Source organism: Rhipicephalus microplus, chromosome X, assembly GCF_043290135.1.
Source record: "Rhipicephalus microplus isolate Deutch F79 chromosome X, USDA_Rmic, whole genome shotgun sequence".
NCBI classification, from domain to species: domain Eukaryota; kingdom Metazoa; phylum Arthropoda; class Arachnida; order Ixodida; family Ixodidae; genus Rhipicephalus; species Rhipicephalus microplus.
Window position 1 is genome coordinate 409,374,778 of NC_134710.1, and position 144,179 is coordinate 409,518,956.

At 46.0% G+C, this 144,179-nt stretch overlaps 1 protein-coding gene across 3 annotated transcripts; it reads right to left on the reverse strand.

Moving 5' to 3' along the window:
• Positions 1-15,608: 15,608 nt before the first annotated feature.
• On the reverse strand, positions 15,609-120,003 carry LOC142777400 (diencephalon/mesencephalon homeobox protein 1-like). Of its 3 annotated transcripts, XM_075881749.1 has the most exons (5): positions 119,728-120,003; positions 101,337-101,596; positions 92,307-92,476; positions 75,877-76,018; positions 15,609-16,455 (listed from the first exon to the last, which is right to left on the reverse strand). In XM_075881749.1, coding segments are annotated over exons 1-5 (828 nt in total). In that variant the 5' UTR covers positions 119,730-120,003; the 3' UTR covers positions 15,609-16,201. The 3 variants fall into 3 exon arrangements, with proteins under 3 accessions (XP_075737864.1, XP_075737865.1, XP_075737866.1); XM_075881750.1 differs by lacking the exon at positions 101,337-101,596; XM_075881751.1 differs by lacking the exon at positions 75,877-76,018.
• Between the last annotated feature and the right edge of the window lie 24,176 nt (positions 120,004-144,179).

Here is a 144,179-nt window from a genome sequence, read left to right on the forward strand (position 1 = left end):
CATGCGGTTGTGGTAGGGAAGGAGTTCCTCATAGGTAGCCACCGCCGTGGCGGAAAAGAAGGTTTGCACGTTCCTTTCCCTCGCAACCAGGGGGGGGGGGTCAATGGTGCTTTTCTCCTGAGCTGGGGTTTTCTTTTTGGAGGGCGCACGCTTCTGCGACTCCTGCTGCTGCTACGTGTGCACCGATGACAACGACGAGGCACGGCCGGGCTGGACTGCACACACGCTTCTTTCATTACGGCCTTCTCAACCGTCGCGAAAGCAATTAGAGAGTTTTGAGTACCTTTCATTACCCGTCGGAGGTAGGGGCACAGTGGCCCTGACCTTGCATCTCCTGTGCCGCGTATATGGCACAAAATATTTATCCATCTCCCGCAAAAGCGAGCCATTTGTAGACGTTGAAGCTCATCAAGCGAAAGCTGAGAAACGACGGCCTTGACTCAATTTTGAACACAGGATCCAGTGCCTACATATACGGGAATGGCCAGTGAACAGTTGTGCAGAGCGAGCAGTCAGTTTTTTAATAGCAGACGGCCTTGCGAGGCGAGATAGGGGAAGGGGAAGGACAGTTTTGCGGGTGTCACACGTGGCAATCGGCGACATTCTAGGTAGATAGTGACGGTAACGCGCGCGCACTGTGAGCGAAGGCGTGACCTACTTGGCACCGCCCCAGCACCTGCGGCCAGGGGAGCGCGGTGCGTATGGGGGGACTGCGTTACACAGACTAACTAAAAAGCTGCTTCGCATCTAGAAACTGCTTGATACGAAACCGCGGAATTGCCATTCTGGACGGAGAGGGGGCAAAGGGATTATTCAAGAAGCCGGGGGTAAAGAAAGGGCCGTCTTTCAAAAAAAAATGTTATCAGATGGCTCGATGCATAGTGTAGATATGCATGCACTCATGAGTAATACAAGCCCAAATACAGTAAAACAGTGGAAGAATCGGCTAACGAGGCCTAATGCATGATGATGATGATATGTGGGGCTTTACGTCCCGAGACCACCATTGAATATGAGAGAGGCCGTAGTGAATGGCTCCAGAAATTGCGACCACATGGCATTCTTTAACCTGCAACATAATCTGAAACGAACGTCCTACAGCAATTTCACCTCCACCAAAAACGCAGCCACCACAGCCGGGATTTTATCCCAAAGCCTAATGGAGGAAGCATAAAACATTGGCAAGGATCAAAGGGAGAGAAATAAGCAACGCTGCACCTGTTCTTTTCTGGCAAATATGTAGTTTTTTTTACCCTAAGACATCTGTACGAATTCTCTTGTGGCTTAGTGCTACAAGTAGGTTGTTGTCAATTTCCCTTTCTCTCTAGTATGGCTTGCTTTATGCTGGTGTTTGCCCAACACAGCTGCATTTCTCAGTGCTCAGTGCTTTATTTGCTCAGGCTGCAGTGAATGCTCGACTTGAGAAGACCGTCGCACAGCCTTCAGTATGCGAAGAGAGAACATTGATATACAGGGTGTCCTACGTACTTTAGCCCTAGTTTAAAAATATGCAGGAACACGTAAATATGACGCGACAAAATGCATCTTACTCACCGTTGCCTAGAGTTGGACTATTCTTTTTGTTGTCAACTATTGTTTAATTAAATATATTTATTTGACAAATTTTCAAAGAAACGAAGATAAATAAAAATTTCAATGTGAAAGTTGTAGATCGCTTTGAAAAACGTCCGATTTGACCGTTTGAACTTTATATCTGCTAGGTATTAGTGTTTTTCTGCTAATTGCAAATGTCCGCAAAATACAAAAAATACCACGTGACAAACCCGCTCACGCGTCAGTGAGCATGATGATTCTAGTGCTCCCTAACGTTGCCCGCACGAACGACACGCTTCCCTCGCACCGGTTCACGACAGCGATAAGCAGTTACAGTGGTTATCGTTTTTGTGGCCGATATCGTGTTCATATTAAAGCCACCACCATCACTGTGGCTCTGCCGAGACAGCACAATGGGACAAATTCTATGGTCGTTCATAGACAGAACGTTATGAAGCACTAGAATTATTGTGCGCACTGGCGCACAAATGGGTCTGTCACGTGGTAATTTTTGTATTTCGCAGGCATTTGTAATTAGCAGAAAAACACTAATACCTAATAGATATAAAGTTCAAAACTGTCTAATTGGACGCTTTGCAAACCGAACTACAGCTTTCTCTTTGAAATTTTTATCTACGTTTCTTGAAACTTTAGGTAACTACACATATATAAATAAACAATGTTTGAGAACACAAAAAATAGTCTGACTAACTCCAGACAACGATGAGCAACATGCATTTGGTCGCTGCGTGATTATCTGCTCCGGCATATTTTTAAACTCTGGCTAAAGTTTCCTGGGACACCCTGTGATTGTGTGCTGAGTGATTGTGTACTGCTGCGTTCGGTATTTTAAGACCAGCTCAGGAAAAGCACCCAGTGTTTCTTTTCCCAAATTCCCAAGCCATGCTGAGCTCTGCGCTAAATGGCGAGAATATTGTGAGAGACAATTTCATCATCAATGACAAGCTTGCATCGATTGTCGTATGCAGAAGACAAATCCGCGATGAAGACTATGTGACTGCGTGCCGCATCAAAAAACATTTCATTCCATGCCTACTCTCTTCGAAGACTATTCTTCCTGCTTGATTCCAAATGGATCCCCAAATATCATAACCGGAAAATTTCTAAGAATTATTGTCGTCAAGCACACAAACCAACTGGCTGACGCAAACGATGAGCCTCTGCACGCGACCTTTGCACAGAAGCCGACTAAGAAGCCTTTTGTGTTGTGAAGTCTGGAAAAGCTTTCACTTGAAAGTGCTGAACTATTGCGAGTGCTTATGAGCAATAAACTTTTATTTTCAGACCTCAGAAAATCTAGACCTTTGATGGCGGAAAGCTTTACTTCTGGCTCTTTCCTTTATACGTTTTCCAATACACTGCTTATGAACATTACGCATATAAGAAGTTAAAATAATTAATTTCTGCGTCTAAAATGATAAGACAAGTTGTTTTTCAATGCTCGGTGTGTGAAGAAGCGTGCCCGAAAGCTCGGTGTGTGAAGAAGCGTGCCCGAAAGACGGTGTGAGAATAAGTTAGGTGATGACACAGTGCCCGGCGCCGTCTTCAGATTGCGTTCGCTCCTGGGGTGCTTCCGTTTGACGGAATAGATGGCGCTCGCGAAGGGGAGGCCAAGGCGCTCACTGGTGAGTGACTCGCTCCGGGTGTGGAAGGTTTTGCTGCGCAGCCTCGATGATTTATTACGCTCGATATACAGAAGTACGTAAATCTAGATAAACTATTACATTGTGACTCTGTTTTAATGAACTTGATTCTCTAATGCTAAGAGGCCCCGCCACGGTGGTCTAGTGGCTAAGGAACTCAGCTGCTAACCGCAGGTCGCGGGATCAAATCCCAGTGGCGGCGGCTGCATTTTTGATGGAGGCGGAATTCTTGTAGGCCCGTGTGCTCGGATTTGGGTGCATGTTAAAGAACCCCAGGTGGTCGAATTTTTCTGAGCCCTCCACTACGGCGTCTCTCATAATCATATGGTGGTTTTGGACGTTAAACCCAACATATCAATCAATTATTTTCTAACAGTGTTTTTGTGATTTATATGCACTGACAGCAGCTAATGTTGGCTTGTAAAAATCATTTGGACTTTTATGCGAGGGCACTATAAATCTTGTTTTCTTGAAATTCTGGTGTCAGTGGTGTCGCTATGTTTGGTTCAGACGAAAAAAATTCCGCCATATCCACGAAGTGAATGATGATGAGTGGGCGAAGCTCCGGAGGTAAACCTGGTAAACCATGAATCCTCTGTACATTTTGCCCACTCGATTTTATTACATCGCTCCCCCTAGCGTACGTCGCCGCACTAAATCAAACGATTGCCTTCAACCAATGACACGCGCCATATGTGACATCATTCCTATTGTATAAGATCTCGCGTCTTTCATCAACTACAAGTACCGCTTTCTAGTTTATAACATCTTGCATCTTTTCATCATCAGCTACAAGTACCACCATCTAGTAAACACTACAAGAACTAAACGAGAAGTGGCTACATACAGGAGACGGTACCGCCATCTAGTGAACACTGCAAGAACTAAACTAGAGGTGGCTATATACAGGGGACGGTACCGCCATCTAGTGAACACTGCAAGAACTAAACTAGAGGTGGCTACATACAGGCTACAGGGGACGCACAGCCCACGCCGTAAGGAGCTTCGCCCCTAAAAAACAGCGTTGACCGTGAGAAAAAATTTGAGCAGCCCGAGGGCAAAGGCGCGCAAGCTATTTGGAAGGCGAGTGTGTGTGTGTGTGTGTGTGTGTGTGTGTGTGTGTGTGTGTGTGTGTGTGTGTGTGTGTGTGTGTGTGTGCGTGCGTGCGTGCGTGCGTGCGGATATCACTGTCGCGTTCGGTTGCTCACCAAAATAAATGAAAACCTTCACCGGAATACTTTCAACTAATGTATCGGGAAACTTACACGCATTCTATTAACAACCTAAATTGACACACTACCCATGGTAGTCTTAGTGTTAGCTTCATGCAGGTTTCGGCCTGTGGCAGTGTATGCAGCATTATATGATTGCAAAACTTCGTTGGGTCCTGACAGTCGACCTTGGATTAATCCGTACTACACCCATGTCGGGACTGTTGGACCAGTGTCATCAGCCATACTTTGCGCTATTTTATTAGGCTGTGCGTGGTTATCTTGATGCAGAGCATATGAGAGAGTGGGAGCGAACACAATACCTAAATCAGTATATCTTGTGCAGCTCGAGCATTACGCCACCGACGCGGGACACCAACAATCATAGTCCGCGTTTGATGAGGCCTCTAAGGATACCTAAAGCCTTCGAATTATTAAATAAAGGTGTTGTGTTATAAGTACCGCGCAAGGAACTGCGTCTGTAATTTAGCAATATGGTGACGGTGAATTGCTAGAGACATCCGAAAAACGAGGAAATCAGGTTTAGAAATTCAGGATGGACCAGATCAAGCATAGAATACTAATTATAAACCCGAAGGCTGCATAACAAAATTAGAATATACGATGATTTCTGTTCACTGATTGCTCTATATGTAATTTGCTTGGTCCAAATAAGAATTTCAGTTAAAAGCAGGAAATTATTTTTCCCACTTGATGAAAAACTGAGTAGGTAACAAATAGGCCCACACTCCAAGTGTCGTGTTGGGGAGCATCCTTCTCTTTACGTGAAGAAGGCTCGTCACTGCTAAAGTTAAAGCGCTACCTTTTGTCTGCGTGCCTGCTGATTCATAATCACCATGGCTTGAAAAAACTGTCTCTACACACATTAGGTTTGGTGCTCTTTCAGCGGTAGTGTCAAGCACTTCAGATGCAGTTGAACCTTTTGGCCCCTGTCGCTTTCAAGAAGTCGGCAGTAAAGCCAGCCATTTTCACTGAGCTTTTCTGTTTTTTTCTGCTGCACGGTCAGGTAGGTATTTCGGACAACCCTGTAAGAAGGCAGGCTCAGCATATGAAGTGAGCGTAAGTTTCTTTGGTGCGTGCAACAGGACGTTTCTCTTATATTCTGCATGATATGTTGCAGAGATCGCTTCTTCGGGGAAATGCTTCGCGAACATATGGTCAGTAGGCTGCAAGGCTTCGTCAGCTTTTGGAATTGCCTGTCGCCACTAACTCAAACGCTCTCGTTCACGTGAAGCCTTGAAAAGTAGCACAGGCTCCGTACAAATTCGTTACCCCAATCAGCATTCCGGGACAAAAAGCCACTTGCAAATTTCGAGGCTCAGCCAGCTACATGGTCGCTGACGTGTACTCGTCTAATGAAGTGCCGATGTCAACGAGCACTGAATCAAAAAGCGCGAATGAGCTGAACAAATGCACTGCCAGGGCACACATACACGGGACAACGCGTTTCGAAATAACAAAATCCTATGCACACAAAGATTTCTGGAAGCTTCTCTTCGATGCGCGTATTTTAAAATTAGCTGCGCGCGAATACCTGATGCCATGCAGTAGCGCCATCCTAACTCGCATGGAGGCAACTATTCGTAGTTCATGGTCATTGGGGAACACAATACACTTGCGCGGAGCAGTGAGTATCAACACCTAACCGATTTGTACACCGTGGCTTGAATTCTTGAGCTGTCGCTTCGCTTGCCGCACGCAGCGGCGGAGGAGGGTTTAAAGTCCCTAGAAATTACTAAAATAGCACCATTCATATCACCGTTCAGGTTCCTGCTCACCCCCATGCTACTAAAGTAGCCTTGGTAGTGCAAGCGCCATCTTGTGTGTTTTGAGTTGAATGTTTCTTCTGTTTCCCGACGACACAAGTGAGGAGGAGGCGCTACACCAAGTTACCCTCCCCTGTGTGTCGGGAAAAGGTATGCCTCTGTTTGTAGTTTCTTGCTGGACACTGTACATGCGCTGCTGCAGCTGCTGAGAGACGAGGCAGAGGCGAAGGGGTGCGGTTGCTGAAACTTTAGTTTTTTAGGAGCTTTAGAAGGCTTCAGTGCTGCAAGCTCTAGGGAAATTTTCCTAGATGTAGAGAACTTTTGTTGTATTTAGGGGTAAAGAGAAATGTGACAAAATCTAGAAAATTTTTTTGCTTCCACGTGAAGCAAGCGGATCGACGAAGGAACCTCCCACCCACAACCTCTTTTTTGGTCCTTCTTTCACCTTACTTTCATTACACCCCCTCTACACTCACCCAAACGCACTGTTCCATGCCCAGTAACGGTTCCGAGGGGTTCAATGGGGAAACCGAACAGGTCTCCGCCCCCAACGCTGTGTCAGTGCTCTCATTTCTCCCACTTCATTGTAGTTCAATCTGCGCCGTTCATGTTCGACAGTCGCTTGCGTGAATCCCGGTTCTAACTAAAGAAAAAAAGTGCTCTCTGCCAAGCCCGACAAGTATTTGTTTTCTATTACACCAACTTCCCAATTTCTTGCCATTCAACGGCGGCGTTATTTGTTTCGTTTGTTGTTGTAACGTTTTTTTAGTCGGTTTCCGCGTGCATCACTTCATGTTTTCCATGAACACCACCATGTATTTTCTGCAGGAAAGTTCGAAGGTGCTAAATGAATATGCTCTAGAAATGAAATATTGTTTAAATGTAGATGTACTGTTTAAATGAAAAAAAGGTTACACTAAGGTATTTGAACTGAGTCAAATGAGCTATAGACTGACACTACCATTAGAATATGCAAAATAAAGAGGTTGTTTCTTATTTGAAAAGATAATGGCTGCAGTCTTTCTGAAGTTGATAGATATTTGACAAGTTTTGCTCCAGTTACAAAACATAGAAAAAAAACACAACGCAGCGCTTGCTTGCTTGATTGATGTGTGTGGTTTAACGTCCCAAAACCACCATATGATTATCAGTGACGCCATAGTAGAGGGCTGCGGAAATTTCAACCACCTGTGTTCTTTAACGTGCACCCAAATCTGAGCACACGTGCCTACAACACTTCCGCTTCCATTGGTAATGCAGCCGCTGCAGCCGGCATTCGATCCCGCGACCTGCGGGTCAGCAGTTGAGTACCTTAGCAACTAAACCACCGTGGCGGGGTTGTTTAGCGCTTCCTGATCTTCAACATTAGAGATGGCGTTATATATAACGCAGTCGTCTGCATACATTCCAAGTTTATTTGGAGTGTCACCGATAATTTCTACAACGTCCTTAATACAGATAATAAACAAGAGTGGCCCGAGCACCCAACCTTGAGCAACCCCTGACGTGATTTGTATGTTGGACGACTTCACGCAGGTAAACGTTACAACTTCGGTGCATGACCGCAAGTAATCTGACTAATCTGCAATCCAGTCAACAAGATTTTTTGTTTTTACCGAAATATGCTAGAAGTTTAACCAAAAGCGCATGTCAAACCAAAGCAGATTCCTTAGAATAGTCAACGAACATGGTGTCTAGCGGTCTTTGGTCGTTGAGAGAAGCAATGTAGTGCATGACTTCAGGCAACTGTTTTACAGTATAAAAACCAGTACCACAGTCCCTTAATACCGTTCTGGTCACGAAACTTCTCCGTCACTCTATGGGAGAGCTTGATATGGTGCCAAAAGCGGCCGCTACGCGGCGCAAGCCGTCCTAGGGGGGCCATCGCCCCGCTGCGCCCGGCGGAACGCACTGGCCGCGGCGGCATCCCGAAGGCGTTGTGTGGTGGCAGCTCGCGGTTTCTGCATCAGCGAAACGCGAACTTCATGTGCCAGTGCACCGTGCTCAAGGTGGACGGCATGAAAGTTCGAATGAACAATGCCTAAGACGTGCTGTGTGACGGGTTGCAGCTCCGGATACCGAAGCAACAAAGAAAAGGCGTCGCTCTTCTGTTTCGCAAGTAGCGCCGAACTCCGAGAGAAATGGAAGCGAGCAATACCGCGGTTGGAAGCTGGCGGTTTCAGCTTCGAAAGTAAGAACGTTCGGGTGTGCGAAAAGCATTTTGATGCTAGCGACGTCGTGAGAACCGACGAGCACATCGTGAACGGGATGATCGTGTCGCTTCAGCGAGAGAGACCGAGGCTTCGCACGAACGCCGTTCCAAGAATTTTTGACGGGCTCCCGGCGTACCTGACAAAGCCGAAACCGCGTTCACGGCCTGCCACTCAGAGGCAACCAGCGAAGAGGCGACGCGAATTGTCACCGTAATGCGCAGCAGTGGAATGCCAAAATGTCAACACCGACTCGGCAGGAGAAGTGTCTGTTGCACTTTTTAGGGACAACAGCTGTGGTTGTACACTTTTTTTCGATGTAGATTACATTTCTTTACTCGAGAAAAAAACAAAGCCTCGCGGGCAACTGTGCGCAGTTCATGCCCTGCAAGTGGTGGGCGGAAGCCACAGTGTTAAGCATAATGGCTGTGTATGTGAGCACGCCTTCCCATTTGTATATAGTGTTGTATATCTTTTATACATTACACTGTAATATTTTCGTACTATTCATATTTATCTGCATATAGTGTAAATAGTGTATATTCAAATACAGTTTATTTTAGGCAGTGAGCTAAGGCAGAGTGCAGCTGTTAATGAAACGAAATACACATTGTACAGTAGAATCACAGATTGTGTAACATTGCTCAGAACAGCTGCAATAGTTTCTAGTGCTTTTCTTCCCCAAAGTGTTGTTCTCAGTGTATTTTGTGTAAATATATGTTTTCCAACTTTCTCCCCATTACATGCACCATATGTGAATCTCCCATTCATAAGTACACACCTGACTACTAGGCGGCGTATCATTAGCACCAAGTTTAAGATTTATTGCATGCCTGAAATCATAAACGCCCTTCCTCCCCTCCCACCCAAAAAATAAAAACAAATGTGTGATGAGGTACCTCGGTAGTGGCAGAGGCGGCCAAGCGACTAGCACTGGCATCAAAAGGAACTTCCAGATTAGGCTGCTGTACTTCCGTTCCCGGAGAAATCATGGGTTGTCGGCCGGTAAATAATAATGCCCTAAACAGTAAACACAAGGAAACGTCAAGCGGCGGGTGTCCCGTGTAAACTGCATGGAAAGAAGTGATCAATCAAATGTTGGGCACGTTTAGAGCGGTCGCGAAAGCCCTCGGCATCGAAAGTCCCCGCGTCAAAAAAGCGATCGGCGCTCACAAACGTGTGTCCAAAACAACTGCGCATTTGGGTATAAACTCAATTGAAAGGTCGGGAATAAAACTTCTGGCTCAACCATTCAGTTCATTTGAATACTTGGGTAGTAGCGCGCGAGAGGCGAGCCGGATATAAACCAATGTGATTGCTCCTGTACTACCCAGTCGTGTTTCATTTCGTTCACCTTCCTCCCCCTATTAGCGGCCCTACCAGAATATAAAGCTCACCTACCGCATAAACATAATCGCCCTTTGGCCGGGCGCAAATACAAACATGTTGTCGAGCAGATCAAGCAGTAGCTGCTCGCATCAAGAGCCTGGAGCATAAGCATCGTCTTTCAACACTTGCGAGCTATAGCTCGCAAGTACCGCTTCGAGGCATCGTAAGTATGCATATAATTGGGCTATGAGACAATTATTGACACAATGCGTTATCGCGCGGTGTGAGAACACTTTTAATGCGCTGCTGTTTATAAGGTGGGCCCGCACTTCCAAGTAAACTACGCGTGCATTCCAAAGTAAACAGCTCTCATTCGTCGTCGACACTGGATCCCGTTTCAACTTATTTATCTGGTGGCATTGATGCGTTCAGAGACGTTTAAAAAAAGGTAACAGGAAGAACAGCACGCACATAATCGCGTCGAAACGTCGGCCGCAGTGCGCATACAAGCCCAGCAGTGGCGGCGGCTTGTGGCCCCCATACGACGGGTGGCGCCTCTAGCGACAGATTTTGTCCCTATATCAACCTTCGGGCGGAGTTTCGTGACCAGAAAAAAATTGAAGGACTCTGCCAGTACGAAAGCCGTGCTGTGATTGGAAAGTGTGCTTTGTGCATTTAGGTATTCAACAATGTATTTAGGATTCTAAGTTCCGACTTGGGAAGTGAATTAGAAAAGGGAGGAGTATCGCCGGAGACTTCTTTTTCTCTTTTAAGAAGGCGCTGAGCTCATCCTTCTATTTATGCTTTTGTCGGTTCTCTTCGAGTCTTACTCCTTATAAGGAGAAAGAAATGGACGAGGTAGCAGTGACAACTATTTGCCCAAATATTCCCAACCGGAGGGGTTGACTCTACGCGTGGGTTCTTGCTTGCTTGCTTGATCCTTTCTTTTTTGGCTCTCACCCAATAAGGGGGATTGGCCAAGAAGCCAGTGGTTAATGCAAGTCAATACCTTTAGGTTTTCTAGACTAGGAAAATAGGATTACTTTGTTTTGTCTGTGAAAATAATTTGGCGCAATGTAAAAAAAGAAAAAAGGGGGGAGGAGAGAAATAACAGAATTTGTTGTATATCTGAGGTGTACTCGTTATATGAAATTCTTCGGAATATTAAATCATTGCAGTGTAACAGCTAAATATTAAATGGTAGATTTGCTAGTAAAAATTGAGAGCTGATCAATGGCTCAGCAGGGTAATGTTCTTGTGTTATATAGGAATTTGCAGAGAGCCCCGCAGATGTTCTTGTCGCTGTGTCCCAATGAAGTGGCCCCAAAAGACAAATTATTAGGAGTGTAAGTGATATTCCTAGTTTTTGAAATAAAATTTTGAAGCAATTGTTTCTTTGATTTTTGAAACGGTGAAATGTAATAAAAAAATGGTCGATATGTTCAGGTTCGTTACAGCTTGAGCCAGAGGAGATGGCACCAGACCAGACCTATTTAAGTAAAAATTAAAAGGTGGTACACGGCAACGTAATTTTGTTATAGAGTTCTAGGTGGTGGGGGTAGTAGTGGTTAGAAGAAGAAAGTGCCTAATTTCTGCAGCTCGGTTTGGAGCGTCATCGCACTGTGCCAGTTATGCCGTGCTGCTTGTCTCTTTACCTTTTCCTAGGTTCAGAGGAACGCAGTGTTTGACTTTGCGGCTTCGCATCTTCGTGAGTGGAGTATAAGATGACGATCTCATTCGAGGGTCTTGGACTCAATTGTTTTCCAATGGGAGTAATCTTGGAAGACAGGATATGAAACGCGGTCACAGAGACGCTCGGGTGTGCTTTTTCTTTTTTTCATGCAGTATCACACTACCTAATGATTGTAAATATCTGTAAATAAGCGTTTCAGTTGCCAGTGCCGGCTCATCGGTTCGTTTTCTCCTTCAGTCTTGGATGGCTGCGGGTCGAAGTTCCCCAGTCACAACCGCGTGGCAACGTCTGACTTCACAAGGTTCGAAAGCATCACCACGCTTCTCGCCTAACTCTTGGAAGTTTTATCCCATCTCGTACCTTCTGCAGCATGAATGGAACTCAAGTCATGTAAAACTGAGTCGTGTAACTCAGTCGTGTGAACTCAGTCGTGTAAAAGTGATTTGGAGATATTTTCAAAAGCAAGCATGCAGAGCGATTCAGAAAGTGACTCTGAAAGCCACCAGCCACTAAAAAAGTTAAAGGTTTATGGTAAAAAATACCTAGAGAAATGGGAAAAGGAGCCCAAATACTAAGATTGGCTCAAAAAGTGCAAAGGAGGCACTGCATTTTCACTCTAAGGCATGTCATGCTGATTATAAAGGAGAAACGTCTGAGATTAACAAACACACGGCCGGTAAAAAGCACCAGACCAATGCATCAAGCATGAGGAAGACACAAACTTTTGAACATGCCGAGTGTGAGTGGAAATTTGCGGACCAAAAAAGTTTTGAAAAAAAGCGGGGTGCAACTTGCCACTTTTGTCGTGGAGCACAACCTTCCGCATGCTGGTTCTGACCACCTGGTTCCTCTTTTAAAAGCAGTGTGCTCTGATTGTGATGTCGCAAAGAAAATTAAACGCGGAAGAACGAAGTGCACTACTTTCATCAATGGTGTGCTGGCAAACGAGAGCATTGAAAACCTCCATAAACGGCTCCGAACATCAACATTTTCTATTATAGCTGATGAATAAACTGACAAGGGTGGAATAAGGAACTTTGCTCTCGTAGCCAGAGTCCTAAAGAAAGACGGTAGCATCATGGATGCTTTTCTAACATTGATTCCCATTGAAGATGGTACCACTGCTGGGCTTTACAATTGAATCGATAAGTACTTCAATTAAGCGAACAAATTTGCGGTTAAATTGCGGTTAAATTTGCGGTTGATGGCGCAAATGTAATGATGGGCAAGAGAAATTTCCTTTCGTCTCTCCAGAAAACTGAAAACTCTGGATCATTTATCGCGAAGTCTGTGTCACTTCTTTCACTTATGTGCCTCATACGTCTGCAAAACACTCCCCAGAGGGGTAGAAGATTTGGCCCGGTATGTATATAATTACTTTGTGTCTTACAAACAAGCGGTGGCTTATAAACATGTGCAGAAGCTTCTCGATGTTCAGCCCCACAAGATATTGCATCCTTTCCAGACACGGTGACTGTATCTTCATGCTGTCGTCGAAATACTTATTGAGCAGTATCCCGCTCTAATGGCGTTCCTCGAAAGTCATGGCCGCGAGGACCGACTTCTAGCTGTCGATGCTATAGTGAGCGAATTGAAAGACCCAACAACAAAACTGTACTTATATTTTCTGGATTATGCCCTGCCTATTTTTACGACTCCAAACAAAGAAATGCAGGCCGAAAGAACCAAGATACACGTGCTCTACGATCGCAATTCAGCAGTGTTGAGAACTATCACTTAAGGATACCTTAAACATGAGTACCTGCGTGACACACCGCTGGACCGTTTTCATAACCAAGATCCAAACAACTTTGTCCCACTGTAGAAAATATGCCTAGGAGGCAGGGTAACATCTAAGTTATCCAAACCAAATGAAATAAATCCTACAGCTCTATACAACTTCCGCCTCAGATGCCTTGCGTTTCATATTGGAGGAGCTAGCCAAATCATCAAACGATTTCTTTTAGACAATGTACAAATAAAGACGTTGAAAGCCATGGACCCTCGTTTTGTGTTCGAGAAACGTGTGACTTCAATTGCTCCACTTGCAGCGTCGTTCCCATCATTGGTGGTGGTAGACAACATAAATAAGCTCGACATTGAGTGGAGGCTGCTTCGAAACATGGACCTTGGTTCGCCTGCGGATGCAAGTGTGGAACATTTTGGGAAATGAGTGAGAGACACCGAACAAGGTGACGGTACCGCGATGTTTCTAACGCTAAGCGATTTTGTGAGCGAACTGTTGCGCCTTCCACATTCGAGTGCTAATGTGGATAGAGTAATAACTCAGATCAACCTTGTTAAAGCAAAGACAAGGAACAGTCTGAAGACAGGGACCCTGCAAGCAACCCTTCACGCCAAGCAAGGTCTCCTTGGAGCGGATCACTACACTTTTCCTGTGCACCAGCGGTACATATAACTCATTGGCAATAATATTTCTTATTTGGTGTACTTATGGCTTCCACTATCGCGTTGAAGTGCAGATATATATTTCTAATAAATATGTATATCGAGCAGAGGTGTTCTTCTGCCTTCAATTGTGTAATTGTGTCAATATGTAATCGCACTTGCGTTCTATTACAAGTGCATAGTATCATACTGCAAGATTTCCGTGTTTTGCATTGAACAGCTGGCAGTGTTCCTAATTACTATTTCGATAATTTAACCCTTCTTAGGCCTATAATCAGCGCTTTGTAAAACATGCGCTGTTTTTTAAATGCTGTATGGTTGTGTGTAGACGAACTGATTGCTTATTAGTGATTTGTAATAAATACCGTGATACTACATGTCGTCGTCCCCGTCCCCCCCTGTTATGACCGCTTCACCTTTGCGACTTTATGAAATAAAATGTTGGTAAAAGCTTTACTATTCGTACTGCGACATTTTCCCGCCTTCAGCACGGTGATTAAGGTGAATACTTCCAAACGAATGCACTATCATATCATATATTTGAACTTCGAAATAGTTTTTCACGGCAGAAACACATCAGTTTTCAAAAACCGCTTTCTATAAAAATCTATGGAAGTCCAGGGAAAGTTTTCACCCCTGAGAGGAAAAACGTGGCTCCTCGGGTTGGCAGTAGTGGGAGGCTCAGAGTCGCACCGCACTCATCAAAGCTGCGTCGAGAGGCATGTACTACACCAGATTCGAAGGCCATAAGAAGTGAGCGCGCGCGTGCAGGCTAGCTCAGCCCTAGCCGAAGTGGCCGGCACGGCTTCCTGCAGGTTTGCTTTCATGAGGTGGCCTCTCACTGGTGCCATCAGTAGCCCTTAGAAGGGCTGCGCGCGAAAGAGTGCGGAGCCATTACGAATAAAAATACGGTAGTGCAAGAAAACGCCAGGCCTGCGTGGATGGCGCAGCACAGGCAACACGAAAGCTAGAAGAGCGGCCTTGCAGAGCCTTTTCTAAACACTCATTAAGTATATGCGGCAAGTACACTTGCTGGCTACCCACAACGGCATCGAAATAATTATTTCTGGGTAGTAAGCCGGTATGCGCTATGCTATCTTTCGTCATTCGTCTGTGAAGGGTGGTATCCGTTAAACACTTGCAAGGGATTTTGTGCCAATTGTTTATGCAGTGGCTGTCGATGATGAGAAATTATGCCTGAAGTGGGAATATGCCATAGCTAATAGGCAATCAATAACAAGCTGTTGTAAAGGGTTGGAGCATTGGACGACGCACTCGTTATGCTATTCACATTGTGTGACGCCTGGTTGTTCATTTGCTGTTCTAAAACGCTTTAGTACTCATATTTACGCGATTCATTCCCCGACATCGCCTAAGGCAAACTTGCGAAAAAGTCTCAAGCACCAGCGTAGCTTAGTGGTATAATGCTGGGCTGACACGCAGCGCACCCTGGTTTGAGCCCCACTGTTTCGTTAAAACTAGTTTTTTTATTTTGTTTGAAGTGGTTACGAACACCGGAAGTGGCAGCGGCGGCGGATAACTATGGCGCCGCGCATGACCCGAGTTGAGGTTTGGTAAGAGCTTTTGCTGTAAAAGCTTGCGCCCTATTCAGTGGGAGTCTCTCTCGGCCATTCAAATCTCGCAAAGATGTGAGGGAAGCGCTTCCTTGGAATTTTACGGTAGATGATGACAGCCCCAGAGGCGCCGGTCATTGGAGCAATCGGCAAGATATTCATGGAAAGAAACTGACATTTTCTAGCGAACTTGTTTAATTCACTCGTACTCGTCGTGTGCACAGTCAGAATGTACAAGTAACACTTTATGAAGGCTCAGAAAAAGTCTGCAATGAGAAGATAAACACGCTCACCACGAATGATCAAATTTTGAAACCCTATAGCAGCTGACTGTGTAGAAGCAAGTAGAGACATCGATACAAAACATATTTTCATCGAGGTACGTAGAGCTACGCTGAAAATTGCCTACGCAAAAAAAACAGCAGCACTGTCTATTTGGTATAAAAATAGCTCATGTCACTGTTATACAACGAATAAAATGACTGGAAAATGCCAGTGAAATAGAGCACATGGTACATTCAATTATTATGTATTAACAATATATCCATCACTTCAAGAGAAAAAGAGGCAAGCTCGAATTACCTGGAATAGATATATATCTAGTACAAGTAGAAAAAGTAGCTGTGATGCCCTTGAAAAGTTCCCTAGAGTCAAACTTCGTGTCTAAAGGTAGTTTAGCCGAGATAACTGCTCGACAGGTATTGGTTTCCCCAGGTTTTCAGCAGTGAAATTTACGGAGGCTAAAATGCTAGAGGCCCGTACATACGTAGTTAGAAGCCCACAGTAAGGAACCTCAAATGGTCCGAGCCTCTGGAGCTCCCCAATATAGTGAGCCGTAATAAAATAGTGATTTTAGTTGGTAAACAACACAAACGATTGAACATTAAAGTCCAACGTTGGAGTATAATATGCATACTTTGGTGCAGACGTTGTTGCTGGTCATACAAGGATTCCTGTCGCAGAAGCTGAATGTTGCCGCCAGCAGCCACAGGTTCACTTGTACGGACTTTCGGGTCTGGGCGCCCTGCAATGCATAAAACAACAAAAATTGCACAGTTATTCTATAAATATGACGAATTAGACTAGAAATAACGTCAATGAGGTGAAAAGCTACATTGCAGCGATAAATTATTCCGAGCATTTTTGTATTAGGTGCCTTAACTAGCTAGTAACTTGTACGTGCATAACATGTGGCTTTGACTTCTAACGTGCCATTAATTTATTCGGACAACATTGTGCTTCGGTGCGCCTTCATTCGAATTTCGCCGCTTTCCTGTCCCGTGTTGTTCTGGTGTTCCACCGCACTTTGTGTGTGCCGGGCTCAATCAGGGTTGATTTTTTTCAGGAAATTAGATGATGAATTTCGTGAAATACGTGCAACTTTTGTTATTTTTAAATAATGGGTACGCCATTTGTTATCACGCACTAAAACTTCTAATACAAACAACTGCACTTTGATACTTGTTGCGGCTTAACGTCCCATAACCACCATATGGTTTTGAGAAACGTAATAGTGGAGGGCGCCAAATATTTTGACCACCCACCTCGGGTTCTTTAACGTCTGCCTAAACCTAAGCAAACGGTGCTCAAGCATTTTCGCCTTCAACAAAAATGCAGCCACCGCAGCCGGGATTTGATCCCGCGACCTGCAGGTCAGCAGCCGAGTGCCTTATAAAGTAGACTGCCGTGGCAGGTGAAACAGCTGCACTTATGTCAATGACTAAAATTTTAATGAGTAACTGATAATTACGAGCGTGAACGTGATTTCAATGGTGGGAAGCATTTTCGCCTTGATATAAATCTCACGTGTGAAGGCGTTAGAGGGCTGACCGTCATAATTTTTTTAAAAAGTCTGTATTGCCTAAAAGGCTTTTATAATAAGTCATATAAATATAATATTTTCAAGTATTATCAGCTGGCATGTCAAATTGTCATAACACCCAACGAAGTGATAACAGAAGCTTCCTTATCACTGGCAAATGGATGTCACTAAAATCAATATCTCTCGAAGAAAAAAAACTAAAACAGACGGGTGCAAGAAATGGACCAACGACAGCTCTATAAGTCTTTTTATCTTGTTTTTTTTTCACCCTCAACATATAGGACAAATTTCTTTTTAACTGAAAGTGAAAATTGTTGTTCGTTTGTACAGGCCAAAAAGCAAGCTCGCACTTTCGGACTCCAAAGTACATTTTTCAGAGCAAGCGTTATTTAGCACGTTTGAGACAGGCTGCATACTTTAATTTCTGTTCAAAGTGGTCATTGCAATGCATTACTTCCGGGGGGCGTGTTGCCGGCTGTACGAACACTGGTTGGTGCTACGTTAAGTTATTCTAGAGTTGCCTATGCAAAAAAAAAAGAACTTGTAGGGCACAGTCGATCACGCCGTTATTTCAGAATTATGCCAGATGGAGATTTCGCCTTAGCGTATTAAAAAATGCGTATTCAGCGATCTCTAATGGTTCGCTTCTGCCCAAAACAGGGAGAGAAAACAAATAAATGAAAGGTGATTAACAATGTGCGAGTATCCATTTTACCACCCGGTACAAAGGGAGGATAGAAGGGGTGGAATTAGAGAATAGACGATAAGTTTCTTTTGTGTACACAGGCGATAAAGACGGCCTACGTCACTGCAGTGCACTCATACGATGACGCTTGTTTGAGAAGGACGTAGATAGTGATCTTGTACGGCACCGTGCTTCTATCCTTCTCAGTGCCAAGAATTCACCAATAAAAAAAAAGCTTTTGCGAAATTGTATTACTTCGCTTCCTGCCCTTAAAAACGAACTAAGAAAAATTATGAACTTGAAAACTTGAACAGTTGTCCCAAAATGTGATGATGCCTATTTGGTAAATCCTGGGGCTATGAAGTCCCTGATTGTGTGCAACAAAAGTTTCACACCGAAATTATTTTCAATAGAATATTGAGGGCATCCACGCTTGAAAGAATGTACTATACACGTTGTCGTTCACACTACAACATCAAAAAAAGCTGTTGCTTATCACGAGGACGTGGCCCAGCTCTCGTGCAGTATGCAGAAGTTTTCATTCAATCGTTTTCCGAATATCACTGGACACATGGCGCCACTTCTCGGAGCTTATCGAAACGAGCTCACGCTTATTTTGGCAAGACAGATTTGGACACGCGAATATTAAATTGCGGTGATTTGTAGCCTTTAAAACAACGGTACCCAGTCGGGTGCTATGGCATAATGGAGGCTACTTTATTCCATGAGTGTTTATTCATTCGTGTTCTACGTTAAAAGTCATAGTGACGCTGGAACAACGGTAAAAAAATGATCAACCGACCATGACTGACTCACAAGTAAGGAATGGAATCAAACGAAAGAAATCTGTATGACATACTAGACCTTGTTGCGAAGTTTTGTCGAATAGTACATATGCAGCAATATGCAGAAAATTTTAGTTTGAATAGTAGACAACAAAGAAACCTGGTAACCTAACATATGAAAATGAATATAGCCTACGACGACGTTGTATGATTGTAACCTTAACTCGTCGTGTGCCTGAGATTTTTCCAATTTAGGTGCAGCGCAAAACTGCAGCCTTTAGCTGAAATTCTTCGTACTTCGAAATATGCGAATAGAACAGTAGTTATTAGAGCCTAGGTCTCACAATTTCTCATTTGTTTCGAGCTCCAGCATTACCCTGGGAAACACGCACTGAGCCGAAAGCGCCGCATAATGTTAAACTGAACGAAAGCGATCTGCATGCTTCGTGCAGCAGCCGACACTATAGTGGTGCCATGTGCTGTTCCCAAGTGTGCACTTAGCTATTCAAACTAGCCACCTGTATAATTTTCTTTTTAGTTTTCCGTCGTGACGATGCTTCAAAGACCAACGGCTACACAAAACTCACAGCGTACGCCGCACAAAGCAAGTGATTCCGGGAATAAGTACATGGCGAAAATTCGCAGCTAGTTAGTTCGCAGCAAATTTACACCTAAAGCATGCTAACAGATATTTATACTTTGCTCAAAAAACCATATGGCAGCCAAAAAATTCAAGGCCAGCTCGAAAAGTGCAGCATAGTCACAGCGAAAGCTAGAAGAATGGCGTTTCAGAGCATTTTCTAAACACTCACTGGATAACGGCGGTGCGCACACGCGTGATGTCCACTATGGCATTAATAATAACACCGTTAGGGTAGTACCCAGCATTCGTTAAGCTATATTTTGCCATTCTTCTGAGAAGCATGGTATCCGCTAAACTATTGCGAGGAATTTTGTGCGAATTGTTCATGCAGTGGCTGTGGACGACAATGAATTAAGCTTGTAGTGGGTATGTGCCACAGTTATTAACTGAACAAAAACAAGCTTTTGTAATTGGTTGGAAAATTGGACGACCCACTCGTAATGCTATACGCATTGTGCGACGACTGTTTGTTCTTTCGCTGTTTCAAAACGCTTTAGAAGTCGTATTAACGTAATTCATGCTTTCCCAAAACCAAGCGTGCCTAAGGCAGGTTTGCCTACAAGTCCGAAGCATCGACTTGGCCAGTGTTTGAGCCCCACTGTGTCATTGGTATTCCTTTTTTTGCTCATTTCGCGCGATGTGGTCCCGGACACCGGTGGCGAACGATTGCACCTCTGCGTGATCTTTCGCTGCAGAAAATTGTTGAGTCTGTTATCTACACTTGCACGGCTAAAGCCATCGACAGATCCAGCAAGTTTCTGTCGTATGCTCTTGTTTTTCGGCCGTTGCACAATTAAATATCGGTACACTTCTGTAAGTGCGCCGTTCGTGAACAGGAAAAGTGAAAAAGAAGTCCTGGATGCGTGGCAGAGTAAATTGGAGACCACGATTTGTTCCCTTTGTACTGACTGTGCCCATTGACAGCACTAGCGAACGAAGCCACGCCACGTCATTTTATTGTGCTAAGTGACGGCTTACATATTACGTGCGAAGTTGGCACATTAAAAAGTTACTGAAGCTTCATGCAGCCCGAGTAACGGCTAGAGACGAATCCGATCTACAGCCCGAAGATGAATAAATCAGCAATTATTTTGAAACCTGATCATCACTTATTATGGAACCAGAGCCTTGTCATCCCGACATGTTTCAACGGAGTACTCACCCGATTTGGAGATATCGTCAAAGGAAAACTATTCGTCTCCTTTGTATGTAGTGTCAACAATGTCCCCACACAAGAGTCAGAAAACACGTGCAAAAATTATTTTCAATTTAAAGTACTCTTAGCTGACCATCGGGAAGCCAGCTCTCCGGCAAGGAACATTATCCCGAAGAGTGAAATAGTTACTCAATTTGCAAGCTGCAAATCCTGCGCGCAGTCGAAATCACAAAAGTCACGGTCCAGTGACCCTGACAGAGTCAGAGTTTTGGGATTTCGGGACAATTCACTCATCGTTATTTTCGTGCACCACGAGCAGATGACAGATTTGGTGCTAGTATGTCACCAGTTGCCCTCTTCCCGTGACGTCACACTGCTCTAAAGCATCACTGAGAAGCCACTTCTAGATATCGAAACAAAGTATATTTTAAGGTCGCTTATATTCGATGTCGTACCAAGCCCCCCAATAGTTCCTTCAGCTTCCTCGACACCAGTACTTTTATTTCTAATAGCAGTCTGAAATCTTCAAATGTGTGTCAGTACTCATTCCAGTAAATCTAAAATAAATAAAAAACAGTTTATCAAAAAGCGCATTTCTGGATTATTGTTTCACAATAGCGGAAACAACAGTCTTGCCACGTGAAGACACTTGGCTCGCGTAACAACACGGGAAAAGAAAGTGGTACGCCACCTCAGAATTCGCGCACAAAGCGCTATGAGGGCAGAAGTTTTGATAGCGTGTATACTATGATATACATACATCGCAGTCGGATGAATGATGTACATTGTAGCCTGAGGGGGCAAACGACTTAACATATCCAGGTTCGAAAAGTTTTCTTGCGTCAAGTCGTAAAAATACAAATAAATACACTTCGCAATACTTGACTTAGGACTAGAATATTTCAGCTCAAAATTCCAACACGAAACTTAAACCTTGAATTTTTTCTATCAAAAACGTATGATGGTGCACCCGATGCCAGTGGTGAAGGACGTGTTACGGTCACATGCTGCTGCCTCCAAAGCTCTCTTTCAGCGTCCCTTGAATGCCGGGTATATTTTAGGTATATTTTAGGTCTAATTATTTGTGCGGTGAGAGAGTTAGTCTCAGGATAGTAAGGCACTGGTTATTTAGGTATAATGTTTCTTTCACCTACCCAATCAAGCAGCTTCTGATTTCTGAACGCTGGTCAATAGCACAAAACGAGGACCTTGATGCATTGAATATTTCCCTATAAATGTGCAATGACAAAGTTCGCGTCTTCCAGCTTTTGCGGCCACAAATAGTGTGCACTCATCTACGGCGACCAGAAATGTTTGAGTTCTTTTAACGCCTTTACTCTTCGTAGCTTTAGCGAAGTCGAGCTGCACCACTTATACAGATATGGTAGAGTAATCCGGCATAAACATTTCATTTCCACGTGCTTTGCATTTTGGCTTCATCTTTTGACACTAACTAATGTAATGGCATAATTGGCAACATTTGATTTCATGTTGTCCGTGTCAATATTTGAGCGAGTTTGCGGCACTCTTGAAGAATCAATTGTGCCCCTCTGACTGCGGACTGCTGAGATTGAACTTCACAACTTCAGGCACTTTTGTTTCTAGAACACATACTTTCTTGTTGCTCAGCTTTCTGTCCTGCGTTCCCTCTCAAAGCCTCATCAAGTTTATGTTTCCATGCGGAACTTCTTGTGGCACATGAAGTCGTAAAAGAGCATTAGCACCCCGATGCTCAGGTTCTGGTTTATGAGTTATGTGAAAACAGAATCAGTGAAACTCGCTCCCCCATACAGACATTCTGCCCTTTGACTGTGCAATTTGCAACAGATGTCTACGCCTGGCTATGAATAAATGAATTGTAATGTTTACCTTCCAGTTAACTTCTCAAATTCCTGAGGGCCGTTAGAGCAGCTGGAGTTTAGGTGTTTTCTCGTCACGTGACTTTCCTGCGTTTTTTTAATGTGCAAGGATAATCTATCTTGACCAACTGTTTCAGATAGCTCGTTCTCGTTGCAGCACCTGCAGCTTGCTGAGAAACATACATGTATCGCTCAAATGATAAATCAAAGTAATTCGGTGAAATACATGGTTTTAACAAGTTCCTGATAAATGGTATCACGCTTATCGGACCAGACGAATGAAATTCTTTTTTGAGTCAGTCAGGTCAAACATTGCTTTTCATGTAGAGTTCTCTACATACGCTTGGAAGTGCCCTGCGAGTCCTAAAAAAGTGCTAGGCCCCACGTACAGTGGGAACCAACGATATGGGAAGCATGACAGAGGAAGGTGGAATTGTCACATTAAAATTAGCACAACGTTACGAGGTGGACGTAAATTATGAAGTTCATGGCTTTCATGTCATATAATTATGTTTGCACCTGTCGTTTGTCTTTATAGTTCATTCACGTCACGTAATACCAAATTTGGTATATGTGAAGCTACCTAAACAGCCGCAAGCGCGCAACGAGCGTAGCATGCGGTGATCTTTTACATTAGACGTATGTCATGATTATTATGAATGGGCATGTAATTTACATTTGTCGTCTGTTCGCGTCTCTTATTACCAAATGTATTATATGTGAAGCTAGCGAAATGATTGCGAGTGCGTTATGGGCGTGACATGTAATCATGTTCTAAGATGACACGCATGTCATGATTATCATGTTTGCACCAGTCGTACACCTTCGTCATTCATTCAAGCGCCATAATACTAAATTTGGTATATATTGTCAGGGGGGTGAGAGAATGAATGAAATAAATATATTTACAAAATATACAGAGAGAGTCAGAGGCAGCTGCAGCCAAGATGGTGGTACAACAGCAACAACAACACGAGCGCGATCGCATTCATTGTCTTCGTCGTCTACCTGATGCTCTCTCGTTGCCGTGTAACATATTACCCCCCACCGCCGGTAGCACCGTTTCGGCGCCTAAAGATGAGTAGCATCATATGCGGTGATGTATGGTTTCAGAAGGGACACGTGGACGACGTCAGTGGCGAGTGCGGAAGATGACGACTGACTGTCCAACGGAGCGATCTCATATGTGACCTCAGTAAGCTGGTGTAAAACCTTGTAAGGCCCTGATTAGCGAGATAGGAGCTTCGATGAGAGGCCAACGTGGCGGCATGGTGTTCAGAAGACGACTAATGAACCTGGAGAGTAGGAAACTACTCTGTGATGGCTATCGTAGCCGGCCTTCTGACAGAGCTGCGAGCCAAGAAGACGTTCCCGTGTGATTTGGCAGGCCACTTGAGCCCGAGCAGTGGCATCCCGGGCGTACTCTGCAACCGTTTGTGTAGTTCCCATGCGATTTTGCGGGCCACTTGAGCCCGAGCAGTGGCATCCCGGGCGTACTCTGTAACAGTTTGCGTAGTTGATGGGGGTGGAGTCTCGAAGGGTAACGCAGGATGGCGGCCGAATACTAAATAGAAGGGGGGGGGGGGGAGTGAGCGTTGTCTTAGCATGACAAATTGCATGCGAATGTCGCATAAGGCAAAGTACTATCCCAACCAAAGTGATCTTTGGAAACGTACACGGAGAGCATTGTTGTCAAGGTTCGATTTAGGCGCTCGGTAAGACCATTTGTTTGCGGGTGGTACGCCGTAGTGAGCTTGTGAGGCGTCGATCACGAGTGAAAGATGTCACTTACTATTTTGAAAGAAATGAGCGACCACGATTGGTCAACATTTGTCGAGAAGCGCCATGGTGAAGAATTACGTCATGAAGGAAGAAGTCCGCGAAGTCAGTGGCACAGCTTGTTGGTAGCGCTAGTGTGATAGCCTATCTTGTGGCGTAGTCGGTGCCTACGGCTATCCACTTGTTTCAAGTGAGAGAAGTAGGAAATGGTCCAACGAGATCGAAACCGACGTGGTAGAAGGGAACGGTGTGTAAGTATATTGGTTGGAGCGGACCAGCTGGTGGCAAGGTGGAATTTTTGGAGCGCTGACAGGATTCACAAGCAGCAACGTATCGGCACACAGAACGGTAAAGGCCTGGCCAGAAGAATCTACGCTGCACGCGATCGTACGTGTGCGTGACCCCGAGATGGCCAGCGCTTGGGGCGTCGTGAAGCTGTTCAGGAACAGCGGAACGGAGTGCCGCAGGAACTGCGAGTAGTAGCTTTGCTCCCTCGGCGCTGCTGTGGGATCGGTAAAGAATGTCATCGCACAGAACTAACAAATGTAGCGACGGGTCTATGTGGTGCAAACGTAGACTCAGCATGATAGACCTCAAGTGGACATCACTGAGCTGTTCCTTGCGTATGTCGGTGAAATCAGACATGGCGAAGACACAAGGGTCAGAATCATATGCTGAAAGGACGGGTGGGTCCATGGGGTGACGGGATAGACAGTCGGCATCCTGGGACATAAGGCCAAATTTTATGCCTCGTCAAAGCTGTATTCTTGAAGTTTTAAGGCCCAATGGCCAAGTCGTCCAGTTGGATCTTTAATGGACGACAGCCAGCACAAGGCATGGCAATCCGTAATTACCAAAAAGGTGCGACCAAACAAGTATGGTCGAAATTTTCCGGCTGCCTAGACTAGTGTGAGGCACTCACGCTCTGTCATGGCAAACTTGCTCTCCGAAGGAGAAACGAAGCGACTAGAACAAGCGATGACGCGATCCTGTCCTCGTTGCCGCTGAGCGAGAACAGCACCGATTTCATGTCCGCTGGCATCGGTACAAACTTCAGTATGGGCTGACGGGTCGACATGGGCCAAGATTGGTGGGGAAACAAGCAATGTTGTGATCGTGCTGAAAACAGTTTCTTGGTCAGTGCCACAATAAAAAGGCATGTCCTCCTTCAGTACTTCTGTAAGTGGTCGGGCAGTGACAGTGAAATTCTTCAAGAAACGTCGAAAATAAGAACACAGGCCAATAAAACTGCGTACATTTTTTGCGAAACGTGGTACGGGAAAATCCTTGACAGCTCGAATTTTGTCAGAATAAGTTTGCACGCCTCAAGCACTGACAAAGTCGCCCAGTACAGTGATTTCCCAATGGCCAAAGCGACATTTCGAAGAGTTGAGCTGAAGTCCTGGTGTCCGGAAAACTTCAAGAACAGCCAATAGGCGGCAAAGGTGGCTTTCTAATGTAGGCGAAATTACGATCACGTCATCGAGATAGCCCAGACATGTGGACCGTTTGTAACCACGCAGGAGAGAGTCCATCATCCTTTCAAATGTAGCTGGGGCATTACACAATCCGAATAGCATAACCACGAACTGGAAAAGTCCATCCGGTGTAATGAATGCGGTGTTCTCACGGTGTAGATGATCGACAAAAATCTGCCAGTATCCTAATCGTAAGTCTATAGATGAGAAGTAGGCAGACACATGTAGGCAGTCGAGAGCATAGTCAATCTGTGGCACTGGATACACGTCCTTACGTGGTATTTTGTTCAAGTGACGGTAGTCTACGCAGAAGCGCCAGCTGCCATCCTTCTTCTTGATTAGCACGACTGGCGATGTCCATGGGCTGCAGGAAATTTCGATGACGTCTTTTGTGAGCGTTTCTTTAACTTCGTGCTGCATAACTTGTCGCTGAGCATTAGACACGTGATGAGGACGTCATCGGATGGGGCTGGCGTATCCAGTATTAATTCTATATGTTACGAAGGATGTCTGACACAAACGGAGGTCATCAAAATCAAAGATGTCTTGGTAAGATTTTAGCAGGTGCCGGATATCAGCTGTCTGTGCTGGCAGAAGGTCAGGGGTGATCACCTTGTCGATGGTGGCATCCGCTGCGCTCTTCAAGGAGGAGAATGGAGTATAGGATGAAGAAGATTCGGCAACGAACGGCAAAATGCCAGCATCTATAGAAGAAATTTTTGCCAAAGTCATACCTTTTGGGATAACTTAATTGCACCAGCTGAAGTTTAGGATCAGAAGACATGCTGTATTTTCCGAGAGTGTCAAAAGTGTGTGAGGCACGGCACCATTTTTGGCCAGCAGAACATCAGCAATAGGTGTCAGCATGTAGGCACCGTCGGAAACAGAAGGACAGATCTCAGGTTCACGTAGGTAACGGCTTGAGGGGCTAGGCGAACGTGATCTACAAAACACAGACGTGGTTGAGCTGGTTTTGGGTCGTTATGGTAACACGGTAAATCAAGTGGAAGCTTGCCGGGTTCACAATCAATAAGAGAAAAGTGGGCGGATAAAAAGTCCACGCAGATTAAAAGTTCATGGAAATGTTTATCGAGCACAGCGAATTGCACTTCCGTGGAGTGACCAGCAACACTTATACGCGCGGAGCACATTCCAAGCACGGGAAATGTGCCACCGTCGGTGACCTGGATGAGCTGTACTGTGGGAGGCGTTAAAACTTTCCTAAGGCGGCAACGAAGTTCTGAATTCATCACTGATATTGTAAGCACAATATTGACAACGTTTGACCTTCATCTTCTTCATCTGTATATAATCATCATCACAAAAAACGTCGTCTTCGTTCGAAGTGTTGATCAGGCGATTCGGCCTAATAAACGCCGCCGAGACTTCAACGCTGCTACTGTCTTACAGAGTGGTGGAGGTGCTTTGATCCCCAAGTCATTCCGGCGTCACGTTCCCCTGGAGCTTCGTTCGGGTCGCCACTTGCCTCCCCCGTCCGCTGTCATGGCTCAAGAACCGCTGCCCGGAACATCCAACATCCCTGTCCAACAAACCATTCCTGCGTGGATCGTCAATGCCCGGCAGCGCGACCCACCAATCTTCTGTGGTCTTCCGCGCGACGACCTCGAGGTATGGCTAAAAGAATACGACATGACCAGTGTTTATAACCAATGGGATGAGCCTCGAAAACTTCGTCACGTCGCCTTCTATCTGTCCGATGTCGCGATAACGTGGTTTTTTACCCACAAGAGCAGCTTCCCAGATTGGCCTACTTTTGCTCAACAAGTCCGTAGGATTTTTGGAAAACCGAACATCCATTCCGAAGTGTCGAAACGAAAGCTCGACGGGCGTGCCCAACTTCCCGGAGAGACGTACACTTCGTACATTGACGTCCTTGCCCTTTGCCACCGCGTGAACTCGGCTATGACAGAAGCTGATCGTGTTCGCCACATCATCAAAGGGATAGGCCATGTCGCGTTTAACGCTATGGCTGTTAAAAACCCACCACCGTTGAGGACATCATCACGACATGTCAGCATCTTGATGAACTCCAAGCCATTCGATTGCACCCAGACTACCCAGACGGCTGTGACAGCCGGCCTTCTTTGGAGGCGGATTTGCGCGCGCTGATTCGCACTCTGATTCGCGAGGAAGTTGAAGCGCAAGGGTTGTCATGTGCACCCGCCCATCGGCCTCACTCTCAATCTGCTGGTCTGCGCGACATCATCAAAGAAGAGCTTTCATCCATGGCTGGCGCTCTACCATCGAACACTGCGGTGCCACCAACACCACCCGTGACGTATGCGCAAGTCGCTGCCATGCCACCTGCCTTGGTTCAGCACGCGCATCCTGTTCCTGCGCGGTCCAACGTAGCAGCATTTGCACCACACTCGCCTGTCCCAGCACCAGTACTAGCGCCTGTGACAGCTCCAGCACACTACGCCCCCTGGCGCTCGCCTCGCCCAACATGTTACTATTGTGGCATTCGGGGCCATATTTCACCATTTTGCCGCAAGCGACAACAGGATGAACGCCGTGGCTACGATGTTTACGAAAGGGATTCGGAGCCACCCCCGAACCAGTACTAGCGACGCCCTACGACACGTTCCTTCTCTCCGATTTCTCCTCTCGCCGCACCTCGCCCCTGCTATCCCGGACGCCGCCGGTCTCCTTCACCTCTACGACGCTCAACATCTCCTCTGAGACCGGCTGTACCTACTTCTGACTACCACTCGGAAAACAAGCTGGTGCAGTTTTTGGAGGGAAAGCTGCATCACTCGAACAAACACCAAGACCTCCAGAGGGCCCAGCCAACTTGTTATTAGTGTATGCGGAAGGGGTACCAGTTCAGGCATTGGTGGACACGGGGGCTGCTGTTTCTGTTATTCATGCGGATTTGTGTACTCGTCTACGTAAGGTTACCACACCTTATACTGGCACTCTCTTACGTAGCGCAAATGACTCGCAGATACGGCCATATGCACAGGGCACCGTTAGAGTTTTCATTGATGGGATCCGGCATCATATTCAGTTTGCCGTGCTGGATTCTTGTGCTTTTATGCTTATTTTAGGATGGGACTTTCTTTCTGATGCTGCTGCTTCCATCTCTTGTCGACAACGACTCGTACATATGCGACAGACGGATCATATTTCCCCGAAATTATCACGTGAACGGCTACGAACAGCCAATGACTTCCTTGTACCACCTAACCACGAGCACGTTCTCACGGTTATGTCTGACTCCATTGACCACGGTGACGTCCTAGTCAGTCCATCAGCCGTTGTCTATCCAGAGGGATTGCACTTTCATCGGGTCTTGTCCGCTTCTCCAACGGCACCGCATTTCTCGCAGTACTGAATATCACCAATGAGCTGATTCTGCTGACCAAGGGCACTGTTGTAGTTTCCAGCGTGGACACACAACCTATCTCTGTAGTGGCTTCAGATACCAGTCTGGTGGAATCACGTTCAATACCAACAGATTCTCCACCCACTACGGCTCTCGTCAATACCAACAGCACGGATCTCACTCCCCCGCAAGCAGATGAACTACTGGCGTTGTGTTCTAAGCATAAATTTTCTTTCGACGTACATTCCACTGCTCTAAGCCAGACTTCTGCGGTGGCTCATCGCATACACATCGACGGAACTTCTATTGTCCGTCGTCGACCATACCGTGTTTCTTCCAGCGAACGCGAGATCATCGACAAGCACGTTGCTGATATGCTCGAGCAAAACATCATGCGCCCCTCCTCAAGCTCTTGGTCGTCACCTGTCGTTCTCGTAAGAAAAAAGACGGTTCGGCGCGATTTTGCGTTGACTACCGCGCATCAAACAAAGTAACCAGAAAAGACGTATATCCCTTGCCTCGCATTGATGATGCCTTAGATTCCTTACAAGGAACGCAATATTTTTCGAGACTTGACCTGCGCTCCGGTTATTGGCAAGTTCCAATGCACGAGGATGACAAAGAAACAACTGCCTTTGCCAGACCCGATCGGCTTTACGAATTTAACGTCATACCTTTCGGCCTCTGCAATGCGCCAGCAACGTTTGAGCGACTGATAGACACTGTATTGCGGGGCCTTAAGTGGAAAACATGCTTATGTTACCTTGACGACATCGTCATATTTTCTTTAACATTCTAACAGCACTTGCAGCGCCTGGATGAAGTTCTGACGTGTCTCGCAGCTGCTGGCCTTCAGCTCAACACCAAGAAGTGCCCCTTTGCTAGCAAAAGTATTAAAGTACTCGGACATCTCGTCAGCAAAGATGGAATCCAGCCTGATCTCGACAAGATTACCGCCGTTCTTCACTTCCCGGTGCCTCAACGCGTCAAAGAGCTCCGAAGCTTTCTTGGCCTTGCGTCGTACTTCCGGCGCTTTATACGAGACTTCGCCACCATTGCTGCGCCACTTCACCAGCTCCTTTTTTCGGGAGCGTCATACGTATGGTCGGACGAATGCCAAATGGCTTTTGACACCTTGAAACGTGCCCTCACGTCTGAGCCAGTGCTTTGTCATTTCGATAACGCCGCACCCACTCTCCTCCATACTGATGCCAGCGGACACGGACACAGTGCTGTACTTTTGCAATGAACAGAGCGTTATGACGAACGTGTGATCGCATACGCAAGTCGCACCCTCACAGCAGCAGAGAAAATCTACACCATCACCGAGCAGGAGCATCTCGCCGTTGTCTGGGCCATCCAGAAGTTTCGACCACATCTTCACGGCCGCCACTTTACCGTCGTCACTGACCACCACGCTTTGTGCTGGCTGTCGACGTTGAAGAATTTGTCTGGACGTCTCGGTCGCTGGATACTTCGTCTTCAAGAATACGAGTTTGACGTTATCTACAAATCCGGCAATAAACACAACGATGCCGATGCCCTTAGCCGCTGTCCTTTACAATCCTCATCAGGCACTCCTGGCCTGTCGCCAACTGTGAGTGAACCCATCAAAGTGTCTCCGTCAGTTCATTCACTCACCGCTGTCGATTTTCTTTCTACCTTCAACAACGACACGTTTGCATCCCACCAACGCAGCGACACTTACTGTCGCTCTATAATGCAGCGCCTTCAAGGGTCCTCTCGTCCTCCTAATGCTCGCACCCATCGACAGCTGCGGAACTTCAAGACTAAAAACTCAATCCTTTACCGCTTTGTCTTCCACCCCGAAGGACAGCGCTGGGTTCCTGTGGCTCCTCGTTTCCTATGGGCGCAGATTATGGAGGCGTTTCAAGATGACCCCAAGGCTAGTCATCTCGGTTTTCAAAAAACCTATGAACACATCCGCAGTCGTTTTGCCTGGCCTGGCCTTTCCAACTGCGTAGCGCGATATGTTGCGTCATGCTCGCTATGCCAACGCCGCAAGCGACCCACTTCCTCCCCGGCCGGTCTGCTACAACCTCTTCCGTGTCATGACGCTCCCTTCGATGTCATTGGCATTGACCTCTACGGACCACGGACCGCTACCAATATCAGCTAGCGGCAAGCGCTGGATTGTCACAGCAGTTAACCACTTAACAAGGTACGCCGAAACAGCTGCACTTCCTTCAGGATCAGCAGAGGACATTGCCACATTTTTTCTGGAGGCAATTTTTCTAAGACATGGTGCACCACGCATCTTATTGAACAATCGCGGCAAGGCGTTTCTATTGAAACTACTTGAACAAGTCCTCCATGCATGTAATACGATTCATAAGACGACTTCCAGCTACCATGCCCAGACTAACGGCCTCACAGAGCGCTTCCATCGAACTTTGACCGACATGATATTTATGTATATCAACGCCGACCACACCAACTGGGATACCATCCTGTCATTCGTGTTTTTTGCGTACAATACCGCTATACAGGGCACCACGGGCTATTCCCCATTCTTTCTCGTCTATGGCCGTCAACCAACATCTCCGCTCGACATCTACGTTTTTGACGTCCCTGTGACCTCGTCATGGTCATCGAGGGAGAACCTAATCTTTTGCCTGGCCGATTGTCGCTGACGCGCCCACCTGAATACACAGGCAAGCCAACAAGAGCGGAAGACTCGCTACGATGGCGTCCACCACGTAGTTCACTTCAATACTAGAGACGAAGTACTGTTGTGGACCCCAACGCGGGTTCCCGGCCTTGTGATAAGTTTCACTCACGTTTCATCGGCCCCTACACTATAGTCCAGCTGACGTCTCCTATTAACTATCGAGTAACCCCTGTTGTCATGCCTCCCGACGGCCGTTTTCGTGGTACGGAGGTTGTTCACGTGTCGCGCTTAAAAGCATTTGTGCGCCGTACACCACCGTCATAAACAGCGGCCTAATTGGCCGCTTCTGAGCCAGGAGGAAATTAGTGTAAGCACAATATTGACAACGTTTGACCTTCATCTTCTTCATCTGTATATAATCATTATCACAAAACACGTCGTCTTCGTTCGAAGGGTTGATCAGGCGATTCGGCCTGATAAACGCCGTCGAGACTTTAACGCTGCTACTGTCTTATAATATGTGCGACCCTGTGTCCACAAGTGAAACAAGGGGTGTGCTGTCTACTTCAACGTCAATAAGGTTGCGTCGAGTCAGCAGCGTGATCAGAAGAAGATTTGGTGGGAAAGTGGTCGATGCAGCATCACCTTCGGGAGCCGCAGCATCTAGTTTTTCCGCGGAAGGTGGTCAGTCGGCGACGTTGGTCGTCGAAATTGGGGCGAGCGAGACGAAGGGCAACGGGAGAGTGGTGAACGGGCATGGTGAGCATGCAGAGATGGAAAACAACGACGATATGATGGCCTAGAAGGAACGTCTTCCCTGGTGGCCTGAGGTGATTGCCGGTAAAGTTGAAAGCGTCCATGATCTGTCTCTAGGCGATGGTTTCAACCATAGGATGCCTGATGCCGATACCACCGAGTGTTACAATTGCGGGCCACGTGTCCGATACAGCGGCAGTTGAAACAAATCGGGCGATGGTCAGCAGTCCTCCAGTCAGATGAATTTTGAGGGTGCACCGGAAGGTTTTGCCTTTGGGTATACGAAACAGGGGGTCGACGATGATCGATCGGCTGAGAGGGAGCTGTAGTGCACTCGGAGGCCAGTCCAGCACGGGAAAGCTCTTGTCGCACAATGACATGTACCAGTGACACCATCTGAGGGCTAGAGCCACAGGCATGGGAGCACGTGGACGCAGGAGACAGAGCTTCAAGTTCACGCCTGATGATCTTGGTCACATGTTCTGTAGTTAACGGCGTCTGTAGTGCAGGTCCGTCTTCGCACGACCAGGTTGCTGATGTGTTTGGTAGTCGAGTGAAATGGTGTACAATACGTCGAATTTTTTCGGCCTCAAAACGCTGACACTCCTTCATGATGGCATCGATCGTGTTACAGTCCCTGCATAAGAGAAGGTTGAATGCATCATCTGCAATGCCTTTCAATATGTGTGCTACTTTCTCAGTTTTGTCAAAGCCATTGTCTGCTTTTCGGCAAAGGGCGAGCACGTCCTGTACGTAACTCACGCAGGACTCTGCTGACGTTGCGCACGAGATGCCAACTCCTTCTTGGCCGCTGCATTTCTACGAACAGACTGGCCGAAAAGGGTGCGCATCGTTTCTTGCACGCATCCCAGCTTGAAATTTCATCTTTGTGGTTTTCGAACTACACTTTTGCTGTTCCTTTCAAGTGGAACAGGATGTTGGCCAACACAAGAGTTTGATCCCAGCGGTAATTCTTACTTGTACGTTCGTACAACGGCAACCATTCTTCAATGCCGACATCATCAGTGCCACAGACTGTGCCAGGATCTTTTAGCTGTGGAAGTACAACAGTTGTTGTTGCAGTCACCTCGGCGGGAGCGGGTCCCTGGTTTGCCATGATGGAAAAATCCAAACGTCAGCGACTGCGGAGCTCCATTATATCGTGTTGTACCCCGTACCACCACCAAATATCAATATCACGGGGGTGAGAGAATGAATTAAATAAATCTTGTAACGGTGAGATGCCTTTATTTACAAGAGATGATGAATGCGAGAGTCCAGGAATCTGGCAGATCACCGCTCTTGCCAAGTTCATTCTCCTCTTCTTCCATGCGTCCCCTCAGTATCGTAGCGATTCCCCTTTTCACCCGATGCCCACCGGTTGAGTTAGGCTTCATTGCGATGATGATAGCGTTTTAAACGGGCGACATGAACAACGTTGGTCTTGCTTGAGCGTCGGCCAGTTGACAATAGCCGAGATATCACGTACGTGACATCGCTGAGACGTTCCAGGACAACAAACGGACCAGTGTAGTTGGCCATACGCTTTTGGCAGAGGCCGCCCTTGCGAAGCGGCGTCCAAAGCCACACCAAATCCCCTTTCTCAAACAATACGTGCCGGTGACTTCTGTCGTAATGGTTTTTATAGCGTTTCTGGGAGACGAAAGTTCGAAGGCAGGCGGTGCGCCGGGCCTCCTCTGCGCGACAAATGATTTCAGCGTAAATAGGTTGATCATTCTCGGAAAAGGGAAGAATAGTGTCAGGAGCTGTGCAGGGTTGCGTGCGTAGAGCAGATAAAATGGACTGTATCTCGTTGTTTCGTGCTGTGCAGTGTTGCAGGCGAAAGTTATAAATGGCAAGATCGCGTCCCATGTTTTGTGTCCGGAATCAACATACGTAGAAATCAGGTTGACGAGAGTCCTATTAGTTCGTTCCGTCAAACAATTAGCCTGGGAGTGATACGGGGTAGGGTGGCGAAAATGGCATGCATCGAGATGAAGGAGGTCTTCTACTACATCGCCGACCGATTGCCACCCGCGATCACTGATGATGACACGGGGGGATCCATGGCGTAATATAACGTGCGACAGCATGAACTGTGAAACTTCAGTGGCCATTGCCGCAGGAATCACCGAAGTTTCGGCGTAGCGTGTGACGTGGTCCTCGCCCACAATATTCCATCGGTTGCCGTTCGTTGATCGCAGGTCTGATGTCGTCGGGCTGAGCAGGTCATCACCGACGACATCAAATGATGAACCTGGGGGTGCTATAGGAGGAAGTAGTCCGGCTGGCGCAGTTGTAGGACGCTTGTTGCGTTGACATTGCTCACAGCACGCAACATATGCAATGACACTTTCACGCATCTTCGGCCAGAAGAAGCATTCTTGCTTGTGATAAAATGTCCTAGAAAAAACCATATGGCCAGATGTTGGGTCATCGTGCATTGCTCGAAGTACGTGTTGTTGCAGACTGGTAGGCACAACTAGAAGTAGGCGAGGGCCTTCGCCGGAATAATTCTTTTTGTAAAGAACGCCATTCTTTACGACGAAACCACGTTGACCGTTTGTTCCGGAAATAAAAAAAAGAAGCGAGACAGTTGTCACTGCGTTGCTCTGCTTGAAAAGTTGTTGGGTCAGGAAACGGTGTATCCACTACTGCCAAATATTCATCAAAGTTGTTAGCGTCACACTCGGTTGTCGGAAGGGGAAGCCAAGCAAGGCAATCAGCGTCGGCATGACGACGACTGCTCTTGTAACAGACTTCAAAGTCGTGTTCTTACAATTGTAACGCCCAACGAGCAAGACGACCAGATGAGTCCCGTAGTCCAGTGAGCCAACGTAAATAATGGTGGTCTGTGATAATCGAGAATCGGCGTCCATAGATATTAGGGCGAAACTTGAGCGCGACGAATATGACCGCGAGACATCCCTGCTCTCTGACAGTATAGTTTCGCTCCGGTTTACTTAAACAGCGACTGGCATAGGCGACGACGTGTTCAGCAGCTCCATGGCGTCGAACCAAGACGGCACCGATACCTACACTACTGGCGTCGGTATGAACTTCTGTGGCAGCAGACGGGTCATAGTGGCTAAGTACAGGCCCTGACGTAAGAACAAACTTGAGTTGCGAAAAAGACGACTCGCATTCCGCTGACCACCGAAAAAGTGCGTTCTTGTTGAGTAGGGATGTCAAAAGGTAAGTGATTTATCACCGATGTAGTTGAAGACCTCTTTCGTCTCGCTTCGTGCCATTTCCGCCACACTACCCCGAACCTCCACCAATCTTGTTACGGTGAGATGCCTTTCTTTATAAGATATGACTTATGCGAGAGCCCAGGGATCTCACATATCACCGCTCGTGCCAACTTCGTTCTCCTCTTCTTCCATGCGTCCCCTCAGTATCGTGACAATATATTTACAAAATATAGAGGAAGAATCAGAGGCAGGTGCAGCCAAGTTGGAGGTACAAGAGCAACAACAACATGAGCGCGATCGCATTCATCGTCTTCGTTGTCTACCTGATGCTATCTCGTTGCCAATGTCGTGTAACAATATGAAGCTAGCAAAACGGCCGCAAGCGAATCATGAGCGTAGCGTGTAGTCGTGTTCTTACATGAAACGCTTGTCCTTATCATCATGTTTGCACCAGTCATATACCTTTATCACCCATTGACGTCAAGTAATACTGACTTTGGTGTATGTGAAGCTACCGTAACGACGGCATCATTCATGATGCCGTCGTTACGGTATCATGAATGATGCCGTAACGATGAAAGTGGCATGTATTCATGAACTTACATGACACGCATGCCATTAATTCCACGTGAGGGCCTGTCACTTATATTCGCTAAGAAAGGATGTCTTACCATACCAGTTTTGTGATATGTCATGTGAACGAAACATGTAAATCATCACATTCATGACATACAATTTACAATTTTCTTGTTGTGACCAGTCACTTGCTTCTCGTACAGTCATGTTATGCCATACCAGTTTTGCTATAGATCCAATTATTCAAACGGTCAGGAGAACTACAAGTCGTAGGCGGCTGAATAGATAGACAGATACGGTCACACTCGCCGAAGTTTGCTAAGAAATTCTTCGCATTTAAAACACTCTCATAAAGTGGATGTTATTGGGTTTCGTAAGCTTCTTAGTGCGCTGGACGCTCTCCTTTTTTTTGTTCTCTCAGTTCAGCCATCAAAAAATTTTCAGCAATTGTTTTCTGCTGAACTTACTTCTTTCTGTGTTGTGGGATAATCATAAGATGAACAGGTGAAGCGCCTCAGACTGGCTGGCTGACGTTTCTATAGGAGGACCTATCTTTCTCAAAGGTGCCGTGTCATCCTTGGCGTGTTGGTCTTAAAGGGGTAAGTGGTGACGTCATATCATGGAGGTGGTGTGTGTCCCTGTTGATGATCGCTGTCTGAAAAGCAAAATACTATAAAGAGAAGTGTGCAGTCCTTGCTTCACTTCAAGTCAGGTGGTAGTGATTCGAAAATGTTCCCGTAGAGTGGAAAAAAATAAAACTAAAAAGAAACGCGCAGAGTTGGTTGGTGTGCTGCATAAGGGGCGGCTGCTTCAGACACGAACAAGTGAAAGAGCTTAAAGCTTCGGAGTTGGCGGATGGTCACCGCGTCCGGCTACCAGAAAGGGTTGCCGATAATAGCGGTGTAGGCCTGTTCCCGAAAACCTACGAATGAGAAATACAACAAGAAAGCAGTTACAAATAGGGGGGAGGGAAAGTAGGCGGCGTATTTTCCAACGCCAAGATATCGAACGCAAGCGATACCGGATGGGTTCTGAAGAGCGCGTGCTTAATGGGGAAGGTCATTGGCAAAACATGTGCTCTCTGTATCCCCGTAAGTGGCCCGCTCAGCGAAATCGATTCAAGAATTTAGTGGCATGTTGTCTGACGAAAAGGGAAATTGAGAAGGCTAAGGAAATGAGCAACGAGCTCACCTGCTTGTAACTGCTGTGTTGATGTATGTCTCACTTAGAGGTTTTCGGAAACAGACGTACACTGCTATTGTCGGCAACCATTTCTGGTAGCCGGACGCGGTGACCGTCTGCCGACTCCGAAACTCTAAGCTCTTTCACTTGTTCATGTCTAAAGCGGCCGCCCCTTTTGCAGCACACCACTCCAACTATGCGCTTTTCATTTTTTAAGTTTTTTCACTCTCTGGGAACATTTTTGAATTACTACCAACTGACTTGAAGTGAAGCGAGGATGGCACTCTTCTCTTTATAGTATTTTGCTTTTCAGACAGCGATCATCAACACGGACACGTGCCACCACCATGATATGACGTCACCAATATCTTTTTTAAAGCTAACACGCCGAGGATGACACGAGGCCTTTGAAATTGATGGGTCCTCCTATCAAAAGGTCGGCCAGCTAGTCAGAGGCATTTCACCTGTTCATTCTATGATTATCCCACTACGTTCTTTCCATCTGTCCGCTCTCATCGTAATTTTAGATTTCCTTTTTATGTTAATTTTTATTATAGCAATGCTAAGCGTGTCGAGAGCCTTCTCTAGGTGCTCTCCGTACTGGTCCCAATGTGTTGAGTATACAATGTTGTCATGCACATAAACATTGCAAAACCACTGACATTTCCTGATTTCGTCGATTTCGCCACAAATGTTTGACTTGGGCATCAGAAAATATCTGTTTATTAGTATTATCTGGGGCATTACGTTCTAAAACCAAGATATGACTATAAGAGACGCCATAGTGGAGGGATCCACAGTGAAGGGCTCCACAGTGAAGGGCTTCGGAAATTTTTGCCATCTGGTCTTCTGTAACGTGCACTGACCTCGAATGGTACACGGGTTTCTATCATTTCACCTCCTTAGAAACGTGCGGCCACGGCAGGGAGCTAACTTACAACTTTTGAGCCAAGCACCATAGCCGCCACTCCACCATGGCGGAGTATCTGTGAGTATAAGTTGATAATCCGTACGCAGGCAAAATGATCTATCGTCTTTTAGGACAGTCAGAATGGGTGAAGAAAACGATGAAGTTAATGACTTTTTGACTGGTGCCTTTAGCATTTCTTAGTCTTACTGAGGCTATATGGTTTTCTCTTTACAGTAGCGCAGTCTCGTAGAAGAAAGGATACTTCAAAAGCTGGTATGACGTTTGGTTATGCTTCAATAAACAAACGCTCAGAAAACAGTGGTACATCGTGTGTGGTAGATGGTCCATGGTCAGTCTTATGAGCGGTATGACCATAAGCACTTTCTTCCAGTTGTGACCACGTCATTTTGGTGTATACTGATTTTTATGTGTGTCATGTCGGGTCTCAATTAGATGAAGTCTAAATTGGCTTTGTACCCTACCAATGCTTTAACCTGGAATGTATCGCCTTTATGCTCTAGACACTCTTGCACACATCTATAATATTCGCGACAAGGACCATAGTAGCTGTACACACGAATTGACTTCCCATCTCATGTCGCTAAAATTCAAAAGGTTCCCCTTGATTAGGGTAACAAAAGCGCCAGTGTCAATCAAAAATAATAATTGCGGCCATTCACTAGCATTTGACCCGAACAATGCCTGTTTTCATAAGAAAGGCTCCTTCCTCAAAAAGTTATTGTTCTTCAGCTGAGTTCTCACACCCTGCGCAGAATCTCATGGTGCAGTGTGAGCTATATTCAGTGCTAGCTTTTGGGGCATCAAGAAGTGATGCTGTATTCCTGCCAGTGATCACTTCTGCTGTCGCTCGCCTACTCATCAGGAGTCCGCCAATGTTGATTCAACTGTTCAAAGGGCTACATATCGAAAACGTGCTCCCTGGCGTTAGTGTACTTTTGTCTGTATACAATGGCACTACTCCAAAGTTCTACAAGGTTGATTTAGAAAGCGCTTAACAAAGATTTTCCAATATGCGGTTCAAACCAGGTTACCACAGAAAAAAAGGCCTCTCAACACGTACACCGTCTTCATGGTTTATCCACTGGTTATTGGTACATGCATATTTTTTGAAATGCAGCCACATTAACGCTTGAATTGCCGTCAAACAAGTCTGCTCCGATAGACACGTCCTTTTGCATTCGCAGCTGAAGCAATCTGTAGTTGATGATATGTGGTGTTTATTGGCGCAAGGGCCATTAGATGGTCAAAGAGCACCAGTACATGATACAAAGATGTGCATGGGCAAAGCATGTGATGACTGGCTGTACAAAGGCCAGAAATTCCTCGTGATAATGGCGGGTAAAACATAAAGGTAATAAAATCATGAGAGTGAGACGAAATGCGTTCAGCGAAGATGAGCAGGTGAAAGTTCTGATAAAGAGAACATATAATGATGATACAGCACGAATGTATCTGAATGCCCTTGTCTTCAAGGGCTGCAGGACAAGTGCTTTGTAATATGTCTTCTACAGTAGCAACCTTTCTTCAGAGGTCAGCCTTCATATTACAAGGGTAGATAACGTTAAAACTACTAACATCATTTAAAAACGCAAATAATGACTGATGATTGAAAACTGGATGCCTTCTGATGGACATCGGTGGATGAAGTGGTATTTGCTTTCGGTAGGGTGATGAAAAGGGCTTTCCCTAAAAGTGTGCAATTCGTTGCAATAAGTTAAAATTGGGGAACGGTGAGTGTTTCACCATATCTCTCGTGCAAGAGTGAATCACCACCGCGCAGAAGGTATGAATGTGTAATGTGTGTGCGTCCTAATCTTAGCCTTGTTAATGTTATGTACGTGTGGCCGGACTTCGTCACTGGCGGCCAATTGGCAAGCTGGGGCTTGATAACGTGTAGTTTATTTTACATGTTGCTATCCCATGTACTTTGATAATATATAGCTCTGAGCTGTCCTTTGAGGACAGGTGTCAGGTCGAAGTGCAGGGATCGCTAGAGATGTATTGGCGGAGTTTATGTGGCCGGATCCATCTAGCTGATCTGCTCTCACGTTACCTTGGATCTCGCGATGTCCTGGCACAAAGCAAACTACGAGGAATTGTTCGAGCGGGTACACTGTGCTCAACAGTGTGTAAAGTGAGACAAGATTTTTGTCTTTTGCAATTTTGATTGATGTGTTTAACAGGAGCAAGTATCACATACGCTTCTGGTGTGAATATGCTCGTATTAGGGTGCCGAACGCCGGCATTCGAAAAGGACGGACCGACCACTGAGTATCACACACCGGAGTAATACTTTGACGCATCTGTAATGAATTCCGGACAATTGCACTTGCGCTGAAGTTCTAGCAAGTATCTATGAATATGTGCAATAGGCGCATGCTTCCCGACTCCCGCAAAGGACATATCACATTGTATGAGCCGCCAATGCCACAGCGGGAGATGTGCAGAGGAATAGACCCAATAGACAGTGTTGAAGCAGTGGAACGCCTGTTACTTTAGCTATGTCCCGCACATAGAGCAAGTAGGGCTTTCTACCGCGAGTAGGGATTGATTGATTTGTGGGGTTTAACGTCCCAAAACCACCATTTGATTATGAGAGACGCCGTAGTGGAGGGCTCCGGAAATTTTGACCACCTGGGGTTCTTTAACGTGCACCCAAATCTGAGTACACGGGCCTACAACATTTCCGCCTCCATTGGATACAGCGAGTAGGGAATAAGGCCGAGCTGGACAAATCAGTGATTGTAGAGTACGAAGGTTGTTTCTTGTTTACGATTGTTTTCAGGTAATATATAGAAGATATGTAACATACCTGTACACGGAGTGACACTCAATTGATTCAACGTAGAGGCTTTCTACGGGGCTTGTGCGAAAAGAACCCGTAGAAGGACGAATGCCCAAACGGTGGATAGCATCAAGCTTTTGGTAAAGTGCTTGGTTTGCAGACTGATAGACGATCGCACCAAAATATAGTCGTGTTCGATAAAGCCTTTTGTAAAGATTCATCAGACACTTCCTGTCACTTCCCCACGTAGTGCGTGACAACACTTTCGGAATCTTCATGGTTTTTAATCACTTGCTTTTGATATTTTTGATGTCGGGTAGAAATGTTTATTTCCTGTATAAAATTATGCCTAAGAATTTCTGTTCAGATTTCCCTGGTAGGCGCTGATCGTGCAAATATATGAGCGGATCAGGATGGAGCCCTTTCTTTTTTGGGAATAGAACGCATGTGCTCTTTTTTTTTGGGTTGCGGGTGAACCCATTCTCATCAGTATACTTTGTTACCTAGTTCAAACCAAGTTGAACTTGTCGCTTGCATATTGCAAGGTTGCATAATTTAAAACCTATTTGCTCGCCATCGACAAACATGCAAATAAAACATATTGCTTGGAATTTAGGAGTGTAGGCTATTCTTTTTTATAATAAAAAGTGTGCAACTTAGTACACCGCTTTGCGGCTTTCAAGTCTCTTGAACAAATGCTTTAGACAAGACATTCCACACTTGGACACGAAAATTGTGATTTAACAAATCACTTTTGAATATGGTCAACATACTACCTCGCACACCTAGGTGTGAAAGGTCTCACAGTATGCCAAAGCGCCATGTTGGGTCGTATGCCTTTTCTATATTGATGAATACCGAAAGTAAGAATTGTTTATGGACGAAAGTGCTGCGCATTTGCGCGTAGTTGCGCTATAGGTGGTCAGTGGTCGATCTACCATCGTGAAATTCATACTGATGTGAATCCATTAGGTTGTTTGTTTTCCGGAAATATACCAGTTTATGTTTATTATTCTTTTCAAAAAGCTTACAGAGGAAACTTGTTACTGCGATCGGCCTGTAACTCCCTACAGAGAATGAATCCTCACTGTGTTTCTGAAACGACAATAGTCTCTTTCCGAGAAGTAGGAATCACACCGGAGAACCAAATGGTATTGTACAGGGAAAGTAAGATTTTAGTGTTTAGAGAGGTTCTTTTTTTTTAACTTTTCATGGAACACACGGTCTGATTCTGGGGCGGAATCACCACAGCTAGTTAGTGATGCCTGTAACTAAGCTAAGCTAAAGGTTGGTTGCATGGCTCATTCTTTGTACATTTGCGTTCTAGTTTCTACTTTTCTTTTCTGGTTTTGTACTACAGAAAAGCTGAGGAGTAGTCCGATAAGCAGGAGATGTGCTCGAAGTAAGCACCTACAGAATTTGCCTGGCCTTCCAAGCTGTTTCCTTGAGTGTTTACAAGAGGAAGCGGATGCAATTGTCTTTCAATCACTTTACTAACCCTGTTACAGACTTCACCCTCTTGTGTATATGATGTAGTGCCTGATAGAAATTTGTGCCAACATTCCCTTCTTGCCTTTCGGCGTGTGCTTTACCCTTGGGACTTTTATATGTTTTTAAAATTTGTAAGATTCTCAGCTGTTGGAGAGTCGCGGAGCAACTTCCATGCTTTATTTTTCTTTTTCCGAACGCTTCTGCATTCGTTGTTGCACCATCGCACACGTGATTTGCTTAGCAGTCCAGATGTTTCAGGGATGCGTTGCATTGCAGCATAAGTAAAAAAGGCTGTAAAGTACTCTACAGCCTCAATTACGCTTAAGCATGATATATGAGTCCTACGTAAACTATTAATTTCACAAAAATGGTCCCAATCAGCTTTTCCCATGTGCATTTGGGAACTGAACCTGTGCAGGACATTCTTTTAATAATGCTCTGCTGAAATAGTCACCGCTTTGCCGCAAAGGCGAAGCAATGAACGCGATAGCAACAAATTGGAAGGTTACGCGCAGAATGGCAAGCAGATCGAAACGTGCCCAATATTTCTCACATCCAAATGAAGCACGAAACGTACTCACAGGTACAGATGAATGCGAATAAGCGTCTCAGTTGTTACTTCGCTGTGTCTCAAAAGTGTGCCTTTTTGCAAAGTGCAAAGAGAGGCTGTGCAGCGATTGCACAGACCTTTGTGCGCCTGGTAACTGCAACAGAAACGTTCCGACAAAACCCAAAAGCTAGCCAAGACGTACGATTCTCTCCACTGTCATATAAGGGTGCGTGATTGAGCGTACACCCATTTAGTCTCTACACGGGCCAAAGTACGCGTGAGAAATGAGAGCCACCATGCGCTCACTGGGCAATCTTGCTGATAATGCTGAAAACAAAATAGTCCCTCCCCCCTCAAGATGCCCGCCAACAGCGGTAAATGGTAGAAATGAATACCATGCCGTTTCAAAGATGTAGGAGGTACTATTTGGTGGCTCAGTGGTTAACGCCTCGCATTCACGACGCGGAGGTCCTACGTTCGATTCCGCGCGCCGGAGTCTTTTTCTGGGATTTTTTTCTCCTGCGTTTTCATATGTATAGATGCGTATACATATATGGTACATGAAGCCGACGCCAGCAGCGAAATTCAGCTGAGAGTGTCCATATAAGTGCCGTCGCAATAATAAAACCGGAAAGTGGTCACTTCCGAAAAAAGTTTCTATGATTTTTCCATTGGAGTAGGGATAAAATAAAAACGATGGAGATAAATTGCTAAGGTCTATCAAGGAGTAAGTATTGTTAGCGAGATTGTCGTATGTTGGCTCATTGCTATCAAACAGACAGGCACCTGATGAAAAGAGGAACTGTTCGATGAGACAACCTCGTGCACCGCAGCGACAGTTGGCCCTTAGACTGCTGTGCGCATTTAGGTCCCCGAGAAACAGACAAAATTCTGGTAGCGCATCTATTAAACACTGATGATGATGATAATGATGAAGATTATATATGAGATTCAACGTTCCAAAACCACCATATAAATATGAGAGACGCCGTATTGGAGGGCTCCGGTAATTTCGACCACCAGGGGTTCTTTACCGTGCGCCCAAATCTGAGCACACGGGCCTACAACATTTCCGCCTCCATCGGAAATGCACATCTATTAAAGACTGGAATTCCTGTTTTTCAAAGCGGTCTTGGGGGCGTATGTACAGAAAGCAGATGGTGACAAGTTTATTCGATAGAACTTCTCGTACAGCCTCTGGCTTTAGGGATTATGGCTACACCATCAGATGTAGCTATAGCATCATCTCTGTCCTTTCAGAAGAAGACATATTCACAAAAAAGTTTGTGTTCTTGGAGTTTAGGTGTGCTTATTGTACACACAGCACTTTTTCGAGAATGGTTGTGTAGGAGTTCTTAAACATCGTCGAGGTTTTGAAGCAGTCCTCTGACGTTCTACTTGTAGGGAACAATGCAACATGACCACGAAGCTGCAAGCAAGTCAAGCCAGAGCGTTGGTGATATACGCAGAGTAACATAGTAAACATAAAGAGTGGTCTAAGGCTACCTGTCGCGGCCCAAGGCTGTAGGGTTTCTGCCGTCTGTTAGGTGGCACGTATAAAAATTTGACCGTGTACCGATCGATCACGACGTTGCTGGGAAATAACTTACGCTATAAAAGTAATATTTTGAAATAATTGGTGGGTACATTCGTTCTTCGAAAATTAAAAAGGCGGTTCGCATGCATCGCTGCTAGGCCTGACCATGCCTGGATCTCTTGTTGCCCCTGTATCACCACGGCGTCGTTCTCTCTCACCGGCTACAGCGGTACAAACACTTACGCGTTCAACAAGAAAAGGTAAGTAAATGAAAATAATTTACATTCCAGTAATCTCCCACAGTTGGTTTCTTGGCCATAAATACTTGATGAAAAGTGTTTTTAAGCGCTTTGCTACGTGCTCGGGTAACAATCAGCGCGTATGACAGCGTTACTGCTAGACGTCAAGCGATCCAAAAAATCAACACCTTTCAAACCAAGGAATCAGGTTTTATTGTGCGATGACACATAAGGCAGACCTACAACTACTGCTTTGGATAAAAACTTGTCAAAACCACCACATATACGCGAAATAATCAAGCTACAACTGAAGCGCCTTTCCCGTGACTAGCCCTAACATGATATCATAAATTAGCCAGCGCTTTTTTCATACAGGAGGAAAGCTCCCCTTCAATTCATCTATGTCTCCTTACCTTCTTTTGTTAGCATTCTGTGCTCACTTGCAATGCACATTTACCCAGGCGTGCGTGTGAAGTGAAAACATGATCGGCATTCCACTTACAGCTAATTCAGTCAGCCTTGGCTAGCCCGCTTTCTTTCTGGATTGTGTAATCCACCGGGAATCTAAATACCTTTCAATCTCCAAATCGTAATGTAATCGTTAGCAAAGTTGGTAAAGTGTACTTTGATTTATGCCTAATATGAATCTCGCATTCTAAACTGCAACTCATTAAAAATTGATATTTCGCAATAAAAGTGCAGTTACAGCTCATTCATTACAAGACTGGTAAAGTCGAGAACAGAATCGATGAGCAGTTTTAAGATCTTGTACTAAGAAGAGTAGAGCTAACATACCGAGGTATACCGTTATGACCTCTCTTTTTTTTTCAACGTAAACAAAAAAGCTGAAAGACAGCCTCCGCACCTTTCTCAATCTTGCGTAGACGCACGGAACGATGGTGAGCGCGGCACAAGTTTTTTGTTACACCACGGCGGCCCCAGTCCCCTGAGGACAGCTGATATCAGAACGCTGCAGCGCCAATTCTAATTTGCCCAAGATGTGCATTACATACTGCTGAGAGAAAGTGACATTACTAAACTTAGAAAACTTTGACATCTGAAATAACTGGACTTTTTCTTCGTCAATCTTTCAAAGCACAGGCCACATTTCGCAAAAACACCAATCTTCAAACTCTTCCTTAGGAATGTGAAAAATGCGCTAGTAGCACGGGAGCGGTGAAATACTATCTGCCCGCAATATTTTTCACCGTAACACCCGGAAAAGGGAGAGTAAAAAAAGAAAACACGCACTGTGGTCAAAAAGTTGGTGAAATTTAGCAAAATTAAATGTTTGCCCCAAATTGCCTATCTGAATCTGCCCATGTGAGAGTGATCAAGTTGGAATACTCACAAATTGGCCTCAGCACTTGAATAATCAACGGCACAGCACACACATCAATATCACACCAGGCCCCTAATATCCCGAGTACTGCGCGCCTCTTCCTTGACTCATAGAGCCAATATAAATTCCAAGTAGGCCCATTAGTGTAATCACTGCGAGCAGCATCACCACTCCATCAGCGGCCAAAACAAACGCACGAAGGCAGGCACGGAACGACGCTGCAGCAGCTGCACGATAGCGCGAATGCAGTTGCAAACACACCTTGCACACCCTATAAACGGACTTGGGTAGCAGCGCAACAGTGCATGCCAAACGGTTCTTTTTCGGAAGCGCCACAAAACTGGCGACACACGGCTTGAAGTAGCCACCATGTTAGCTGTTTTCTTTTCGTCGCCTTGCAACCACTTGAGACACAAAAAACGTCTCGCGCCTCAAGCTGGATGCCGAGTTCGCCGGCTCAGACGAGTTCCCAAGGAGCTCGCAACGGTCACGGTTTACGTTGTCATTTGCCGCAGGTGCGTGCGATTTTGTAGCGTGATTCGTAATAGCCAATAGAGTTACATCGTGGCCTCCTCCTCCTATTATTTCCTCTTCTACGCGTAACTGAAGAAAGAGCGGAAAAGAAGGGCAGAACTCATGGGTAGAATGATACTCTCCTCTCCTCTTCTCCTCGATTAATTGATATGTGAGGTTTAACGTCCCAAAACCACCAAATGATTATGAGAGACGCCGTAGTGGAGGGCTCCGGAAATTCGACCATCTGGGGTTTTTTAACGTGCACCCAAATCTGAGCACACGGGCCTACAACTTTTCGGCCTCCATCAGAAACACTGCCGCCGCAGCCGGGATTTGAACCCGCGATCTGCGGGTCAGCAGTCTCCTCTTCTCCTATGGAATACTAACCGAAAGTGTCGTGAGTAAGTAGTAATGCCCTCTCCTCTCTATTCTCCTTCTGCATCGGCTGGGCCTAGGAAAGGCACTCTCTGTTTGGCTTCTGCTGACTGGCGATAGCTTTCTGTGTTAGCGTGGTAATTGTTTAGGTATCTTTTCTACAGAAAATTTTGAAAAATGGTGATATCAACACCTAGAACACTGAAGGTAATATTCCTAAGCATTATGATCTAATGTTAAAGCCGAACGAATGAAGCATACTTATATAAATTAACTGAAGCACATTTATCATCACAAAACCGCAGGCTCATCATCACTGAAAATGGCCTTGTCATCAGGAGATAGCTCCACTACGCTCCACTGTAATGAGAAGAAATGACCTCAACGTCCTCCGAAGGTGCATGTAAGACTACCGAGAAACACCCACCCTGAATTTCACCTCAACCACCGGAAACAAGGAGTCAAGGAGCTACAGCGCACCTATGGCCAAGAAGAAGAATTAATTGTGTGAACGATGACGCCTGCACCATTAAGCATTGCTATACCCTTGCTGTCATGGGCAGTGAGAGCTAGATTGTTTTTAAGAGGAATACTCATGGAGTTTTGGTTTACAAGGTGCTTTCTTTACAGCTTGTCTGATTATTCACGCTGATTCTTGCATCAAGACTGAGTAAACATAACAGCCTATTTTGCTATAGTAATACCTACATAAGAATAAGCAAATATCATGTGGGACCCTTATCAGAAAACACTAATCAGTAAAGTTGAGTGAGTTGCTCACCCTCAGGTCATGGGATCGATTTCAATGGGGGCTAAAATTCTGTAGGCCCATGTCCTCAGATTGGGGTGCATGTTAATGAACCCCAGGTGGTCAAAATTTCCGGAAACCTCCACTACGGCGTCTCTCAAAATCATATGGTGGTTTTGGGACATTAAACTCCACATATCAATCAATCAAGTTGAGCGAGTACAAAGAAGAGCAGCTAGATTTATTCTTACAAGATACTCTTCATATAATTCTGTAACAGAGATGGTACAACTAAACTTACCCGCCCTTTTATAACACCATCGTATAACCAGAGTTAAATTCCTCCTTTTGCTTCTTCGAAATACGTTCAACCTTGATGGAGCGCAGTACCTCTTTCCGCTGCCTTTCCAGAACCTACGAAGTGATCACCGCAGCAAGTTTCAAATCCACAAATCTCGTGTGAACACATACGCATACTTTTATTTTCCTAGAACCATAAAAGACTGTACGTATTTGTGAAACTAAAAAGTTTGAACTCAAAACTACAGAATATTTTCTAAGTAAATCTTCGTGAATGCTAGCTCTTTTTTTATTTTCATTGAATGTACCGAATCACATAAATTTCATGTGGCATGTAGATTTTAGTATTGTGATGCTTAATGTTCTGCATTGAATGATATATGGATAATGTAGGTAGTGGAGCAAAATATTGTAATGGAACATTTTTCAACTTTTTTTTCGCCTATGCATTGCTTCTTTATGCTTGGCATGATAGTTATGTCAGGTTTTGTTCACTGTTTATATAAAATGACACCTTCCGGTTTTTAGAGTTTTGTATAAGATGATTTGATTTATGCCTCACCCCTTTAATGGTTCAATGAGCCAACAGTATCTGGAAATAAATAAATAAATACAATAAATAGGTCAAAATTTTCACATTTTAAGTTTTTACTGATGTGTTGAAATGTTTGTTTTGGCAATGAATATGCTTGGGGATATTGTGTGCCTTTCTTATGGCTTGCTCAATGCGATGGTAGTTTTTTTATATAACAATGTTATTTCCGAGAAAACACAATACAATGCAGCTTGTATGAATAAGAAACGTTATGCATGGATTTCTTGAATTTCTAGTAGGGAGGCAAGATATTACTCAAAAACACCTGTTTAGCTGATTTATAATATTTTTTCAGGTACTGCCGTCCAAATAAACACGATTCATTTGTAAATTGGGCGTGTATTTGTTTTGTGCAAGAACTGCCAACAGATGAACGTATTGCAATAGCCGTGCCCGCAGCCTATTTGACCCTAAAAAACAGATAACAAAAACACTCCCGAATGATAGAAGAAACACCCGACCTTCGTACAAGAATGCTCAAACCGACACTGAAACAACTGTGGTGCGATGGTAAGGCAGGAAAAGGAACCTTCTGGCAGTTAAATTCTGGCCGCAAGGAGTGCTAGCAGTCATAAGGGTCGCATGGTTCAATGAGAGTGTCTGCTCTTTACGTTTACTAATTTACTCTATGATATAAATGCGTGACCCGAGCTTGCACTTGCTTGGATTTCAGACTGCTGGCGTTCCTCTGTCTGCTGACGTTCCTCGGTATTCCAGTTCGTCTGTACGTGAGTAAATCACGTGACATCTGGTGGAGGAGTGTGGACTTTCATAGGAACCTTGAACTTCACTCCCGTAAGCTTCCCCCACTACATGACAACACGGCCCCTGAAACGCCTTTTCAGGTGGGACCATCGGCCGTCCATGTCACTTGCGGTGCCGAGTATCCTCGACGAGATCCCCCATCTTCACCAGCTCCGCTGAATCGGACGTCAAAGATTGGTTGGCGAGGTACGACACGGCACAAGTAAGAAGAAATGGTACGACGGAAGTAAGCTGGGCTATGTCACGTTCTACCTCGCGAACATCGCGCAACTGTTATTTATTAACCACGCAACTGACCTTCCTATGTGGTCTGCATTCAAGACTGCTATTACGGACGTCTTTGAACAACTTGTGCCGTGCAAGCTTCAAGCCGAGCAGCGTTTACGTCAACGTGCGCAGCAACCAGGCAAGAACTACATAAGGTACACTGAAGATGTGTTGCATCCATGCAACCACGTCAACTTTGCCATGTCTGAAGAAGAAAAAACCAGGCATATTTTGAAAGGTATCGAGGACGGCGCTTTTTAGATGTTGCTCACGCGTAATCCCCCCACGATTGCTTTGCGATGCGTAGGCAGCGTGGAAGTGCTCGTCAAGCCCTCACGACGCCAGACATGCTCGCAAGCTTGCACCTACCTGCCCGTCCTGCGAAACAGCAGCCGCTACTTTCAACGATCAAAAAGTTCGTGCGCAAATAGGTAGCGTGACAGCTGTCACGGTAGCGGGACAGCTGTCACGCTACCTTTTCGCGCACGAACTTTTAGGTAGCGTGAAAGCTGTGACGCCTGCCACAGACACAAGAGCCCGCGCATGCTTTGGCTCCGGACCTACAACACGCTATTCGGACCCAAGTCGCTGAGACCCTCCCACCGATGCACCAGCAATCACCTGTCAATGCACCTCTCACGTACGCCACCGTCGTTGCGCGGCCTACGCAACGGCGTATGCCTTATGCTCAACCTGCCATACCACCCATGTCGTGCCGACTACACCTATTGCTGCGCCGCATCCCTTTGCGCGATCTTCAGCACGTTTTACCGTCGATCAGACGCTTTGAGGACACAGGACAATAGGCACATTTGTTTCGTCAGTGGTATCGCTGGACACGTCACCCACCACGGTCACCAGGCTCCTCCGCTTGACACCTTGGGCAGGCCGGCTGCGTCATCGTCAAGGATGTTATCAAGGTACACCCCTGACGCTCAACGACCCCACGCGAAGCGTTGGTAACCATCTCCCCGACGACGCTCCCCGTCACCTAGGCAACACCGACCTTCTACGGAAAAAGAAAACTGATCGCTGCAGCTCCTAAGGCAACAGCTGCATACAAGTCGAGCTGCTCTAGGCCTCCATCTCTTTCACCGCAAAATGTTATCGGCGTCATTGTTGAGGGGACTGCCGCTGAAGTGCTTATTGACACAGGGGCCACCGTTTCTATAATATCCGAAACCTTATGCTGCAAGTTGAAAAAGGTGACGACGTCTCTCTCGGGCCTGATGCTCCGCATGGCCAACTCGCAGTGCGTAGAGCCTTCAGCTGTGTGCACTGCACGTGTCACTATCCAAGGTGAACTGTATGTCATTGAATATTTTGAGCCGGCTTCATGCTCCCACGAAGTCATTCTTGGGTGGGACACTCTTTCACGTCATGGGGCCATCATAGATTGCTAACGTGCAGAAGTTGCCCTTACACTGCTGCCAACTTCTCGATTGGTGGATTTCCTTCCCGAAGCTTCTAAACTTGTCGTTGCCCCAGACACGGACATAGCACGAAACAGTTCCAGCCATGTAGCCCTGACCTGTACGGCCGCCCCTGCCGGAACTGTTTTGTTTACTCCGTCTGACGTATTTCTCTGCTGACGTAATTTACGCTCAGGTGATTGGCAAGTTCTAATGGCTGACCCTTACCGATCAAAGACTGCTTTTTTCACACCAAATGGGCTGTACGAGTGGAACGTCATGCCGTTTGGACTCTGCAACGACCTAGCTACCTTCAAACGAATAATGGACACCATCTTTTGCGGGTACAAGTGGAACATGTGCCTCTGCTGCCTTGACGACATAGTCGTTTTTTCTCGCGAGTTTACGACTCACCTTGTTTGTGCTCACCATCGTGCCACACGCCAGCTCACTATAGTGGCTCACGTCGTCTGCAAGGAGGGTATTCTCCCGGATCCGGTGAAACTCCGCGCCATGGCCGACTATCCGAAGCCCAGTGCCATGAAGACGCTTGGAAGTTTCATTGGCTGTGCTCTTACTTTCGTCGATGTGTAGACTTCTCTTCCATCATCGCGCCTCTTACGAACCTGCTGACAACTTCCAAAGCCATTTCTGCTTGGTCAAAAGAGTGTGACGAATCTTTCATCACGCTTTGGCGGTTATTATTATCACCTCCTAAACTAGGTCATTTTGAGCCTGATGCACCTATAGAGGTCCACACCGACGCCAGCGGTGTTTGTCTTGGTGTAGTATTGGCTCAACGAAAACCAAGACACCAAAAATACGTGGTCGCTTACGCGATTCAAGCCCTCGAGAAAGCCGAGTGTAATTATTCCGTCACTGAGAAAGAGTGCCTCGCAGTTGTCTGTGCTTTGGCGAAGTTCCGCCTATACCTTCATGGTCGTTATTTTGAAGTCGTCAAAGACCACCGAGCTCTATGATGGTTGTCGTCGCTCACAAATCCGTCGGGACGCCTTGGTCGCTGGGCACTTCGCCTACACGAATACGACATTCGTGTTGTATACCAATCTGGCTGCAGGCACTGTGACGCTGATGCGCTATCCCCCTCTCCGCACCCGGCTGACCCAACCTCTTCGTCACCTTCTTCAGCTGTCATGACACCAACCGACTTCGCAGACATGGCATTGAAGCAAGGCGAAGATACGTGGATTCTCAAACTCCTCGCCTTTCTGACTGATTCATTGGCTCAGCCAATCTCAAGAACTATCCGCCGTCAAGCCACACATTTCGCTCTTCGAGACGACCTCCTATATTGCCGGAATTACACGTCTGAAGATTGTAGGTGGCTGTTAGTGATACCCAACCAGATGCTCTCGCAAATCTGTACTCTTTTCCACAACAATCCTCCAAGCGCTCACGCCGGCACTCTCGAAACGTACAACTATCTGCGTCAGTGGTACTACTGGCCCGCCATGTACACAATTGTTCGGAAGTACGTACGTGCTTGTACTGCGTGCCAATGACGCAACGGTCAACCTCAACGCCCGGCCGGTACACTTCAGCCTCTGCCTTGTCCAGTGCGTCCGTTTGAACGCGTCGGTTTCGACCTATACGGACCACTTCCCTCGTCATCATCTGAAAATAGGGGAATATTTGTCGGCGTGGACCACCTCACGCGTTACTACGAGACGGCAGCACTACAAGACAAGTTGTGTATTTCATCTTGCGCAACTTTGCTCTTCGCCACGGTGCTCCACGCGAACTTTAGAGGGACAGGAGTCGTTTTTTCCTGTTTGATGCCATTCGAGCCTTGCTCGCTCAGTGCAACATGGTTCATCGTATGACGACAGCCCATCACTTACACACAAATGGTGTCACCGAACAATTTTATCGTATTCTTGATGATATGCTGACAATGTACACAGCTTCAGACTAGACCACTTGGGACACTGTCCTTACATTCGTCACGTATGCGTATAATACCGATATGCACGCGACCACAGGGTTTTCTTCTTTCTTTCAGTTGTACGGACGCGAACCATCGTGCACGCTGGAGACTATCCTCCCCCTATACGTCTGACTCATTTAAGCACAGCACAATTTCTGATGTTGCCAGATACGCCGAAGATTGCAGACAATCGGTCCGTTCACTGACAACCGATGGCCAAGGCCACCAGAAGCTACGGCTTGACACCGACGGACCTTTCCCTATTTTCACGACTGGTGCCCTCGTTTGGCTCTGAATTCCACCGAGTACTCCTGGCCTTTCATTTTTTACTGGCGCGATAACACAGGCCCTACGACAATCTCGCCCTTACGTCACCCGTCAAATATGAGATTGAGCCTTTGACACCGTCTCAAGACTTACGTCGTGATGGCAGAGAAATTGTACATGTAAGTCACCTGAAGCCGCATCATAACCTCGCTATAGTGACTACCCCTTAAGTCTCCAGGATAGCTACGCTCTTCACCGGGGGCCAATGTAGGGAACAATGCGAGACAACGACGCCGAAGGAGCAAGCAAGGCAAGCCACAGCGTTGGCGATATACTCGCGCGATCAGAGCTTGAGCTTCCTTAGATTTCGGACTGCTGACGTTCCTTGATCTGCAGACGTTGCTCGGCCTTCCAGTTCATCTGTACGTGAATAAATCACGTGGCACACTGTATATTTGTGTCTCCATATTGGAAACAAAAAAATGCTGCGCGCACGAAATGAGTGTGGCTGGTGTGTCAAAACAGAGAAAAAAACTTTATTATTTATCTATATACAGGGAGTAGGAGGGAGATGGCCCGGTGCGGGATTCCCTCACACACACTAGGTGGGCTCCTCGTTACAGGAGTCCATTGGCTGCCAACGCGACCCGAGCTCGGTTGACTGGGGCGTTCTGGCTCGCCAGATCGGAAGAGCTGAGCAGGGCTGCCTCCCAGTCCTTCGGGGTGGGGTTTGGTTTTCGGTTGAGGTACGGATTCGACTAGCATGCCCACACCATTTGGAAGATTTTAGAGGACTTTCCGCACATTACGGGTATTTTTCAGTATACGCAGGATCGAGAAATGTGAAAACTGCCGGGCACAGCAGTGTTTTGGTGTAGAGGTGGAGGAGTAAGCGTTCCTCTGCCTTTGTAAGGCCCTTAAATGGTTTATGATAAATCCCGTGGCCGAATCAATGGAATTCAGTAATTTCTCGAAATTTTAAACCAATTTAGGTTCGGAATACGTTCTGGAAAGGTCTGAAGGCGTTACCCGGAGAGTGAGCACGCGGGCAGTGGCGTCTGCCGTTTTATTGCCTTCGAGGCCCGTGTGAGCTGGAGCCCATATGATGTTACGGGGCGCGGGGACCCCGACGTAATTACTATTTTGTAGGATGTACGCCAGGTTTGGGACGTACCTACGTTGAATATTTCTGCAGGCCCCTCTCGAGTCCGTAACGATGACGCGCGAGGCCTGGTCTGCGGCAGCTAGCGTGATGGCGACTTCCTCCGCACGTGTTTAGTCCTGTGGTCTAAAATGGGACCATTTACCGCGATGTTTTAGTGGACGACTGCAACCGTATACCACCCTCCGTTGTGAGGGCCGTAGGCGTCCACGTATAATACACCGTGTTTGTTCCCATAGTAGCGGGCTAGTGCCTCCGCCCGCGCAAGGCGCCTGCCATTGTGGTCGTCATGAGTCATGTTGTCCGGAAGAGGACGCGCGTGCAGCGCGTAATTTCAGACTTCTGGGATGCGTAGCGCTCTTCTGACTCTGTCGGGTGGTGGAAGTGTCGTCGGGCTAACAGGCGGTGACCCGACCAATTGTTCGAAAGTCTTGTGTATTGATTCATCGAGTGTGCCTCTCGGAGCTCTGAGAAAGTGTTTACCATCCCCAGGCCCATAAGACACTGGTTGGACGTGGTTATTGGAAGCTCGAGGGCACGCTTGTACATCTTTCTGAGAATCACCTCAACGGCGTTCTCTTCAAGCTTGCGCAGGTGGAGGTGAGAAGCCGAGTAGAGGACTCGACTGGTTACAAATGCGTGTGCCACCCGCAAGGCATTTTTGCTACGTAACCCCCTGTGCTTGTTGGAGACCCGGCGAACCATACGCCTCACCTGGTCCCCCACCTTACGCAGTTTTGTCGATGTTGTATTGACTGGGCGATGTTTATGAATCAACAGATACAGTACTCTATTCTCATTGTGTTCTGGGATGGATCCGCTTCGTAAGAACAGTTAAATTTTGGTAGTGCACTTTGCCGAGGGCCGTATGTGCACAAATTTCAATTTGGTCGGGGAGCACTGGAGGCCGCAGCGGTGGGCGTAGGCATTCACATTCTCCGCCACTTGCTGCAGGTTGGCCTCTATGTCTCCTACCAAGCCGTGTTCAGCCAATATGCTATTGTCAGCATACAGGGCGTGCTGTTTGCCTTGAACATTATCCAGCTCAGCCGGGAGTTTCATCATAGCCAGATTACAGGATAGGGGTGAGAGCACTGCACCCTGTGTGGTGCCTCTTGCACCTAATTAGTAGGGGCCGTGTTCTTCATCTTGTATTCGGGTGTATGGCTGTTGGCCAGAGAGGAATTGTCGAATGTATTGTAACATGTTGTGTCCGCAGTTTCGGAAAGGTGCTTTAGTGTTGTGTCTTGTGTGACGTTGTCACAGTCATCTGCAAATCAAGGGCGAGTACTGCCTTGTCATTAAGAGGGTGCTTGACAGGATTTAAAATTTAGTGGTCTAATAGAAGCCGGGCATCTTGTGAGGACCAGTACGGGCGAAACCCGAACATTGTGTCTGAAAATATGTAATGGTTTTCCAAAAACTCGGACAAGCGTTCTGGAACCCTAGTCTCCATCAGCTTTCCCTCACAAGACGTGAGAGAGATGGGTTGAAGGTTGTCCGTGTTTATGGCTTTGTCGGCTTTCGGAATGAAATTGACCAAGGCGGTCTTCCATTCCATTGGAAGGGGTGTCCCACCAAGCCGCATTGAGTTTATGTACCCGAGGAGTGCATCGTAGGCCGGGTAGGGAAGTTGGCGAGTAATTTCAGTGTTGCTTTGTCTTTCGCTGGCGCCGTTCCTCTTTTCATTTTAGAAAGGGCCGCCTTAAGGTCATGGAGCTGGAATCGTTGATCCAGCTCCGCGTTCTCGGAACCTGCATACAACTACGCTGGCTCTTGGGTGTCATGTCGGACACATAGGTATTCATCGCATAGTTTGTATGCTAATTTTGAGGTGTCTCCGTCGAAGGCATGGATTGCCCGTTGGAAATGTTTTTATGAGTCGGCTCTGGTTTGGGTCGGATCAATAAAGGCGAGAAAGAGACGCCAAGTGTTCCGGCTAGACATTTGTATAGCAACCGTGTTGCATCCGTCTACCCAATTCTAGTCTGCGAGCAGGGCCGCGTACTCTGCCGCTCGTTGGGTGAGCCGGCAACGCAAATTTGGAGTTTCCGATTGTGTTTTGGTGGCGCCATCTGTGGACGAGGCTGTGCCACGCCTCCAAGAGGTGAAGGAGGTGATTGTCCACCCCCGTCGTTACCTCCGAAAGTTTAACTTGAGTTTCCGTCGAACGAAGGTGTGTGACCAATTCTCATGACCATTCGTGGCAACCTGTTTTGCGAATAGGGGCCAGATTAGTGTAGATTTTCCGAAACTTTGTCCAGCAGGGTACGCGGGCTTGGGCGTAGGGTCTCGCCATTGGTTTCTTTGTGACCGTGTTGTTGAGTATGCAGTGGTCACTGCAGAGGCTGTCCTCTGTGTTTGCCCAGTAGGCATCTCTAAAGTTTTTGGTCAATGTAAGATCCGGACAAGTGTCCCGAGTCAGAGAGTTACCTACCCGCGTTGAATGTGCAGGGTCTCTGTGAAGAGTGAGGCCCAGTGTGGACACAACTTCCGCTAGCTTGCGCCCTAGCTTTTCATCACGCACATATTCCTACAATGTGCTCTGAGCGGTGAAATCAACCACGATCACCAGGGGATCCCTGCCGGCAGTCTTTAGGGCGTGACTGAACAGGGCTGCGAACGTTGCGTTTTGAAGTCTGTGGGAACAATATATGTTTAGTACGTGGAGTGGAAGAACAAGTACGTGGAGTGGAAGAAGCTTCTTGAGTGGAAGAAGTTTCACCATCACGTAGGAATACACAGTTTGAAGTTCCAAGTCGACAAGGTTAGCTGTTTAATTTTTACGCACAAAGACTCAGGAAGAAGGGTCCTGCGGGGAAGTGATGAAATTTGTAAGGGTGGTGCCACTCCCTAGCTCCTGTGGGGCAACTACCACTGGAAGTGAGTCAAGAGTTGATAGGAAAAGTTACAAAAAGTGGCTGAGCTAAAAGCAGACATACAGCAGGTCCAAAAAATTAACCAAGACATTCGCGCCGAGAATGCTAAGCTTTCATGTAGAATTGACGAATAAGAACAATACCTATGTGCCAATACCATTGAAATAAAGAGCATCCCACTTGATGGCGAACAGCTATCTATAGTGTCGCAATTGGGGGAGTTGATTAAAGAATAGGTCTTGGAGGATGATATTGGCATCAGCCACCGAGTGCCTACTGCTTGATAAAACCAGTCAAACAATATAGTTTGGTTTGTTTGCAGGACCAAGAGGAATGCCTTTCTCGGCAAAGCTAAGAAAGCGAAAATAGGCATGACAGCACTGGGATTTAAAATATCGTCAAAAGCGTTCGTCAACGAACACCTTATTTGGTATGGTAAATGACTTCTTGGTGCTACCGTAGAAAAGAAAAACAAAGGAACTGAAATCGGGGTTTGTGCGGACGGCTGGCGGCAAAGTGTTCGCACGCAAGAATGAATACTCCCCAGTAGTTAGAATTGCCAGCTCGGAAGAGGTTGAAAAAATGAAGGTGGCAGCATTATGTTTCATTTTTACTAAATTTTACTCGATAAAATGGAGAATGCATATAACAATATTTCTTCATTTATTTAATTAGTTCCTAATAGCAAACTACTTAAACTTTTCTGCTTTAATGCGCGGAGTAATAAAAACAAAGAGGACCACCTGAATTGCCTGTTCAAGTCCATAATGCACCAATTTGACATCTTATCGCACTTTGAAAGATGTCTCACTATGAACAATGACCCCCCCCCCTCCCCTTATCGTGAAACTTTTGTATACCACGGTCTAGTAAGGACAAACAGCAGAGGTGGAGGTGTATCAGTCTATGTTAAGCAATGACTTGCACATGAGCTAGTTCAAAAACTTTCTTATGTAGCGAGCGATGTAGAGAGCATAATGATACGTTTAGAGTATATCACAATTGTGCTTGTATATCGGCCTCCATTGGGAAACATACTCGCGTTTTTTTTTTAATTTTTAGAACAATCTTTGAATATTCACAGCCATTGGTCTTGCCCCTTTTCATAATGGGTGACGTAAACAAAAATATTTTGGCTGATGACATATCATCTAAACAGCTTTCTGGTGTAAATAATTCATTCATGTGCGCAAATGTAATTAGGGAACCTACTAGGCTCATTGTACAAACCTTTACCCTGCTTGATATATGTATAACTAACGTTCACCCAACTGACTGTGTTGCGGGATTGCAATCTGCTGAGATAAGTGATCATCTGCCTGTATTCTGCTTCATTGCTTATGCTAGTAAGAGAGGGGAACGGAGAAAGAAAATACTGTCACGTCGTTTTCATGCCATAGCATTGGAAACTTTTCCTTTCTTTATACTGTCTACAGATTGGTCATGTGTGTTTAGAAAGCAAGACCCAAATGCTGCGTACGATTTCTTCTTTGAAGAAATGATCCACTCTTAAGACCAAGCATTTCCGCTAAAACTACGCAACCGAAAGAACAGGAACATACGCAAACCTTGGATAAATACGCACTTGTTAGAAATGATAACGACAAAAAATAATTTGTATCACAAGTTTGTGAAATGCAGGAGTGCTGATCTGTTTAGTGACTTTAGGAAATTTAGAAATAAGGTGAAGGCTCAACTGAAGCAAGCTAACGTTAGGTATTACACACAGTTATTTGATAAGATAAAGAATGTCCCTAGAAAAGTTTGTAATGAAGTCAGATACCCATATGCCATGAAAATAAAGAGCGTTGACACTAACATACCAACACCCACTGGAGTGTTGACTTGTATGGAGGCAGCAGCTGCTTTAAATGAATATTTTTGGTTCTAGCGCGCAGTATCCTAACAAGTAATAACACATGACCACAATGATCGTGAAGAGTACCAGTCTCTCTAACTCAATTATATCTACGCCTGTTACAGCTGCTGAAGTTACTCAACTACTCCTTAAAGTGAAAAACAATGCATCTGCTGGGCATGATGACGTTAAACTAGCACCAATTAAATATATCGCGGATATTATCGCACCAGTTTTTGTTCATATCACAAACAGGATGTTCAAAAGTGGTATATTTCCGAATCTACTAAAAATAGCACGAGTGTGCCCAATCTAAAAAGGAGGGGATAAGCAGCTTATGACAAATTACCAGCCCGTTTACGTTTTACCTGTCTTATCAAAAGTCTTTGAGAGTGCCTTGAATGTTAGACTAAAGAAATTACTTTATAAGTACAACGTAATCAGTGACATGCAGTACGGCTATCAGAAAAATAAATCTTGTGAAGCAGCTCGTCTTAATAATAAACCTATAATTTTATCAAATATTGAAATCAATTGAAAATTTAGGTCTATTTGTTGATCTCAGAAAAGCATTTGACTCGGTTTGCCACAACTTATTAATTGATAAACTTGAAAAGTATGGTGTACGGTGCAACGCACTCAAATTATTGCGTAATTACTTAAAAAAGCAATATGAGTTCGTGAGCACAAGTAATGATGTTTCGTCTCACGCGGAAATTACTACCGGTGCCCCACAAGGTTCAATACTTGGACCTCGGATGTTCATCTTGTATATCAATGACTTGTGTGATATCCCAGAGTCGCCACAATTAGTTATGTATGCAGACGATACTAGCATTTTCTTAAAGCTGCCAATATACTAGATCTCGAGTAAAAAGTGAACTACTATATGAAGCAACTCTCTTCATGGTTACGACAAAAGAAATTACAAATGAGCACTTCCAAAACAAAATATGTAATATTTGCCCCGACTAACAAACCACGAAACTGCAACGCGACTGCTGTTTTTGATTACATAATAATCGACAAGGTTAAATGCCAAATTTCTAGGAGTGTGGTTTCAGGAAGATCTGGCCTGGACAATACATGTGGACAACATTGTATCAGAATTAAGTAACACTGTTTGCTGCTTATACAGATTGAGTACTCCGGTTCCTTCTTGGCTGAAAGTTTCGTTGTATAACGCACAATTTTACTCCCGACTAACTTACTGCATATTTATATAGAACGTGACCACACAAAAATTTATAGGAAGCTAATTGTGCTGCAAAAAAGAGTCCTACGGGCATTGGAGGGTTATCGTGGACCTTTACAGAATTTTAGAACACAGCCTGTTTTTATAAAGTACTCTATATATATATGCTGAAGGCAAATCAGGTGTATTATTACAAGTTAATGCAACGTATCAAACAAAACAGGACACATTATAATACTGATGCACCCACCAACCCACGGTACAGCTTTCGGCAACACAATCTGAAAACACCAAAAATAAGAACAAATTATGGAAAACAGTTACAAAGTTACCAAGCACCTTCACTACTCAATAAAATACATGAATTTCATGACAAAGCTATGGAAGCGTCGAGTGAATAATTTAAAACAATGCTCATTTCACAAAATAAGTAGTTCGTCTGACAAAGCTGTTGTATGTGTTTTCAATCTCCGTGTCTTAAATTGCAAATTTTAGTTGCTAACCTGGGCAAAACGACCTATCAGTGTATTATGTAACTTTTTTGTTAATGTTTCTTCGCAGACATAACGTGCTTATTCTCGCTTTTCCACTTTTTGTCCACATATTCATTCAATTTCGTGACTATTCAGTGGATTTTGTCCGTACAGTATACTTTGTATTGACTTTTGCTATGCCGAACTTGTGCCTGCGTCTCGAACTGTCGTAGGAGCAGAAGGCTTTGTCAGGTCCCATGGCCTTTAGCTTGTGCTTCCTTTCTGTTATAAACAGAATAAATAAATAAATATTCAAAAATATTCATTATACACATTTATTCAAAAGTCGAAGGTCCGCCCGCTTTGTGCGGGACCGAAAGCCTTGACAATTTCAATGAAGAATGTTAATGGGGATGGCTGAATTGGTTTCTCAAAAAAGTGACTTATTTCACCGAGCCTTTCCGACGCCCTGTAGTTACTATTTTGTATTTTTGGAGCGGTCAAGGAGACCTCGCCGCTCCTTTGGCGCAGTCTGTGCCGGTGCACCTGAGGTGTGATCCCCTAAGGAGAGGCGCCAGGCAGTGCTGTCTTCGGAGTACGCTTTGTCACCACAGACGGAGCCTTGGACCCCACCGGGCTGGAGGTCGAGGGAACCTCTTTAGTTTGTGTGGTGCCCTGTCTGTGGCCAGGGTTCACAGGTGCCTTGGGTCAGGCTGTGTTCAGGGAGGGTGGCGAAGCCGAAGGTTATCCCACTCGTGGGTGCTTGTGGCGATTGCCTTGGTAAGTTAGGCGTGGTCAAATCATTGCCAAAAACCATAGTGGTCCTTACCCTTCCGACGCCACGTCGGCGTTTAGATTGTTCTCTGCAAAATGCGGGGAGACACGCTGCATCGCTTCACGGAACGAGATTTGCAGCTTGATTTTAGTGCATGTGATAATTTTTTTTCTCTCTTCCAGGCCAAGAAGAACCCAGAATATGCGGGATCATCATTACATTTTTTACAGTGGACTTGGGCAGTGCGTTTGTGATCAGGAGATTGTACCCTGGTGCCGTATTTTGCACAGGTAAGCTGGTCTCGGCAACTCTAAGAGCCATGGCCAAACTATTGACAGTAAAGCAGCGTCGCGGGTTGGGTATTCAGGGTCTGACTAGAAACTTGAGCTGTCCAGTTGCTATTTCAGTAGAGAGTGTTGTAGATGCAAAGGTAAGGATGAGGTGTTTGGCGGGAATTTCTTTGTTGTCTCTGATTAATTTTATGCGTTGCAGCTAGATGACATTCTCATCCTTCCAACATGTCAAGAGTTGTTCTTCTGTCAGATCGATCACGTCACCGTCTGACACAATTTTCCTAATGGTGTTCAGTGTTCTGTGTGGTGTGATAGTGATGGGCTGATCACCAAGTGCCCTTAGCCTATCTAGTTTGTGACACTGCAAGCAGTCCTTCAATACTTGCAAGAGGTCCTCACTTGTGGTCTTAGTGACTTTATAGCCTGGGTCTAGCGTGTAAATAAGATACTTAGACACAAGAAAGAGTGAAATATTTCTGGCCTTCTTTTCTGCACTGTTCGAATGAATAATGTGGTATTAGGGAAAGTTGTCTTTCTTTGTGGGGAGTAGCTCGAAGAATACCTCGGTGCGCCACCTCTATAAGGGGTGATCTGTTCGTTGCGAGTTTGGTGATTCCATTATTTGTTTTGCTGGTTCAGTGGCCATGCGGGCCACCCACCATGGAGCCCAACGGGACGTTTCGAGACGCAGAGGAAATATAAGCACAAGCTCTACATGGCCGGTATAGCCTATTATAACTCTCCAAGAATGGACATTTACACAAAGTTAACCCTTGCCGCCGAAAAATGAGGAAGTAAAGGTGAGTAGAAGACAGAAAAGATTGGAAGAAAAAAAAGACGAAGATGTAGAGAGAAACAGATAGAAAAAGGCGACTGCCGATTTCCCCAGGGTGGGTCAGCCCAGGACTGCCATCTGCGAGAAGCCAGGGCCAAAGGCGTGTATTGCCTCTGCCGGGGGCCTTGATGGTCCAATGACCTGGCGTCGATCTGAACCTCCAGGATCCCCTTTTTCCCGAACACTGCAAAGCCACTCATGGCTAGGATTGGGAGGGAGTCGAAACCCCCCGTTAGCTCGTGCCCGTGATTTCGCTACACACCGAAAGCCTGCTTACGCGGACGCCCCTGTGGGGAGCAATCTGCTCTTGATATGCCATATATAGCTCCTACATTTCATGCAAGGTGTTAGTGACAGCTAAAATTTTTTAATCAGTAAACTGTGTTGGTGTTCCTTACACACATGCTGGTGAAACTTTAACAAATGTCGCGCCAATACGCCAAGAGTCATTATCAAGGACACACCACCTCGAGGAACGAGGCCATCAAAACTAGCTCCGGTGATCTCGGCAATCATCTGCTGAAGGCTCGAGTAGTAGTACCTTCCTGCAGCTCCAATTATTGCTCGCCCTGTGCCTAGAAACCCACGATGAGAGGTCACTCTTGACTGTGAATGAAGTAGAACATGATCATCTGCAGGTGCAAGACCTTGACTGTCCCCATTGTTTAGTTTTGGTGCAGACAATGCGACTGCATCGGTTTATTGTTAAACTCTCATTTTATCAAGTCTTGGTCTCTTTTCTTTGCGTACTGGCACTAGCGATGTGGGTCGCTACAAACAGCGGATTTCCCAAGGTGCAGTTTATGCCCCTTAACCGATGCATTGTTTCTCACAATATTGCCACGTTCCATTTCCCAAGTTTCTGTTATCGTCCCAAAACACCACGCGATTCTCAGCGCCAACCGCGCCTGCAGTTTTCGAGAAGGTTCCGGACTGTAGTAGATCATTTCGAGAAGATCACGCCCACTGTGCGAATGGTACAGATTGTTCTGGAACCTACGCCAACGCCAGCGATAACGCTAGAACATTCGACGACGCTTCGTGGAATACCAGCCCAGTGAACGTGTTTGCGTGTGGACGCCGATATGCCAACGTGGACTAAGTGAAAAGTTTCTGCGACGGTACTTCGGACCGTACAGGGTGGTTCGACGTCTGGGCTCACTCGATTACGAGGTTGTCCCCGACGGCATCACGAACTCTCAACGACGCCGATCGCGACCTGAAGTCGTCCATGTCGCGCGCCTCAAGCCGTTTCATGCGCGTTAACAAACTGACCAGTGTTTTTTTGTATTATTGTTGTATCGTAATTTATTCATTGTACTTTCTTGCATTATTATTGTACTTTCATCTTTAGTTAAAGCATCGGGACGATGCCTTTTTTTAGAGGGGGCAATGCCACGTTCCATTTCCCAAGTTTCGGTTATCGTCCCAAAACACCACACGATTCTCAGCGCCAACCGCGCCTGCAGTTTTCGAGAAGGTTCCGGACTGTAGTAGATCATTTCGATAAGATCACGCCCACTGTGCGAACGGTACAGATTGTTCTGGAACCTACGCCAACGCCAGTGATAACGCTAGAACATTCGACGACGCTTCGTGGAATACCAGCCCAGTGAACGTGTTTGCGTGTGGACGCCGATACGCCAACGTGGACTAAGTGAAAAGTTTCTGCGACGGTACTTCGGACCGTACAGGGTGGTTCGACGTCTGGGCTCACTCGATTACGAGGTTGTCCCCGACGGCATCACGAACTCTCAACGACGCCGATCGCGACCTGAAGTCGTACATGTCGCGCGCCTCAAGCCGTTTCATGCGCGTTAACAAACTGAAACAGTGTTTTTTTGTATTATTTTGTATCGTAGTTTATTCATTGTACTTTCTTGCATTATTGTTGTACCTTCATCTTTAGTTAAAGCATCGGGACGATGCCTTTTTTCAGAGGGGGGCAATGCCACGTTCCATTTCCCAAGTTTCTGTTATCGTCCCAAAACACCACACGATTCTCAGCGCCAACCGCGCCTGCAGTTTTCGTGAAGGTTCCGGACTGTAGTAGATCATTTCGATAAGACCACGCCCACTGTGCGAACGGTACAGATTGTTCTGGAACCTACGCCAACGCCAGCGATAACGCTAGAACATTCGACGACGCTTCGTGGAATACCAGCCCAGTGAACGTGTTTGCGTGTGGACGCCGATACGCCAACGTGGACTAAGTGAAAAGTTTCTGCTACGGTACTTCGGACCGTACAGGGTGGTTCGACGTCTGGGCTCACTCGATTACGAGGTTGTCCCCGACGGCATCACGAACTCTCAACGACGCCGATCGCGACCTGAAGTCGTACATGTCGCGCGCCTCAAGCCGTTTCATGCGCGTTAACAAACTGAAACAGTGTTTTTTTTGTATTATTGTTGTATCGTAGTTTATTCATTGTACTTTCTTGCATTATTGTTGTACCTTCATCTTTAGTTAAAGCATCGGGACGATGCCTTTTTTCAGAGGGGGGCAATGCCACGTTCCATTTCCCAAGTTTCTGTTATCGTCCCAAAACACCACACGATTCTCAGCGCCAACCGCGCCTGCAGTTTTCGTGAAGGTTCCGGACTGTAGTAGATCATTTCGATAAGACCACGCCCACTGTGCGAACGGTACAGATTGTTCTGGAACCTACGCCACCGCCAGCGATAACGCTAGAACATTCGACGCCAAGAGTATATATACCGACGCGCTTCGACGCTTGTCAGTTGTTGATCGAAGGCCGACGCTCCGTTCGCCGCTATCAGTCCGAGACTGCTATCTGTGCAAGACAGCTGCTGTAAGTGGACTTTCCGTTTACCGGGCACAGGTTCGCCCAAATAAACAGTTAAATCCCAACACGAAGTCTCCTGTCTTCGGCCACGTCACGACCCCGTGACAATATTATTATAAGGTGTTTTTCTTCCCCAAACCCGGAAAAGAATATGAGAGACGCCGTTGTGAAAGGCTCTAGAAATTTCGACCACTGGGTGTTCGTTAACGTACCCTGACATCGCACAGCACACGAACCTCTTCCATTTCGGCCCTATTGAAATGCGATCACTGCGGCCGGGATGAAACCCGCGGTCTTCAGGTCAGCAGCCGAGCAGCCAAGCCGCTGTTCCATTGAAAAAGAAGATTAATTTTTTCCCCATTACTGTACCTTTAAGTGCTCGTTCATTCATCTACTATAAGTACCAATCAGCCCAATGAAGCCCGCTTCTACAGCATGGAAAAAGTCGCGCAACTGCTAAAGAATTAGTATATGCAAAGCGTGCGATTGAGCAATCAATCGCTTCACGAGCGCCCATTGAAATAGGTTGTGGAGCACGCCAAATGCATTGTTTACTCAACAGGAAGCAGGCAGGAAAGAGCGCATACAATCACCGATGATGGTGCATAAACTTTAGCGTTAACTCAAGCCTGCCACACGAATCACCCTTTCGAAATTTTTGGTCACACTTCCATGCCTGAGAGCACACAATTGTAGAAAACACGATTGATCACGTAGAAAGCACGACTGATCCCATGTAAATTATGTCCTTTTTTGTAGTTTTATGTCCTTAAGTAATCCTGGAGTGCTAACTTTCTGAAAGCTTACCCGTCTTGCCACACCTGTCGACTTCAATCTCACTCACTTACATACTACGCGGGCGTAGCAGACGGAGAGACGGTAGTTCGTAGCTGGTGAGCAGAAAACTAATTGGCGCGAGTGGTCGGTCACGGATTTTGGTGCTATAGACACTTGTGCCAACAGTAGGTGCAGCGTGTTTCCCCTAGAAAACACATAGTCGAGAAATATTATTTCGTAAAAAGCCGCCTTTCGAGCCAACAGCTTCAAATCACCTGCGAAGTAGTATAGCAATGCATGGTTCTATGAGGGTCATAGATCACGAAAATCACTCAAGAGTTGGTATAAAACACTCGCTCAGACACAGATCGAGCCATGAGATTGAGTGAGTAATATCTTCTTGTGAGCTTTAGACTGAGTAAGTCCAGCTGATGATTGATTTGTGAGGTTTAACGTCCCAAAACCACCATATGATTATGAGAGACGCCGTAGTGGAGGGCTCCGGAAATTTGGACCACCTGGGGTTCCTTAACGTGCACCCAAATCTGAGTACTCGGGCCTACAACATTTCTGCCTCCATCGGAAATGCAGCCGCCACAGCCGGGATTTGATCCCGCGACCTGCGGGTCAGCAGCTGAGTACCTTAACCACTAGACCACCATGGCGGGGCAGTCCAGCTGAGCAAAATTTTAGCGAGTAAGACCTATAGAGACTGGTTCAGAAAATTTTCCTGAATATGCGTCGAGTAAGTTCCAAGAGCTCAACTCATTTGGATAATTTCAAGTTAGCTCCACTTTTTTGCCAACCTGTGGTGATAATGATTTCAGGTAAACACCAAAACGTGGGTTTAGCATTAATTTTTCCCAAGGAAAAATCCTACTGATTTGTGCATTCTTCCTTAAATGATCCACATCGTGTCCAGCTTAGAGCTTTTCTTGCAAGCATTGTGAAACCTCCGTAGAAGGTGCTCGCTTTATACACCATTCAAACCCTCAGTGCAAGTTTTTTTGTGGTTTATATATAAAAATATTCACATTCAACAAAAAAGTGTGTGTTCACCCAGTGACAAAGTCACCTAGCTGTGGGGCACGTGGACTATAGTTAAAGCCTATGCACCAGAACAAAAATATTTATTGTTTTACTGATTCCATTCTTTATGATGATGCTCATGTCAACCATGATGAGGGCCTCTGCCAGTACTGTGTGGAGGTGGCCAACACCAAGCATGCATGGTATGGGCATGCCAGCTCAATTCATATTTACCCCGAACCCCAATCCGATTCGATATGACGGGGAGGTGGCCTTACTCGACCACCAGCACCTTCCGTCCTAATAAGCCATGGTGAGGCGGGCCAGGACAGCAGCCACGACCAATGGGGTTTTTGTTAATACTTTGGGAAAGCTCACCCACTAGAGGCTGGTTTTCCTTGCAACCTCTCTATTTTAATAAACGTTTGCCACCACCACGCGACCAGCAGTTCGTAGCATTTCCAGCAGGGTACTATACATCGGCCTTTGGCTCCAAGCGAAATCTTCGCTTTTTGCTAAAGTTTTTCCTGTATGCACACACTACCAAAAATTTTACAACCTTTTCTCTTCTTTACTTTTACATGAATTTCACTTGCAGGTCTTATCAAGCTGCAATGTCTAAAAGCGGCGCTTAGACGACATTCTTTGGCCCCGTGTACTTAGAATTAGGATCGAGTTATAAATACTTCGTGGTCAAATTTACGGAGCCATCTGCTGCAGCAGCTCTCATATATCGCCGTTACCGGATGTAACACCGCAAAAATTTTTATTAACAACTGTACCTGATGCTCGAAAGTTGTGAGCGATTTGGGTTTCTTGTCGCCATCGCGATAAGATGCTCAGATGCTGCAGCTGCTGAGAAGGTTCATTGAGATGCTGCAGCGATTTCATTTTCAGTCGCTCAATGTAATGACGATGTAGACTCAGGACTGTCACAAAATGTTGGCTGAACGGAAACACCAATGCTTTAGTGCAAATATGAAAAGACACTGAAGATAATGTTTGAGACTCGCACAACTGAACAAATTTTAGTTGCTCGTCTTGTCTGTAGAGTCTATAACCTAGTTATGGTGCACTGAAACAAAATTCTGTTTTTTGTCGAATCCATATAGTCTACCGCGTAGTGATAGTACACTCACGACAGAACGACGACGCCGTCTCGGTAGGTCCACTTATGAGTCGCCATGACGGCCCGGCACAGGAAGGAGCCTGGGCATAGTCTCTGGGCATCTGCCCAGAACAGGACAGACCAAGGACAAAGCTCTTCCACACCGTAACACGATGACGCCGGGTGAACAGTTGATTCAGAATAGGCTGGCCCACTTACAGGGAGTACACCTGGGAACATGAGCGTTGGGTAGGTGCCCTGCTCAATCGACCGGGAACGCGTGTGGCGGCCAAGCAGTTCAGGCTGGCAACATCACCGAAAAAACGACGCGAAATATGTCCTTTGGAGCCTTCGCCCCTCTAGCACCACGATATCCATGCGCTATTGACCGTTGGCCGCGCACTCAAAATTAGCCCAGTTTCTACCAAATTCATTAAGGGTGCCCTGCGTATCTTGAACACATGCAGTCATGCGCGAAGCACCCACGAGAGTTTTGTCCCTCAGCCCTGCTTACATCTTTCCAAGGCCCCTACACACAAAATTAACATTACTTCGAATCCTTGAAGAGAACATCTACCCTGGACACGAATCAAGCACAAGTGGAATGTTTTATGAGATTGACAATTCCAACAAACATTCTTTTAAATTACCTATGTTTCGAAGGCTGACCGGCTCCATCGCGGAAGAGAAGAAATGAGGTGAGAAGCGCGCAGCGTATGGACGTACGCGCTGGAAGGTGTGTGTCGCATACATATGGCATGCACCTTGAAAATTGCAAAAGGGTACGTATTTGGATTAGTTGGTTTATGGTTTCCTTGAAAATACCACCGAACGAAGATATTTCCTGGCATCCGCTTGATTCCCCAGCACTCCATGAAGAGCCACCGCCTCGGTTTCATTCTTTTTGCAAGGCATTGGCACCATCAGGGCAGACCCGCTAGTCGAGCACCTTGAAGACCTGCCGTTCGTTGTCTTCAGTTGTAGAAGACTATTCCTGAGTTGTCGAATTTTTTCGCCAAGCTCTTGGTCTCTCAGAAATGCGTAGTATGGGCGTTCGAAAAAGTTTCACCATGAGCCAGCTTGCCCAAGCAAAAAGTCTGCTGGGGCACTTCACTCATTCAGTCCAGTATAGTGCGCTTTCTCTGAAGATGCACAGCATTTGGGGGTGGAGGTGAAGGGGCCGATGATAAACTGTACTCCCCCCTCCCTGCCTTTCGAAGCTCACGTGATATGGACTCGTTCACACGTGGAATTTACGAAGGTGATACACCAGGCCATTAAAGGTGCATTAAATGTGCAGAGAAAAATCGCGCTTCTCCACGGACGAAGCAGTCACGTGGCCAGTTCCAATTGACGAAACTATGAAGGCTTCGCATGCACATAGCTGGAGCACGACTGATGGAATCTGCGTGCACATTACCGACTCCTTCAAGCCCGCAACGCTTCTCATGCTAGAACACCATGTACAGAGTACATTCTAAGATGGAACGCTGTTCGAAACGACGTTTCTGCGCGAGCGTACGCGAGGCATTTCGATCTGTAGTGCGAGCGGAAGGGGGCCAGACGGCGCGGATTGGTGAGATCTCATATTGAGGCCGTCATGTGATGCACCGTCCACAGCGAAAATTCGTCCTCCGTCCGCTCGTATGAATCCAGCTGAAGGGTCACCAGCTGCCGTCTTGATTTCTGTTTATTTTCGACAGTGGGCGGCACAGAGAATCAACACCTGTACATAACCATTTACATATTCTACGTCTCTAATTGCTTACTTTATATAATCCTTCTGGACTGGTGATAAGCAAATAAATCCTTTCCACTGAAAGCATGAAGCTTCAGACAGTGAAGATTGTGTGTCATGTGGGATCATTAGAGTTGAAGTGAGTTGTTTATGTTTTTGACGTCAACATTCCAGGAAACCGCTGCGTATATAGTAAGTCTGCAACACTACACCACCACTGCCACAAAAGCACCTAGGCGTTCTTTTAGAATACCGCAAACTGAAAAAAGAAATCATGGGCAGCATTCCTCTCATCTTAATGTCACGTCCTGTTTTCCATGGTTACGTAAATAAAATACCTTTCCAAACATACAGACAAAACTGTTGGTTTACGGACCACACCTTCTTCGTTATCATGAAGCTTGCCGCAGCGAAACGTTGCGGTTTGGTTTCGATTGTCTGAGCTTCACTAACATGCATCCAAACTTACTAAGCACACGTGCATTTTTTGCATTTTTTCGCTATCGAAGTGTGACACCCATGAACGGGAAACTGAAAAGCATCGTGGAGCAGCGCGACGGTTAGTAGCATATCAACATGAGGAGATCGATGGTCACTTCGTTCAGCCCTCGTGAATGTAGATGTAGCTGTCAGCATGTCGCTGTCGTATTTGCTCAAATATTTATTTTCTAGCTGCGTAAAGTACTACACGGGCCATAACAATAAATTATTTGAAAGACGAATATGTACTTAGACTGTATCCGATCTCTCAGAAGTATATTTTGTGCGTTTCCTGGCGCAATTCAAGGTCGACTTCATTCTGCAAGCTATCACCCCTTCCATTTTCCTCTCCGTATTCCCCGGAACGATATCTTAAGGGACCCCTTATGATGGCTCATCCCCGGCGGGACGCTGCTGAGCACAAGGGTGCAAGTTCGCTGGCCGGCCACGGCACGCGCGTTTTGATGGGGGCGGAATGCAAGAACATCCTCCTACGTGTTTGATTTAGCTTTAGAATGGGAACCTTAGCTACTCAAGGTTCTATTTTTGTTTATAATTAGGAAGCCACCTGGCAAACATATGAGGTGACAGTGTATTTCGTATAAAAAGATAAGATTTCAAAGGGCCTTCCCAGCCATTTTTCGAGACCTCCTACCTTTGGTCGGCAAGGCAATGCAAGTCAAGCAAAACTGGCAAGCAGGCCACCTAAAACTACTTGGGGCATTCCTACATAAGTTTCCTATGCTGGAGTACTGAGATAAAAATATCAACAGAAGACAGAGGGAAACGAAAACGTCCGAGACACCGAGGAGTTTCCCTCTGCTCTGTTTGTCACTATGTTCTCACCTACCAAAAGTGCCACAAAATGCCACGAATACCATGCAACCGGCCGTATACTAGCGTTATAATCTGTATTTCTTTGTGTCGTGCGCAACACACAGTAGAATGCTGAAGCTAAAGCATTACATTGCTGAAAAGTGTCTTCTCTAACGTAGTATAGTTGTGCCGTTATTTTTTTTTGCGCACGGATGAACTGAACTCTTTTTTAAAGAAAATGAAATCATCAGCTTCGCTCGGCTAAACGACGGGTTCTATAAACAAACATTGGTCACTGGATACGTCTCCCATAAGAACCCTAAGAGCCCTTCAGTAGCGTCTTTACCGAATGTAAATGCCGCATTTCATATTCGTAGTGAGATACCGCGCACAGCACTAAATTTAACCGACTTGTGCACACATGGTATAGAAGTTTCTGCGATCAGGATACAGATAGGAAGCCGCAAAGTCAACACTGCATGTCTGTATAAGTCTACTCACAAGAAAACTGTCATCAAAAGCTTTTTAGAGGCCCTGTGTCATCAATGTCTAGCTCAGCGAATGATTTGTGGCGACTTTAGTGCGCATCACAAATCGTGAAGTGAGACGAGTTCGGATGCACGTTGACGTTGTATGCAGTGTTTCAATGATAAAAAAAAACATCCACTGCAAATGTTGACAAAGTTCTATAGATGTCCCGGGTGTGCAAGTATTGATGATTAGGCTTTGTATTCAAGTGATGTTCAGCTCACGTGCTGTACAGCTCCAGGCAGAATGGCAGGTGATCGTTTCTCTATATTAGTGTTGCTGGCTATCACTTGACAGTAGCTAAATGCATCAAAGCAACTGATCGGGATCGCGATTGAAAGCGTGTAAAGCGCCTATAAGGAACATAGTTCCGAATGTGCTAGCGAGAGAAGTGGCGGCAACCGCCAAACTTTGGCTACCGGAACATTTTTCAGCCCCAGACCGAAATATTCGTAATGTGTGTGCTGCTAAAACAAGCGCAGAGAAAAAGCTCATTCGAAGGATGGTCACATGACCAGCTTGTTCTATTTAACACCCCAGTCTTTGAGACCATTGATTGCCCTTGCGCTATTCAAGCAAATATCTAGACTGACATCTCTAGGTGAGATATTTGCTGACGCTAATGTAATTGCAAGAGAAAGTGAACCACTTTTTTCACGTCCGCCTCATGCTGGATCTGCCATCGACGCACGTTTTACGTTATTGGAACTGACGTCAGCCGTACGTAAGCTTCCTCTACCGACGCTGGGCTCCTGAACTTGACGTAATTACAAACCAACTGATTAGAAATCTGCCTGCGGAAGCAATGAGCAGCCTTCTGACGTTATTCAAGCAGGTGTGGGAGTCAGCCAACATTCTTCCAACATGGAAAGTGGCCCGAGATGTGCCGGTGGTGAATCCTGCTAATGGCAGACCATCATATCTCCCATCATATCGACCAGGGTTATTAGTTTCGTTCGTAGAGAAGCAGGTCGAGAAGCCTGTCTGTGTTCGGCTGAGAGGGTGTATTGAGAATCACAAGGCCCTTTCGTCATGTGCGACTAGATTTCGGCGAAAATGTAGTGCACAGGGCAACATTTTTGACTAGGACAGCCACATGAAACACCAACAAACATTCGGCTTTGCAATACTGTCAATACTTTTGGACGTTTCAAAAGCGAATGACTAGCCCCGCCGCGGTGGTCTAGTGGCTAAGGTACTCGGCTGCTGACCCGCAGGTCGCGGGTTCAAATCGCGGCTGCGGCGGCTGCATTTCCGATGGAGGCGGAAATATTGTAGGCCCATGTGCTCAGATTTGGGTGCACGTTAAAGAACCCCAGGTGGTCAAAATTTCCGGAGCCCTCCACTACGGCGTCTCTCATAATCATATGGTGGTTTTGGGACAATAAACCCCACATATCAATCAATGAAATGAAAAGCGAATGACTGTGTTCCAGGAAGGGGTAAATTGTGTTGTGTCTATGGGAATAACAATGCTTATTTTGCGCCTCTTTCATGCATTTCTTAGAATATAATTCGATGGAGGTGAAGCTGGAAACACTGCAGAGTAGCTCAAACAAAATCACCAGAGGCGTGCCACAGGACAGTGCCCTTCCTCTAATGCTGTTCAATGTGGCCATGGATAGTTTGGTCGACGCCCTGGAGACAGTCAACAAGGCAGTTCAAATAGGAATTTATGCTCAGGACACATGCACCAGGCCGTGTGGATATTAGCATAAGCGATTGAAAGTGATTGATTAGAGGGTTGCATACTCCACACAGACCCATCTCGTGTCGATCGACATGAAATATCAGCAATAAAGTGTCAGCTTATGCTATTCCTTGGTACTCGAAGACAAGAAACAGTGAAGATATTTATAACTGCGCTATTCTGCAAACTAAATACATAAGATTCTAAGAGGATCCCATTAGGCTCCGGGATAAAAGGGCGACATGCGGTAAACAATTTCAGCCATTTCAGTCATGTAAACATGCTTATAAAATTGTCTGAGAGCTGGGGAGCTATCCACGAATAATATTAAAGTTGCACTGGGCAGTATGTTTACGGCATGCTCTTCCATGTACATTGGTTCTCTCTTTTTGAGCCTCAGTACGAACGGCTAGAAAAACTTCATCGTAAAGGCTGAAAAGTTGCTTTAGGTGTGCGAAAATCTGCAGTGCACGTAAAAGTGCTTTATTATTGTCATCTTTCATCACTGCGTCTTCTCGTCTCTCAACGCGTGTCGACACCGCTTTGCCGGCTTAGTAAATCGAGCCCAGGATGAGCACTCTTCAGTCGTCTTTGGCGCTGTACTGAATCGGGAGCTTTTGTGGCTCCCAGCTTTCTTCGCCATCGTAGGTGGGGGGCGGGAACAGCGCTGTATGCGGAATAGCTTATATGCTACAGGCTTGAGCATGGTTGCATCGCGCTGCATGTGACTTTCAGATAACATGTCGACGCTACGCTGGGAAACGGACATTAGTTTCATACAATCAGAATAGAAAAAAATCAAGTGGGGCACTTGCCTGAAACATGTGCAAGAATAGATCTCACGACAATCTGCAACATCCTAATTCGAATCACCACGGGCGATTGAAGGTTCATACCTAACTCGTAACGGTAAGGACAGACATTGGTAACCTAAACGTAAGAGCATTAAGAAAAACATACATAAGCAGTGTAGCCCCAACGAATGCAAAGGCCAAAAATCAGGATCTCACTAGTAATCAAAGCCATTCGTTCAAAGTGGCAACCAGATATTCTAACATAGAGCCATGCCAGCTCTTGCTAAACCTTTAGAAAAAAGAATCTGTGCTGGCCTGAGTTTGGTGCAACGTGTAATATATGGTTGCAATGTTTCCTCCAATTTTAATTCATGCATTTCCTATGTAGGCGGGAATGTTGCTGGCCCGTGTACTTCAATTTGGGTGCACGTTATACACCCGAGGTCGTCAAAATTTCCGCAGCCCTCCCCTACAGCGTCTTTCATATTCATATGGTGGTTTTGGGACTTAAATTGCTACAATGAATTAATCATTCAATAACTCAATCAATCAATCAATCAATCAATAAACCTTTATTGCAGTTTAGTAGGCATTGCATTTGTAGTCACAAAAATCTACGAGCTATAACAAAGCATTCGACCCCCCTTGGAGAATGTGCCAATAAAAGTTACGTGGACTATTCAGATAGCCACAGAGTAAAGCCCACTTTCTTTCCATAATACTGACATCTGTGCTCTGACGCAAATCCTAACGTTACCTCAGACCACAACTCACCCAGCGTAGTCAACAGTAGACGCCACTGTAGTGCAGGTCACTGGTAATCTCACGCTCTGCACAAAACTGCTGCACTAAACTTCAATCCACATCTTAAAAGCTGTGTCTAAGGTGAACAAAAGAGCATTTTCGCTATTATGCTTCGTGTAACAAGGTTGACTAATACAAGAACATCGATTCAGTCTACCTCTGCTGTCTGGTAGAGCGCACGCTATTACTGGCGTCGTTACTAACTATGACTAACAAGTTCTGACATTTCTGATGCTTTCTAGATATGCTAATATGTGTACAATTGCTAAATATATTTACAGGGTACTACATTTATACGCCTCGTAACATGGGCTTTTTAAGAATCGCACTTGGAAGCTCCCTGATGCATGCTTCACATATCAATGATTAGCAGTGAACGTGGGATCTGCCGAGCTTTCGACCCTGTTTTTTGAGCTGCTTTAACCATAAATAAACCTTACCAACGAGTTCAGTTGACGACCTTGCATCCATCGTTTCGACTTTATAGTCTTCGGTGATCACCAAGTCAGTTTTTCCTGCTACCAAAGAGGCTTGCTGCTTCTTCAGCTTACGGTCCTTGGCCCTCCTGTTTTTAAACCAGACCTGCAATACAGTGATGACGTAAATAGTGCAGTGGTGAATGTGAAGCATCAAGAATGCCAACTGTAGTAAAAGGTAATGCATGGTCTGCTTGTGACTTAAAAGTGTGGCAGTTTGGGATAGTTGGTATGACAGGACGACAGGTATAGCGCTAGAACAGAACGACGACAAAGAGACAAGCAGGACACGAGCGCTAACTTCTCACTGAGTTTGCTGCGCAGAGCGCGGAAACATATAGAGCAGACAGTAAACTATGTGGCACAAAGAGCAATGCATGAGTAAGGGAAAAAGACAAAAGCACAATAAAGGCAAAGAAAAGTCTATAATGAAATGAAACAGAAAAGTAAAAGTCATAACTACTTGCGCGCACGAAAACCTTCCAGCAACCTTAGTTCTTTCTCGGACAGAGACAGCGAGGGCTTGCTAATGCATGACACCTGTTCACGTGCCATCTGTGCGGCCTCGGCGGAGTGGTTCTTGAGAAATAGAAAGGAAGAGAAAAGTAAGCCTCGTCATTGTCTGCTTCAGTGAGCGGCACCGCCACAGGGCTCACAAGGGATGGGGGTGAGGAGGGATATAAAAGTTAGGAGTAAAGGTGTAGAAAAGAGGAAGAAGAAGCAACAACAAACTGAGGAGATAGGAGAGACAGGAAAGATGGAAGCACGGTCACTGGAGTCCAAGGACGGGGTACACTTGCGAGAGATGTTGTCGGCGTCTGTAGATGGCGTAGAGCAGGTCCAGTAAGTCGGAGCTTCAATGTCGTCGAAAGTAGTCGGCGGCAGGAGGTGACGTAGGGCGAGCCCAGTCGACCAGAGCTACGATGACGCCGAAGGTCGCGAGCGCGCGGAGCGCGCGGGCGCACAACCGGTCGGCACGGAATCCAGCGAGAGAATCGGCGATAACTCGGGTGCGCTCATCCCTTTGCTTATACAGCTTCAATGTGCCCTTGAAAAGGGGCACACACTTGCACTCAGTGCAGTGCTGAGCAAGAAAACCATCTTTCCTATTTCTAACATTATAGCGTGTTCTCTCAGTTGATCGTTCACCTCCTGGTCTTTCCGACATAGCAAGCACCGCAGGATAAGGGGATCCTATCGACGACTTCCCGGGAGCACGCCACATACCTGTTTCGATGCTTAACTCTACATTAAGCTGATGAGTGCATTTTCAGGGGGTTTGTAGATGTGGTGAGACTCAATAATTTGAACGGTGCAGCGAACAACACACGAACTTCAACAGCTTTCTCGTTTTTTTTTTGAGCCTGTGTGATATCTGGAGTTTGTACGGAACAATGGCTATCCTTTCATGCTCTGTATCCGGGTTGCTCGGATCCTGTCCCTACCTCTGCTCTGCCATGTTGGTCCACAGGATTGTCTCAGCAGCGGAAGCGATAAACGCCTCAGTAAACATGAAGTCATAAGCCGTGGCACTTGAGCTTTGAAGCTCGCAGAGATGTTGTGAACGCACGACCTGTTCAAGGCATTCTCAAGGCAGGTCCATGCAATGCCTCGCTTTACTGACTTGCTGTTAGCGGAAGAAAAAGAGAGTAAAGGTTTCTGCGCACGTGGTTTATAACACCAACAAATGTGCTGTGAGATAAAAAAGAGTCTTAAATCCAAAATGCGTAACTTGTCCTTCTCGGGCGTTTCATGTGTCAACACAGGCTAAAAACAATATTGAAACACACGTCTATCGTTTGAGTCGCAAACGAGTGGAACATAGAAGGATTACAATTTAGAAGAACTAAGAAATAATCCATGCATTTGGATACTTTGACGACATGCGTGCCCTTTAACTATTTCTGCAGTTTATTTCCCATTTTTGCCAACAGTAGATCACTGAGTATGAGGTGCCATGCATGAGCCAATTGACGCACTTTTTTTCTGCAGATAAATGCAATCATTCTAATGAACGAACGTAGAGGTAAGGTACAGCAAAACAAGATCAAATAAATCTCGCGCACTGATGCCAGTTTTTATTTGGAAGTTCAATTTCCCGAAGACTTCTGTGTTAACCCTTATACATTCTAATACCTAATCGTGAGGCAGTAAGTAGTATAGGTGCTTTATGTGAATTGAAAAACCGATCACATCAGTTTGATTTGACTGGTTGAAAACTTCTATCAGTGCCTGCAACTATTCGATCAGAAATGAGTCATCGATGGCTAGACACTTTAGATGGGTCCGAATAAACAGGCCAAATTGCTTTTGCCACGTTCCCTTTTCTGTCACAATGACTGGGAAGGGCATGCCGACTTTATATGTTGTGGAATATGAAAACATGCTGAGCTCATTTGCGTCACTTTTACTAATATGCTGTGCTAACTGCTTTAACTCTAGTTTACGACACATTTCTTTGGCTTGGGTTTTTTTCTCTATCTAGACAAACGTCAGTACAACATTTGAAAACAGAGCCAATAGCTGTGACCGCCTTTTTTAGGTACAATCAGTTAGAAATAATAGCTAAACCACCCTCATTATCTGACGGCACGACACAATGTTCATTGTATCTCAGAAACTTAGCTGTCTTGCGCAACAGAAGGCTGGGGCTGGTAGGCTTAACCCGTAGGAGCACGTCGATGTCTTCTGAGATGGATCGGTCCGAGTCATCTGGTGAGGCGCGGCTAGCAACAGAGTTCACCAGTGAAAGAAGCTCGCGTGCGGACCGCCCTCGGCTGACGGCGAAATTCAGATCTAGGGTGAGGGTGTTGTGAACATAGTCTGGGAGGACGACATCACTACAAGAGTGGACCACACTCGATGGCCGGGACATGGTTGGGCACTGCGCACGAAGGCTAGTTGGCTGACGTGACCACAAGCTGTTTGCAGGGTGTTCGATTCGGTAGTGGTACTCTGGCCATCTTCTTTTTTTCACTGCCTGTGGAAGATCTGTTTGTTGAAGCTGAACAGGACATCACGGTTCGTGTGCTCTTGTCGGTGCCATTCAGGCCTCAGAAATTTGAACACCTGTACACCATGGCAGTTGAGGGGTGATAACCTTCAAAAAAGACTTTAACGTCCAGACAAAGGTGCTTAGTGCGAATGCAGAAGGTGAAGATGCGCGCACGGCAAATGGAGACTGCGATGAGGGTTATGAGGACGGATCAATGAAGGGAAACACACGAAAAAGAGCCCGAATAACTGGAAATGTAACTTAAAAGTGTGGCAGTTTGGGCTAGTTGGTATGACATGACGATAGTTATAGCGCGAGAACAGAACGATGACAAAGAGGAAAGGATGATACAAGTGCTAGCTTCTAACGGAATTTATTGCGCAGAGCGCGAAAACGTATAGAGAAGACAGTAAACCTTGGGACCAGACGGGTGGATCTTCATTCAGAAAAACGTGAACCAGGGGCCCCAAGACGGGTTCGGCGCTAAGAAAACGCACGAGGAAAGAAAGGCCATTCCGAACTCGACTTCATTCAAGGCTTTCCAGGAAAACAAGGAGGCAACTGGGCTGCTTTCGAGGTCACCGTGGATCTGGACAGACCGGACCCAGTGTGGTATTTTTAGTTTGGGCTGAAAGCTAAAACCGAAGCCGGTTGTGGCTGCACTTTTCGAAGAGAAGCAAAGTCCCGGTAATTTGCAGTTAAGCCGTAACTTCATGCAAACGACGAGGAAATGAATGTGTGGTTGAAGGAAAGAAAAAGGCACTATATTCTGCAGTCCTTGCTGGAGCACGCCTCAGCACCTCGACGACGAGGGATAAGTCTACCACTCCTCGTTTCCTCTCTCTTCATAGCATCGGCTAAATAGAGTGGCATGTTTTGAGGATAAGCTGCCGGGCCGCTACATTATCCTACCCGAACGCAGTCAGGCAAGTTCAGCAAGTGTACCAGGAGCCGGTCTTTCGAACCTCATTCTACTGCCGGGAGAGTTCTTGGAAAGCAAGGTCATCTGGGATTATCAGACGTACGCAAAATCTTGGTGATATGGGCGAAACGTTAGTGCAGTGCATTTGTGACCATATGTGGGCATTGTGTAGACTGTGCCCTCCCCACGTGCATTGTGTGGTGTCTTTACACGCCTTCGTGGGTGGAGCACCTAGACCACCGTGCACCGTATTGGTGGAAGCCGTGGACAGTGCGCGAAAGGTTGGCTACGCGGCACTATAAAAGCAGACGTCTTTTGTATATATTCAGTTCTCTTGTTCAGTTATTCAGGCTTCATGAGTTCTACTTGATCACTTAATCACCTCCTTTCGAATTCTCAGTTACTAATCATGTAAATAAATTGTCGTTTTTATGAACACCTCATCTGACTTGTAGGACGATGGCTCTAATGACGGGGGCTCGCTACCAAACTGAGACCCGCTGGGCCCGGAGTCACAACAAGATCAACAAAAAAATTGTTTTTCCGACATGCTACCTTCAAGTTCTCCCAACGTGGCACTGTTTTTTTTGAAGAAAAAGGCAATTCTAGCAATGAAAATAGGACAAAATTCTAAAGGATCGTCTTTCACATTTAAAGCGTTTGCAATTACAATGAGGCCATTGTTGATTAGAAGAAGCACTCATTGAAGCTATTGTCAATTGAAAATGAGCCATATACTTCACTTACTTCAACCAAACTCAGTGAAATTTATTAAACCAGCACTGCGTCAACAATCGTGAACAAAACAATCAAAGTGGTTGCATCAAATCCATTTCATTTGTGACCTAACAGCATTGCAACGCTTCCGCTCCGAAATAATTTTCTCTTAGGACAGTGAAGCTGGTTCGGAAGCTACTTTTGAAACTAGCGAAAAAATGCATTTCGTAGCAGCGAGACTGTTTTTGAGCAGCTGTTAATAGAATAATTTTTACGACGTTGCACATTCATGGCGGACGACTGATTCTTTTTAAGTAACATATATGAAAAAAATACAGAGCTTCAAATGTGCGACTCTCCGTGGCAATTACCAGTGGCAGTTTTTTTAGAAATTTCGAAGCAGCTATGAATGATTCGCAAAAAAGACTTAATTCGCCCATTAGAATCAAGCACCTATTTCCACAATTTAAAAGGTTTATTGCATTATTTCTAGAACTACTGCCGTAAGTGATGTTCATACGCATGTGAAAATGCCTTTTTCCACTGGAAAGAGAACGCAGCAGGTAGCACTCGAATACTTCCTTTGTAATTTTTCATTAACACTGTACACATTTCTTGAAACACTCTGTATAGTAGCGCTTCTTTAACGTGCGTGTACGTATTAGGGAAATCCGGAAGAATCGAACGGTTCTACCAAAGCCTTTGTGTTTTGGCTCATCATATCTATGCGTTCCTTGCGAGACAGCCATAGCTCATTGCATGTTTTCTTAGTTTTTGCGACGCTCATCATGAGGCGCACATTTGCAATTTGAAGTTTGCATGTAAACATAGGAAGAAGAGGGGCTAGTGCGGCGGCACTCTACCGCAGGGCAGCAGAAATCCCTGAAGAGACTTGTTATGACGACACAGCCTGGTACGAGAACACCAACAAATACGCAGTGGTCTAGGTCGACGAAGTTGGTTCGGTCATCAACGTCACATCGATTGAATGTTCCTAATCGAGCGCGGCCGAGCAGGTGGCTATCGCCATTGCTCTCCTGGACGGTAACCATATGAAAATACTCAATGACTACCCGGCAGCCATCCGTGCCTTCACCGTTGGTGCGATTCCCAAGATAGTACGCTGTATTCTCGGTGCAAAAGACCTCTTTAATCACTTCCTAACGTGTTCCCTGCTCATACGGGCTATTTTGAAGGAGGCCCCAGAGCTCAATGAGGTCGTCCATTCTAAAGCATGGCGTAAGACGTTCCGCACACACGGTGGTTCTCCCCTGCCCACGACACACAATGTGTTAACGCAGCACTTCCACCTATGCAGGGGTATCTACCCCCTCCACAGCAAAAACTGCACAAGGCTCAGACGATAACGATTACACTCTCACAAACCGATTCTCATTCAAATCTGGCATTCTTTCATAAGCTTAACCCCGATACTTACACTAGCAGCTCCTGCCCCTGTTGTGGGTGGTAGATAACTTAGAGCATATGCTCTGGCGATGCCCCTCGTTACTAGGCAGCGATCAAGCCGTGTCGGCCAAGTGGTGCTCCGGCATCGGAAGACCAAACAAGGGGGATCAACTTTGAGCCGTCCAAAAGCCCACGATGCGGCGGTCAGGCTTAGCCTGCCTGTACCAATGCTGGAGAAGCCCACTACGCGCTAGTCGGGTTTCTCGGGACTAAAAATAAAGTTTCTCCATTCATCTGTGGTGATGGTTTAAGCAGGTTTTCCGGCGGCATCGAGTGTGTTCACGAACGCCTCGGTGCAGACTAAAATGCCCTATAAGTCTATTGAGGCACTGGTGTCATTTTGGTCGGGGCTTTCATGATTTCAATCAGAACCGCAAGCCGGATGAATTGGAATTTAGAGGTAATTTCGGTACACAGCATGACCCGTACGAAGAATTAAAAGGAATGGACACAGACAAGCGCTGACGGACACAGATAAGTGATCATATGACCGCTTGCGAGTAATAAAAGAGCACGAATCTTTTGTCGCACTAGCCGATTATTCAGACATTTTATGGTCTTATGGTCCAGAAAAGCTGATGCTGAGTGTGTATCCCAACAACGACTACAGTGACGTTTGTTCCAGTTCAGCTTGGCTAGGATTGCGTAGCACGAAGGTGCACTACGGTGTTGCTTTTAATAGGGAACCCTCAAGCAGTTTGTTCTCTTTCTGAAAGTCTGAGCACTTTTTGCGGCGCAGGCTGGGTGAAAATTCGACAAGTATTTAAGAAATCTGAGATTAAGCAACCAGGCCAATCAGGTACCATTTGGCGCAGTTCGCTCAGCGCATCACTGCACTCGCAGTCTTGGCTTCTAGCGGCACTGACTAACATTCCCAGGTTTAAGTGAAAGTATAAACCTTATAAAGTGGGTATGCATCACCACCGATGTAGCAGAGTTGGTACAGCATCGGACGCGTCATTCGAAAGTAGCAGAGCAGGCGGTACCTACCATCGGCAAGTTATCTGTTTGTCTAGAATTTCATTTGCATTATATTGCTACGTAGCTGACGTATCAGCAGTCAGAAGACGACAACGAGGAAGTGGTCTGTTCGTTGTGCGTGCTGCTTCCATCTTAGTAGACGCCATACGCATCAGTTTAAATATAGATTTTAAATAGACACGCCTCATGTCATTTTCACGTAACATCTTTTTGGTGGACGTGCTGGGTACTTCCCCGTCTTCATCACGAAGCTCCGCAACGGCCGCATCATCATAGGTCCAACCATGTTACAGGTTGAACAACCATCGTCTTCGCCACCTTCCCCTACCGTGACTTCTACATACGTCGTTCTACCTCCTGCTCGTGATCCCGGTGTATTTTCCGGTCAGGATGGCGTTGACGTCGACAAATGGATCAACCGGTACGAACGGGTCAGCGCAAGCTATAGGTGGGACCCGACTCTTATGCTTGCCAATGTGCTTTTTACCTCGATGGCCCACCGCGAGTGTGGTTCGAGACGCACGAAGCGGAGATTACGAGCTGGGACTCCTTTAAAGAGAAGATCCGCGACCTTTTTGGTGACACCGTTGGGCGGCAGATCACAGCGCGGAATCAACTGGCGGCTCGTGCACAGACGTCGACGGAGTCGTACGTCGCGTACATTCACGACGTCATCGCCCAGTGCCGCCAGATTGACGAGCATATGAGTGAGTCGGAGAAAGTGGCCCATGTGCTGAAAGGCATAGCAGACGACGCATTTAATCTTCTAGTTTGCAACAACGTTGCCACCGTCGACGCCATCATTAAAGAGTGCCGGCGGTTCGAAGAAGCGAAGAGCCGCCATATTACTCAGCGATTCACTCGGCTGCCCAACACGGCCGCGACCTCATCGTGTGAAGCCGCCCGCCAGTCCCCCACGTATGACAACGTCACACGCATTGTTAGTCGGGAAATCGAAGCCGCCTGCCCGGCTCCTCTTGAGCCACCCGTTTTCGCAATGCTCGCCTCTGACCAACAACAGCCGTCAGTGGCGTTAATACAAGCTGTGGTGAGGCAGGAGTTTGCGAATCTCGGACTTCCATCAGCATGTCCCTTGCCTCGCCCTGAAGCCCCGTTCTACTCCCGAGGACACGCTCGCCGTTCACCTCCAACAATTCCCTTCCGTAACCCTTCGGAATGGCGAACACCTGACGACCGGCCTATTCGTTTTTCCTGCCACCAGCCTGGGCACGTTTCTAGCTATTGCCGCCGCCGTTGGTCAAACCAACCACGTCAGACTTTCTCTACCTCGGCGCTCATGCATCCGACGACCCCTCGACGTTCAGTCGCCGCACCCTTCAATTTCTATTCGTCGTCATCTTACGAGCCTTCCACTGACGCCCCTTCGTCCGGTCACTGCAGTTCTCGCTCCCCGTCGCCGCTTCGTCGCCAATCCCGCTCTCCGCCACCTCGGCGCTTTTCCTCGCCGAGCTTCTCTGGACGACCGCAGCACAAAAACTAGATATTGCAGCTTGTAGAGGTGAAGCTGCAATACCAATGACAGCCGAAAATCCTCTACTGACGCTTCCCACGCACCATAGCCTGCTTGAAGTACAAGTCGACCATGTTCCTGTGACCGCCCTCATTGACACAGGTGCGCACCTGTCTATTATGAGCGCTTCTCTACGCTGCCGCTTACAAAAGATTATGACGCCATCTGCGACGCAGGAAATACGTGTTGCCGATGGTGGTACTGTACCAGTAATCGGAATGTGCACTGCTCGTGTCAGCATTGCCGGTCGTCACGCCGTGGTCCTTTTTGCCGTGCTAGCCTGCTGCCCTCATGACCTCATACTTGGCCTTGATTTCCTTTCGGCACACTCGGCCTTAATTGATTGTTCGTCTGGTACCCTCAGCCTTGATCTACCAATCTTTGCCGACTACTCTGCAAAGCCCACCAGCCGCTTGAGCCCAACCACTTTCATTCGCCTGCCACCTCGAGCCGTCCCGTACGTGTCTTTGTCATCGACCCCTCCCGTTCCTGATGGTGATTATATCGTTACGCCAATTACTGACGTACGGCTGACGCGCAGTGTTACTGTGCGCTATACCGCCGTGACCATAGCGGATAACTGTGTGTTACTTCCGCTCCTTAACTTTGGTTTTACCCCTCAAGTGTTGCCCTGCCAGATGTCTGTAGCCCAGCTAACTGCCATAACAGAGGACGATGTCAGTGTTGTCGCTGTATCTGCTCTTGATCGAAGCGCAGTCTCACGGTCACCCAGATCATCATCATCATCATCATCAGCCTTACTACGTCCACTGCAGGACAAAGGCCTCTCCCATGTTCCGCCAGTTAATCCGGTCCTGTGCTTGCTGCTGCCAATTTATACCCGCAAACTTCTTAATCACATCTGCCCACCTAACCTTCTGTCTCCCCCTAACCTGCTTCCCTTCTCTGAGAATCCAGTCAGTTACCCTTAATGACCAGCGGTTATCCTGTCTACGCACTACATGCCCTGCCCATGTCCATTTCTTCTTCTTGATTTCAACTATGATATCCTTAACCCCCGTTTGTTCCCTAATCCACTCTGCTCTCTTCTTGTCTCTTAAGGTTACACCTACCATTTTTCTTTCCATTGCTCGCTGCGTCGTCCTCAATTTAAGCTGAACCCTCTTTGTAAGTCTCCAGGGTTCTGCTCCGTAGCTAAGTACCGGCAAGATACAGCTGTTATATACTTTCCTCTTGAGGGATAGTGGCAATCTACCTGTCATAATTTGAGAGTGCTTGCCGAATGTGCTCCACCCCATTCCTATTCTTCTAGTTACTTCAGTCTCGTGGTTCGGCTCTGCGGTTATTACCTGCCCTAAGTGGACATAGTCTTTTACAACTTCAAGTGCACTATTGCCTATCTCGAAGCGCTGCTCCTTGCCGAGGTTGTTGTACATTACTTTCGTTTTCTGCAGATTAATTTTAAGACCCACCCTTCTGCTCTCCTTGTCTAACTCCGTAATCATGAGTTGCAATTCGTCCCCCGAGTTACTCAGCAATTCAATGTCATCGGCGAATGTCATCGGCAATGTCATCGTCTGTCACCCAGATCAGACAATGCTATTTTTCGAAACATGATTGGATCGGAGCTGTCGCCTCACCAGGCCGACGCCCTCTGCCAAGTTTTGGCCTCATACAGTGACATTTTCGACACTGACGATTGTCCCTTGGGCCAGACTAAAATTGTCACTCACCGAATCAACACTGGTGACTCTGCGCCCATTAACCGTCGGCCGTACCGCGTGTCAGCGTCTGAGCGAGAAGTGATTCAGAAAGAAGTGGCCAAAATGCTTACGAAAAACGTAATCGAACCATCAACGACCCCTTGGGCATCTCCCGGGGTATTAGTAAAAAAGAAAGACGGCTCATGGCGTTTCTGCGTTGATTATTGCCACCTCAACAAAATTACCAAAAAAGACGTGTACCCTCTACCATGCATTGACGATGCCCTTGATTGCTTCCATGGCGCCACCTTCTTTTCATCTCTCGACCTCCGATCTGGCTGCTGGCAAATTGCTGTAGATGAAATGAATCGAGAAAAGACCGCCTTCGTTACCCCTGACGGTCTTTACCAATTCAAGGTCATGCCATTCGGGCTCTGCAACGCTCCAGCGACCTTCGAGAGAATGATGGACACGCTCCTACAAGGATTTAAATGGTCGACATGTTTGTGTTACCTGGACGACGTGATCATTTTCTCACCTACCTTTGCAACCCACCTTGAACGCCTTTCGACCATTCTATTCATATTTCGACGTGCCGGCCTGCAGCTAAATTCCTCCAAGTGCCACTTCGGTCTTCGTCAGATTACCGTATTGGGTCACCTTGTTGACGCTGCCGGCGTACGGCCAGACCCGGCGAAAGTACGCGCTGTAACAAACTTCCCAGTCCCACGCTCTGTCCAAGATGTTCGCAGTTTTGTGGGCCTCTGCTCCTACTTTCGCCGGTTTGTGAAAAACATTGCGGCACTCGCCCGGCCACTCACTGACCTTCTCAACCAAGACGTCCCATTTTCTTGGGGCCCTCCTCAAGCTGACGCCTTCTCTCAGCTAATCACTGCTCTAACGACACCTCCTATTCTTGCACATTTCGACCCCGATGCTCCCACAGAAGTGCGAACAGACGCGAGTGGTCACGGAATTGGTGCAGTTTTGGCGTAAATTCAGTGGGGAAACGACCGTGTAATCGCGTACGTAAGCCGTCTGCTTTCTAAGTTTGAACGCAATTATTCTATAACAGAACGGGAATGTCTCGCTCTTGTTTGGGCGGTTTCGAAATTCAGTCCTTACTTGTATGGCCGCCCTTTCCGTGTCAAAACAGATCATCACGCGCTGTGTTGGCTTTCTTCTCTGAAGGACCCCACTGGACGACTTGGTCGTTGGGCATTACGCCTACAGGAGTATTCCTCCTCGGTTGCTTATAAGTATGGACGTCTCCATCTGGACGCCGATTGCTTATCCCGTTACCCTGTTGATCAGCCCGACGAACCAGACATCGAGCCTAGCCTCAGCGTCATGTCAATGTCCCAGTTTCTTCAGATACGTGATGAACAACGTCGTGATGCTTCTCTGTGACAACTCATTGACCGTCTCTAATCTGCTCCAAACGACACGTCACTTCGCATGTACGTCCTCCTGAATGGCACGCTGTACTGTCGTAGCCTCCAGCCAGATGGCCCTGAGCTCCTTCTTGTCGTGCGAAAAATTTACGCTTAATGACGCTTCTAGGCTCATTCCATAGATACGCCCGCCTAATTTATTTGATTGAGTATTGGAATGCTTTTCGGGCAATGTAGAGGGCCGTCGTGCCAGCGCAATGATGTAGCTCTTTCGCTAAAGCAACAACTACTTAACGGCTTGGCCAAAACGAATGCAGTGTGCCGGAAACATTAGGCTATCATATTAGTTCCCCAAGCATACGAATTGCCACGTCTGAGTTCTCGCACAAAAGCTAGAGAAGTGCTGGCGAGTGCGACTGGCGGCTGTTGATATTTGTTGCTTCTTGAGCGGACACCATACACAATGAAAAATGCTTCATTTAGGTTAATTGATGCCATGGCTGCGCTGTATTGTCATTCTTAATCGTTGAAATCGTGTATTCTGAAACCCGGAAGCACAGATAACACAATTGTACGGGCTCGGTCGGTAGGCCTAAGCTTTGGTGGAAATGATGGTGGTAGAACATGTATTGTACAGATCCCAGCTTGGTACACTATATAAATTGCCCGCCATTATAAGCCCACCCATCATCTGCTTACTGCTTCCCAGCATTATCGCATTGGTGGGCAAAGCTTCTCAGCTTGGTACACCATGTGGCCCACCATAACAAGCAGCACCCATCATCTGCTTAGTGCTTCCCAGCGTTATCGCAATGGTGGGAAGAGTTTCTCAGCTTGGTACACCATGTGGCCCACCATAATGAGCACCACCCACCATATGCTTAGGGCTCTCCAGCCTTATCGCAATGGTGGGCAGAGCGTCCCATTATTGCCCACTTTCTAGCCTCTGCTTTCCACCATCATTTCCACTTTACCCATCATCTGTACACCATACCACCCAGTATGTCCCGGCATATCCAACATATTTTCCACTACGTCCCACCATATCCATCATAATTTCCACCATGGCCACTATTATTTCCACTACGCCCACAATGTTTTCCAGTATCCACCATGGCAATTTTTCTGATAGGGTGGAAGCTATAGAAGACGTTCGGTAAACAACATGTGTGACTACGTGAGTCTTGCGCTTGGCTTTCATCGTTGTAAACGCTTGTGCAAGGCGAGCACGAACAAACACACAAAACGCTACAAAGGGCTACAAATAAAACATCAAGAAATGCGAAAGAGATGCTAGATAATCCTGAACAACTTTTAGACACCTGCATAATGGGGCGTCTTTAAGTTCGATGCACGAAGCATACTCATTTACTACGAAGCCCACAGAGGAAAAGAAGTCATGCCTCAGATGAGAAAACCATCGTACTATGTTCTAGTGCGAATGCATTCATTGAATTAAATCTCACTAGCCTCTACAGCGTTGTACCTGATGTATTAAATACAGTAGAAAAATTCCATAATAGGCAAAGACTTATTTTGTTCGTTTCACACTAATCGCCTTACTTCGATATTCGATGGTGAATTGGAGGTTAAAAACGGCTTTTAGTACTTCATAGTGCCTGAAAATTTCTGTTATGATGTTCGCCTTCAATGCCTTCTAGTACAACTTAATTTATGTTTTCAAATAGGTACGCATAGGAACACCCTTAAACCGCATATTTCGTTCCCGGGTGCAGTTTGAGACCATTATTCATGTTACGGGACAACATTGTTCAGAAATTTAAAATTTTATGCAACTTACAAAGCCAGGACAGGCCCCGACCACAAGACCAAAGCCCAAAAGCAAATATCCACCACTGAAGAAACAGCCCATTACAGCACGTACTCGCCAAATTCTTTTAGCAGGATCTTCACATAGCAAACATGCGCATATTTTTTTATAACAATTATTGGACGAGGGCTTGTTTACTGACCCTTTAACAAACCCCCTGAAGCCCATGGGTGTTTCACTGGTAAGTAGTCTGCGCATACGCGCTGCCGCTGACGAGACACGAACCATCACTTTTGGCAGCCAAACCGTGACAAAGGGTACACATCAAGCGACATCTGGTATCACAACATTGCAAACGGTTGCCCAAATAAAGGCGTGAATACAAGCCTCCGAGATTACCTTCTCGTCCGCGGCGCACACTTGGAGGCCCAGTGGAACCAGTTTCCGATTCAGCGATCTCAAATGAAAGTGCTGTGCGGTCCCGGAGAAAGCCCCATTTTTACCAGAAATAGGACTAGCCGGCGAGCATACGTCACCGCACTGACATCGCGTGAGTAGTCGGCGAATACGATACTATGGCTAGCCCTTAGGGGAAAAGATGGAATTAAAAAAAATATCTGCAAGAGGCTGTTATGTTGACATCTACATCTAAATCCGAAGCATTTTTCAGCGAACGTCACCAACTTTGACCGCATCCATCCATCCATCCATCCATCCATCCATCCATCCATCCATCCATCCATCCATCCATCCATCCATCCATCCATCCATCCATCCATCCATCCATCCATCCATCCATCTATCTATCTATCTATCTATCTATCTATCTATCTATCTATCTATCTATCTATCTATCTATCTATCTATCTATCTATCTATCTATTTGTCTAGGACGTTTAGTTCTCCTGGCCATTTAAATAATGAGATCTGTACTTAAATTGGTATGGCATAACATGACTGCATTACGAGCATAAGTGACGAGTCATAACGGGAAAATTACATCTATGTCACAATTTATTCTTCGTGGTCTTGCTGCTGTTGGGGTGCTGTAATTCACATGACATATTGCAAAACGGATATGGTAAGACATGACTGTACGGCGAACATAGGTGACAGACCCTAACGTGGAAATCATGATATGCACGTAATGCAATTCATGACTACACGCCATCCTCATGGTTCTCTCGCGGTCGTTTAGCTAGCTTCACATATACCAAAATTCATATGGCGTGATGCGATTGGACGACGAAGGTCATGGACGCGTCCAAACATGATAATAATGACATTTGTGTCATGTACAACATGACTACATACTACGCTCATAGTGCGCTCGCAGCCGTTTCGCTAGCTTCACATAATCAAATTTTGTGTTACGTGACGTGAATGGACGACGTAAGTAAATTACACGTCCAAAAATGATAATCATGACATGAGTGTCATGCGAAACATGACTACATGGCACGCTTATGACGCGCTTGTGGTCGGTTCGCTATATTCACATATACCAAAATTGGTATGGCGTGAAGTGAACGGACGACGAAGGTCATTGACACGTCCAAACATGATAAACTTGACATGCCTGTCATGTATAATATGACTGCATGTTACGCTCGTAGTGCGCTCACGGCCGTTTCGCTAGCTTCATATACCAAATTAGGGCTTACGTGGCGTAAATGGACGACGAAGACACGTCGAAACATGATAATCATAATACACGTGTCATGTAAAACATGACTACATGCTACACTCAAAGCGCACTCGCGGTCATTCTTCTAGCTTCACATACAACATACTTGCTATGACATGACTTGAATGGACGACGAACACAAAATGCCAGGCGCAAACATGACACGGAAGTCGTGTACGGCATAAATTACGTCCACCTCGCAACATTGTGCTAAATTTGAAGTGACATATCAACCTTTCTCATTCGTGCTTCGCATATCATCAATTCCCTCTCTACGTCGAATCTTCTATTTTTTTTAAGCTTCTCCTCACCAGGGGTGAAATCTGATTCATACGCGATGCAACCCGTCTAAAACGACTTATCCCTCCCTTCTGGTCATTTATCAGTCAGGCTATCTAATATAGGTTGCGGACGTCTTCATCCGAAACTATTTGCATATAAGTAAAATTATTCTGCCTATATACACGATGTTTGGAGCCTAAAACGCTGCTTTGCATGTCAATTATTGGCGCCAAAGGCCTACTTTTTTAATGCTTAGGAACACAGCCTCCAGTTTTGATCGTGAAAGTTTTCATCGATAATGATTGCCGAGAATTCCGCAGGTTCGATGTCAAGAAGTGCATATTTTTACCATTAAGCTCTGGAAAGCTGTGAACCAAAGGCAGCAAGTCGTTGTGAGCTGCGCAGCTTCACCTCAGGTTAATATATATTTATTACTTTTAATTAAAACTTTATGATTATAAATACTAATATTCTCATAATATTATTATTATTATTATTATTATTATTATTATTATTATTATTATTATTATTATTATTATTATTATTATTATGGTGTGTGTGTTTTTACACGTGAAAACCACGATATGGTTTTGAGGCATGCTGAAGTGCAGGGTTTTGGTAATTTTGAGCGTTTCATGTCCTTTAACGTACGTTGACATCACACAATATGCGGACTTCTGGCTTGATTTTAATGTTTGCATCCAGTGTGATGCTTGCTTTCTGTTGACCTTGACCAATAGGAAAAAGATGTAGGGGTTATGTAGAAATGTTACCTTCACTTATTGTAAAACCATGTGCACACTGATGGTCACAGGGTCACATGTCACCCACACGGGACACTTGTGACGGCACATATGTCCTGTCATGGTAGGACACGTGCCTACCAGATAGCACAGCAACATATGTGGTATGGTCCGTGACCGATAGCATGCCTTATTGCAGTCATAGACAGGAAGTTACCATTTCGAAGGTCCATCGCCTACCTGAATGCGTGACTCAGGCAGGCCCGTGACGACAGCGAGCCAGTCACGCGTTTCAGTGTCAGGGTAGGGCATCCGGCCGAAGGTTTTCTCCAACGTTGATAGCTGCTGCTTGTTGAAGGCTGTGCGGCAGCGGCGCTTCTTGCGTACCAACGACCCCTCCGGACCACCTACTGTAAAGGAAAGGCCAAAGGGAGAGATTCTGGCAAACTCCAATTCATCGCAATTCTTCATCCGCTGTCTGATTGAAGGCTGGGGCCTATTTGTTCGCACTACTGGTGTCCTATCAAAGCTATGGGAATCTATAATGATGCGTTATGGCATAACTTAAGACGTTGCATAGAAATACAGGAAGACCCACGAAGCGAGAATTCTTGAGGTGTAGAAACTGTGCTCGCTTGGCCGTCCGGAAAAAAAGTCACAACCTAGCCGCAAAGGCGAAGCAATGAATACGATAGCAACAAATTGAAAGGTCACACGCAGAATAGCAAGTACATCGAAACGTACCCCGCTTTTCTCATGCTGAACTGACACACAAAACGTACTCACTCTGCAGGTACAGATGAATACAATTAGGCGTCTCAGTTGTTACTTCGCTGTGTCAGAGAAGCTCACCCTTTTCGCAAACGCAGACTGTGTAGTGATTGCAGTAGCGTTTGTGCGCCCGGTAACTACAACAGACTTGTTCCGGTGAAAGCCCAAGGTAGCGAAGACGTATAATCGTGCCCACCACGAGATAAGGGCGCGTGTGTGAGCGTCCACCCCCTCCTCTCCGCGCGGGCAAAGTACGCGTGCGAGATGAGAGCACACACCGCCACGTCGTGACGATGTGGCAACGCGCACTCATTGCGCGACTTCGCTCGCAGTGCTGAAAACACAATAGCTCCGCCCCGAGAAGCCCGTCATCTGCAGTAAGTGGTAGATATAATGAGTTTGCAGATTGAAAGGGGAAAAGTGGTCCTTTGTGGCTCAGTGGATAATGCCTCACACTTACTATTCATAAGTTCTATGTCTGATTCTGCGTCAGAGTCTTACTTTTGATTTTTTCTTGCGTTTCATATATGTAGATACGTATACATATACGGTGAATGATGGCGACACCGACGTCGACGCTGGCGGCAAAATCCAGCCGAGAGTGTCCATATGTTTGCTAACAAAATAAAAATTACGCAGTCGGGCAGCGCACTGACACGCCCTCAGTCGTGAAACGTCACTAGCGGAGAAAGAAACCTGCGTGCGCTGCTCTCACCGCATCCTCATTCAAGGCCGGCTCCACGTGGACTCGGCGTTCGCGCTTCACGTTCAAGTAGATGTGTTTCTGTGCGTCCTCGCCAGATGCGAATTTTAATGCGACAGTGTTCAAGAGCTCGTTTAAAAAAATGCTGGCATCGGCGTCGTTGTTTGTGAGTGAAAATGGGGGCTGTTGGTGACCGTTAAATCTAGATGCAAATAAAATGACACGCCATGGTTATCTTGAGCCACCAAAGTACCGTATATGGGCATGTATGCTGCCCGGCCTTCTCGTTAGGTCCAGTTCATTGTGCATGTGGGCGTGTATACGCGCGTGAACATCTGACACGTATTTGAGGCAGCGCGGAAAGATTGAAGGTGCGGTGTCTGGTAACAACACTGGCCTTTTCGCTTTGTTCATGAGAAGTTCGACACCAAACTGTAATATTCCTAAAAAAACTCTAGTAGGACACCCGCGCCCCTTTGCGTCTGCCTCCTCTTCCAGTAGCTGCACCTACAGCGTCCAGCTAGAAAATACCTACACGTGCATCCCTCTTTCGGCACACAGGGGAAGGTACGCCGGTGCAGCATCTCTTGCTTGCCTGTGTTAATGTGGAAGCAGAAGAAAACTTGCGACCGAGAATAGACAAGATGGCGCGTGCACCACCAAGGTTAATTAGCATTGTGGAGAGGAGGAGCCTCCACGCTGACACGAATTGTACTACTTTAGTTATTTCAAGGGACTTCCCCAAACTGGCCCCAATACCACCTCTGTTCTATGTTTCTGACCGAAGAGAGCTTCTCTCACACATAGAAGGCATCAACCCTCGGTCTTTTCTGGATATGACCCGAGCCAACGCTTCCAACCTAACTGGGCCACTAGAAACTTTTAGAGCATTTACATTGTCCTTACAGGATGCCTACCCGCTGTCGCAATTTGGCACATCACATTTTTGTCACATCCCGACGAATCACTGGTTAAAATGTTCAAAGCAGTCTCCTTCGACGCGGCGGATGTGCGAAGCGCGCGCTGACACGAGGAGTCGGCCAAGTCAGCGCAACGCAAGAAAGCTAAGATTGTCACTGTATATTTGCACCCGCTTCTTGGTAACTTTTCCCGGTCACCACACATGCACGCGCAGAACTTGCGAGTGAGGAGCGAGGGACGCGTGCATGGCCATGCGGCAAGTGTCGTCTACTTTGACGAGTGAGCACGTCGTTTCAAAGGCTCTATGATCTATAATTTTGGCAGTATCTAAAAGTAACTGCAGCCAAAACATGTCTGTAATCGATGTCACAGACAGAAATCTTGAAACTTTTATGCAGTACCAGCGCTATCGCGATCTTTATGCGTCACATCCTTAGAAGCCCATGTAAAATATTGCAACACGCCAAAAGCGTCTTCTGTTGAGCTTCGGCATAAACCGTATTCCTCCGTGGCGCTGCTGGTGTCGGCAACTTTCTCCTTAAATATTTTACCTCCTTGGATAAACCTGTGCTTAATCTCCGCCTAATACTTCAGGAGGTTGTCAGCCGTACGTGCTAATCATTACATGGGAATCCGATGCAGTATAATCATAAGCAAATGCAAACTACTCAGTTTTCCAGTACCTCTGTATGACCCATTAGAAACCAAAAGGAAGCACTGGTTAGATGTAAGTGAGATTTCGCACATTTATAAATATGTAATGGACAACAACACATTCACGTTTTCACTGTTTCATAGGTTTTTGCAGACGTTTTAACACTGTACTTTATGATGTACATACACTGCACCCTCGGGAGGCAAGTTAGTGAGATGCAAGAATGGAGAGTGTTCAAGGCCATTGCCGAAAAAAAATCCAAAGTAATTTTGGCCTGTACAGCTTATTGAAGTACCGGTGCTTTACGGAGAGCATAGCATCACGCTTCTTGCAAAACTACACAAATGTTTTATGACACACCTGCCTTATCCAAGCGTCTGAAAAAGAAAGTGTAGAGGCAAGCTCAGCGGACGCTGAGATCTCTTGACTCTTCTGTTTGGTACAACAACGCAAAGTGTGTGCTTTACTATTATGCCACTGAAGGATAATAGTCAAGGTGTAGGTGTCTGCTGAAACATACAGTTCAGTTGCAGACCCCGCATGCGTTTTATTTAGCCATTTCAATCATCTGGGTAAATGTGGGCGTCTACCATTTTGCCACACTAGTGAAATATCTGCAGTTATTCGCAGCATGGTCGCAGAGCTCAAGCCCTTATGCCATTGTTACAGTTGCTGAAGATTATTGGTTTTCAGTTTCAGGGGATGGCTACTTTGTTAATGAGTATAGACACTACGGTGTTGACGTTCGGCACCTTAGCAACTATGCTTTTGTCTTAGACCTTTAGTGAAACGAATTCGTTTCCGGTAAATAAGCAGAAACTGTACTTACTCCCTCCTTCCATATATATATATATATATATATATATATATATATATATATATATATATATATTGTAACGACGAGAAATAAGAGACAACGCCTTTGCTGCAGGCCGGCTGTTCTTATTCTGCTTCGTCTTCCTCGGCTTCCTTCCTAGCATGCGAGTCTGTGCCAGAGAGAGTTCCAGTTTCGGTTTTCGTCATTACACTCGGCCATGACTGCTAGCATTGTCGTTGGGCCAAACGACAATGTTCTGGTAGGTAAGGCTAGCTGCAGCAGTTGACAGTGCTTCAGGTGGGCGAGGTTGGCTACATCGTCGTGGTCGGTCTCGACCACGCTGGAAGTTTGTCGAAATTGGCTCCGGCGGCCGACACTGGCTATGTCGTCTGGGTCGTTCACCGTGTCGTGATGGAGACTGGGTCCTGTGCGCGCGCGGAGCTGGCGGTAAAGTTTTTGGTGGGTGGGCTTGACTTTGTCGCCGTGGTCGAACTCGTCCATGATGCAACGTTTCCTGACAACTCGTAGAATGCAGTTCAGGTGGACGGCCCTGACTGTTCCGGCAAGGTCGCAGAGTAACCTGGAAACGCTGGTGTTTGTCCCACCGTCGCTGGTGGACTGAACTGCAGCGGGATGCCCTGCGAGGCAGCCATGATGACGTTTGGGCCATTTCTTGAAATGAGATGGGACGCAGCTCATGGTTGGGCATAAATACCACAGCAGAACTCCCAGACGTAGTCGAGCCGGTGGCTTCTGGCGAACTGTCATGTGCAAACATCGTATGCTGGGAGGAAACAGCAGGAGGGCTGGTCCTCGGCAAGTTCTCGATGGCAGTGGCCTCAGCGTAGCTAGGTATCTGGGCTTTCTCGAAGGAAACGTTCCTTGGTAGCCGAGTGTCTGCGTGGCTGAGCATGATCGTGGTCTGGTAGGGTTCAGTTGTGTCTAATACAATAGGATTGAGTGCCTCGATGTCCTCAGACGACGAGCGCGAGGGCCGTATCTCCGGACGAAGGTCTGGTGGGGGTATTTTCAGGTCGAATACCGATGCAGAGTCCGGGACCTGTAGTGTAGGATTCCAGCCACTTCGGTCAGGGTCAGCAGCAGGGAACTCCTGGCAGCATTCCGTTGACGAGCTGCAACGAACGATTGCAGCCTCGAGGCGGGGCGCTGCCTGGGCTCCATCCTCGGCCTCGGGGAAGATCGAGCTGGACTTGCTGGAGTCACAGGAAATCCGTCCGAAAGCGGCAATCAGGGCTGCACTCCATTCTGCCCAGGACTGCTGCCTGACGCCTTCGTACCTGTGCCATGCTGCGGCAGCATCCCGCAGGCGATCTATGGCCATGTCCCACTTCTGCTCTTCAGTCGTTCCGAGAGCGTTGACGGTTGCCACCCATTCCTCGGCGTCGTCCTGGAAGCCGCGAAATTCCGGTAGCGCGAAGGAAATCGGCGATGGCGGGACGGCGGGCAGAACTCCGAAATGTGCCCCCGCCAAGCAGTTCACTTGCTCCGATACCTCCGCGAGAGAACGCCGGAGATTGCGACGGTTCTCGGGCGAGCTTACCTCGAAGTTTTGTGCGGCGGCCGCAGCCAACATGGCATTGAGTGCGCACAATGTTGGCAAGATGGCAGGACATAGCTTGGAACTCGACGCTATGAGGGCGTTGGTCGTGACACGGAGTTGCGCGATGGTATGCTGCAGCTCCGCTGCGCTGTCGTGTGATCCGCACGAAGAGCCAAGGCCCGCCTCTGCGGAGGATACAGTGACTGCGGTATTCGAGGTGGTACAATTCTTGACCAAGGACGCGTGGACGGCGTCCCTTGGAAATCCAGCTGTGGTCGGATTCGTGGACATGGGTTCCAGGGCGCTGGAAGCGTCAACGACGTTCCCAGGCAAGCGGAACCCGTGTGATGAGTTGTGACCTGGTACTGTGGCGTAGATGAAGCGGTCCTGCGCCGCCGGGTAGGCCTCGACGCCGTACACGGTGGGTGCTTGAAGCGCCGACAGGTTGCCAGGTATGGAGGAGGCATGTACGCCATCCCTAGGTGAGAGAGGCCCGTGCGCATGGTTGCCGCGACGTGTCGCGTCCCAGGACAAGTTTCCCGGAACCATAACGGAGGCCTGGACGCCATCCGTCGGTGCTGGGATCGATGCTGGCCGCGACGGACGCCTTGCGGGTCCCATCAGCGAAGAAGCGTGACGGCGAGGAGGCCTTGACGCCGTCCCCGAACGGTGGTGTCAGTAAACAGCTGCCGAGGAGGGCTTGACGCCGTCCTCAAGCGACGCTTACCGCGGCTGCACGTCGGCGGGCGTTCTGGATGACGAAACCGAGACGTAAGCCGTTTTCTTCGTCGACTGCGCCATTGTAACGACGAGAAATAAGAGACAACGCCTTTGCTGCAGGCCGGCTGTTCTTATTCTGCTTCGTCTTCCTCGGCTTCCTTCCTAGCATGCGAGTCTGTGCCAGAGAGAGTTCCAGTTTCGGTTTTCGTCATTACAATATATATATATATATATATATATATATATATATACATACATATATGGATCGGTATTACGCCACTTAAGTGCCAAAGCTACCTTTGTCCAAGAATAATGCACCTGCCAAACCACAGTTTGGAAAATATCAGCCTGACTCTTTTACAGCCGGGTTTCCCAAAAAGGCGCGAGCGCAAACATTATTTCCAAATTTAGAACGTAAGTGGTTGGCATTGACGAGGACCCTGAAGGACTCACATGCCTCCGGTAAGTAAGCCAGAATGAAATTGTCACTACAGATTGATAATTAAAGGCCATGCCTGTATTCTGATCAACTCGTACGTGTACTGTGTGTTTTCTTGTTTTCTTTCTCTCCTTTTTCTTTTATTCACGTGTACTAGAAACGTGAAAAGCTCACGCTTCCCCACCATTTTAAGGTTATTGAGAAGAAACGGCCGGAGATGAAGGATGAAGAGCCAACCTTTTTCACACGCGAAACTTCTCTCACGCGCGGCGACGCGGGCTGCTTTCACCTACCGCGGCGACGATTTTGGGTGGCCCGACAGACGTCGAGAACCGGCCGGCAAGATGAGAACCACATGCGCATTCGCAACGACTCTGCACTTGTGCCCTTGCAGCAAAGACGGTTGCACGTCTACGTTATCGGCCCCTCCCGAACTGTTGGGCAACATTTTTATCGTTGTTGACAACGCTTCCGCTTGACCCAGATATATATATATATATATATATATATATATATATATATATATATATATATATATATATATATATATATATATATATATATATTCGAAGGTCGCAGGTTTGGATCCTGCCCACGGCAAGTTATCTTTTCACCCACTTTTCTTTCTTCTGATTTACATTACGATTAGGTCTAATAACTTCCACTATACTTTACTTATCAATATTGTCTGTTAGATCTCAATATATATATATATATATATATATATATATATATATATATATATATATATATATATATATATATATATATAATGTTGGCAGAGAGCCGTCTTAAAATATTCATTGCCCTTCCCCTCCTAAATGTCTATATTAGGTTCAGATGCGACCATGAAAACTTAAACGGGCTCTCGCCCATTCACAGCGGCCCCTGTCGCAGCCTCATGGGTATCAGATAACCGAATAACCAGCATTATTTAAAAGGAAATAGCTGGTTATACTAGCAGGCTCCACACAACATTAAGCAAGTGTGTCCTTTTGTGATGTCCCATTGTGCTATAAAAAGTACACCCAGATTTGATTACACCTACGAGAAAAACTATGCACTCTGTACAGTTCTCGCTCAGTGCAGGGATTATTTTATTCTTGCGGAAGCACAAGCAATCTTCGTTTTTAACGCATGAATTTAGAAAACTAGAACAAATTTAGAAAAAAAAACAGTACTGATCCTGTGTCTTGCATGAGCTCTCGTTTTGTAAACTTTAGTGACTCTTGGAGCAGAAACTTTAGAGTAGAGTCGATTCGCCAAGTTAGCATTATATTGCTTCAACTCTTTGCTTCCGAAATTCCAATTAGCAAATTGATAATATTGTGTTATGTATTTTTCTTACCAACTAAGGAAGTGTACTTTGTAAAGTACATTGGTCCTTATTGCGTTAACGTATTTCAGACATACACATCGGGGTGGTAACCTTAGCTCCATATTCGCAAACTTAACCTAAAGTTACGCTCGTTACTAAGTGATCTTTGACCATCAACCTTCAACGCATCTAAAGAGCGAACCTTCTACTTATCGCCGAACTTTCCTGATATTTATCACCGCCATAGGTAAGGTTTGATTAAGGTATGCTATAATCTCTCTTTAGGTTTCATCGCAGAAAACAAAACAAATTGGCAAGGAACGACAGTTTTGCGTTGTTCTTTAAGTGTACCACAAGCAAAAATTTGAACCACACAGCGTAGCATACGTGATCACTGCCGTGGCGTATCGTCAAGCGTCGGCTGCACCCGACGGAGACCTACGTCAAGCGTAAATTTTATAGTGTCAATTCTGCTTCACGAAAAGTGCAGCCGCACATTGCATTGCACTTTTATGGGGCGGGCAGGTTAGGACACCGACCATGTCAGTCTCGCAGCCGACGGGGCAACGAGCATACCCACGGGTTCTACCTGGATTGCAGAAACGCTGTTTGCCGTAATTACAAGATTTCTCGAACAATCGCAATTATTCTTTGGTTGTTTGGCAGTTTGTGGATTCATATTTTGCCGGCCGTTATATTTGTTGGTACGCTAGACTGACCGACAAAAACTCGAGAACAATGACGAAAGCACAATCTACTGAATGGCAGTCAAGTATTAAAATAAAAAGAACACGGCATTCTGCCTCCCACAGCTAACCTGACCGTTTAATAGACAATGAAATTCAGAACCATTGCACGATAATAACAACTGAAGATGGCATGATTATCACAGATGAGCTTGTAGATACTTGTACATTACATAACACAGAAATCTCTGTGTGGCACCTCTGTTACGGAAGAGGCTTTATCTGCACTGTAATATTGTGTACATCCCAACACGTAATATTGTAGACAGGCAGGCGTCACAATTTTTGAGCTGCCAGCGCTAGTCCATCTGCCGTGCTGTATTTGATGTACTGCATACGTGCACCTGTTCAGTGCCATAGAATGTTTAGCGAAGTAACGCCGTTCACGATCCCCTTCCTTCGTAAACGTTACGAGTTACCATTGCAGTTTCACCAATCCTGAAAGGAACAGTGGTGTTCTTCTGTTCATAGAGAAAAAGTACTAGTTTCTAAAACTTCGCTCCTTGACACGCCGTTCCGTACAACGCTATTCGGAATAGATCTACTTACACGTTATCAAAGGAAATGGTAAAATCTGCGTCAGGTTTGTGTGCGATCGCAGAAAGGTCTGCCGACTTACCGGAAAGGATGTTCAGTGGCCATGCTCCAGCGTCAACGGGACCCATTGACGGGCCTACAAGAGACGGAGCATGGCACCCAAGCACCGCTGTGGCTGCAGGTGCTACTGGATAAGTACATCGCCCCAAGGTTCCACCAAGGCAGCTCGCTACGGCCATACTGGCGGCAGTGCCATGGTCGCTCATCGTAAGCGCTGAATGCCCTGATGCCCCAGGCACTGGGGGCCAAATGCAGGCGTTAGCCGCGGGAAACATATCTCTCCTGCGATGTTGAGTGGGTAAAGATTATACCATATGCCCACAGTGGTCGCTTGTGCATTGTTGCCATCAGTATGACGCAGACAGGGGTGAGACGGCCGAGATCGAATGAGAAGTAGTTTTTTGGAGCAGTGTGATTTCAATTTTGGAGAAAGCAAATCTTGCTTTGGAGGAGTGAGCGGCATTTACCATGTCATTTATTATGGCACAAGTGCTAATTATATGTGGGGTTTACGTCCAAAAACCACTATATAATTATGAGAGACGCCGTAGTGGAGAGCTCCGCAAATTTTGACCACCTAGGGTTCTTTAACCTGCACCCAAATCTGAGCACATGGCCTACAACATTTTCGCCTTCATCGGAAATGCAGCCGCCGCCGCCGGGATTTGATCCTGCGACCCTCGGGTCAGCAGCCGAGGTCAGCAGTCGATCCTGCAGCGGGACATGGTAGAAGTGCATATTTTAATTGATATATATTGCACATAACACTGGATCAGATTTTGGAGATTATGTTTGATCAGATTATCGCGAAGTATGAAATGAACTGTCTTTTTTCATACCACGTGACCTATCAAGTCCTTGAAACATGCTTGGTAAATAATTATTAAAAGAAGGTTTTGAGTGCTAGGTTCAGCGAAAACATTTTAAAAAGAAAAAGGCATCACACTCATGAAAAATAAAACATTCTTGCGCGATGGCACAAGAATAGTAGTTACGTAATAGAGGGACCTTGCTTAAGAACAGTGACATAGTTCAGCATATTACTGCTTTGACTTTTTTTACGTCTGCTGCTCTATCTTCTCTGTCGCACTGTTAGAATGGCACCAAGTGTATACTGCAAGCTTTTAACAGATAACAAAAGCGCGCTGCAGCTCCGTTCACAGCCCCCTCGTATGGGACCACTTTCAAGAGTGCGGCGCCGGAGCAAAGAAACCTTCACTGCAGAGACTACCTCGTGATGCGCGTGCTTATGACACTAAGTTATAGGCGAATGGTACTGAAAGATGAGGCATCTTGACGCGCGCTACCCACGCTAGCTTCTTCCAAATTTTCATTAGTGAAGGCCGTTGCCGTTGAAGTAGACAGCATCTTCTCTATTCTTTTCCATTCCAATGCAAGCGCGCACTTATCAACGAGAGCCGTTGGTTCACCTTAGTTGAGGGAGTGGTCGTGATGCGGAGCTGTAAGAGGGGTCGCGCCGCTGGCGTCATACGCGCTTCGGAGCACTTTCTCCCGGAGATGTGACAGACGTGTTTCACACTCCAATATCATGCGTCTGTGAGATTTGTTCCTTCGGGCTTCTTTGTGGCTCGAAGCAGTGCCACCGCCGCATCACAGCGGTCTCACAGTCAGCGCACGCAGTTGCGTTGCAGTAACGCTTCCCCATTAGTTGCCCGTAGGGCGCCACAAACGGTGACACGCTATATCTCAAAACACCGTATCTTTTACAGAGCCAGAATGACAGCCAACAATACGAACATGAGGAATTCGAAACGCCGCCCCACGGATCTGTATAGAACTGAACGAAAAATTCCTTCATATGATTTGCGTCATGCACGAGGCGCCACATGATGGGTTTTCTACCTTATGAGGTAAAAGCTCTCACAAAGGCTTGGCGTTGAGTGAGAGCAGGAAAGGGCTAGAGCATAGGGTGGTAAATGGTTGGATCAGGCGCATCTGGCTGGCAATAATAAAATAGAGGAGGCACTGATGTAGAACTCCCTGTAATACATAGGCTCTCGATTGCCTCGCATACCTATCCACGACTAGCGTAAGGAACTTGTACGAAGCAACGCGGGACAGCCTACAGTTCACAGCAAAAGTGACACGAAAAGCGGGCTTTTCGAAGCAGCAAGGAGGCTTATTTGGATCGCCTTTGGATTGCCGCGCCGCAGCTAAGGACGAGCGGCATCTCGCGCTTTCGCGCAGATGTAGCTATGACGTGGCAGTGGCAATGCTTCTCTCAAAGACACACGAGTCCGCCACCACGCCACCACCACGTGGCGCTCTGAATGGCTGCTGAAAAGCGGAGAGGTGGGGTGGGCGGCAAAAAATCGGCCTAGGATCGATTGGAATTGCCACCTCGCTTTCCTTCCGCTTTCCCTGCCTGGAGAGGAGGTTTTCTGCGCTTCCCACTTCACCGTCTATATAGCCACTTTAGCAACCCCTCCTTAGTTGTCAACGACGAAACTTACGGAGGCCGGATTGGTTGTAGAAAAAGGAAGAAAAAAGGTGCGCCATTCACACTGCGGAAGGACCACCGAGAGAAATACCAGTTGAACGTAAAACTAAGCCTAAAAACTCGTTTAGCCCAGATCCGGCACGCAGCGACATTTCCTAAAGCGTTCATTGGGAGTTTCAATTACAAAACGAAGCAGTAAAAAATCAACGTTTATGAAAGCTGTTCACGTGATCGCTGACACGTCATGAGTCACAAGAAAAGTGCCGAGGAGTCAGTTAATATCGTTTAAACTGGTTCGAACGCGTGTTCTGTCACCACGAGATCGCGAGTCGTGCAAGTTTATTATATTGTGCCTTATAGACGAGTCTTTAGTGCTTGTACCAAGTGGATATCTCGCTACCTGCCGACACAGGCGTGCGGATATTTATTAGATAACACTTTACACAAAAATGTCATCGCGCAAAAATGTGCAATGACATTTTCGTGCAAAACGCAAGGAAATCTCGTTTATACAAATAAATAATTGCTAATGGTGGTAACCTGGGAACAGGTTGCATGCGTTGTCGCTCACGGAACCCAATTTGAGAACCCAGGAGCCGGAGCCTGAAGATGACGCGTCGCATGCAGGGGGATGATGTCACATTTACACAACGACGTACTCGCTCCCGGCAAACGCGTAGGTGACCGCACGCAGCAGCGTCAACATGAAAAGTGCCGCGACAGGAGGACGTCCTGAGCACAACAAAGCAACCGAGTCAACCCTGCTACGCATGCCATTCGGTTAGAGCGACTAACTCAATTTTTAGCTAATGGGAAATTTTATTGAGAGAACAGGAGTATAGGGGCAGTGCGGTGAAATCAAATAGTTCTATAGGCTATAAAAATACAGTATATACTGAAGCATTCACTATATTTATGATAACTTTACTACGCTTCGCTAACCTTAACTCTCAATATCACACCCATTGAGATCGATCACCGGTAATCGACTGTTTGAATTGTCGGTTTCGACGTGTTAAATTTGTTTTTCTTGCCCCAGTACTTTCTAGTAGATCGTACAGCCACTCTATTTGCACAATCAATTTGAATATGCTCGTTTCGGTGGCGTAATGATTTTTGAGAGACCTTTACGAGAACCAATATACCTGTGTTGTTGGGAAAATGCACTTGATTGGTAAACTTGAGATAAGTTCGTGCCCCTTGTGATTGTGCTACAGTAGTATCAAAGTTCTGTATACAATTAAAAGGACCTTTAAAAGCCAAGTATGGAATTAAAGAGCCAGCTTTGTATTTTAACAGAGTTGAGCATTATTTATTGCCCGAACTCAGTCAGCTATCCTATAGAAAGCTGATGCTAGGATTCACTAAAAATGTATTCAACAAAAAAATGTGAATGTCTGTCGCTTGTTTAAAGTGTCGAGTTGGCCTTCCCAGCCAGTTTGCAACAGCTTTGGTTTTGCTTGGATCGTTATATCAGACACAGGGTGTGGATATATGTCACTATTCGCTCTCAACACATTGTCGTCACGCGAGCGTGGGTGCGCATTCCAGCGCTTCAAAACACACTTGCAGCTCGAAACTGTCTTGCAACTGCACCTGAAATGAATAAGGACAAGCGTAGAGTTCAAGGATGACAGCACCCCACCTCAAGTTTTATGGCGACGATGCTTTGCGTAAGGGTGAGACATCTGCAGCTGTTCATGGGTTTGGCTTGTTACAGCCTAAAGTAGTATCCTCCACTGCAAGTGCGTAGCTGCTGATCTTTGTGCACAATGTTATAGCTACTCTGGTTAGGTGCGAGGTCCACACATCACTGGGGTGCATTGTGCAGGCACAAGCTGCAGAGCTTCTCGTCACCACAAGAAGGCCATCGCAGTACATTTTGACCCTGGCTACGGAGCAGCGCAAAACGTTTTAAAACTGTTCGCGAAATTGTACTTTGGAGGGTCTAAGCACCTCTTAGTCTAACCTTGTCTTGCGTAAGACGTAACCGAGAGAACAAGAGACGAGAAAAAAAAGCAATGTGGTATCTGTCGAACTGTTTAACAGACGACGCTGTCTCATGGAAAGAAGTACTTGCGAAGTGCACTTAAGTGCGGATATTCTAGATGGCACTCTAGATAGAGGGATTATTACCATCACGAGCTTCCAATACTATTGGAACACCTCGTGCCTTTTTTCACAAAAAATTACTGAGAAATGTTAACAAGTTCCGTTATCTCATGAAAAACCATGCAATGCTTCATCACATACCACGAGCAATGAAGCAGCACCTCGGCCCTGTTTTTTTCTTCTATATGTATGGAAACATTTCACACAACGTTTATTATTTTTTTAATCATTCTCGCTAATTTGTCTTCGAATTGTATCTTCTGAATTCTCGTTGTTTTGAATAGTTTTGCATATATAGCGTTTCTAATTGCACTATTTACCACCTGGCAACCAAGCATCACACATTTTTGAATTTTTTTCTTCATTTCAAAATATTTTTGTTGCTCCACAACATAAGTTTTTGGAAAGGAAGCTTCTTGTGCAAAATTTGGTATGCTGCAGTTGTCCCGAAGTTTTTTTCAAACTGGTAAAGACGATCTTCCAGAGACATATGAAAAATAAGCATTTTTAAGCGGTTACAAATAAGTTAAGCCACTTCATTTTCTTAAGGACCCCTTTCAGGGTGTTACATAAAGAATTGTGTTTAAAAGATTACACAGGTGTGTTTTAAAGAGTTTGAGAAAATATAGCTGGATTGATCATGACAGTAATAGCGTCATAAAGTCCGTTCCAGTGTTTTGCTGCTCTTTAGGAAATACAGGCTTTGAATGTAGTAGTTCGGGTGCGTGGTAGTGAGGCTTGAAGCTGGTGACCAGTACGATGAGAGCGTGATGTACGGGGAGAAGTTCAGTGAACTGAAATCAAGCCTATGAAAAAGAGAGAGAGAGGGTGTGTGGCAACCGGTCGACGAAAGTCAAGTTTCCAAACCCAATCCCGCCTTCGAAGAGGAAGTGCCGATATCATGAGAGCATGCAGAATGAATGAAATAAATATTAATACTTAGGGGTTCACGTCCCAAAACCACGACATGGTTATGAAGTACGCCGTATATGAATGGTTCCAGAAAATTCATTCGCCTGAAGTTGTTTAACGTGCTCTTAAATCTAAGTACACAGGCCTAGAACATCTTTGTCTCCGTCGAAAATGCGACCACCACAGCCGGGTCGATCTCACGACCTTCGGGCCAGCAGTCGAGCACCAAAAGCCGAAGTGGCGGGTTTGTGAATAATTCTGATAGCATAATTTTGAAGTGATTAGAGTTCATTTATGATGTATGTTTGAGGGGGGCTCAATATGAAACATGAATTCTGGAGCTTCAATTTAATAAGTTTTATAACCAAGCATTTCAATATGTGGTGGAGTATGGCGTAAGTGTCGATCGTCTAAGAAATCCTGGTGATTTATTAGCAACTGAAATGATGTTAGAGGAGTAATGACACAGTACAGGTGATGAAACGAAGGGACGCTGAGGTGTCTGAATGATTGAGCTTAGTTAGTTACTTAGTTATATTGAGTTTATTGGCGCAAGAGTGAGTCAGGCTAAGCTGCGCCAAACGCAAGGTACCTAGTGATAAGTGTATGCATTTTAATTCTAAAGCTTATGGAGGAAGCCACTTTTTTCAGGTAATTGATAACGTAAGACAGTGGAACAAGTGAATCATCGCCTGAAATTCGAGTTGGGTGCATTGGGGTGTGGTGTCTCTGAAAGGCTTTCGTCTTTCTGTTTCAATGTGTAAAACTGTTAATAGCTATTGAAATTTTTGATCTTCCGGCAAATCTTCTCTTCTAAGCCAAAAGTTGTGAATGAGGGGAGTGTGCCCAATGTGGAATAGGCATAGGATGACCTCAAGGAACCATTCTTGGTGAGAACATGACTTCCGTTCGCCCACTAGGGGCTTCACAAAATGCCATTTATTACTCGTACAGGATTGTTGCTGCTATTTCGATGATAATGCTACACGAATGGAACGTAGGATAACTTAAGGGGAATATTTGTTTGTTTAACTGATGTCTGTCCTGCTAAAGACGCACATTCGTCCGCCTTTTCGTTGCCTGGTATCCCTATGTGCCTTCAAACCCAACAGAAACGGACAGTCATTTTCTCATTATTTGAAACAGTCATATGTAGGATCATCATCATCATTATAATAATAATAATAATAATAATAATAATAATAATAATAATAATAATAATAATAATGAGCCTGACTACGTCAACTGCAGGACAAAGGCCTCTCCCATGTTCCACCAGTTAACTCGGTCCTGTGCTTGCTGCTGCCAATTTATACCCGCAAACTTCTTAATCTCATCTGCCCACCTAACCATCTGTCTCCCCCTAACCCGCTTGCCATGTCTGGGAATCCAGTTAGTTACCCTTAATAACCAGCGGTTATCCTGTCTACGCGCTACATGCTGTACAGTAGCCAGGGAAACCACGACATTAATACTATAAGAACTAGCAGTACCCCAGATGACACCCCACCAGTAATGATAGAAGAAGTCAGAAAAGCTTTGGAAAGCATGCAAAGAGGCAAAGCTGCCGGTGAGGATCAGGCAACATCAGATCTGCTGAAAGGTTGAGGACAGACTGCCACACAGCAATGGTATAGCTTTTATGAGGTCAGATTCCGAGCCTTTTCCTCGCTTCAAAGAAGGTTAGTTCTTCTTTGACTGTTAGAGCAACTATTTATTTTTATTTTTGCAACAAAGACACGATCTAGAATACGCCGGGTGGTCGCCTGTACAGTTAAGCAATGGGGAGATTCCCGACATTCCTCTGACTTGTGGTCGTTGGCGTTGCCGCTGGGACAGGTTTTTTTACCTCTACAAGACTGCGAAACATGGCTGAATCTCTGGCACTTGAAGCAGCGCCTCGGCTTCGATATGTATGGTCTGACATTTATTTTCAAGTATTCTGGTTCGAGGGAGCTAGGAAGTGTGCTTGTGCCAAAAGTTAAGACTATGTGTTTTGTCGGGAGTTGTTAGTTTTTGTCTGATCATTATTCGTTGGACGTTTACTACATTTTGATCTTGGAAACCCTCGATGAGCTCCTCGTGGCTCAGGTTCAAGTAATCTAGTTCCAAGATAACACCGCTACATGTGTTTAGTGATCGGGGAGCTGTGATTGTGATATTCATGTTTCTGATACTGTCTGTGTCATAAAGTTTTGTTACTTGTTCTTTCTTATTTATTTCTATCAGGAGGTCACTGGTGTTCATTTTTGATGCATTGTATTCTTTTCCTATTGCTTCGGTTAGGGATTCAGCCGCCAAGAAAAGGGACAGTTTGCGTAGAGTTTTACTTCCTTTGCTATGCAAAACACGGAAATGGGGAAGTTGTTTAGGTCGGTCTGATGGTTGAATAGAAATGGAACATCGGTGCGACCTCTTTTTAGAAGTTGATCAGGGAGTTCAGAGAAGGCTTCCGCCATTAAATAGTAGGGAAAGTTCGGCAACAGCGCCGACCACCCACCACGGAGCCCTACAAGGGACGCGGCAGAGCTTTATAAAGAGTCTGCATGACGCCACTCGTTCGCCGCCCGTGTAACCTAAAATGGTATACCAAGGTTGGATGACCACACATGGTTAACCCTTGCCGCCAGGAAAATTAGAAGTGACTAGACGAGAGGAGAAGACAGGAAAGATGTAAAGTGAGAGGAAAAGACGAAGTTGCAGGTAGAAAGAGAGATAGAAAAAATTGGCCCGAATCTGCATGTTACACTGCAAATATCATCGATAGACGATAGTCTTGCGTCTGGAGAGAGTGAGCAAAACGTTTATTTCATATTCTGCGCAACAGAATTGGTGAATGGTATTCTGCAGGCGCTGCATTAGAGTGCCTCTAGCGTGTAGCGGAGGTGAACTAGCACTTCGAGGCACGTTAGACATGGGCGCCATCTGGCACTTATCTTCCAAAACTAAGGCGTGCGTGCCCGCGGAGAAAGATGCGCACCTGTCTTGGAGGTGATAAGGTGTAGAACGTAAAGTGATGGGCAGGTGCCAGAACCGTGTCATCGTAGCAAAGCGTTGGAACCACTTACCTTTTTTAGCATCACGCTGCACTGTCAGCGCAGCACGATAAGCGCTACAGTCCTTAGAGTTTCTTGTGTGTACCTCTTTTAGTGTAAATGCAGACTTATAAAACATCAACGTGTTGTTACGGCGCCTCAGATGTGCGCAATAATTGCTTTTTAATTGAGAATCGCACAACTATGAACGCTCAATCTTGAGGTATATTGGTGGACGCTGTGGATGAGGTTGGCTGTTTGGTGCCGTTTGGGGAATCGTTAAGGGCGGACAGACAAATGACAGACAGACAGACAGACAGACAGACAAAGGTACAGACAGACAGACAGACAGACAGACAGACAGACAAATGTACAGACAGACAGACAGACGGACCAAAATTTTTCCGTCGGTAGTCCCCAAGAAAGACTATCGTCTAGAAAAGATAACTGTCGATTCGCCCTGGGTGGGTTAGCCCAGGGGTGCCGTCTACGTGAAGCCGGGGCCAAAGGGGTGTGTTGCCTCTGCCGGGGGCCTTAAAGGTCCAATCACTGGGCGTCGTCTCAACCACCAGGATCCCCTTTTCCCCGGACACGGCAAACCCTCGCAAGGCTAGGCGTGGGAAAAAGTCGGACCCCCCCCCCCCCCCCCCCTGTTAGCTCGGGTCCGTGGTGTCGCTACACACCAAACGCCTGCTTGTGCAGACACGCCTGTGGGGAATGATTGAGCTCATTCTTCGGGAACACAGCGAATGAATAGATATACATGGCAGGGTTATGGCCGCGAGAAAATAACACAGGCTTACACTTCTTCATTGTTCAGTTTATTATCCAACAATTATACCATGTTTGTATATTGCTGAAATCATGCTGAATTAGTGTTTAGTCATGAGTGTTGGTTATTGAACAGTAGATTACACAGTCATCTCCAAGCATGTGAAAGTTAAACGATACTTGCATTGGTAGATCAATAATATAAATTAAGAAAAAAGAAGTTTTTGAGACATACCCTTGCGGGACACCTGACATTTCAGGCAGTCTGTTAGATGATAGATTATGAACAACCGTGAATAGAGAGCAAATTATGAACAAATATGTTATCCATACAAGTATGTGAGAATCTATAATTAACAGAGGGTTTTGGAAGTGTGCTTTTGTTATGGACAGTACTATATGTTTTTGTGAAATCTGAGAAAAGGACATCAACCCGAATGCAGCAGTCAATGTTAGGCTGTTGTCAAGAAAAACAGACACGTACGTTTGTTAAGAGCAACCTGATATAGGATTTATTATGATATATAGAATAGAATATATAGGATATAGATTGAGTCTCTGTTACTCAATTTGAACACTTGAACAACTTTGCCCCCTTTCCTATAGCTAGATAAATTAACTATATATAAAAACTGAAACAATGAGAAGTTTGTGACAGAATTACTAAGTACCATAAAAAAATAAATTTTAAAGAAAAAACATTAGGTAACTTTCATCAAATATACAAAAACACGAAATACAAAAGAAATATTTATATTATATAGTAATACAATGTGGCACCTTACAAGTAAGTTCACACTGTTTTTATTGTTACGTTCTTCCAAAAGTTCAATGAGTTCTCAAAGTTCTAAACTCGAGCAGACGACGACGAGAAACGTTCCCCTTCGCAATTTACTCACCTGCTGACGACAAAGACCGCTTCCAATCTCAGCGCGCGTCTCACAAAGACAAACTGGAAATGCCACCTCATGGTAGCCTTTCCACAATACCTCGCAACCACTCTTTTTTTTTTTTTTGACAGCGTCATTAGCATGGTTACTGCGAACCACGTAAGTCGGGTAGCATACGCTCCCACAGTCAAACTGTGTAAGATACACACATACGCTTTGGGTGGGGTCAATTCTCGGCTTGCTTGCAAGACGCGTTCTACGGCAACGCCGGTGCCCCCCCCCCCCCCCCACCCGTTTGACGCATTTTTGGGCCGCTAAAAACGCGGCATGCATTCCCATCTTTAGTTGCTGGTGAACCATAGCCTCGTTCGCAGGCTAAGTGTTGTGTTCATTGTTCTGAAAATACATCATTTATGGCAAATTCCATGCGTTGAGCGGGAGCACATTTTCTTGCTTTGCAACCGAGAATCTGCATTCTTCTGGTAGATTCAGAGGAAGTTCGTGTGTTCCACTGGCAGATTACAAGCCACCAACTGCGTGACAGAGCATTCCGAGGGGCTCCATCTTGCAGAGACAGATTTCGCCAGAACTCCAAGAATGCGTTGCCGCCGTTTGCGGTGCATTTCTAGCCTTTAGCGTTTATTTTTCTTTTTTTAAGGCGTTGCTCTCTGCACTTGTTTGCATTTCTGAAATGGCATTGTTTGATACTGCTAAACGTGCTGCTGCTGATTTGCTTCTCGCTTTGGTCGACAGCGAGAGCCCCAGTTTTGCCAGCAATAGCAGCAGCGAGGACGACGGGTCATACGTGCTTTCCCGCCGTGTGCACAGCTGAAGTCTTGGCACTATTGCCGAAGATAATCCGCTATGTCGAGGTCGTTTTTGGTACTGGTTTAACAACGTAGAGGCAAACAACTTTTGGAACAACCTCAGGCGGAGAATCCGAGTGCTGGCATCTTGAATTTCAGCAGCCGCTCTGGATCTACCAGTGGAATTCGCTACAAGTTATGACTACACGTCATACGCTAAGTTGTGCTCGCAGTCATTTTGCTAGCTTAAAATACACCAAATATTGTTTTACGTAACGTGAATGAATGACAAAGGTATATGGCTGGGGCAAACGAGTGTTGCGGAGTTGGCAGTGCCAAATTGTAATGAATCTGAAATCAATCCCCATTTTCGCGATCCTGGAATGAAATGTGAATGGAATGGCGACCAAGCTTGGAGGAATAGATAGGGAATGGAGTTAGGCGAATTTCCCATGAAACGAAATGGGAATTGAATTGCGTCTTTTTCCGAAAATAGAGCACATTTTCGGGAAAACGTGCTGTTTTTAAAGTTTCAAACAATAGCAAGCCAGACACTTCATTTTAACAATGAAGGAGTAATTTTAAAAGGACTGGCTTATTACAAGCTTGGTGCTTTCATAAGCAACATACCTACTACATTTCTGTACTCATATACACTGCATTGCTCCGAACTTTTTTGCTATTGTTCGCGTAACCATGGTAGTATGCCAGGTTTTCGATCTTGTGGAACTATACGGTCAGGCCATACCAATGCCACCTGCTCAATGTTCCTGCCATGGGCTCTGACATCACTCCCTTGTGACCTTCAAATTTTTATTTTTTGACTAAGCTGATCTAAACAAATGAATTGCCACGCCTTAAGCACGTTCTCGTGGTGTGCGAGGTTGACGAGTGGAAAAGACTATTTTCTTTGTCTGTGGACATCGGCGTAGATATGTGATGCGCATTGCTCACTGGATATTTGCACAGTGTACAACTGCACATCCGCATGACGGGGGGGATGTGGCCTGCCGACCTGTCACGGCTATTACGGCAATGAACCGAAGGTGCGAACGTTTGCGTTTCCTCAGGACGACTGAAGAACGAAATGAGAACGTGCCATTCGTCACGATGACGTCCACATCAGTTTGTCTTCGTTAGCTGAACGTGCGTGTGCGTCCGTACTACATACTTCTAAGTCGTCCCAATGACACCATCGGCAACATGTTCCCATCTTGCTCTGAAACAAAGATGTGTGTGTTTCCGACTCGTTAGCGTAAGCCCTCTCAACAATAAACACGCGTGGCAGTAGATTCTTTGAGCAGGCGTTTTTTTTTTTTTTTGTCCAGTGTCGGTAAGCATTTCTCTATTGGCGAGTACCATGATGGGCTTCTTGTAATACTTCAATTCACTTGGTGCGTTGCCGAGTGCATTGGCTTGGTGCATAGTGTTTTGTTGCCGGTGTTTCAGTCACTTTTCGGGGTTATTATAATTTTGTGCCAGTCTCGTCAGTAACTTAGTCTAATATGTTTTCTTGAAATGTGTATTGATAATTCAGCGGAACTCAGACGCCTGCAGACACCTTTGGTAAATCGCTTTCTTAAATCGTTGAGCTCCACTTAAAGCCAAAATTTTTAGGAACCATACCGATCCAAAAACCGCCAGTACAGTGACAGCTACCTTGAGGGCTACATGGCTTACTACGCAGCGCCAACACTTTTTCCCAGTGCTACAAGTTATATGAGAGAGAGTGCGAGAGGGGCCAGTGAAGACAAATTCTAACTAGTACAATAGCGCCAAGTCAACAAAAAAAATTTCAGAAACGTAGTAAATGAGTAGGTACAATTTCTGCACATCTACGTAATGTATGTGTATGTGGGCGCGCGTGAGTGTAAGTAATGAACGAAATTTAGCTTATTTATTTTGTCACTTCGTTGGACCATCTAATTTTGCTCTTTCAAATCAACCATACGTTCCATATCGCGAAATGTTTTCAGACTTTTTCGTGGAATAATGAGTAACTAGCAGATATGTCGCCAAAGACTAAAAAGTGTAACCTAAACCAATGTCTTTCCAGACGTTAAATGTAGATCAAAGCTGTCACGCATATAAACCTCGCCGCGAACAGGTTTCTTTAGCAGGAAACGATGGTCATAATCGATTCACAGCTTCCAGTACAGGTTAGAACAAGAAAAGTCATGGCTGCACTGAGCAGGCCTGAAAATGTTCTATAGGTGGATTGGGCATACCGACCTTATGCGTTTTGATTTTCTGCCTCTCAGTGGTGCCTCAGCTGCCTGCTGTCTCACCGTCCTTTGTTTAGTTTTTGCTTCTGCGGCCGTTCGCGACTCAGACACATATTGTGAAACGTGCTTGTCTAAGTTGTGTTGTGTATTGACGTCAGTGCAATGCTTGTGTTTACTGCAAGCTTTTGTATACCAGCTTGCGCCCAGTCTCGCGACATGTCTCCCCCCCCCCTTTTTTTTAATATTGTATTCCCACCAAACATTGCTAGAAAAAACGCAGTGTCAAAGCTCCGACGAAGAGGGCGGCTGGATTGCGGTCATGAGATCTTGTGGCGCTGCAGTCCGATTTTGCTCCCGCAGCCCGGGGCGCACATGTGATCGGCGGTGGCGATGGCAAGCGGTTTCCGCAACTGCAGTGCTGCCTTCACATGTGACTTATGGGGCGGTTCTAGACACGGCGTAGTTTCTTGTACGAAAATGTATTTGTCATGTGTGAAGCGTAGTAACGAGGAGCGTATTTATCTACAGTGACGTAGGCCAACATGCTTTGCGCCTGGTTTCAGCAGCGACGACCGCAATGACTCCGCTTCGCGCAACTTGTTCATTTGTTTATTCATTTATTTTTTATTTGTAAACGTGGTTACCCTGTCGCAGGGGCCAAGATAAAAGCTGCTATAAGCAGCTTTAGAAGCACATATAGGTAGCCTCCGGTCTATTTCGCCCTGCGTTACGATCTAGCAGATGGATGATCGTAAGGAAATTTCCTCTCTAGCCTTGCACGTTAACCGAGAGCTCATGATGTTGTGCTGATGAATATGACCATTTCATCATTATTATTATTATTATTATTATTATTATTATTACACTCGGCAGCATTAGGCGGATATTGCAGAGACGACGCCATTTATTAGTATTTATATATTGTGTGGAATAATTACACAGTAGTTACAAACAGCCATTCTAAAACATCGATGACGCTCAAGGTTCATTTTGAAGAGCAAAACGCGATTGCGTAACCAGGCCCTGTGCGAATCACCTCAATTACTAGCCGAGCTTTGGTCTAGGTGTGTGCCTCATTCATGCCGTTAGAGAACGACTGTGCGTGGAACACCAGGCTTTTCAAACTATCGTAGAACATATGTGACAGGTCTATGAAAATATCTATCAAGCTCTATGAAGGTAAATTACACGTCAAAACGTATAATTCATGGCATGCGTGTTATGTAAAACATCACTACACGCTACGCTCATAGCACGCTCGCGACCGTTTCGCTAGCTCTACATATACCACATTTGGTATTACGTAGCGTGAATGTACACAAAGGTAGATCATACGTCCAAATATGATAATTGTGGCATGCGTTTCATGTATAACATGACTATATGCTACGCTTATAGCACGCTCGCAGTCGTTTCGCCAGCTTCACATATACCTAATTTGGTAATACGAGAGTTGAATCAACGACGAATGTAAATGCCAAACGCAAACATGATCATCATGACATGGAAGTCAAGCACGGCATAATTTACATGCCTACCACTGCTGGTGCTGGTATTGCAAAAGTTAGTGGTGCCGCCATGCGACTATAAAAACATACTTGCGTCTTATCTATACGTGAACGTGCCTGACATTTCTACTTGTGTTAACTGTGTACTACATCCGCTGCCTCGTAACGTTGTGCTGATTTTAAAGTGACATATCAATCTTCCTCATTCATGATTTGTGTATCATTGATTCCCAATGTGCATGGGACCTGCCAATTCGAGAAAAAAAAAGGCTCAGAAAAGTAGTTCACTGGAAATATTTAAAAGGAATAACGCATTACACGCGTGAAGAATAAAAAAAACTGATTGCAAAAGAATCATAATTACGTAACAGTAGGCCTTTTCTTAAGAAAAGTGGCATGCTATCGAGAAGTGTACTGCAAGCTTTCAACAGACATCAAAAGCGTGATGCACCGCCGTTCACTTCCACCTCGTGCGGGACCATTTTAAGAGTGCGGTGCGGAAGCGACAAACCTCGCCACACAGACTATCTCGTAAAGTGCGTGGGTATGGCACTAATTGATAATAAGAGAATGGTACTAGGTGATAACTCCTCTCGACGCGCACCACGACGTGTTATTATACTGCCCACGTTGACCTGTTCTATTTTGCTTATTATCGATGAACATTGACTTGAGATTGCCACCCGCAAAGCGGCGTGGTCCACACAAACGAACCGCAGAACGTACACCGGCCGGGATGTTTCAGCAAATAAATAAATAAATAATCAATGGCAGTCACACTCCGGAACAGCCGCTGATAGAAACACCAGTTGAACGTAAAGCTAAGCGAAAAGCTTTTGTCGCCCAGAGCCGGCACGCAGCGACGCCTCCAAAAGCACTCGTTGCGAGTTTTTTTTTTTTTTTTACAAAACGGAGCAGTATTGCAAATTACTGCTTATGAACACTGTGTCACGTGATAGCTGGCACATCATGAGTCACAAATAAAACACCGAGCTGCCTGTTTAAACTGGTCTGAACACCATGGGTTCGCAAATCGTGCAAGTTTCATACCATGCACTATGGAAGAGTATTCAGTGCTGTTACGAAGTGAATCTCTCGCTACCTGTTGACAAAGACGTGAGGAACGCGCGCACGTAGGTGATATCATGCAACAGGCTCGACATAAAAACCGCAAGGACCCGAGTAACATGCCACGCACAACAGTGAAACAGCGAAAGTGACAGTGAAAATCTCGCAATGCATGCCACTCGGTTAGAGTGGCTAAGTCGGTGATTTTCACTAATTGAAAGTGGCACCAGAACGCACAGCCTTGCTAGGAGAAGCAGCACGCTCGATGCACGGGAGAACAATTTGTGGGGTTACGCATATTTACAACAGTCCAGAGTAGATTATGGCGGCACCATGGGAGCCTTCGTGACCCTGCAGTAAGGTGCAAATTAGAAAACACGCTAGGGCCTTCCTGGTATTCCTGGCACTACTCGGAAACCCCTACTCGATTGTTAAGTGGGGTTAAATGTTTCGATACCAGCATATGATTATGAGAGATGCCGTAGTGGAGGGCTCCGCAAATTTTGATCCCGTGGGGCTTTTTAACGTGCACCCAAATCTGAGAACACGGGCCTCCAGCATTTTCGCCTCCATCAAAAATGCAGCCGCCGCAGCCGGGTTTCGAGCCCACGACCAGAGGTCAGCAGCCGAGTACAGTGTAAATTTTCTTGAAAGGAAACACACAATTGCGTGACCTGCGCTTTGTCGCGACTTCCTACAGCACCATCAACCGACAGATAAAGAGAGCGTGGCCGATATTCGCGTCATCTATTAGCAAATGAAACAAGCCATGACCATTGGACAAGCGCTGCTAAATTGTGCTCTCGCTCTGGTTTCGCAATGGGTGATGTCGCCAAAAGCGGACGCGCTTTTTTTATCTATCGAGTTATGGGGATTTAGGCAGCTGTCACAGAGCGCAGGCAACGTGCTCGCGCATTCTATTTCATAAATATTGACACTGTACCTTAGCCACTGGACCGCCTCGGCGGAGCGTAAAATCAGTCAACTCGGCCTTTTTTACCCATTGAAGCTTTTTTTTTCTCACTAGAGCAAGTCGCTGCACTTTTCACGATTTTTATGCTTTTGGAGCAGCTTGGCGTTAGAAAACAAAGCTATAAAAATCCGCAATATGCGCAGCTGTCTCACCTTTGGTAATATTGTGAAGCAAAGTGCCAGCCATAACGAGGGAAGGATCCGAATTTGTTTAGAAAGATCTAAGTCTGTTGATTGTGAAGTTATTCGTGAAGAAGTTGTAATTATCTTTTGGCAATGCAAGCTTAACACTGATTCAAGTTCTAATTTAACACTGCTCTTAACTAGCATGATGTTGAAGTCACCACCCTGAATTCGAGGCATATTTTTTTCACTAAAATTCTACCAGCGAGTCTAAAAAAGAAGTGACAACAAATTGAAATTATTTGAGGGAGGGCGGCGACACGCACAAAATACGGATGTACCGTATCTAACCGTGAAAATGTATTATTAACAAGAAATGCAGCAGAACTCAGGCACCAACTCACAGTCGATAAAACTTGAGATTAGCATAGTTACGTCACCACTCTTCTTGCCTGTGTGCTTCATTTAGTATGATTTATAAGTTGGAAGCGTAGATACCTCGTCTTCCAAAGCAAACCACGTTTTCGAAAACATCACAATGTCAAAGCTTACTTGTTCTTCACCAAAAAAATAATGAAGTTTGTCCTGTTTATTCCTGCCCTTTGCGAGTTTTATATGAATGCAACTGGGGCTTTTTCGCAACAGGTGTCATACAAGTTTTCAAGATTAATAAGGTCTATAGGTGTGGCTGAGGGAACATGATAAGCGAAATGCAAAAAAAATATGAGGAGGTAACAATGCAATGCGGGGAAAAGTATCACAGCTAATCAAAGTCGGCCAAAGGCATTATCACCCTCTTTTCCTTACGAGAATCGTGCTGTTGCAATGCCATAAAAACCACATCCATTGTTCCGTGCCCAGTCTGTTGCGCTGCGCAGCAGCTGTGTTGTGCTGGGTCATATTTTCAGTGATCGTAACACCCCATGAACAATTTTTTTAGGCGTTTCCCCTTTCCCAGCCATTATCACGAGATTATTTCTGGGCGAATCGAGCTATAATTTCGAGTGTTCTGTTTGGCTTTCACGGAAGCCGGTGGATAGCACCAATGCCACTCCAAGGTAGTCAGCTCTGGCAGGTTAGCAATCTTGGCCACATTAATCAACTTCAGCAGCAAATGCTCGTTTGTTGTAGCTTGGACACGTTGAACTCTATGTGTAGCCTCCGACTACGAAACTCGAGCTAATTAACCGTAGCTATCAATTGTTGAAAGTCACTTGAAATTTACCAGCATGTCTGTTTAAACTAATGTCCTTTCCCAGCTTAACTTGACGGCTCAAGATGTCATCCTACTTTTGTGACAACAGCTGGATTGAGTCTTCAGTCTCCTCAATCTGAGATGGCAGCCCTGCCAAAGCATCAAGACTCCTAGTTATGTTTTTCTTCCTATTTTCTTCCTAATTTCTTCCTAGTTTTTCTTCCTACATTTTGCTTTTGATGAACGGCAAGTAGCAAATCGCCATGCCTTGTGACCGCTCTCCCCTTTAGCCATAAATGTCGTCTCCGACCAGCCAACAAGGCAAGAGGACTCACATTGGTTGCACTTCGGGTTGCACCAGACTTGCATCTGCTTGCCATTGTATGGTCCAGGGATTCAAAGTAGCACTTGCATCGCACTCAGTTCGGCAGTATTCAGTTAGAAAAAAGGCATATTTAGCACAGAATTCTCAGCAAAGCACCGAAACAAAGTGGCAACGGCAGTGGCGGTAAGGTGGTATTCAGAAAATAAGAAAATTTACCAACTTGGAAGAGCAAAAAAAAGCGTTTTTTAGGCAAGCATTCTTTCACCGCCGCCGCTGCCACCCATGTGTCCAGGTACGATGTTGACGCCGGACACGTAAACTTCCACGTGCTCAGTGACGTCAAGATGTAATTCGTAGCCACAACAGCTCTTTTCAGGTAGTCTGTGCAACGCCCCCTTTATTATTTCAATGCCAGTGCAAACACGTGCTTCTCAGCGGTAGCCGTCGTTCCGCCTTAGTTCAAAGGGTGGCTGTGTTGTGACACTACATGATGGGTAGCTCTGCTAGAGTGACACTTGCTTCCGAGCGCTTTCTCCCGGAGATGCGATAGACGCGCTTCTCACTCCAAATAATTCGCCTACCATATTTCTTCCTTCGTGTTCCTACTTTGCCCCGGCGCGGGGGTCTTGTGGGTAAGGTACTCGGCTGCTGACCCGCAGGTCGTGAAATTAAATGCTGGCTGCAGCGGCTGCATTTTGTTGGAGGTGAAAATGCTGTAGGCCCGTGTGCTCAGATTCGGATGCACGTTAAAGAACTCCAGATAGTAGCCAAAATTTTCGCAGACTTCCACTAGAGCGTCTCTCATATTCCAATAGCGTTTTTGGGGTCTTAGACCCCACATATCCATCAATGCTCCATGGTGGCTCGAAGCAATGTCGCTGTCGCATCACAGTGCATGCAGAAGCGTTACAGTGACACGTCCCTATTGCTTGCTCGCAAAGCACTACGAACGGAAACAAGCTATCTCAGAGCACCATATCACTTACAGAGCCAGCCTGACCACCAACATTGTGATCACGAGAAATGCAAAACGCCACCCCATGGATCTGTACACATTTGAACAAAAATACTTTATATTATTGCCGTCGTAAGGCACTGCATGAGTGGATTTCATCTACATGGCCACAAAGCACACGTGAAGGCTTGGCAATGGGTGATAGCAGGAAAGGAGTAGAGGAGAGGGTGGTGAAGAACTGGATCGAGCGCATCTGGCTGGCATTGATGGCTAAGCAAAAAAGAACTGATTTGGCAAACGTCCTGTCACTGTCACCGCCGCCACATGTGCGACTGATCCGCCGTCATTACATTCCTTGTGGTGTTCGCGGCCTAATGTGGTGACAGTATTAGTTGGGGGGGTTTAACGTCCAACACCTACATTATCATTATAATGGACTCCATTGTGGAGGCTCAGAAAATTTCAATCATGCAGTGTTGTTGAACGTGTACCTAAATCCATGCACGAGGACCTGAAGCATTTCCGATTTCAGCGAATATAAAAGTACCGAGCCTTAAAAACTGAAATTTCTCGTAGCGTTCTGGGTGCGTCTTCATTTGCCTAGTGTGTAAGTGCCGAGAAGCCAGACTGTCCGCACACGCACCTCTACTACTCAAGTTCCTATGAGCGGATGAAATAATTAGCACGAGAAAGTTGCCGGGAACATCTGCTACGAAGCGTATGCAGTGAAACGTGCTTTGAATGGTTAGAATGCCTGTAAGGGTGCCTCGATGTGCGCGGCCCCGCTTAGGGTGGAGTTAGACTTTGAAAGGTTCCTCACCGTTAAGACCAGTTCATAGTACCTAGAATATACTTACTAGTGGGCCGAACGCTGAGCGTTTTCAATGGGAGACAAGGCCGCTGCCGATGATGCCTTACTCCGAAGGCCATCAGACGGCGACACCCTTAGGCCGTTTCCAGGCGCTACACGCACAATCGCAACGCACGTGCTTCGACACCTGCCACACCCAAGCGAAGGGTGAGAGAGCGTCACCAATTCACTCATTTGTTCCCCGCTTGCGTGCGGCAAGTCTCCCGGCACGTCCATTCGGGCTGGGTTACAAGAGCATAGAACGGCTCTTGTCCACGCGCTACCCGGCCATACACAATGCAAGTGCTGGGACACCTGGCATACTCAAGCGGAGTGTGAAAGAACTTTGCTGATTCGCTCACTTTCCCCCCGCTTAGGTGCGCCAAGTGTCGCGGCATGCCCTCAGGCATGCCGCGACACTTGGCGCACCTAAGGGCCTGTCCACCGACACCGTGCTGAAAGGTGAAATCTGGCAATTTTGAAGGTCAGTGGGTCTCAACGAAATTTGCCGGGTACGTTTATCTGCACGTTTGCGCCATTCATACCAAATTGCAAACTGGAGTTTCGCAGATTCTTTTCAAGTAAATTTTATAGCTTGCCTCGAAACACTTACCTCGATTTTCGGAAAAAATGGCAACATTGTGCGTGTGACGTTTAGTTTTGCTTGGTGGAAGTGACGGAACTGATGTGCCACAGCCACGGAGGAAGGAATTGTAGGAGAGGTCCTGACGTCACTCGTTGTGAAGCTGCAAGTCGGCCATATTGACTGAGCAAATTCTCCTCTCTTGTTTACAACCGAATGTAAAGCAGAAGGCACGACTCTCTCTCCGGCTGTAAAAGCACGTGAGCTGCTCAGCGCGCGTGTCGTGACGATCCGAAACTAATGGAACGTGGTTCAACACTCTGGGCCAGCACGACACCTTCGGCGAAATCATTTCGTCCGAGTATTAACAGCGACTAACAGCTCACCGACAACGAAGCAAGTACAAGAGAATGCGCGATAGATGCACTTACAACGGCGAGTGTTTTCACGTCATTAATTCAGCAACTGTACCGACAACGCAATCGGTCGTGCGTCTTCTACGGTTGGATTCCACCGCGTGGACGACGCAGCGTCCGGCCACTAGCTGTGTCCGTGTTCCGCGTGAAACTCACCGGCGTCAGCATTCTGCGACCATGGTGACTTTGTGCACGGTGTAAGTGACACTTGAACGTGTTTGCTGTTACGTTGAGATTACAAGCAATGCTGGGGGAGAATACGATGCGGAATAGAAAAGGTTTTTCAATACGCACATGCAAGTTGTTACTGTACACACACAACACAAAACAATGAATAGGTATGTGCACACTGTCCTCCATACGTCTTGTTGGGCTCAACAGCGTTATCCGTTGTCACAAACAGGAGCACTGCCCAACCGTCACTGATGTGCAAGGAGTTCGTCGTCGTTCCGCTTCTTCATGGTGCGCAACGCCATTTCACTTAACACTCATTACTTCATCCGCGTCATTAGCCGCACGACACATGGATATGCACTCGTTCTACGCAATGTTGAAACCCCGTGATAGACAAAAGGATTTGTAAACATATTTAAGAGTACAGTAACTGCCAAGAGAACACTGCGTAACCAATAACGCGGCGCAGAGCACGGATATTGTTCGCCACGGCTCAGCACGCGACCTGGGGAGGCACACATGCCACCGCCAGCCACAGCCGCTCACTGCTATACCAGCTCCACTGCGCAACATGTAACACTACCAACGCCGCCATTGTGCCCAGTGATTATGGCCGCTATGATGCCATTTCCTCCACGCTTTTCACGTAGCGCGCCGGCTGTGCATGCCCTCTCTTCTCTATCCTTCCTCCGTGGCCACTGCAGTGTTAGCTGGTCTGCTATGGATTGTGTGGGTTTTCTTTTAAGTGTTGGTAAGCGTGCAAAAAGTGGCAATTTGAGTTGCGTTGTGAGCCACACATGATTCGCCACATATTCACCATAAGAGAGTAAGTGTTTTAGCTAAACTTGGTGGATGGCGTCGACAGGTAGTGCCATCTGGCGGGCATTATGTGCAATCAGGCAGAATCTGGCAAATGGTTTCGTGACACGTACAAGCGCGCTTGGTTGAGTTTTGATTCCAGTATTACGTCTTTTCGCTAATTAAAAATAATTTTCGTCTTCGTTGAGCATTTGAGCGGTCGGGCGTGTGACAATAGTGTCTCAGGGACATAAATCCACCATTTTTCTGGCATGGTCGAAAAATCGACGGAGTTGTCATTTAACACACCTGTAACTCCACCGCAATAAAATCAATGCCGAAAGTTACTGTGGGTATTGTAATAAATAAATAAATAAATAAATAAATTATATCAACAAAAGTCAGGGTCCAGTTTCACTCGCTCCTTTTCTGGAATTGTTTTTCACAAGTTAAATGGCTTAGGTGTGACGTACTGCCATACAGTCGTTGAATCAATAATTTTTTACCGAAAATGAGTTTCCACCACTTGGCGTGGAAGCGTTTCTTGCATGCAGCAGTACACGCTCACTCGTATGTGGGCAGCGTGAGGGTACCCGCGTCAGTGCGCGCAGCACGCCAAGCGACATCGATGCGTTTCGGAGACCGGTGTTGGCTGCCGCTTTTGACACCTCTTCACACTCGCCGCCTCGCAGCTTTGGAAAGCCCGCTTGGTTTAGACATGCCGTTGGCTGAAGATACGCTAGATGGCGTCGGTGGTGCAGCTGCTCTTCAATTGGCAGCTGCGCGAGTTGTGCACAGGTTGGCCCTGGCGGCGAGCTCTCATTCCCCAGATCATCGCGCTCCGTGTGCGCTAGGCGGACCTACTGCCTTGTGGAACATGGACGACGAAAAGCACCTGGTGCGGAAGGCCGCTACTGCTCATGCTCGTGGGCCTAACACAACCACAGACAATGGAACGTGCATAGACGTTGTTTTCGCAATCTTTAAAGTCCCACCCGTGTAAGAACGCCTATCATGCCATTTCACTGACCACACGGCAGTAATCATGAAGGCAAAAAAAAAAAAACAGCCGGTCGTTCAAGTTTGAATAAAACTTAACACACTTTCGTTCTAATTCCTCCTGAGCGAAACCACTGAATATTTTACGCTGGAACCATCCCCCCCGTGGATATGCTGTGATCTTTTTTTACTTGGTATTTATTTATATGTGAGAATTAAAGTCCCAAAACCACCATATAATTATGAAAGACACCGTAGTGGATGGATGGCTCCGGGAATTTTGATCACCTGGCATTCTTTAACCTGCACCAAAATCTGAGCACATGGTCCTACAGCATTTTCACCTCCGACTAAAATGCAGCGGCCGCAGCTGAGATTTGATCTCGTGACCTGCGGGTCAGCAGCTGAGTACCTAGCCACTAGACTACCACGTCGGGGCATTTCACTTAATATTAGAGGTGTGCGGGTGGTGAAATATCATTTGGAGTCGAATTCCAATCGAACAGGGCCGAATTGTGGCCAACTATATTGAATACAAGATATTTCATGAAAACTGAACGAGGGCATGAAGAAATGAAATCTGCTCATGTCCTGGAAGTAGAAACACAAGAAGCACTGACATCACATTTTATCATATCAAGATTTTTACATCAACGAGTAGCTGGGGTGATCGTGAACCTAGGTGGTGATTCGCGACCTATAACGCATCTGAGGAACAAATATCATCCCTTTTCTTGATGTATATTACTTGTATCTAGCTCGATTAGAACAGCCGGCAATTCCGCCATTTTTACGCTGGGAGCGCTACCAAAGGCGCTACCTCACAGTCACTTTCTGATCGCGCCACACCTAACCACTTCTTTGAAGAAAAGAGTGACGTCAGGCTCAGCTGCTCTGCAAACGTTTCGTCTGCTATGTGGACATATTCAGTCGAGCCTTGCCACATGCATTGCCACCGTTACCATAAAAAGTATCGACTAGGGTTGAATACGACATTCTGGAGCTTGGAATCACCACGATTCGCGACGTCGCCAGTCATTTTTGCTTCAATCGATCCTTTGCAGAACAGCGATTCTAAAGTGAGCGTCGTTGAAAGCAGCAATGAAGAGGTGCCCAAAGATGCATTCTTTGACCAGGCTCGCTCGTGTGTTTCAGCTCTCTTGGGGTGTTTTGGCGTGCACAACACTCAGGTATACGCAAAAAGGTCAATGGAATATCAGTAAAGAGAACACGCACTAGCGGTTAAATAGAAGACGTTCCCTGCCTGCAACGTTCTTCGCACCTCCAGATGGCCCCACCTATCGGGCCTCTCAAGGTAGAGGTGGCCGTCACAGTAGTAACCTGGTATTACGCGGACGCAAAGAAGTCTACGGACGAACTAAAATTTACTATTAAAAATACTTGTGTATTACTTGTTAGGGATGATATCGGTCCATACACCACTCCACTTTGATAGCTTGTGGTCGTGTTGGCGTGAAACATGCGTACAATGAAAGGATACCCTCAGTGCACTTTTTTCCTACTTCGAACTGGACGACTGCTATTCACAACGGTTTTATGCTGACTGATGAGCGTACGTTGAGTTAAGCTTTTTGCTTTCGCCGTTCTTTTGTAGGTAGTTTGCATCTTGGTAATTTCAAGAAATCACTCCAAGTGGCGCGACCAAGATCAGACATGACGAGTGAGTGCGTTTTCAGGCTTTCGCGCCAGTCGGCGTCCCGAATAAAACACTAGGATCGCAGACGTCATCACTACCAGTGCATCATTACTCAGGATGGCATGTGTGGAACGTATCACATGGAACACGTAGCACTAGTGTCGATGTCGCCGGGGCACTTTATCTCGATCAGTCACGATGTCCACAATTGTGTATGTGACATTCAATGGGGCGTCAGACGTAGCCTGTTTTTTCAAATGGCTTGAAACTTGGTGTTCACATTCGGGTAGCCTTCCTGGATGAACAGCTCATTATTTTATTTTGCTTCTTATTTTTCTAGAGGATCATTTTCCTAACGACGCTACCATGTTTGACGATTGTTCGATGTGCCGCAGTCCAGGACCAATGTGAAAGGTATTTTTTTTTTCGCCCGAAACGAATACAATGAAGAAACTGTGCATGTATCTTAGGCCTAACAGTTCATTCTTTTTAGGCAAGTATTGAAGCTGGCTGATGGCGAAATAATTAGATAATTAGATGCACACCAATTAACTTCTTTTAGTAAAACTTAAGCAAAACAACCCCTTCATTCATTTTTTTTCTTGGAATGTAATACTTAGTGCCTTGGGATTATGCCACGTGAATTTGATGCGTTTCTGACACAGGCATCATAATAGGTGTTGGGAGGGGATATTTTTCATTAAGCTCTCGTATGCTGATTGCCGTCAAAATAAGAGAACTTCTACGCAACGGACGCAATTCAAACTTGTCCTGGAGGACCTACGCACACCGAAAAACTTAATGAAGGGCACATCTGGATTCTGAAATTCGATGTCAGTGCTCCTTTACGTTTTGCGTGACTGCTACCCAAAGGCTACAGTAGTATATATGATTCATCTGATAGCGCTCGTCCTACTTTGTCGCGTGTCTCCACTTGCACTGTTAACATTCTTGAAGTGGAATACCGGCAAGCCCGTACACACATCGCTTGGCTAATGATGTACCTGATCACCATGCGTGCTCAGGGCCCATAGATATTCGTGCGCCCGTTGACAGCAGCGTTCTCATTGTGCGCTAGAAAGGTGGGAGTTTCTAAACGAGTGGTGTGGTGTGGCAGCATCGAATGCATATCGTGAGTCAAATTACTCGAAACTTTGAACAATAGCTATTAGAAAATTGAATGAATTCATTTAGATAATTATCTTTCTATATAAATTCGAAACTATAATAATAATAATAATAATAATAATAACAATAATAATAATATAATGACTTGTCAGGTTTTACCATTTAAAACGAAGATGTTTATACGAGAGAAGCCGTAGTGGCGGTCTTTGAAGATTTCAACAATCTGGTGGTCTTTAACGTACAATGATGTTACACCGTACACACGCTCTTACCATTAAACCTCTGTCGATCGATAGGAGGTCGCTGCGGCCAAGATCAAACCTGCGACCTTTGGGTCAGCAGCCGAGCATCGTAGCCAATGTTCCACCGTGGCGGACAAAACTCGAATGTTCGCCCTCCACCCCCCCCCCCCTTTGATATAACAAAATATGGCACAAGCTTAGAAAATATGGCCAGTCTTTTTCAACCACACAGCCGTATTTTCGCAAAGTCGTTCATTGCATTGACATTTGCGTGTGCCTATCAGCGTGAAGGCTGAATCTGAGAGCACAAATCTACATGCGGTGTGTTCCGCTCGTACTTCGCCGCATTTTTATTGCGATAGATTCATTATGGCACTCTGAAAGCAGAAGTAAGAATTCTGCTTTCAGAGTTCGACGTGGCGTTTCAAAGAAATGTTATGCAAGTCCTGCAGAAAGGTTTCAAGAAGCTGAGCTACATCATTTTGAGTTTCGGGGAATTGGCTGAAGTGGCTGCATTTGCTGAAACTGGAGCCGGTAAGTTTTTTGTGGAACTGTTAAGCAAGTTCGGTAATGGCTTTCATGTGGCTTCAATAAGAGCTAATCGCAGCTGTCAATGTTTTGTGGCATCATCACCGAATTTCTATGAGAACCAGCAACACTTCCTGTATTGTAAATATAAATTTTTGCTGAAATGAAACTATCAAGTGTCAGTTTTTAAAATAATAGTCTGTGCTGCTCATGTTGGCCAGTAATCTGCTGAAACTTATGCAATGTTTTGTCGGCTTCATGTTGTGGCTAGCATTGATTCACCCCTTGTAAAATATTACATGGTTGTTTTCTGTGGGCCTTTTGACACAGTGTGGCTATAATTATAAATAAGTATGCCAGAATAAATTAGGTTCTTTAATTTTATTGATAAGCTTTGGCCTCCCCTTACTGTGGAGTGTTAAGCCGTTCCCCCTAATTTCTCCATTTATTTAAAGCACTCGCATAGTAACTCAAACAATGAGTATTGACCCACGCATTGTTTAGTACAGGGCGCAGCAGAAGCACACAAGCCTTTTGGCTAGTGTTTGCTATAGAAGCCGCCACTATCCTTCATAGGAAATCTCTTCGAGCACTTCGTACGTGCGAGGAATGCAGAGACTAAATGTGCTGCCGAGAGTCTCAATCCCTACTAACTTTATTGTTCGTTCAACTTTGAAATCGGTTGCCCTTTATTTTTTCTCTCCGCAGATTTGTTGGCAGTGCAGATGGATAGAAAGAAATGTCGGTCTGCGACATGCTGGTAGTGCCTCTTGCTGTGCAATGGTATACTCAGAGTTCACCACACAATGAATATGATGATTAGCTTTAGACAGGGAATAACGTATGAACACTGATGACCTCCCAAAGCCATGCAGGGAGAAAGTGCTGGTAGTTCAAACACTTTCGTGTTGCAAAGCAGCATTTCTATCCCTGCACTAGCCTTGCACTCCACTTCACTGTCACATGGAACAGACTCCAGAGATGGAATGAAAATGCATATAGGGGAACAAAAGTACTAGTGCCCCCTTCGCAAAAAAAAATCAAGACAAGCTTCTTTAAACACTCAGCAAGTCCCTCATTTTTTTTCATTGAGCGTACCATTCAGCTAAATCCGGTTGTCAGTCTATTAAAGTTTAGCTCGTTTCACTAGATTTATTTGTACATTATACGCTTATTGCTCCAGAGAAATTAATAGAGTACTTGAATGTTTTGTTACTTTTGCAGCAGTTCTACAGTGAAAATGTTTTAGTAAATCTATAATACCTTTTATTTCATTTATTGTGCAAGAGAGAACGCTGTTCTAGGATCTCTGAAATTTATTGCTAAGCGCTGCGATGAGCTCCTGGAAAGCATACTCACGCAGGTTTGTGCTTGTACAGTTGTCTGGGCTATATAATTATTCAGTTGCATTTGATAATAATGCTAGTTACTGTGTACTTAACACTTCAACATGCTCCGATAGGTTTCTTAAATGGCTACAAGAAGTTTAAAAGCAAATCATTGGTCTGTTGTGATTCTTCAAACTGCACTGCAATTACTGCTTTAATATAATTCTGCATATTTTATGAGAATTGATCATCTGAACTTATTGCAACTAACACAGAATATTACCTCTAAGTTAGAAAAAAATGAAAAAAAGTTGATACAATAAAACCTCGTAAGTTTGAAGTGACCTGGAACGTGACAAATTCTTTGGTTAAAAGGGGCTTTTCGAAATAAAGAAACATGCAAAAAGTGAGATGCAAGGAACTTGAAATTACTGAAAGTTATCAGGGCTGGTTTTTTGCTTTGCCGAGTGATTTGTGGCTCCAAGGATATCTGATCCTAACTTTGCTGCAAATGCGGTAGTAACTGTGCCTCGTTGCAGCCATAGAAAAAAAACACACACCTGGCTGTCGTGAAAAACTGGAATTCAAGCCTCCAGAAAAACAAGTGATCTTACTGCAACACAGTGACACGCAGGCAGCATAACGGCTACTCCTCACTTGTCAGCCCCCGCCGCGGTGGTCTAGTGGCTAAGGTAATCGGAGACCCGTTGGTTGCGGGATCGAATCCCGGTTGCGGCGGCTGCATTTCTGATGGAGGCGGAAAGGTTGTAGGCCCGTGTGCTCAGATTTGGGTGCACGTTAAGAAATGCACTCTAAGCGATGGCGTAGTGATTAGAGCATCCGCCTCGCATGCAAAAGGTCCGTGGTTCAAATCCCGGTGCCGCGAAGTTCCCAAATGGATAAAAAAAAATCCGCGTGGTGATGGAACTCCATTACGAGGCCTGGGGTGCGGCCTCACCGTTAACCAACGCCGGGAACGCACTCCCTCACCAGAGAAAGATTGGCCACCCTGGTGCAGTATCTGGCCACTACCTCCCACATGCATACAACAAATAACTCACGGCCCTCAGTCCCCAGCAGCTGTGAAGCAACTGACCACGGCAGTGGTCAGATCTGCAACGCAGCAGAGGGTGCTAAGAATCTGTGGATCCGGACAGGCCGCCATTGGAACCTGAACTTGGCAACGTTTAACGCTAGAACCTTATCTAGTGAGGGAAGTCTAGTTGTACTATTCGAGGAGATGGAGGGTGTTAAATAGGATAAAATAGGGCTAAGTGAGGTTAGGAGGACAGATGAGGTTAAGAGGACAGAATGGGCACCGTATAAACCTCACAGAAGAGAACTGGAAGTCGGGTTCCTAATTCACAGAAACATAGCTGGCAAAATAGAGGAATACTATAGCATAATTGAAAGGGTGGTAAATGTTGTAATTAAACTGAATGAGAGATACAAGATGAAGGTGGTATAGGCTTACGCGCCTACATCCAGCCATGATGACGCTTCAGTTGAAAACTTCTATGAAGACGTGGAATCGGCAATGAGTAAGGTGAAAACACAGTATACAATTCTGGTAGGAGACTTTAATGCAAAGGTAGAGAAGAAGCAAGCTGGAGACCAGGCAGTAGGAGATTATGGCATCGGTACTAGAAACGCCAGAGGAGAGCTACTAGTAGAATTCGCAGAACGCAATATTTTACGGATTTTGAATACCTTCTACCGAAAACGAGGAAACCGCGAGTAGACGTGGGGGAGTCCTAATGGCGAAAGTAAGGACAAAATAGACTTTATAATGAGTGCACACCCAGGCATCGTGCAGGATGTGGAAGTGGTTGGCAAGGTACGATGCAGTGACCATAGAACGGTATGGTCTCGAATTCGCCTAGACTTGAGAAAGGAACGAAAGAAACTGATACGCAAGAAGCCAATAAATGAGCTAGCACGTAGAGGGAAAGTACAGGAATTCAGAGTCTCGCTTCAGAACAGGTATTCGACTCTTAATGAGGAAACCAACCATAGCATAGATACAATGAATGATAATCTGACGAGTATCATTACGGAGTGTGCGGTGGAAGTTGGAGGCAGGGTAGTTAGACAGGACACTGGCAAGCTTTCCCAGGAAACGAAGAATCTCATTAAGAGGCGTCAAATCATGATAGTCTCAAGTACAACAGACAAAATAAAACTGGCAGAGCTTTCGAAGTTGATTAATAGGCGTAAAGGTATCCGACGTAAAAAAGGTATAACATGGAGAGAATTGAACACGCTCTGAAAAACGGAGGAAGCGTCAAAGCAGTGAAGAGGAAACTTGGGATAGGCAAAAATCGGACGTATGCATTAAGGAACAAAGAAGGCTAAATAATTACCAATATGGACAGGATAGTTAAAATAGCGGAGGAGTTTTACAGAGATCTGTACAGTAGCCGGGACAACCACGACCTTAATGCTATAACAACTAGCAGTAACCCAGATGACACCCCACCAGTAATGATAGAAGAAGTCAGAAAAGCTTTGGAGAGCATGCAAAGAGGCAAAGCTGCTGGTGAGGATCAGGTAACATCAGATCTGCTGAAAGATGGAGGACAGATTGTGTTAGAAAAACTATCCACCCTGTTTACGAAGTGTCTCCTGATGGGAAGAGTACCAGAGTCTTGGAAGAACGCGAACATCATCTTAATACATAAGAAAGGAGATGACAAGGACTTGAAGAATTACAGGCCGATTAGCTTGCTCTCTGTAGTATACAAGCTATTTACAAAAGTAATTGCTAACAGAGTAAAGAAAACATTAAAATTCAATCAACCAAAGGATCAAGCAGGATTTCGAACAGGCTACTCAACAATCGACCACATTCATACTATCAATCAGGTAAGAGAGAAATGCTCAGAATATAACCAACCACTATACATAGCCTTCATAGATTACAAGAAGGCGTTTGATTCAGTAGAATTATCCACCGTCATGCAGACACTGCGGAATCAGGGCGTCGATGAAATATATATAAACATTCTGGAATAAATCTACAGGGGATCAACTGCTACCATGTTGCTTCATAAAGAAAGCAACAGAATACCAATCAAGAAGGGTGTAAGGCAGGGGGACACAATCTCCCCAATGCTATTTACCGCGTGCTTACAGGAGGTTTTCAGAAGCCTAGAATGGGAACAGTTAGGGATAAGAGTTGATGGAGAGTACCTTCGTAACCTGTGCTTCGCCGATGACATTGCATTGCTGAGTAACTAAGGGGACGAATTGCAACTCATGATTACGGAGTTAGACAAGGAGAGCAGAAAGGTTGGTCTTTAAATGAATCTGTAGAAAACGAAAGTAATGTACAACAACCTCGGAAAAGAGCAGCGCTTCGAGATAGGTAATAGTGTACTTCAAGTTGTAAAAGACTATGTCTACTTAGGGCAGGTAATAACCGCGGAGCCGGACTACGAGATTGAAGTAACTAGAAGAATAAGAATGGGGTGGAGCACATTTGGCAAGCACTCTCAAATTATGACCGGTAGATTGCCACTATCCCTCAAGAGAAAGGTATATAACAGCTGTACCTTGCCGGTACTTAGCTACGGAGCAGAAACCTGGAGACTTACAATGAGGGTTCAGCCTAAATTGAGGACGACGCAGCGAGCAATGGAAAGAAAAATGGTAGGTGTAACCTTAAGAGACAAGAAGAGAGCAGATTGGATTACGGAACAAACGGGGGTTAAGGATATCATAGCTGAAATCAAGAAGAAGAAACGGACAGGGGCCAGGAATGTAGCGCAGACAGGATAACCGCTGGTCGTTAAGGGTAACTAACTGGATTCCCAGAGAAAGAAAGCGGGTGAGGGGGAGACAGAAGGTTAGGTGGGCAGATGAGATTAAGAAGTTTGCGGGTATAAATTGGCAGCAGCAAGCACAGGGCTGGGTTAACTGGCGGAACATTAGAGAGGCCTTTGTCCTTCAGTGGACGTAGTCAGGCTGATGATGATGATGATGAGATTCATTATGGACACTCTCGGCTAAATTTAGCCGCCGGCGTCGATGTTGCTGACCGCCATCATTTACCCTATATGTATAGGTATTTATAAACAGGGTGCCCCAGCTATCTTTAGCCAGGGTTTGAAAATATGCCGACAGACGCAATTATGACGTGACCAAATACATGTTGCTGACCATTTCCTGGAGTCAGAATATTTTTTGCGTTCTAAAATACTGTTTTTGATATTTTAATTAACCAACTTTTGAAGGAACGAAGATGCATAAGCAAGTTCAATGAGAATGTTGTATATTGCTTTCCAACACGTCCGATGAGACACTTTCGAGCATTATATTTGTCAATTATTGGTGTTTTTGCTAACGAGAAATACCCGCCAAATAGAAGAAATTACCACGTGACCAACCCAATTGAGCGCCCACGCGCGCTGTGATTCTGGTGCTCTCTAATGTTCCGGTTACGAATGCAACGCTTCGCTTGCACCGGCTCATGACAGCGATAAGCAGTCAGAACAGTTATCGCTTTTGTGGCTGATAGCAAAGCATGTTCGTTGCAAAGCCACCGCCATCGTTGTGGCCCTGTCGAGACTGAACAATCGGGGAAATGCTATGGTCAGTCGTACACAGAACGTTAGGGGGCACTAGAATCATTTTGCGCACTGGTGCGCGGGCAGGTTTGTCACGTGGTATTTTTTTTTCTATTTTGCGGTAATTTGTAGATAGTAGAAAAGCACAAATAATTAACAGATATAATGTTGGACACTGTCTAACCAAACGTTTTCGAAAGCAATCTACAACTTTATCAATAAAGTTTTTGTGTATCTTCGTTCATTCAAGAGTCAGTAATTATACAGATATATTGATAATAATTGAGAACACAAAAAATGGTTTGACAAACGCCAAGCAACGGTCACCAACATGCATTTGGTCACGTCGTAATTTCTTGTGTCGGCCTATTTTTAAACCACGGCTCAAGAAAGCTGGGGCGTCCTGTATATGCAAGAAAAAAATAATATAGAAAAATACTCCGAAGTGCGGATTTCACGTTGGACCTCTCGCTTGTGAGTGCGTGGCATTAGGCACTGAGCCAAACAAGAGCACCGCCTTCTGCGTTGAAACAAGAAGGTATTTTATCTAGCACTTACCGCTGGCAAGATGATCTCGAAGAAACAATCGTGTTTTAAGCATTACCAGTGAGATGGCGCAATGAGCACGCGTAGCCAGATCGTCACGACGCAGCCACGCGGGCTGATGCCTTCATCTCCAACGCGTACTTTTTGCGCGAAGGGGGGAGAGTAAAGACGCTCGCGTTACGCGCGCATATCTCGTAGTTTGGAGAATCGGATGCCTTGGGCTTTCACCGGAAGAACTCTGTAGTAGTTACCGGGCACACAAAGATGCCTGCACTCGCTTCACTGTCTCCGTTTGCGAAAAGAGCACGCGTTTCTGACGCGGCGAAGTAACAACTGAGACACTTATTCGCGTTCATCTGTATCCGTGAGGACGTTTCCTGCATACTTTGGGCGTCAGCAATGCGAGGCACGTTTTTCTTTGCATGACATTCTAATTTGTTTCTATTGTATTTATTGATTCGCCTTTGCGGCGAAGCTGTGACTTTTTTTTGTATTAAGGTTATTTAAAAGATTCGGCGTGCACAAAATCTTAAGCTCATTAAGACACTTATTCTGGCTTATCATATATGTAATAAAAGCAACCCCAGGTGGTCAAAATTTTTGAAGCCCTCCACTACGCCGTCTCTCATAATAATATGGTGGTTTTGGGACGTTATACTCTCCATATCAATGTAATAGAAGCAGCGTAAGAAGAGGAAATATTTTGGAAGAAGTGCACGTCTATGTTACGCTTGTGTGCGGAAAACGGTCTGTATTCGTGCCGATCTCTTTTTGTTCGATCTTGTTAAGTTATTGGAAAATTTGCATGAAGAAATGAACAAATCAGAGCGTTTATTCCTGAACGTGCTGACGTGAACAAGATATTGCATTTAACTATATCTTGAATGTATCGTACCAAAACGCTTTGAGGTCAGTATCCTATTGTTAACGCTAGGATGCCATCCTTGGCGTAGCCAGCAATGAATATGCTTCTTTCGCAGTACTCAAACAATACGCGAGAGATGGAAAGGACTTGATTTATTCGAACAGTGAAGTGATTCGCTCCCGAAAGAAGGGTGTTATTGAGTGGTGTAAAAACAATGCAAACATGATCAACTCACCCCTACGCTTGATGACGGATTACCTTGCGGAGGTAATAAATGATTGTTATTGAACTATCAACTTACCATAATTATTTGTTGTAAGTTTGTTTTGATTACCTGGTGTATGAAATGTTTATTACCTGGTTTATGCCACCCTGTAATCGTGTAGTTGCCGTGTAGTAGTGTCAATAGTAAGGATGCTTGACAATCCTACTTAAATACACAAAAATTATTTTATTCTTTCTCGTACTTGGCTTATACTTTGCAACATGTACAAAAATATGCCCAACTGCAGAAAACTCATGGCAACGGTGCAATTACAACGAGGAGCAGTTGCCCGCAGTTTTCAACTGTTGTAATTGAAATTATCTTAATTACTCTCTTGAACTACCGGACGTGTCAGTGGCTATACTCCTGCCTATCATCTTCTCTAGCTAAGGATTGAATATATTAAGACTAAAGTAGAATGAACATGGCTTCAGCAAGCAGAAGCCACCACTGTAAAGGCGCGCTCCGCAGTCAACGCGCATGGCACGACCAGCGGATGCAAAGAAATGGCGGTTGCACTAGCAAACGACGCAGTTTCCTTCATCATGAGAGGGCGCTTGCATGAAGACACCCTCGCATGGAAGTACAGGGAAAAATTATCGGCAGCAAAGGGAAAGATAAATGCTGTAATAATGAAGCACAGAGCATTATAGGCATACAATAGCTACGAAGTCCTTCGACTTGTGATGAAAGGCGAAATGGTTACAGGGCTTATATTTGGGAACTCAGTGGTGTGCATGAAGACAGAGGTGCAATCAGGAATGAATTTAACGAAAGGACTGCGTGACGCCTCGTCTTGGGCGCTCACGGGAAGACGACGAATGAGGCTGTAAAGGAGATATTGGATGGACGAGCTTTGAAGTAAAGTAAGTTCAGAGCAAAATTAGATTTGAAGAGAGTATTAGGGAAATCAAGGAGAGTAGATAGATCGGGAAAGTGTTGAGGAATCTGTATAGGAAGAGTGTGTACACAAAGTGGAGAAAAAAACGAAGAGATTCATTAGTAATTATATGGCTGGCAATGTGGGCGATTAAGCAACAAGGAGAATCAAGCGAAAATTCAGAGATGCGAAGAGGATTTTTTGGATGACAGCGATGAAAAGGAGCCGGCCTTCAGTAACTACCGAATGCACAAGAATGAAATAAAGTGCTATATGTTTTATTAAAACTCAAGGGGAAGAGCTTTACTGTTCGAAGCGAGGTTGGTTTGCCTTAGAACACATAGTCATAGACGAGGTTCAAGAAAGAGGAAGAACAATGTATATCCTGTGGTGAAACTAAGTAAACAATTGAACATGTTCTGTTTGAATGCAGCGATATAAACCAAAGTGCACGTATGAGTGCAAGCCTACATGAGGCTTCAGGTTTTAGGGAAAAACACGGAAAGGCCACGCCACGGTGGTCTAGAGGCTAAGGTACTCGGCTGCTGACCCGCAGGTCGCGGCATCGAGTCTCGGCTGCGGCGGCTGCATTTCCGATGGAGGCGGAAATGCTGTAGGCCCATGCGCTCAGATTTGGATGCACGAAAGAACCCCAGGTGGTCGAAATTTCCTGAGCCCCCCACACTGGCGTCTCTCATAATCATATGGTGGTTTTGGTACGTTAAACCTCACACATCAATCATCATCAATCAACATGGAAAGCTGAACACGTCCGCAATAAAAGCAAGTAGGAGATGATTAGAGTATTGGTGGCAGAAAAGTAGAGATAAAGGACAGAACTTTCGGGAAAATAAAGTCAGCCTGCCTGAAAAGGCAAAAATGAAACATAAATTATTTTTTGTTATAGTTAGATCAATTTAATCGAAATAGATTAAACATATTAGGCCAACATGAAAAAAAAAGATATTTTTTTCATTTCTTTGCGAGCCTGGTGGCACACACGCCACCACCCTGTTACAAAAGGGACGCTCATAGCATCCATCCATCTATACATCCTATGAAGAGTTATCTCGCGACACCCTCCCACGGAGCGCGCCGTCTTAACTTTATAAAAAGAGTTTCTTTGTACTCGAGGTGGCTCAGGTCAAACCTTGGCTGAGGCTTGTGTTGTAAACGTTCCTCTAAAGCTGTAACGACAGCTTGTTTCTCGTTTCTTTCAGATTTTAAAACCAGTTCCCGTTAAAACTTCGATCAATGCAAAAGGAACTCGTTACATGTAGTTACATTTCGAAAATTAGAACGTATTGTTACATTAAAGTTACATTTGACTTTTTATCAAATATATAGTCTCAGATAATCCTGAGGCGAAATAAAGTGAGTAGTTTAAAGCCTAAATCATTCTATACATATTTTTACGAATTTAACATCGCCGCCAGGAGGGTATACGAGCCTACTGTTGTGAAGAAGAGGGGCCTCAGCAGCATTTCTCGGCTCCTCAGGGGCATCGCCATCACCACAAGCTTGTGCTTCTGCGCTTGGCAGGACGCTGCTGACTGCTTCGCTTTCTGCGTTCTGCTCTGCAAATAAATCCCGTTACAAGTGGTGGAGGTGCGGGGCTTCGATCACCCTGGGGTTCGGAATGGCATCTTATGGTTCATTATGCCTACCGATGCAAGCGCCGCTCCAAATACTCCCCCGGCACCGCCTACTGTCCTTTGCGCCGGTTCTCTGCGTCTGCGAGATCCCTCTGTTTTCTCAGACACAGAAGACAAGGACATTTATGACTGGATTTCCATGTACGAGCGAGTGAGTACTCGCAACAAGTGGGATGACGCCGCCAAGTTGGCTTACGTTTCCTTCTACCTGTTGGATGTGGCCAAGCGTGGCCAAGACGAGGCCAACTCCCTACGTGGTCTGTCTTCAAAACGAGCCTCACACAAGTTTTCGGACGGCCTGAGGTACGCAAAACGCCGTGCCGAACAACACTTGCATACTCGGTCCCAGCAGCTTGGTGAGAATTTCGCAAGCTATATTGAGGACGTCCTGCACCTTTGCAAGCGAGTCAACGATTCGATGTCTGACGAGCTTAAGATCAAGCACAATATGAAGGGCCTTGAGGACGATGCTTTCCGAATGTTGCTTTCTAAGAGTCCTCGCCCTGTCGAAGAACTGACCAAGTTATGCCAGAGTTTTGACGAGTTGCGCAAGCAACGTCTTTCCACCCGGCGTCCCTCGGTGCTCGACGACTCTTTGTCCAGCTGGTCCACCCTTGGCATAGGAAAAGACCATGCCCCCCTTTTCTCCAAGAGTTCATCCACGCTGAGGTCACTCGTCAACTCTCTTTGATGTCCTGTGTACCCGATCAACTACGCAGATTGACGTCTACACTCCGCGACTTCATTCAAGACCTGGTCGCACAAGTTCTTCCTCTCGCCCGTAAACCGCCGTCAGTCGCCGCACCGCTCACGTACGCTGAGGCCGTTGCTCGACCTCGACAGCCTGCGTTCCAGACAGCACCTATGTATTCGCCACCGATATATTCACTACCGCCTATGCCGATACCACCTAGGCCGCAGTTTTCTGCCCCCAGCTGCAACTCGGCGTCAACTCCAAACAATGGCGGACCTGCGACAACCGTCTGATATGTTTTGCTTGTGGTGGTGTTGGCCACGTGGCGCGTTATTGTCGTTGTCGCCAGGCTGCTCAGAACATTCGACGAATGCCCTCTTTCGACCCGCAATTGTCTTCTGCACCTTCAAGCCCTCCTTCCTCTTCCTTTCCCTTTGATCATCCACTCGGCCCCACCCACCACTCCCCATCTCCACGTTGACGTTTGCCTTCCCCTATGCGTCGCCGTTACGAATCCACCGACCAGGAAAACTAACGGCCGCAGCTCCCAAGGCTTGAACTGCGTCCCAGTCGCCATGCACAAGTCCTCGCCCCTGTCCAGCTAACGTCATTGAAGTGTCAGTCAATGGTATCGTCGTCATGGCGCTTATCGACACCTAAGCCGCTCTATCCACCCTTTTCGTCAACCTGTGCAGCAAACTCCACAAAGTTCTGATGCCATTATCCGGCCTCGCTCTTAAAACGACTAACGCACAAAGTGTAATACCTCTCGCAGCCTGTACCACCCGAGCCTTCATTGAAGGGATTGCGTATATCGTCGAATTCGTAGTGCTGCCCTCGTGTTCCCATGGCATGATACTCGGCAAGGACTTCCTTGCAAATAATAATGCCGTCATTGACTGCTGTTGCGCTGAACTTGAGCTGTCTGCACTGCCTGATGTTGACGCTGTCGAAACCTCCCTGCCGTATTATAAACTGTCTGTTTCTGACGACACCACCATACCACCGCGCTCTCCTCTGCTGGTGACTGTGTTGTGTGACGCTATTTCCGACGGTTATGTCCTATTTACGCCCTCTGCCTTGTTCATTCAACGCAAATTTTCTCCACTGCCATTGCTCTCCTTACTCTCCACCACGGCGTCACGAAGACGCTCGTGTACAATACGCTAGAAGGGCCTTTACCTCTATTTCATGGTGAATGTCTTGGTCACGTGCATCCGATCGACGCCCTTTCTCGCTCACCCCTATCGAATGAAGCTGTTTGCCTCTTTTGCTTCGAGCCGGCACTTGCGTCATCCGCCTTGCGCAACATGACGGTGGAACAACGAAAGGATCTCTGAATTAGTGGCCTCATAAGCATTCTTTCTGATCCTCTCACTCCTTCGCCGTCTCGCGCTCTCCGCCGCCAGGCTAGCAACTTTTGCCTAAGGGATGATCTGCGTTATCAACGCAACTACCTTTCTGACGGTCGCAAGTGTCTCCTTGTGATACCCCGCCATCTTCGAGCTGCTATCTGCGAAGCTTTTCACGCAGACCCACAGTGCGCCCACGCAGGTCTCTTCAAGACGTACGCTAGGCTTTGACTCAGATATTATTGGCGTGGCAGGTTAACTACGTACGGAAATTCATTCGCTCGTGTGCTCAGTGCCAACGACGAAACTTAACTCCCGGGCAAGTCTACCCATCACAACCTCTTCCTTGTCCTAGTCGACCTTTTGATCGCGTCGGCATTGACATTTACGGATCACTACCATCAACTCTAACTGGTAATCGCTGGATTATTGTTGCGATAGACTATCTGACACGCTATGCCGAAACAGCCGCTCTGTCGACTGCCGCAGCCCGTGACGTTGGAACTTTTCTGTTGCAACGTTTCGTTCTGCGTCATGGTGCCCCTCGTGAGCTCCTAAGTGACAGAGGCCGTGCCTTCCTTTCTGACGCCTTGAAGGCATTACTCAACGAATGTCGAATCGTGCACCGCACAAGTACAGCTTACCACCCTCAAGTGAATGGCACGACCGAGTGCTTAACCGTACTCTTGGCAATATGCTGTCGATGTATGTCACCTCTGATCGTTCACTACTTTAAATAGGTGCTCCTAGACGAATTTTCAGACACCATTGGCCCTACTGCATTTTTTGTGCTCACGTAATTGATTGATTGATTGATTGATATGTGGGGTTGAACGTCCCTAAACCACCATATGATTATGAGAGGCACCGTAGTGGAGGGCTCCGGAAATTTCGACCACCTGGGGTTCTTTAACGTGAACCCAATCTGAGCACACGGGCCTACAACATTTCCGCCTCCATCGGAAATGCAGCCGCCGCAGCCGGGGTTTGAACCCGCGCCCTGCGGGTCAGCAGCTGAGCATCTTGGCCACTAGACCACCGCGGTGGGGCGCTCGCCTAATTCAAGTCCTACTCGTATGGCACATCGCACTTCGCTTTTCAAAGGCGCATTCAGAATACTGAACTTCAGAAAAACTAGGGCACGTGTTCTGGGACGGACGCAAATGTTCAGGTTCATGGTGATAATCCCGCCGCGGTTGTGTTGGGGCTAATATCCCTCTCATACGTGGCGACTTAAGTACACTTTAAGCGAGTGTACTTACGCTTACAAAGTGTCAGTTTGGCGTTTTGCTTTTAGACGAGAAAACAAAGTGTATTTTGGAAATGATGGCAGGGGCAATTGGCGGATTTGTAGGGCAACATATACTAGTTATTTTTGCGCCAGTGTCTCATCGTCGAACCACGTTGTCTTCAGGTAAGTAGGATCAGTGGCACACACTATCGCAAACGACTAGAGAACGACTCACCTACATATGTTCAAGTGTGCAAGGATGTAAACAACGCGACGGACGCAGCCATTAGGCAGCTTGTGCTGCCACATCCCTCTGACGGACGTGGCCGCAAACTGCGCGAAGGTAAAAGTAGTGAGGTTTTTATTTAATATGGCCTGCTTCATTACACAGCAGTATTCTTTATAATCAAAACAATAGTTTGAAAATAGTAAGATAGTATGAGCACCACTTTAGACAACATCGTATTTCTGTGCAAGCCACTGGTACCGAGGCTACATACTTTGTTGCAGCGAAGTGATCTTGGGGAACACACTTCTCGGTAAGTGTACTTTGCAGCGAGTGACACTAAACTTTCACGTGTGACAGCGCGCAAATGACACTCGCAGCGAAGTGTACTCACTCAAGGTTCTCTTAAGTTGCCACGTGTGACAGGGCTATATAAGCCACTCGGCTGCTGACCCGCAGGTCGGGGGATCGATTCCCAGCTTGGGTGGCTTCATTTTTGGTGGGGGTGAAAATGCTGTATAGGCGCATGGGCTCAGATCTTGGTGCACGATAAAAAAACCATGTGGTCAAAATTTTCCAAGCCCTCCACTACGGCGTCTCTCACAATCATATGGTGGTTTTGGTACGTTAACCACACAGTGTTATTTATTATTTAGTGTAAGGGTAATTTTGTCTCTAGGACCCGCGGGGAACCTCGAGCATAGTAGCTCTGCTGTAAGTAATCAACTTTTTTTCGCTCTTGGGGTCAGTCTCGGCATCTTTCTCCACCCCGTGCTGAGGTTGCCATGCGCCCCTGGCTTGCGCCTCAATGTAAAAACCAGGATGCATCACAGTCACATGAAACAAAATATTCCTACATGGCGCAGCGAGCTTTCCCGATGCCACATTCAGAATTCAATAAAGCACAGGTCGTCTCGTTGCGCTTACTTCAAACCCATTCGTACCCTTCGTTACCATACCTAAATGAAAGTCATGCCCGTAAGTTTCCCAACGCCGCCTGCGACCAAACCGCTAGATAAGCATACATGCTCTGGGAGTGCCGGTCGCTTGGGCCGACTTACAGCAAAGCTGATTGAAATGCGCTTTTGCGCAGCCGAGAACTTAAGGAACACATCCTGGACATCCAGTGCGCCCGTGACAAGGCCGTCAGGCTAAGCCTGCAGGTCCCCAAGTGGGAGTCCGAGTGGCGCGTGGCAACCTCAGCGCCTGCATTGGACCATAATGAAGTTGTTTTCACTAGACAATTTTAGCTTAGTGTATGCAAGTCTGTACTTCTGCAACGTGCTGTGTACGCTGCGCTTAAGGCTGTCTCCTACAGCATTACTTTACCGTGCGCAACATCTGAAATGTGTACTGCACCTGAGCGTCAACAGGCCTTCCATCATGTGTTGCTTAACTCCATCTTGTGGAGAAGCAAGAACCTGATTGATTTGATTGATATGTGGGGTTTAACGTCCCAAAACCACTATATGATTATGAGAGACGCCGTAGTGGAGGGCTCCGGAAATTTAGACCACCTGGGGTTCTTTAACGTGCACCCAAATCTGAGCACACGGGCCTACAACATTTCCGCCTCCATCGAAAATGCAGCCGCCGCAGCCGGGATTCGAACCCGCGCCCTGCGGGTCAGCAGCCGAGTACCTTAGCCACTGGACCACCGCGGCGGGGCAAGCAAGAACCTGTAACAACTGTCATTCGTCGATGCTATATATACTCAAGATAAGGGATAATATTAAGGCAATTTTTTCCGGGAATGAGTAGTAGTTTGGGTGTTGGGGATAGGTGAACTAGCAGCATAAGCAACAGAGACGGCGAAGACAATTGCTTACTGCCAAACTAACATTTATTGTTTGCTACAGACATCTTCTGAAGTGACGAGAAAGAAAAACAAAACAAAACAACTAATCTGGGGTTGCTAAACAATAAATACAAAAATGTTCCATTGGTGGCGGCGTCTTCACATATGATTCTTCACGTGCCATGATAGCTGCTTTCACAAAGATGAGCGTGCCGTGTGTGAGATAAATTACCCGAGTTTCGTATAACACGGACGTGCCTCCACATGTACGCAATCTGAATACTTGACTAGAACAAACGTTTATTTCTAACACTTAGAATGCTTTTGCTGGCGATCATTCAGACATCTTCCGGTTAGACATGTTGCAACCACCACAATTCAAGGACATCACCCTCAACATACGACGCCTCGTACACAACCTACAAATCTGTCATGGTGCTTCACGCCACCATCTGGTTCCTGCTTCGTAAAAGACGTTCTGTCATCCAACGATGTACTCCATCTTAGCAGCGATTGAAGCCTACTGCACATGTGGACCTATTGGCTTCAGGTTACCTATTTAAGTTCCGACATCACCGGAATTGACATAAACTTCGTTCGCTACCGCGACCACCGTTGTGTTGTCGGTCGCAGCCATCTTATCTGTTTTGGTCTCGGCAGTTGGAGATCTCGCGAGAGCTTCCAGTAAAGTACGCAATGGTCATATCGAGCGCTACACAAATTC

What these genes read in the sequence shown, in the direction of transcription:
- LOC142777400 (XM_075881749.1), bottom strand. An exon ending in GCCACTGAACATCCTTTCCG is followed by an intron (nt 92,477 to 101,336) that starts GTAAGTCGGCAG and finishes TTTCCTTTACAG; the next exon opens with TAGGTGGTCCGGAGGGGTCG. An exon ending in TGCCTGAGTCACGCATTCAG is followed by an intron (nt 76,019 to 92,306) that starts GTAGGCGATGGA and finishes ACTGTATTGCAG; the next exon opens with GTCTGGTTTAAAAACAGGAG.